A 121896-nucleotide genomic window follows, 5' to 3' on the forward strand; every position below is an offset into this window, starting at 1 on the left:
TGGGCTTTTTATTAAAGTGTGATAATGGATAAGCACATGCTTGTTCTGATCCTGTGATCATGAACAGAATATAGAAAGTACTTGTTCTGTGGTATTTCATACAAACAAAAATACATATAACAACAACAAAAGATGATTGAGATTATTAAATTTGTGGTGTGTTTAGGAGAAGTTGCATGTATTTCTTGGAGATGGAACTGGATTTTATTCCTTTGTATCTGTAAATTATCCTTGATTATGACCTTCATATGAGATGAGTGACATGTTCTTGTGATCAGAGAACAATATTTTCTGTCTAATTCTACTTATTCATGGTGTGCTGAATAAATAAAACTGTTAGTATTTGTTCTTCTCATACTACAATGGACAGATGACCATATTGTCCATAGATGAGTATTTAATTAATAGCTCAGTGGTCAGAATAACTAAGGGACTCAGATTTGTGTGGGTTTTATCTTTGGTTCAAATGCTAATTTTAGTAAATGATAACCCATAATTATAATGGTTGCTGAAGCCTACTTGGCATCTTTACCAATGTACTTATTGGCTATATTCTCTAGTCACGTTGAACTGATGAGGAACATCATACAAACATATGTGTGGCCATCTTGAGAATATTATGGTCTCTTATCTACCAAACATCCTGCTTTTGAGTAGCTGAACAAATTTAAAATAAAAAAAGTTGTGTTTAAATGATCTTTAGTTGCACTGGCTCAGGAACAGACTTCTTTATAAACAAGAAAAGACTTTTTTGTAGAAAGAACGCAGAATTTGTTGGAAGGATTGGACATCTCCAGACAACAATAGTCAGGTTAGGGCTAGTAAAATTAAAACCTTTGATTACACTAATTGTAGTAAAATCAAAATAAATATCTTATGTATTTGGTATACGAACCCAAGAATGGCAAACAAGGCAAATCCAGACATCTCACTGGAAAATATTTTTACAGCCCTATACAACAGCTAGTTACAATATTACTTACTATTTAGCACAGCACTATCCAATTATGAATTCTAAAGTTACTACAAACAGTGAAGTAACTCCTACATTGTCTTTGCCAACGAAGTTTGTATGGCTAACAAACGGCCTGGGTCTTGTACCACTTTGATCAAGTCATTCTGTATGTGATTTTTCACTACATTACTCTCCAATATTTTTGTCTTGGAACGAGTCAAGGTATATTCTGCTGTTAATTACTAACCCAGTGACTTAATTATTTATTGTTCGATATTTTGTTCCAGACACTTAATTTAAAAAAAAAGGATTCACTTTATCTCAGATTCGTGCTATACAGGATGTTTAAAAATAGAGTATAGAGAAATGCATATCATACTGGCCTTTTATTGGTTAATTCCTGAAGGAAATTATTGTTTCCTACCCAGTGTGATACAAAATAATTTCTTATGTAATTTTATGTTTATCTTAAATTAAATCTATTTAGATCCATAGAAAAATATCTCAAAGACTACAGAACAGTTAGGCCTAATATAGTGTAGCCCAATTTAAATTTTTATTTTATTCTAGAGCTATTTTGGAGACTTAAGATTGAGCAACAAATTCACCAAAAAGTTTGGATTGTCATTATATTGGTAACATACATAATATAAACGTTTATATTCAATGAAAACAACAATAGATTATTCTTCTCGCAGCTCTCAAACATATAGGCTACAAGCAGTTACACACAGCTTTGCATGCGTTTATCCCCAGTGCGGAGTCTCAATCTTTTCTAGGATATTAGCTTTTTCAGTATTATATAACATTTCATAAGTGTATACCTTAGGGCAATCTTGGGATCATTAGAGACTGTAGGTCATTTAAAAAATATATTTTTGACAAGATAATTTTGTTATATAGTCTGTGAGATATTAAAGTGATTTCTTTTGCATAAAGAACAGTGGGGTACAGATATGTAATCAGTTAGTGAAACAGGTTATGTAAGTATTTATATTGTAATGGGTCTTGTACCACTTTGATCAAGTCATTCTGTATGTGATTTTTCACTACACTACTCTCCAATATTTTTGTCTTGGAACGAGTCTAGGTATATTCTGCTGTTAATTACTAACCCAGTGACTTAATTATTTATTGTTCGATATTTTGTTCCGGACACTTAATTTAAAAAAAAAAGGATTCACTTTATCTCAGATTCGTGCTATACAGGATATTTAAAAATAGAGTATAGAGAAATGCATATTATACTGGCCTTTTATTGGTTAATTCCTGAAGGAAATTATTGTTTCCTACCCAGTGTGATAAAAAATAATTTCTTATGTAATTTTATGACTTTTGTAAAATATTTAAAGATGAATAATGGGATATGTATATTGTGCGTATACTTGAGCAAGAGATACAGAATATTTTATACACAGACGGACATATGGGTGACTACACAAAGGCCTACTAATGGATGCAAAGTGGTTTGCTAATTGGCCAACCAATTGTGTGTTACGTCCACTTCTTAACTAGATTTATATTTGGAATGGCAACCACTTAAGGGCCAATTGGATGAGTAGCGTTGTCTATTTTGATACAGTCTGTATGTGTATTGAAGTCGCGAGCTACTCCGCGCAAGCGCATGCAACTTTCAGGATTTAATGTTTTTATTTGTCAAATGTAAGTTCTCAGTGTTTTAGTACGTATCTTTTTTTTCAAATTTGGTTTCTATATCTTATTTTTTATCACGGTTAGCTGGTAACAATGAGATAAATTAAATACTATCTAAAAAAGGGCGACCAGAAAGTTACAGGTTTGTTTTGTATTTCATGAAAAACGATTGCCAATAGCGATATAGTTGGCATCACTGGGTGGGATTCTTGAGCAAAGTGGTTTGTATACAGTGTTTATCCTTATTTTTGTTTCTGTTCCGTCCAACTATTTCATGAAAAACGATTGCCAATAGCGATATAGTTGGCATCACTGGGTGGGATTCTTGAGCAAAGTGGTTTGTATACAGTGTTTATCCTTATTTTTGTTTCTGTTCCGTCCAACTATTTCATGAAAAACGATTGCCAATAGCGATATAGTTGGCATCACTGGGTGGGATTCTTGAGCAAAGTGGTTTGTATACAGTGTTTATCCTTATTTTTGTTTCTGTTCCGTCCAACTATTTCATGAAAAACGATTGCCAATAGCGATATAGTTGGCATCACTGGGTGGGATTCTTGAGCAAAGTGGTTTGTATACAGTGTTTATCCTTATTTTTGTTTCTGTTCCGTCCAACTATTTCATGAAAAAACGATTGCCAATAGCGATATAGTTGGCATCACTGGGTGGGATTCTTGAGCAAAGTGGTTTGTATACAGTGTTTATCCTTATTTTTGTTTCTGTTCCGTCCAACTATTTCATGAAAAACGATTGCCAATAGCGATATAGTTGGCATCACTGGGTGGGATTCTTGAGCAAAGTGGTTTGTATACAGTGTTTATCCTTATTTTTGTTTCTGTTCCGTCCAACTATTTCATGAAAAACGATTGCCAATAGCGATATAGTTGGCATCACTGGGTGGGATTCTTGAGCAAAGTGGTTTGTATACAGTGTTTATCCTTATTTTTGTTTCTGTTCCGTCCAACTATTTCACGAAAACCAGGCTTTCGTGTTTGGCGATGTTATGATAAATTTAAAAGCAGTAACGGAGAGCAATGTATTTGTGTCAAGGTTAATGAAAATGGGAAAAGTTTTACAGGAACATTTCAAATGTTGCAATAGGCTTTTGTTGATACTTTAACGAGTGGTATAGAAGATTAAAAGTAAGGCACAACATCAGAAGACGAATTTCTTTAAGAATGCTGTCAACATTGCAGATAAATTTATAACCAGAGTAAACGCTCTAAGATTGTTAATCAACATTTTGTGAAATAGTAAAGGCATGGAACATTTTACATGGTTATTTCTAATAAGTTAACAAAAAACTGTAGATGCACAGAGAGGATAAAAACTGTAGATGCACAGAGGATAAAAACTGTAGATGCACAGAGAGGATAAAAACTGTAGATACACAGAGAGGATAAAAACTGTAGATGCACAGAGAGGATAAAAACTGTAGATGCACAGAGAGGATAAAAACACCAAATTGAGGATAGTTCGGAACTTACAGGTTGGTAATCATCATGAATGCGTTTCACAAAGTGAGAGAATTTATTATTGTTTTTACTATCTTGATCACTGAGAAGTTTGCGTGAGTCTGTCTCGCCAGCTAGCCTCTTGGTCAGGAAGCAACCAGAGTTGTGGCAAAGTGGACAATAGATGTTGTACCATAACAACGCATCTGTCCATTTTACATTGTTCATTTATTAATTTATTCGATTAATCCTTAATTCCGGTTTTACGTTTGTTTTAAAAATGTCCATAGTCGTTATTAATAAGGGTTTACATGATAACGCAAATCATTTGTTGAATTCATTCTTTCGTGAGTACATTTGCTTGTAATACATTCTTACGTCTACAAGCGTGTATTTACACTCTTCCGTGTATAAACGCCTTTTCTACGCGGTACTGTGCGGATCCGTGGTCTGTCTTTCTAATCCCTCCACAGATATTCTGGATTGTATTTGTGTGTAGAAAAGAGCGTTCCATATGTTCCTGGAGTAGTCACAGACCTGCAAGGTGGCCTTGATTGAGTCTAAAAGAAAGCTTACAGTGCTCGTAAAATTTGCCCTAACCTCCAAAGTTGTAAGCGAGGAACGTTATAAATTTTTTAAATATAAATTGGCCTTTGTTCGTTTTAAAACTAAGAAGAGTTCATTGTTATTGTTTGCAAGGTTTTAACTACACATTTAAATGTAATAAAATTGATTTGTGTACTGTATGTAATGTACAGATACATGAAACTTGAATGGAATTAAGCTAAATTATTTAAAGTCATATTTAAACAAAGTAATACACGCACACATCAATAAAATTATGAACCACTTAATAGCATAAACATGTACTATACACAAATTCCAGTAGCCTTGTATGTAAACACAACGTTATCGGCAATCATTTTGTTAAAGTTAGTGGATTTCTGAATGATATTTTGTAACATGTTCACATCACAAATTCTATTTTATAGCATTTTTGTAACAACTGAAGCAATAACCAACTGTAATAATTTATATTTTGTAACAGATCAGCAAAGTCGATTGATTCTTTACGTGATTGATTACTACCTATTTGTTTGCACTGAAAGTGATATCCCATTAACCTAATTACAGCCGTAAGCAAACAAAATTAATGGATTATTTCGAACTATTAATGTTTTTAAACAGGATGACTCCTCTTGATAAATTATTACTTTACGTTTGGATTTTCTTGGAAAATTTAATTTGTAACATGTACAGTTTTTTTAGCAATTACTTTATAAAATATAACATTCAGTTTGATCCGTGTTTATTCAAAAATATTTAAATTTTATTTTGTGTTACTTCACAGTAATAGTTTGATAACGATCGGCCAGCACTTCCAGGGTAAGTTTTCCATGCAATGTTATTACTAATTAAACAATATTAATATAATCTGTTAATTGTTTACTATAAACGAAATTTTGTCTCGTTTAAAGAAGATGAACTTTTCCACTGTTCTTATTAGCTTTGTGGGAACAGCGAAAGAGAGGCCTAGGCAGTGGTTAAGCTGTAGGGTCAGCCGGGAGGCCAATTCTGCCAGCCAATTGCTAGGCTCGGTTTAGTACCCGTGGCCCAATCCGGCGGCCAGGACAATACATGTTTCATTGACCCTTTGTGCGTCTGAGAAACAGTCTCATTGCCGCGTCTACGTCATTCATTCATCTTGATATTAATTCAAGGCTGTAGGTACACTATGTACTAATTTATATTAGAAAATTGTGTTATTAATGTAGGTAGGTGTACTCGTGCTGTTCTTACTTTAGAGAACTTAATAAATCAAGTACTAAGTCGTCATAAGACTTTCAAGGACTTAAATATCGGTTTAATAAGCAAGTACGTTATAACTATTTAATCACGTTTGGATTGTGCTAATCGTATTTGAACATAAAATAACTAAAACAATATCACACTTAACACAGTATGATGTATACAAGCTATGTAATATCCAAACGTGTTCGAAACGATTCTGATCGTTTCTGGGAATTCCTCCCTTCTATCATAACATTTAGGAATAATTTTTAAAATAGATGCACCGATTGAAGTGTTTTCTGAGATTAGTGGTACTGAAGTCTAAGGAGGCTTAAATAATGTACTTCAACTTATTATTTTGCAGTTCTCAGAGAGAACACCCCCCCCCCCCCCCACCCCCCCCCCCCCCCACCCCCCCCCCCCCCCACCCCCCCCCCCCCCCACCCCCCCCCCCCCCCACCCCCCCCCCCCCCCACCAGTAACTAATGCCCCGCAGGACAAAATATCAAGCTGACCTTTGACAAACACCACGCGTCACACAGAACAGAGGTGAATTTGACACTAATACGAGGATTTAACGGACAGGAGAACAATCAACAGGCTTGCCCGAGCAGCACTCTTATTATCGCTTTGTTGTCAAATAATACTGCCACAATACTTGTTAAGATAAACAGCATATTTATGAAGGTTTTTTATTTTAACGGATGAAAACCATTATGCAAGTAAATCAAAAAATAAACAATTAATCTAACAATAGGTAAGGTTATTACAATCTCAATCCAAACATGATGTATGTGTTATTAATCAGCTGAATTAAAGCAATTTAAAAATTAGCCAAATGTTATAGCTCACAAGCTGTGCTTATTACATTTCAATTTGGAAAAAGGGAAACTATCCCCTTAATTATTAACGAATTTTTTCTCTGAAACTTGGTTATATTTCGGATTTTAATACTTTAAATTATAGTATTAAAATGTATATAACTAACACTTTTTTCTTGTATGTTCTTTTTAAGATATTCACACTTAAAGATTTTTAAAAAAGGCCCAATTTAAAATAAATTTTCGTTAAAAATAATCGTTATTTTGTCTTTAATTACGCCCTTAGGCTATCAAGCTATATACCACATCTTCAACTTTACAACAACAACAAAGCCGTTCTTAAATTAAAAATTAGTAGGGCGGAAAATACAAACAATGAAAGGTTAATTATTGGGTTTTTAGTAATTATTTTTTTAGTAACAACGTGTGGCACAAACAAATTTTAGATATATATATATTTATATATATATTATATATATATATAATATATATATATATATATATATATATATTTTTATTATATATATACACACACACACCACCCACAATGGGGAGATGTAACTAAATGCTCTTACTCATAAAACTTTCTTAGGATACAAAAGAAAAACCAAAGAATTAAATGCTACCAATTGTATTATTTCTTTCCATTTAATGTCTGCCTGTTATTTTTTATTTTATAATTATATTTCAAAACTAATCATCCAACCTTAACTAATACGTTAGCAAGTCTCTATGTTGACATGGATTATTACGAACACAAATTTTATTTTAAACATTAAAAATGGGCGGCCATTTAAATATAGTTTAAATGTTAAAACATCTTAAAAAGTACTAATTGTGACAAGGACAAATTACAAGAGTAACTTTTTGTAGAAGAAAAATCTTTTTATGTCTACTGACACTATGCGTATTCTAATCTTAAATTTCTTCATCCAATAAGATAAAGGTTACAACAATGGAAAGTACTGTAAATAAATGTATTCAAAATTATTTGTTATCTCCTTTGGTACTGTCATATACCTGCTATATTTTTAAAGTACAATTGAATTACATTACTTGGGTTGTTAAGTTGTTCTAAGGAAGTTATCTAATAAAAAGACAACTTTAATCGTACAAAAATATGTTTTGTGGCATATTAAGTACGGGTTTTTTAACAAGATTGTAAAATTAAATATTGACAATGCTTATTACATTCTATTTGAAATATTAAAAACGACTACAATTCAAAATCAACAGTTGCAATATACAAAGTTTTCCCCAAGCGCATTCTATCCAGAAATTACTTTGGCCAAGAAAGATTAGCCTTGAATAACCTGTAGCCAAGGGCGCTGTTTAATAAAAATGGAAATAAATATATTTTACAATACCTTATATAAAAAATTTGAGTTTTATTATTATTCCCTATGATTAATATTTCGTAGGTTTATTACTAAATCAATGTGGACCAATCAGTAGAATGCAGAGGACCTGTCATCCCAAATTTAAATTTCTAATTAAATTTAAATAAAAGGGAAAATGTATTAATTAAAATTATACAATATTTTATATAAACATGATTTCATACTTATAAAAAATGTTTATTTGTTTGTTACACATTTAAATTGCATAGATGAAGCTTAAAACTATTTATTAATTTATGTGCAAAACTTTAAAAAAATTTCAAAATTTTAAATATATAATTTCTAAATAATAGTAGTGTGGACCCCCCCAAAACAGAACTGAAGTATGAACATTTATAAATTACAAAAAAAAACATATCTTACTACAAATTGGTTTTTTATTAATGGAGGGCCTTTTAAGTAAAACGAAGGATTAAACAATTTTGCATTGTGTTTGTAAAAAAATGCAATTAACCAAATTCACTGTACAACAATTCAATTACCCCAATCAGGTGGTATTGTTATTCTAACTTCGTATAAAAACTTAACAACTATTTTTAATAAACAAGAATCATAACATTAAAAAGAACTGTTTTATTTTGTTTGTTACACATTTAAATTGCAATAAGTGAAGCTAAAAAAACTATTTATTAATTTATATGTTGCAAAACTTTAAAAAATATTCCATTTTAATATAAATTTTATATAATAGTGTGTGACAAAACAGAACTGAAGTATGAACATTTATAATTACAAAAAACATATTTCTACCAAATTGGTTTTTATTAATGAGGGCTTTTAAGTAAAACTAAGGATTAACATTTGCATTGTGTTGTAAAAAATCAATTAACCAAATACTGTACACAATTTATTACCCAATCAGGTGGTTTGTTATTCTACTTCGGGGTTAGAAAGATGAAGAATGATAGCTGAATTAAGCATTAATGTTGAACTCCCATCCTCTGATATTAGTACAATAAGTGATCCGCAGTCCCGCGGGCTACCTGAATCAGGCCAACAAAATGAGCAGAAGCACTGCCCACCAACTAGGCCTACCTTCATCTATAATATATTTCTGTCTCCTGACAGACGCTAACGGATACCCAATTTTTATGTTCCTCACTCAAACTTGTCCTTAGTGCTTTACTTAGTACACGTATCATATTATAATGAAAAACTCATCGTAGTTTGTATGGTCTGCACGAAACAGTTTCCGTGTAAATCTTACAGACAACGTTCTGCAGTTGTCACAGATGAGGCAACACCGAACTTTTCATGAACGTAATCTAAACAAACCTAGGTTCTTAATTTAGGTGCTTGTGTTGGAAACAACTCCAGTATTTACATTCTGGGTGGTTTTATACCTTTCTAGTTAAACCTACAAATGGATACAGGAAACAGATGTTTACTTACATCTGAGCAATCTCGTGGATGTTCCAGGAGCCAGCACATTATTAACCATAATTGCCGAGATATTCTGGTGGAAAGGTGTATCGATATGTCTAGTCTATTGCGGAAGATGACTTTTAGGTGTTCTCTTCGTGTTGAAGACTTTCGCTAGCCTGGACATGGGGGAATGCCGTTTCCTGCCTGCCAGATTCGACTGGAGAGGCCTTCCCTTCTTCCAGGCTGTCATGATTGAGATATAACCCGTTATCGCTGCTTATGGGAAACTCTATACAGGAGGCGGTGGTCCCTATTCTCATCCTTACCCATCCTAAATATCATGTCACTCCGGTAGCAAACACAAAGGTTCTTTTAGGACAAAGTGTAAACGAGATCTCAACCTTATTGTCACAAGTGAAACAAAATAAAGTCAAGTTCTGTTAAGATTAGTGTCACTAACGACAGTAAGCTACCTAAAGAACTTGAAACGAGTTGTGATAATCGAGGTAGAAGAGAATAATGTAATAATGCTGGGCAATACTATTTGGATTAACGCGAGTGAGCTGGGTAAGTAGTGTAGGTTAGAAGGATAATACGCCGCAGAACGAAATGCCAAGCTGACATTTGGCTACATAACCCATAGTCTACCCATATAGGGCATACCTGATAAGGGTAGCCACAGTGAACTAATACGGGATAAAAAGAGTATAAGAAAAATGACCAAAAGTTTGTAGTGTTGTCCACATTATATTTTGTTACAATCTGCAATATTCGTATAAGAGATTAAATGCAAAATATATTAAGTCGAAAGGCAAGTCGTTAATCACATTTTAAACGGATTCCAAAACATTTTATATAGTGTGTAATACAAACTATAGTAATAAATTTCACACTCAATTGTCTCCAGAACCACTTAGTAGGTTTACGTATGTTCAAAATTATTGAATAACGGTAAATGAAGTTTACATCTTAGATTTCTGTTCAAGAACTGTCCGACTTTTTTATTCTTGTAATTCAATCACGAATCTGGAAAAAATTTTCTCATTTAACACAAAAAATTAAAGGATACAGTTACATTAACCACCAGAAAGTTTAAAATAAACAACTTTCACTTGGACACTTCGTTACGGTACAGCGGACAAACTTTTATTAATGAACTCTGGCGAGGACACCAACAAGGACCCTCTTCAGCTGACAGACAAGGTAATTTAAGGCACAATAGAGCGGGGTGGGGGGTTGTTAGTGGAGAGGGAGGGAAGCACTGAAGTTTATTGAAAAACAACGACTAATTAACCGACCCAAATATGTCCTGTACAACTTGAGTGCTTGCGGCATCACTAACACAGTCAAGACTTTAAACATCACGATTACCAGTCTGCATGCTGTTCACCTTAGTTCAGCACTACGTGGTAGGATCAGTGCACAGAGTTGCCTAGTTAAGTTTCTGCCATTCACTCAGTTGTCAGATGTGGTTCACCTTAGTTACAGAGTTACTTGTTGTACAGCACTGCGTTGGTAGGATCAGTGCACAGAGCTGCCTAGTTCAGTTTCTGCCATTCACTCAGTTGTCAGATGTGGTTTCACCTTAGTTACAGAGTTACGTGTTATACAGCCACTGCGTGGTAGGATCAGTGCACAGAGTTGCCTAGTTCAGTTTCTGCCATTCACTCAGTTGTCAGATGTGGTTCACCTTAGTTACAGAGTTTACTTGTTATACAGCACTGCGTGGTAGGATCAGTGCACAGAGTTGCCTAGTTCAGTTCCTGCCATTCACTCAGTTGTCAGATGTGGTTCACCTTAGTTACAGAGTTACGTGTTGTACAGCACTGCGTGGTAGGATCAGTGCACAGAGTTGCCTAGTTCAGTTTCTGCCATTCAATCAGTTGTCAGATGTGGTTCACCTTAGTTACAGAGTTACGTGTTATACAGCACTGCGTGGTAGGATCAGTGCACAGAGTTGCCTAGTTCAGTTTCTGCCATTCACTCAGTTGTCAGACGTGGTTCACCTTAGTTACAGAGTTACGTGTTGTACAGCACTGCGTGGTAGGATCAGTGCACAGAGCTGCCTAGTTCAGTTTCTGCCATTCACTCAGTTGTCAGATGTGGTTCACCTTAGTTACAGAGTTACTTGTTATACAGCACTGCGTGGTAGGATCAGTGCACAGAGTTGCCTAGTTCAGTTTCTGCCATTCACTCAGTTGTCAGATGTGGTTCACCTTAGTTACAGAGTTACGTGTTATTCTGCACTGCGTGGTAGGATCAGTGCACAGAGTTGCCTAGTTCAGTTTCTGCCATTCACTCAGTTGTCAGATGTGGTTCACCTTAGTTACAGAGTTACGTGTTATACAGCACTTCGTGGTAGGATCAGTGCACAGAGTTGCCTAGTTCAGTTTCTGCCATTCACTCTGTTTTCAGTTTTAGTACAACATAGTAACAGAATTGCGTGTTGTTCAGCACTAAGTGGCAAGAGCTGTGCACACTAGAAAGTTGACATAAAAATGATTATCTATTATACAATTGTATTTTATAAATGTTTGTGTAAAATATTATTCTTACGTTTTACAAACGGGCTATATTGATACAGAATATCTATGATTATCCATGATTGTATTATTGTTTTATTAAAAGAAAGAAACTAGAAAGGTCACTAAAAATAGACCCTGACAAATAAACAAAAAAGTTTCTTTGCTTAGTGAATTTTGCAGTAAATAAAATAAAGAAAAAAAACAACTTATCAGCATGTTTAGCGTTTCAAAAATTCATGCTTACGTTTATAAAGCCCAATAGCACACTTAATTGAATCTATTCATCGAACTTCTTACTGCATTATTTAGAAAAAAGTGATTGATTTTACTGACTATGATTCCACTTATGGAGAACTTTGCTATTTTAAATACCAGACTGATTTAGTGGCGGGACTATATAGCAAGAATATCACAAACACTACACACTTTTATTGTCGTATCGTCTCAAAGTACAGTGCTTTTATTCACCTGCTTGGAAGTACAATTCTCCGGGAATACATTGTAAGTGAGCAATTCACATAAGTTTTGACAGAACGCAGAAGTTGTGGTGGATTGGGGCTGTGGAGAAGGCGTAATTGTGGCAAGACCATGGGCAAGAAATATAATTGTAAAGCAAATAAGAGCAATTAGTAATCATATTTAGAGCAATGCATGTGTGAGTTAGATAACCAAAGATACAGGGCATTGAACACTTGGTTAAAATAATTTTTACTTCAAGTTGTCATGATCCTTAGGTAGATTTTTTCAAATTTTGAAAAATGGAAGAGAATGGCCTTACTTTATAAAGTAGACGTCGTTAAAAATTTCATAACCTACAATGTACGAAGGAATTACACTAAATAATGTGTAAAAACAGATTTATAATACATTTGTATACAACATGTAGACATGGTAAAATGAAAGTAAACAAAAATACTTCGTAAATAATCACGATTCAGAGATCTTTAAAATAAAATGTAACACGATTAACACCACGTTACATTGAAAGACTTTCCAGAACTAAGCCCCAATCTGCCAAGAGAGATTAAGGGGCATGCAACAGAGTTGTAAATTATTTCTCTGAGGTCTTTGGGGGCCTAAAATAAGGAGTTACAGTTGGAGGAGAGTCTTTTCAAATAGTTCGGCCACTATAGGTGATATGATACACACTGCAAAGTTTGAAGTGTCAGGGATAATTAGGCTTATAGCGATTAACATAACATTACAGGCAAAAGAAAAATCTGTGTATTTTATTACTTTATATTGAGAAAATATATATAGTGTACATTATCATCCTCATTCATTATCATACAGTTCTGGCAATTCTGATAAGTTTTTGTTAGTTTAATTGTGATTATTTATTGAAATGATCGAAGCCGAAAAAATGGAATAACCACGAAACACTTAAATAATAAATCGCATCAACAATGTAAAAACACAAACAAGTTACTGATATTGATTAACAACAGCGTAAAAATATAAGTGTTGATTTCGTAAACTAGTAAAAAAAATACAAAACAATCTAGTTTTAAATCTAGCAACTAGAGCAGGAAGAGAATCGTACACCACAGAACGTAACTAGACAGAAACTCTGAGACCCTTTAATCATCTCGCCGCAATACAGCTACTGATCCGCACTTGTATTGCTGCAACTGCGAAACAAAAGGGGCAGATGTGACACGTTAGTATTATATTGTGCGATACTGACACGGCAACACGCCAGATATGTGCACTTTATGTGCAGTTTATGAGGGGAATATTCTTCGTAGTATTGCAACCATATGTGTCCATTGAATGACATTTCTATAAATCACTAAAGATAGTGAGTAAAGTACGTTAGAGCTCCGAAATATAACGACTCAGAAAGCAACTCTGGCACCCCTTTAATAATTTCGCTACAGACCTTCATTTCTATTATATAAGGTTGACTTAATGATTGATATGTTAATGTAATGCCAAATTAATGAATTAATAACCTGAAATTTAGCATCAACCTCAAAGTCAACGTTTCTTTTAAACTTAGGCATCTTTGCCTACCAATATTAAAACAATAACTAGGAAAACTAAAAAATTTAACAATCAAACTTCAGCCAATAAAAGACGTGCACAAATCCAGAGCCAAAACATGATGCCGGAGGTGGTTGCCCTTTATCCTTCTCTGTTCACTCGCCTTCCTGCCCTCTTTGTTTTAGATGACGAACTGTTACACCACTGAAAATCAGACACAGATTTTCTTCTCAGCCTTCCACCTACCTCGGTGCGTTTGCCTTGTTGTTGAGTGCTTTTGATTCTGCACAGTAACATAGGCCGGAAATTCTCGCCAGTCTTGACTATAATCTTTTGGTGTACCAGTCAGGTTTTACTCGATTTTATAGTAGCAGTTCATTGGCGCACTTGCAGCGTATAAGTTTTTGTGCATGTCTATGGTCTTTAAACACCTGTATAAGAAGGTAGATTTAGATCCACGAAATGTACTATTATATTTCGGTAACATATATCGATGAAAAGTGTCAAAATCCTACAAATACCTTATTAACACGAACTTTAAGTCTTTGATAAACTGCGCTTTCAGTACAAGTACAGTAGGCCTAAGTAAATAGTCACGTAGTATAAACTCTAGTGTCACTAAATTAATTAATGACTTTACTGTACGGTATTGCAATATTCCATATGAAAATATATAAGCTTGTACCACAGCTTGTATCCTGGAGTATCATATGGCACTTGTTTTACAAAGTTAAGAAATTATTAATAAAACTTAAAAACCCAGGTATTGAAGATTGCACCTACACTTACTTCTTCTGCCACTAATAATACACGAACACTTGCAAAAAAACTATTGCATTTTCTGTTACCAGTGTCCAAAATAGGGGACGTTTTAATGACGATACAATATCTTTGATACCATAGACCTAGACTTGAAATCTGAAACAACTTTGTAAAAAAACCTTCATGTTTGAACAGCTTGTACGAGTGGGTTTGTGCTCCAGAGTAAAGAGACGGTTTTAATGTCGGTTCTGTTTACTTTACCAATAATACAAAAGCAAGTACATTACAAAACTCACATTTGCTAAACGTTTCAACATTTTAACTAAACTTTAAATTTGTTAATAACTAAAACAAATATGCCAATTTCAGTAACTAAACATATTTAACATATATTAATTAGTCGATAATAAACTTGGTTGATCAGTAATGACCTGCTACATACTTACAGATCAATCTTCTTATTATAGTTCCATCGCTCTTACCTGAAACATAATTATACTCATTACAATATAGTTACTACCGTCAATATAAAGGTGCTTTTAAAATAGAGGTTCTTTGTGACAGGTACTTACAGTCATAACAATGTTATAGAAGAGAGACGCAATAATTAAGCTTGTTTCGTTGGTATATTTAAAACTTTATATTTATTATTTTCCTTTTTTGTAATCAGTTCTCATCAATGCTATTATCAAATAAATAGAAACACATTATACAATCTAAAAAAAAATTACAATGACGAAATAGGAGTTTTACACCCATTCAGAACGAAAACCAATAAACCAATCATTAATCTATTTGAAAACAAGCTGATGTGATGAAAGGGGAAACATTAAGGTGTAAGGTGTAGGCGACTGCGACTGGTATAGACAGACGCCTTGACGACCATCAAATCAATGTTAACGCTCCTTCACTTCCTGTGGAGGGCGACGGCTTTTCTTAAAACGGCGTACAGGAGCCATATTGACTTTTGACGGGACAATCAATTATTCAAAACGCCTCCAGCAGGTTTGCGAACTGAACACCGCGTCCTCCTTTAGTGTCGCCAGTTCAAGTGTGGTGACCGCCACGGATTTCGTCATGTTCGAATATCCTACTGGATGATAAACAAATTGAGAATCTTTTATGTTTAATTCTAAACTAAGGTACAAGAGTAGTTTATAATAGTATATTTTAATATTTGTGACTAAAATTTTTAAAATGTTTTGCAACGCGAATTAGTTTTACATAGGAACAAGTATATATATATATATATATATATATATATATATATTCTGTGGTGACGTATTCCAGAGGTGGCAATAGAGAAATGTTTCCTGTTTTTCTCTTATTTCTCACATTACACAAAGTTTCTCTCCCATAGTTCAATGTTAGCATTATTATTACTTGTAATATAAAAATATCAAATAGAAACGAAATATATATATATATATATATATATATATATATATATATATATATAGGGTTGCATTATTATTTACAAACTGTACAATAGCAACTTACGCACGCTGTAATCTTTACCACCTGCCTAAGAGGTCAATTTACGATTCTGTAGTAGTTTTCCAGCTTTTCTCGCTACATTTTTTACATTATCAGAAAGAAAAAAAAACAAAAACAAAACTATTAAATGGATGCTTGTACCCGCATTACTGACCCTAGTTTAATTCACCTATATCCCCACGTTGTAGTGTAGATAAAAGATTACCAGTCCCCGCACAGCCCCCGCAGCCAAATGGCGTCTTCCATAAGAAGAATATATGTGAGAAACAAACTATTTATTTTTTTTCAATTTCACATTCTTAACAACTGGCTATTTCGATATCTAATCTTATTAGTACTGATTAAAAGTTTTGGGTCTTTTTCGTTTAAGGCCTAGCACAAAAGACCCTAGCTTGCCTATTCAAAACTCAGATCACGCGATTCTTGCCCGCTGCGCAGCGCTCTGCGCTGCTTGCTCTTAAAGAAAAAAATAACTCGAGCTTGCAAAGTCCAAGCCCATATCAACTCACGACTGCTTACACACACAAAACTCAGACAGAACTAACGCAGGTTTTCATTACAGGCAAAAGATAAGCGGCGCGCGTTTATCACTGATAAGATAAGACGAGTTTATACTAGAAGTAGTACCTGGACTACTGCCCTACGAACTAATAACACAAAAAAAAAAACGATTTAAATGCACTGTCAGTCAGGTATAGTATGTTTGTAAGGTGCTGCCCTTAAACGAAAAAGACCCAAAGTTTTTTATAGCAGAGCCAGACTAAAACCAAATAGTGCCTCAATTTTCAATAGCTATCACCATCATAACGTTAGATATGACACTCATTCCAAATTTTTCCTGTTCAACCATAAGCCTGTTCTTCTATTCAGTTAACCTCTAAAACTAAGATTCTAATTTCAGATTCTATGCAATACTAAATAAAGTGCTGATATCTATTAACTCTTTATTTGAATTGTTTATATTTTTCACAGGTTCAGTTTGAGAAAAAATCCCGTATGAGCCAAAACCTATGGATATATAACTAATTATTACAATCTTTAAAACATTTAAATTAACAGCTGACAATTTTATTTTCTCCTTAGACAGTGTTGATACTTTAAATGCTGAACACAATTTAGTTGTTTTATTTATGTACACATAAAATACTGACGTAATAACTAACACTGTTTCAGTGATAAAAACTTGAACATTTTTTACTTAACATATTCTTCCATTAGTTTAAGTGCGCAGTGAAGCCGGTTACTGCTGTTTTATTCTTACTGACGTCCACTTTACGACAAGATGAGAGGCTATAAACTTGTCCTTTCCTGTAACCCTGGCTGGCTTGGCGTAGCTTGGCAAGTCGCTTTATATTACAACCTCACCAGAAGAGGAGCCTCTCTCTACTTGCCAACACATATGTGACAACCACAGTTTATCTACACCGTCATAAACATTAAACAGAGCGATTTAATTGCCAGTCAGGGCGGAAACCATTATAGGTTTATTTTTCTATACGTATATCTTATGCTAACATATACTCCTTCAACATTCAGTAATGAATACCATGCATGCATGCTAATGTGTTTATCTGGCCTTCTGAGTTAAGTTCTAGGCCTAATGTCAATTACAATGAATTTATGACACATGCAGACTGATACACACACGCACGCACGCACGCGTGCGCGCGCGCGGCCACACACACACACACAATACACACATGTGTACATATCTATCCTAATAATATTATAAATGCAAAAGTGCCTTTGTTTTGTTTTGCTTTCATGCATAAACTATTCAACTGATTGTTCAGACATTTTACATAACATTCTTGCGGTCCCTAGGATGAATATAACTATTAGTTCTAAAATCCCCTCCGAGCTAACGCCCTATTGGTCTTTAACGTAGCGCAAAATCTCATCTTGGTCTCTAACGTTGTTTAATATGAATTAAAAGAGCATTTCTAATGTAATCAGCTGTTCTGTGTGCACACTGTTTATTATTTTTAATTTGTTTACATTTATAGTGAGTACATTCTCTTATGAATAATAAATACTTTTAAACATTTTTTTATATTTCTGCAATTAGGTAAGTACTCGTTTACCTTAGAAAATGACCTAAAAACATAAGATGGTAATTTTTTCTAAGGAATTTCGGATTTTATACCGAGACTCCCTTTGAAGCAATCGGCAAGAACTATGCTAGATGAAAGTTCGCTGGACTGTGCTTTTTTATGTACCAATTCCAGCTCTGTGTTCTAAAATATTAACAATGTTTTTCAGTTTATAAAGAAAAAAACGCGTAGTATCATTACTAATGGACTTTTAACAATAAATTGTTATTGAATATTAAGTATTAAATCTAAAACTCAATGTTACTATCTAACCTTTTCTATACATTTAAACTTATATAATACCTATCTTAGATCAATTTTTGAAAGAAGAAAGCGTCAAGGCAGAATCAAGTATGGAACTAAACAAACTAGAACAATGTAAATTACTAAGGGCATAAACATAAATTTACGTATAAATATAAATACGCTTTTTGACGTATTATCTTGATCATGGTAACAAAGCAAACTCAACATTGGGCGTCGCAAATATAATTCACGAAATTGCGTTACGAAAGAGTTAGTAACTGTTAGTAAAATATAGTTTATGTGATTATGTTTGTATGTTTTTTATAGTCAATCACACAGATCATAGATTTGGCACTTAAGACACTCAGATATGAAAATCACACTTAGAAATACATTTATATTCCGAAATAACCACTCACAAATACTTTTAATACTAATTTAGACAAACATTTATTTACTGTAAAGACAGGCAATATTTTTGATAGCTGATAGAGTCGCAGGCATGCAGTGTCAGACTACTTTGGTTTTCATAACTAAATATCAGCTTTTATTGAGGCATGCGTATAATAATGACAATTTGTATGATTTAACCGCCATTATACATAACACTAGTAAAGAATTCAAACCAATAAGTTTTAATTCTGGATTTTATCTAATAAATAAAATTGAGAATGTGTACAAAAGGTACTAGAAATGTGTTACTTTTGACATTGTTGAACGGCATATTTACAGTAGCTGAAGGAACAAAAACGGAGGGAGAGAGATGGGGCCACTAACATGAATCACCGATCTCTCATTGCGATAGAACTACAGTATAATACCGTCGGGGATATATAGAGTTAGTTCTTGGGTCTAATTATTACGGGCTAGAATATATATTAAGGCAATTCAGGTATTAACACAAATAAAGTGACTAATGAAAATCATACATTTATTTATTCACTTGCAATAAAAAAGTTGCCTCCGCTCGCACGATCTGTTATCAGGTCAAATAGGTATTTTTTTAATACAATACTTTTTAATGAACCTATATGTCTAAACAACGGAAAGTGTAGGATTCAGAAGAAAAAATAGTAATTTGAATACAATTTTAGAACTTTTTCATATAGAAAAATAAACTGATAGTAAAAGTAGGCGATATGTTTAAACTACAGATAATTTTAATACCTTTTGATTACTTCAAATCAAATCTTAGTAAAAGAGCAGTTAATCTTCAATCATTATAACGATGGTATAATTTTATATGAGATTAGAATATTAAAACAACTAGCAACAGAAGTCTTGTGTGATGCCACGCCTTGACCTGAATGCTATTATTATTATTATTATTATATTTGTTGTAAGCGTGTTCAGTTTCAAAGTTTCATATATTGTATAATACATTAGCGTTGCACTTCTTGTTTCTTTATATTATGGTTTTGTGATTACAATACATTCAGTAATGCGTACAAAGTGATGTATCCTCGCAGATGAAACATATTTCTTTGTTTACAGTTTCTTATTGACGATGGAAGGTTTAAAACGACAATATCATTTCGGACGTTTGCCATCGTTATACGAGTATACTACAAAAATAGAACACTATGTTTTGTACTTAAAGTATCTAAGATATTATCACAACATTGTTATAAGAGTATAATACAAAAATAGAACACTACGTTTTGTACTTAAAGTATCTAAGATATTATCACAACATCGTTATACGAGTATACTACAAAAATAGAACACTACGTTTTGTACTTAAAGTATCTAAGATATTATCACAACATCGTTATACGAGTATACTACAAAAATAGAACACTACGTTTTGTACTTAAAGTATCTAAGATATCATCACAACATCGTTATACGAGTATACTACAAAAATAGAACACTACGTTTTGTACTTAAAGTATCTAAGATATTATCACAACATTGTTATACGAGTATACTACAAAAATAGAACACTATGTTTTGTACTTAAAGTATCTAAGATATTATCACAACATTGTTATTAGTAGTGCAGTAAGTAATAGCGTACAGTGGTCTATCACTTATGATACAGGGTACACATGAGTTCTTATAATCGCTTTATTTTGCAGGAGAATTATCACATTTTTATACATTTCTGACGTCAGCAGAGGTCACCATTCAAGAACGTTATCTATAATGGCAGTGACGATTTGCAACCTTCACTCCGATAAACTTTAACGTCATTTGATATTTCACTATGATCATTTATGTATCTCAGAAGTAACTGGTTTGTTTGTTTCAGAGAAAGAGGTACACAATATTAAATTTGTCACAATTAATCCATAACAGTTGTTTTCAATCATCCACATACATTTCAAACACGCGTGCTTATCAAATTATTAAAAAACTGAGAAAATAAAAATAAACCAATAAAAGAGTTTAAAACTTTAAATACTACGAATGTTGATTTTAGCTCCAATTTAAGAACTGAACAGTTTTATTAGTGAACTCGAACTGTAGTATACAAGTATGCTTCTCATAAGTATAACCATTGTCCATCCAGATTTAGTAGAGACACATGCACAATGTACTTTTCCTTCGCTGAGACAAATGCGTTTAAATACATGTTTATTACAGAAATGAAAGTAACGATAAGTGCACGTAACGTTATTCTTATACAATGCGTTAAATGTGGTTCTAGCAGTTTACTAACTTTAAACATTACGCATTGAACTTATACATAGACACAGGACCTAATGACCAAAGTTCCTAATATCTTATTAAAGTCTCTAAACACAATAGTTCCTAACGCCAATATAGTCCTATAGAATTGATTCTGTATAAGTATTTTAGTCCAACTTTAGAGCATTTGGATTTTACGTCATTTACTCAGAGTAACTAAACTAGTCTATGTCTGTAATTCAAGGAGCTTTACACATTATCTGACATATATAGACATTGTTGGTCTATAAAGTCTATAAATCGTACTGTATTCTTAGTATCTTAACTGAAAATTCCAAATATTTAAAAATGAGAAATGCACTAAAAGTACATAAGCCCAAAAACAGTTCCCAAAATAATTATATTTTATAATACACATTGAATAATGTTTGACGGGTATTTATCTTAACAAAATTCTTTTGAGCCAAGAGACCTCTTTCCTGCCAAGTACTAACGAATGTCGTATAATATTTTATAAGGACGTACTCCTAAACTCTTTACTTGCTAATTTGCAGTGTCGCAAAAACGTATTCAAAGTGGTACACTTCTCCCCCTCCACAATCATCCCCCCCCACCCCCCCCCCCCCCCACCCCCCCCCCCCCCCACCCCCCCCCCCCCCCACCCCCCCCCCCCCCCACCCCCCCCCCCCCCCACCCCCCCCCCAGTTCACGTTCATGTTTCATCACGTTCATGTTTCACGTTCATGTTTCACGTTCGTGTTTACGTTTCACGTTCATGTTTTTACGTTCGTGTTTCACGTTCGTGTTTCACGTTCGTGTTTACGTTTTCACGTTTCGTGTTTCACGTTCCACGTTCGTGTTTCACGTTCCACGTTCACGTTTTACGTTCCGTGTTCACGTTTTACGTTCCACGTTTAAAATTTTCCTAAATAAATGGCGAACGTAACTTCAGAAGAAGCAAAAAAAAACTTGATCAAATAGAAAAGAAATTAATCAAAGAATTTAAAGTAACAGATTCGAATTGATGAAAAAGAACAAGAATTTATTCAAAAAATTAATCAACCTGTAACATCTGCAATAAAAAAATGTTGAGGGCAAAATTGAAAATGTTTTAAGCGATAATAAAAATTTAATGAATTTGGTTCCAGTTGTACGACAATTTGCTGATATTTCGATACCAGAATCTGAGTTTGAATTGCCAAAATTACCATCTTCAACACCATTTAGACCTCGAATCATTGAAGACTCTACCATAGTTATGAACCAATAAGTCCTGGAACAACGGATAAAATAATTGGTGAAAATTGGTAAAAAATTTCTTCCTAGAGCAAAGGATGATAAATTTGGTTTTGTATTGGGACAGAAAAAAGAAAAGTTTTTATGATTGGAAATTTGCCCCGTGAATTTTGAGCATAATGATATCATTATTAATGAAAAAACATATGAAGGAACTCAAGGTTTATGGAGATTATTAACAGGCACTGATGTTCCAAAAGACGGTTTATATTCTGAAGAAGACTTGAAAAAGTATACTGAAATTTTATGGAAATCTGATTCAATTTACAAAAATAATGATCCATCAACTAAGAAACCAAAGTCAAGTAAAGGTAAAAAATATCTCAATTTGATTAAACCAATTTGGGAAAAAAGAATCGAAGGATCTGGTATAAGAAAATACAGTGATAATAAGATTGAGTACAGATATATCGACGATTTGACAAAACTCGATGGAATTATTAATTATATTTACGCTCAAGAGAAGGCTGGAAACAACAATTTTTTGAACGAAAAGAAAGCGATTAAAGATTTTATTTCGAACAAACTTGATGAAATGATTGAAAAACCTGATGGAATTAAATATTTAAAACAACGAGTTTTTGCCGGCAAATAAGTTCATCTATGATTGAGGGTAGTGGACTTTTGAATGATTTTATCAACAATTTACCTTTTGAATTACACGTACCAACTTATCAGTATCTGGGGCCTGGCACAAAACTCGAAAAAAGACTAAAAAGAGGAGATCCTGGTATAAATAAATTAGATCAAGCTGCTATGGAACACGATATTTTTTTATGCAAAACATAGAGACACAAAATTCCAGACATATCGCAGATAAAGTTTTGCAAGATAAGGCAATGGATAGATTTTTATCAAAAGATGCTAGTTTAGGTGAAAGATTTGTTGCGCTTCCAACAGCTGGAGCAATGTTTTTGAAGAGAAAACTAGGAATGGGAATCGAAGAGAACTTGAAATTTTAACTATATAAATGGAGGTGAATGTAAATTTCAGCAAAAATCAGAAAGAAAAAATAAAATCCGCTTTTAAGAAGAAAATACCCGTTAGTATTCAATTTAAAATAGATCAACTAAAAAAATGGCGAAGATAAGATATTTTTAACAAATAGACAATACAATAAACTCGAAAAACATAAGAAAAACAATAAAGGAACCAGAATAGAATTTTCTTATAATCAGTTGAAAGAACTTAAAAATGGTGGACTTTTGAAAGATTTATTAGATTTTGGAGAAAATATTCCAGTTGTTAAAAATGTTGTTCCTTATGTTCATAAAGCTGCTCCAATCGTTAAAAAGGATGTGATTCCTATTGTTCGAAACATTTTAAATTGGTTAGATAAAGAGTTGGAAGATGTTACAGGATCTGGATTAGATGAAAAAACTTTGAATTACGTGAAATCAAACATTGAAAAAAAAATTTAAACCTTTAACATTCGGGGAATTGGAAGAAATCTGCAAAAAATATTAAACATTTTAGAGGAATCTTCATGAGAGATACATTACCTGAAAAAGTTAAGAAATTTGAATGTGGAATTGTTGAATTTAGACTCGGTTATGGGAAGTGGAACGCATTGGGTTTGTTATTATAAAAATGATAAGAATACATGTTATTTTGATTCGTATGGAAGAATTGAGGACAAACCACCTATAGAATTGATTAAATATTTGAAAAAATCAAGCGTCTACTACAATGATTCTCAGATTCAAGACTATAAAGATCCCCCAATTTGTGGTCATTTATGTGTTTTTTTGTTTTGAATGAACTGAGTACTGGTAAAGATTTTAAAGAAGTTGTTAACAAATTATTGCTTAATAAATATGGATTCACAAAATATTTTTGACGTATTTGGAACACAAATTATTCAAAATGTAGATAATAGTTTGAATTTTGATAGTTTGAGAAATGAGTTTGATAACAAGTTAGAAAATGTATTACAAAACCTTCCAGATTCAGATATGTTTGCTGTCGAGATTGAAGATTTTAAAGCAGAATATGATAACAAACTTGCAAATTTCATGAGTTCAAATGAAGTTGCTGATAAAATAAAAACATTGGAAAAAAGAAGTTGATGATGGTGTAAAAAAATTATTTACCAATTTAATGTCCTCATATCGAAAAAAGCTGATGAAATTACTGAAGCGATCAAAGTTGAAAAGAATTATGTTAGTTTGGCTAATAAGAAAAGAATTGTCGTGTGTTCGACCTGGTATTGACAAACATGATGTTGTTGTTAAAGAACAAATTTTAAAACCTCTAAAATTATTAGAAAACATCGATATTGTTGATTTACATGATCCGAATGTTAAAAATGCCTTAGATTTTAAAGGAAAAAGAATTAGCGGTGTTTAGTAAAGGAATTAATCCATTTGATGTTGTTGTAATGATTCAATTAGAAGATCCTATTAAAATGTTTAATGAAACTAAAACAAAATTATGAGAATCATAAACAGCATGTTAAAGATTTTACAACAGAAGTCTATGACAAGTTAGAAGCCAGAAATAGAAGATCAGTAGACGATGTTGGTGAATTACTTGATAAAGTAAATAAACTAGAAGAAAACTTTAATACATATAAAAATAGTGTTAATGTATTAGTTGGTGAAGTAATTAACAAAATTCTGGAAGATTTTGATACACATTTCAATGAGAAAATAAACTTTTTTGAAGATTTTGGTACACGTTTAAATGAGCAAATAACACATAATAATGAATTACTTAAAAGTATAGATGATCGATACTCTTTATATCTCGATAAAGTAAATAAACTAGAAGAAAACTTTAATAAATTTAAAGAAGATGTCGATAAAACTTTTGAAAACATCGACAACAGATTTAATGGAGTAGGTGGTTACGATGACTAATTTTCCTTATATAAATGGCGCTCATATATTGTGTGAGATGTAAAGAGAAAACTGCCACAAACGATATAAAATACTATGCAAACATTAACGGAGTTAAGAGAATTTCTGGAAAATGTGCTGAATGTAACTCAAAAAAGAGCCAATTTATAAAAAACTTGATTTTGAAATTTTTTCTTAATAAATAGAGATGGCGGGACATTACAGTGCTTTCGATCTTTTTATCATGCAACACGAAAGAGATTTGAAAAAAAGGAACATTGGGATGACATTTCTCAAAAATATGAATTATCCGAAGATATGATGCGATTATACGTAAACAAATTGAATTGGTATAACATTGCAAAATATCAAACTTTATCATCAGAGTTCATTCAAGAAAAATATACATTATCAATTAAAAGATCATATGTCTGTTCTTTGTCTCTATCAACACTTGAGTATAAAGTTTTTGGATGAAAATAAAGATACAGTTGATTGGAACAATATTATAGATAGCGGTTACTATCCTGTGCAGATTTTATTGAAATATGTGACCGAGATCGCAAAATTTAAGGAAGAGAATCCTGAATATGACGAAGTAGATCATTAAAAATGACTCTAATCTTTTTAATTATTTTACTAAAATTTATATCTTTTCTTATAAAAACGTACATTAGATCGATGAAAAAATGATACACGATGTTTAAAATTTCTCTTATTAAATGGCGGACTACAGAAAATATGCTAGTGATATTGAAAGGGCGGAGTTTAAAAATTTCTATCCAATTAGTAAACAACATTTGAATGAACCGAATAAAAGAACTGAGTTTAATATTGATTTTGGAGATAACTTTTGCTCGTCTAACTTCCAGTTTTATATTTCTGGAACTTTAACAAAACAAGATGGTCAAGCATATCTTGGAACTGATAATGTTAGATTAATCGATAATTTTTATACCGTTTTTATTTTCTAAGATTGAAGTAAGAAAACACAATAAATTGATAGAAAGAAGTCGAAAACTGTGGCCAATTAAGCACAATTAAAGGAACTATTTCGTATTCAAAAAGTGATGTTATTTCTCAAACTTCTAATGGCTTTGAATCAGATTTTAAATTTGGTGTTTTTGAAGCAGCTGGAAATTTATCTCATTTTGGATTAGGATTTTTTGAAAATGTTACTATTCCGATCTATAAAGGAGGATTTTATCTAAGTTTTATAAGAGCAGAAGACGATGATGTGATTCTGAAGACTGCAACTGGAAATGTTATGCCTGTTGATGGAAAAATAACAATTACAGATTTTTTTTTTATTAGAGTTCCAATGATTGATTATAAAACCACGAGTAAAATTAGGTTGATTGATGAAATTACAAAAAGTCAAAACATTATGTTTAATTTTCTAGATTGGCAATGTATTGAGCAAAAAGGTATTTCCGGAACAACTTATTCGTTCGATATCACAAATATTTATAGAAATATCTTCAATCCCAAGTTCGTTATCATTGGTTTTCAAACAGATAGACAGAATAATCAAGAAAAAAATCCTTCAAAGTTTGATAGTTTGGATGTAAAAATATCAGAGTAAAATTGAACGGTTCTTATTATCCAGATGAATTACAAAATTTAAACATTTCCGGTGGTCTTTTCAGAATCATGTATCAGATGTATCAAGATTTTAAGAAAGTTTACTACAAAAATATGGAAATGTATTACAAACCCCAAAGAATTTATAGCAAATAGACCCATTTATGTCATTGATACAACAAAGAGTTTGACAAATATTTCTAGTTCAAAGAACGATATAATTATCAATATGGATTTTCAAAATGCTGTTACAAACGCGATTTGTTATGTGGTTGTGGTTTCTGAGAAATTTTTAGCCTATGATGTGATTAAGAACGATATTAGAGAAATTCAGTAGTTAATGATGTTCATATTGTTCTCTTTCATTCCTTCTAAAACTTCAAAAATATACTCTTTCGCTGATGAAAAATCTCGATTTCTTCCGGAATAATCTTTGTAATCATAAACAAAATATCCTAAATAGTTGTACAATAGAATGAAATTATTTCTTTTTATCTCGGTAGTTGAAATATAAACATAAACATTTGCGCTGAAAAATTTATATCTCGGCAGACTTAGTTCCATAGCTTCCATTTATTCTTTTTGTAAAAAATGGGAAAAGAGTATAATGCCAACTGTTACAAGTGTTATAATAGAGGAGAAATTATTGATAAAAGATTAGTTTGTAGAGATTGTAATTTAATTTTGTACGAAAGACCTAAGCCTAAGAAATTTCGAAATAAATTAACATATTTGAATAACCTGCTTAGAAAATTACAATATGGAGACAAGAAGCAAACACATTTTGTTACAGAATTTAGAAAACAGAACAAAAAATTTTTACTTATCTCTTGGAACCGTTGACAAAATTATTTTCCTTTTCAAAGAATACATTAGGTTTGTAGGTTTAAATACACACGTTTATTATGAGAAGATTTTACCTATAATCTTTCACTATTTGGACATTGAATTTGACTACGATTTTAAACCTGAAATCTTTGATGATTTTATAGTACATTTGGAGAAAGTAAACGAAGAACCTCGTGAAAAGAATGCGGTTTTACTCACATTCTCCCCGACTTCTCGAGTGATTGTTAGCAAATTTCATTATTTCCGTTTATATAGATTTTTTATGAAGATTTCCTGGATTTTTTCATTAAAACAGCTTAAGAAATTAGAAGCAAACATTGAACAGTAAAACAGCTATAGATTCGGTTATTTAACATTCGTGCTTTCCTGTTAGATTTTATTAGATTTGTTTATGGTTCAATGGACAGTATTTTACATTCGTGGTTTCCTGTTAGATTTCTTAGATTTTTTTATTGTTCAATGGACAGTATTTTACATTGATTTTTCTGACTGTCCCAAAAGTGCGCTAGAACCCTTACATTCATATCTACTCATATATATATACATATATATATATATATATATATGTATATATATATATATATATATATATATATATATATATATATACATACATATATACATATATATATATATATATATATATGTATATATATTATATATATACATATATATATACATATATATATATGCCTCATTATCTTGAGTCAAATGAAATTAACAAAACTTCAATAATTAAAAATTGTTAATTCAGCAGCAAATCATTGGTTTCAGAAATTTAATTAACTTTATTGCTAACTTTCTAAAAAGACTTTCCATTCAAATCAATCTATTTCTCCTTCTTCATGGGGATATCGAACTTATTCACAGAGGAATTTCAATTTCCAACATGTTGCTAATCTCATTTCAGCTTAGTCTACAATTAACGATCATAGATGGTAGAGCACAAGTAATATCCTTGGAAATTTTCCTAATTCTAATGTTTGGTCTAGGTCCCCGGTTTTTACATCCCCTGGTCGATTTAATTTTATCAAGTACCTGAGAAAAGGGCTGCGGTCTCGAAAGTAGCTAAGGTAGGCCTCATCGCGATACATGTAGCGCAGATCGTTCTTGCAGCCGACCAGTAGCACTGGAGTCTGTGGACAGAACCTGCGTATCTCCGGGTACCACATGGCCTTGCAGTTGCGCAGAGAGTTGTGGCTGGTCAGTGAGAAACAGAGCAGCACCACATCTGACCTGTAAGTGCCACCATATCAGTACCCCATCAATGTATGTTCAATGGTGTTCAAATATAAACACATCAAACATAGTGTCACAACAATAATCATTTCATCTTTAAACTGTACAAGGGAACCTCATTTCAATCAAATTCAACTAGAACTTCTTGAATCCATTACCATGATTGGATACTTATTATCATATTATAAAGCAAGACTCAGTAACTAACTTATATCAAATTAGACCACTTTCCAAGAGGTTAGAATTTAGAAACTTTGGGCAACCCTTTAAGTGATAGTGGGTGAATTATTTACCACCATGTTTTGCTTTGGATTATTTGTTACAGCTCAAAAAATCACTGGGATAATTATTTCACACTTTGGAATCCTTCAATGAATAAAACATATCTCTATGGAGAAGTAGGTTTCTTTCAGCTGACGAAAACATAGTAAAGCCAGTCAGCTGTTTATTCAAAAGTGGGAAATTATTATCCCACTGGCACTCTGGGACAACTAACCTACTGATTCTTCTTGGATCTTTGTTTTTTATATCAAGATAATAGATGACTGATGTAACATTGCAGATTTTGAAGGTTAGTAAACATATCTATGATCAATTAGGATTATTTTAATGATATAATGTATACATTTTCTCATGTATTATGATTGGAGTGAAAAACTATTGTGTTGCAAGAGACTAGGCTAGATTTGCAGGTTATTTTTTTGGCTGGAGTTTATAATATTTTCTTAGACACTTGGAAGGGTTAGATAACACAGTATTATACATCAATCTATTCAGCAAATTATAGTTTTCAAAAGGGCATTACCACTTTAGTCCAAGCACATTTGGCAAAGTTAATATTTAGCTGTCACTGTAAGCCTGCATACTTAGACAGGAATGTTTTACAAGGTTGAGGCCTATATCATTTTATGCCTAGCATTTTTGTTACAGCTTATAATTGCATAAAATGTATTCACTTCCTGACAATTTTAACACTAATTAGAATCTCTTTTTGTCAAATATTGTCTCCCACTTGTAGACTATAGCAGAAAAAAATTTAATGATAAATGTATTACTAGGGCCTACTCTGTACAAAACTGTTACTCAACTCTTCTAATCAGTTAATCATTGTTTTCAGATAACATGGACTCAATAGATGAGAAGGATATTCTCAGTCTTATCACTTAGACATTTCGGAAGAACATGAAAAAGGAATACGAGCGACTGTTCAAAATGCTGTTCAGCATTCAAATGTAGGTGCACATCTACCCCAAAAAATTGAGAAGTATAGAATCTTCTCCTTGGTGCGCACATTGTTCTACAAAGGCCAAGGAGAAGAGGAGCAATATGGTCTGCCCGACTTGTAACGTTGCTCTCTGCAAGGATTGTTTCACTCCATTCCACCAAAACTGGATGAAAAAGGCTACAAAACGAGCCCCACAATACATTATTGTGTTTCAAAGTGTTTTTTATCTTTAGTAATAATGTTTGTAATAATATTATAATTCATATTTGCTGTTATTATTAAAATATTATGCATATGACTAAATTATTTCATTCAATCAATTCCTCCAAAAAGTGGGAAATATATATCCCAGTAAATCATACACCAGACATGGATAAATGCAGGTTGCTTATGTTTCGCTAGGATATTAATTTCCCACCCAAAAAAAAAAAAAAAAACACAAAAACAAATAAAATTGTTTTGAAATTATTTTTTAAGTCATATTTGGCAACATTAGAACCATCCTATAAAGAAATTGGCTCATTTTTCAAAGTGCCAGACTACTGCCACTTAAAGGGTAGAAACCAATAGGGAAGTTTAATAACTGAAAAATACCAAAAAAAGTTTCTGTATATTTCTGATAAAAGAAAAAAAATGATTTATTGAGTTCTAAAGTACCTATACTCGTACTTAAGCCAAATTCAACATGTGCTAATTAAATCTCACAAATGGACAGCTCTGGGATTGATTGGAGTTTCCAAATAACAGCTTTAATGTATTGTGACCAAAACAATGATAGACATTAATAATAATTGTATTACTGACTCATTATTGTTAAGTGGAATGTAATAATAAACATATTGTTATGCTGAATCCAAAAAAGCCTTTAGATTATAAACTATTCAGCTTACAGTCATATGGACCAAGGAGGGGAAATAACTCCAAAATAGGTAATGCAATTGTATGATACATGTTTAATAAATGCTTAAGTTAAATTAATCCTTACATAACCTAGGTCCGATACCTGATATCTTTATTGAATATTGTTCATCATATTCATAATTAATGGACAAGCTGCTGAACGGATCTTAGTAATTTTTATCATTTATACCATTACTAGATCCGATTTTTGTAACTTAAAATATTAATAGGCATCTCCCAAACTTCAAAACAACATATTTTCCAAAACTGAAAATCATGAATGATAGCAAGCACAGCGAAGTGGAGTAAATACTATTTTGCTCCATCAGGACTAAAATAATACAATTTCAAAGAGTTACCCATGAAGGCCATGCATGAAGTCAACAATCACAGTCAGCAACCACAGAAGCTGTCATATTCTTTTTCTCATAAAATTTAAAACTGTGCATTTTAAATACTACTTCAGTGTTTTTAATTTAATGAGGAATCTGAACCAAGTAAAGTAAGTGATACATTAAGATGTATTAAAATTGTATTAAATACTCCTAACATTCTGTTAGTCAAAATTACAAACAGGGGTTTTGTCATTATAGGTGGTTAATAACAATATTCCAAACAGAATATTATTTGAAACATTTTTATTTATTCACAAAACAGAATGCATTTAGGGACTTCTTTTATGTACTTCACAGATATTAAAACCATGGATTGATACAACTGTCTAATTCTTTATTTTACTAAAACCAGGGTTACATATTCTTATCATCAATGTCAAAAATACCAAATCTTTATATTTTTAAACATAAAGAAATCCTATTATGGAATCCAAAAAATTTAAGATTAGATTAATTTAATTAAGCTTCACTAGTGGAGGATTAATATGTAAATGGTTCTGTGAGTTTGTCATAGTTCAAAGCGACTACTAAAATGTCTCTAATTAAAATGTTAATGATGTTAAAAGCACCATTGGACATACACCTAAAAATGATATTATTTATTGTTTCTTGTTGTCTGTGCATAAACTGCTGAATTATAAATGAATCAGGTGAAATAAACTGAAATGGAGAAAAGCAATACGGAATCCACCAACTGCCATATCATCAGCTACGCTACATGGATCACCGCCATTTGGCACCTGTTAATTAGCAGTTGGTGTCATCAGCAGCTATATTGCACCTGTGAACCATGATCACAACTACAAGCAGTTGTCTCAATCAATGAACTTTACTCTTTTTGTAAAACTTTAATAATTATTGTAAAAGTAAAGAAATGTTATTGTTTGATAGGTCTTTTTCCACAGATTACTTTAATTACAATTTTTGCCTAATAATTAAATAATGCCTAAACACCATAAAAGTATTACATTGTTTTGCGAATCCAGAACCTACATTTATTGCATCATTACATAAGACAAATGTCAATTTTCAAAACTGTAGAAATTAAGAAGTATAAAAGAGTAAATGGAGGTTAATATGTACTACAATATTTCTGGAATTTTTGGAAGAAACATAAAAGTAATATATCCTTTGAAGATTATTATGTCAGTGTTCACGACACTAAAGCCATATTTTACTGCCCTAGTGTTTGCATACAACCAGTGGCTCTGCATTTGAAATAGGGTAGTATTTTTTGTCCTACACAATCGTTATTACTACCATTTATTTGTTAAAAAAGATTATTTTTCAGAGAACCTTCATTAAATCACTGTACAAAAATCTCATATTTTTTTATAAAGTTGTAACGTTAGTTTTTAGTAGGGTGCAAAACTTCAACCGTTTTGTAGCCTACGCGGATAGTTGCAGTTAGCTGGGTATTTCCCAGGGGTCTGGAGAGTTGTGTATTTCGGATATAAAGTGTTGACTCAGAAAGCAAGTAGATCTCAAAAGATCTGTTAAAGTGGTTAGAGCCACAAGCTCATCATCGCCAAACACTTTAAGGGGCAAAGAACCGATTTGATTTTAAAATTTACGTATACGGAAACAGAAACATGGTATACAAGTAACCAACCCACGCTCAATTGGTATTCCGTCACTGCGGGACAACCTAAGCTTACCCCACGAGAATTCAGTACAATCGGGTTATAAATCGCTAAATAAAATGATCGTAATAAGATGTGCAATCATTTAAGGCTATGTCTATATATTTATCTTAATAGCGACCGCTCGTATATCCCGCTTATGACAGCAGATCGTAAATTTAGGGAAACCTAAATTTATTTCAGACAAGACCGATTTTCACAGCAGTCCGAGAGCCTAATAATAAACGAAAATTTTATTTAATCGAAAAACAGTTTAATTTAATCGCGTTTAACCGTTTATGAAACGCTTATGACAGCAGATCGGAAATTTAGGGAAACCTAAATTTATTTTAGACAGGACCGATTTTCACAGCAGTCCGAGAGCCTAATAATAAACGAAAGTTTTATTTAATCGAAAAACGATTTAATTTAATCGCGTTTAATCGTTATGACCCGCTTGTGACAGCAGATCGGAAATTTAGGGAAACCTAAATTTATTTTAGGCAGGACCGATTTTCACAGCAGTCCGAGAGCCTAATAATAAACGAAAGTTTTATTTAATCGAAAAACGATTTAATTTAATCGCGTTTAATCGTTATGACCCGCTTGTGACAGCAGATCGGAAATTTAGGGAAACCTAAATTTATTTTAGACAGGACCGATTTTCACAGCAGTCCGAGGGCCTAATAATAAACGAAAGTTTTATTTAATCGAAAACAATTTAATTTAATCGCGTTTAATCGTTATGACCCGCTTGTGACAGCAGATCGGAAATTTAGGGAAACCTAAATTAATTTTAGACAGGACCGATTTTCACAGCAGTCCGAGAGCCTAATAATAAACGAAAGTTTTATTTAATCGAAAACAATTTAATTTAATCGCGTTTAATCGTTATGACCCGCTTGTGACAGCAGATCGGAAATTTAGGGAAACCTAAATTAATTTTAGACAGGACCGATTTTCACAGCAGTCCGAGAGCCTAATAATAAACGAAAGTTTTATTTAATCGAAAACAATTTAATTTAATCGCGTTTAATCGTTATGACCCGCTTGTGACAGCAGATCGGAAATTTAGGGAAACCTAGATTTATTTTAGACAGGACCGATTTTCACAGCAGTCCGAGAGCCTAATAATAAACGAAAGTTTTATTTAATCGAAAACAATTTAATTTAATCGCGTTTAATCGTTATGACCCGTTACTAATGGTGAAGATAACTAAATATTACTACAATATACTTAATTCTATATGCGTACAAATTCAATGAAAATATGCATGAAAATTCTTGCACATGCAGAGTGAAAAACGTGCAAAGAAAATTTACGTTAAATATTGCAAGCCAAGCTAAGCAAAACAAACAGAAATTTACTACAACTATTGCACCATGAATAATGAAATAACTAATTAAACTCGGAATAATAGTTACCTGTCAAATGAAATTGAAGTTGTCTGAAAATGTCCTCTGCTCGCTGTACTGTCCTTCACCTCGATAATCACGCTTCTCCGTATCGAACCCCTCTCGCCGGCCCTCGCCAGTCCCTTTATCAGTCGACTACCGCGCTCTAGGTGGCGGCAGCTACAATCTTTAACAGCGCCCCCCGCGGATTCTACGGCAATCTCGTCCGCGACGGTAGCGCGCCGTGCGAGTTTTACTACAGCCAGGACATTAAAACTATCTTCTCGCTTCCACTTGATACAATTTAATGTAAAACAATATAGTATTTCACTGTTCTGACCAAAAAAAAAACACTTCAAAATTTGGGACCTTACACCCCCCACTTAGTTCGGTCAAAAAAAAAGAAACGGAAAAAGAAAAAGAACTCTGTTTTACTCAAAATGAACTTTCTTTTTACTTTAATAACATAAATAAAACTTCTAAACTAAAATAAGTATTCCTTCAGCTCCAAATTTAAAACTTATTTCCTATAGTATGTTTTGTCAACCTTGACAAATAACAAAACAAAAGGTAACTAAAAATTTATCTTGCTTCTTCGCAATCAGAAAAACTTTATACGGATGCCTTCATCGCATCCTTTTAATGTAGGTACTTTACGTTTACCCTCTTGAACTTCCCATCTTCGGAATATATTCTTATTCTCTTCGGGTGTCTCTTTTTCCTTTTACATTTTTCGGTCGCCTTTGTATTGCGTGTTTCACCGTCGTATTCTCCTCGCGGTGTTCCACTCTGTTTCAGGGACGAAGTCTCGGCTTCCATTTCAATACTCTCCCTCGGTTCGATATCTTTCACCGTATCGTCTCCTCGTTCTTCGCACAGTCTTTCATCAATCACTTCCCAAGAGTCCGAAGCCGCGATTGATAGACATGGAGAAACCGGCCTATCGGACTCGACTTTCATTTCTCTTTCATGGTCATTCGTCCGTTGGTTCCCTGGCTCCACGTCTAGGTCCCTTACTGCCTCGTCGATAAGGGCAATGAGGTCATCCGTTGCTGCGGAATCTTCCTCCACGTCGACCTCCATCGGGGCCGGGTGAGACGGTCCAGGTCGATAAAGAGGGCCGAACAGATCAACGTGCCGCATGGATGGATATCCGAGTTCGGCCGCTCGAAGCAGATCCTCCAGTACTGGATCATTTACTGACCCACTCGCTTCTCCCTGGAGTGAGGTCGCTGTTTCTTTTGGGGAGAGGCTAGTTTGTCCTCGAACCGTAGGAAACATATCCGCTATATCGCCCGGCTCGGCGTAACGAAAGTCCTCGACGCCAACACGCCCCGCTCGGAGGACCGAAGCGATGTTCTTCCGGATCGATTTTCCACTCGCTTTTTTTCCTTCTAATCGTGCCTTCCTTGACAGCACCTCCGCATACATACACACGAAGGCGCCGCAATCGTACGAGTTCTCTTGTCGAGGGATATCCTTGGGTGCGTCTACCGTTTTCCATGCCTCTACCTTCCGGTTCCTTCTCGTGGCCTCGTATGTCAGGAAATCTCGCACTGTCCCTCTCTCCGCTTCGTTATTCCATCCGCAAGAGTCGTACGCGGTGATTGTATTTTTCTTCGACCATCACCACGATTAAGATCCAGTGTCCCCTGCTACCACGGTCTGGGAGGTGTACGGGAACGAATAACATATCGTTTTGAAAGATATCTTCTTTCTTAAACCGGTTATTGACCGCCTGGTATCTTTTCTCCTTCCAGTCCTTGAAGAAGAACGTATCGAACATATAGATCGATGGAAGACACACTTTGTGGTACCAATTCCGTCTCTCTATAATTCGCAAGTAGGCCTCAATGACGACGTCGTTCATCAATGTGTCTTTCGCCGCTAAAAACATCGATTTCGGTTTGGTTAACCGTGATTAGTTTTCTCAGACCCTTCATTCTTAACCACAGGTATTACCTGAAAGCCACACAAAACAAGCATCATGCAAAGCAGTTTACTAACCAGCTAGCCAGTACCTTCACCACCAGTAGCATTAACGAATGAACGTTTTTAAGTCTTTTACGTGGGCATTACTATTTTTACCCGTGACCTCATCGGTTATACGGTATATGTTATAACCTACTTTAGAATCGATTTTAAAGGGTCCTATGTACTTTGGAGCTAATTTTGCGGCAAAAGCGTTAGCGGCTGAAGAAAGAGCGTGATTTCTTTTTAGGACTCTATCGCCCACGTTATACGTTACTTCTCGTCGTCTTAAATTATATACCCTTGCTTGATTGTTATAAGCTGCCCTTAGGTTCAGATGACATCTCTCGTATAAACGTTGAAATCGATCATACCTTTCCTTATGGATATCGGCTGTTGAGAGGGGTCGTTTATCATTCCCTTCTTCGAAAAACCCGTATAGGGATTTCGGTGGCTTCAGCTCTCTGCCAAAGTTAAGCATAGCGGGAGTGAACTTTGTACTGCCATGTACCGCTGTATTCATCGCGTATCTGAACTCTGAAATGTTCACGTCCCACTCTCGATGGTCATTCTTAACGTATTGGGCAATCATCGTTCCCAGCACGCGGTTATATCTCTCTACCGGGTTCGACTGAGGTGAAAATGGAGCAGTATAATTGACCTCGATTCCCCAATCCTCAGCTAGTTCCTTAAAAATCTTCGACGTGAATTGTGTTCCGTTGTCTACTATAAGTACCTCAGGTGATCCGTACCTAAGTAATATCAATTCCTTAAATTGATTGCATACTTGGCGAGCGTTGGCAAGTCTTATGGGTGCTATTTCTACCCATTTGCTAAAACAGTCTTGGAAAACCACCGCATAAGTGTTACCTCTTTTTGATCTAGGTAACGGCCCAATCAAATCCGCCGAAACTGCGAACCAAGGCCCCTTTGGTCGTCTAAATTTCATTATTCCGGCGGGTTTCTTTTGTTCACTCTTGAATTTCTGGCACGTCTCACATGAAGCGACATAATTTCGGACTTCTTGCCGCCATCTCGGCCAGTAGTATCTTTCTGCAATTCGTTTGGCTGTCTTTCGATAGCCGAAGTGCCCAGCCGTTTCCTTATCATGAGTTTCCTCAAGTACTCGATTTTTCTCCTCCTCGGGAACACACATCTTCCAATCCAAACTCTTCTGACGCCCCTCTCCTGGGCCTCTGTAGGGAATATATCTGTATAGTTTTCCTCCTCTTATGGTAAAACCGAGGGAAACTACGGGGATTTTTCTTAACTTTGTGTATTAGGTTATCATACCATGACATTGGGAGATAGTCGCCGCAATTTGAATTACTTTCCTTCTCTGAGCTTTCTATTACAAACACCTTCAGAGAATGATCACTAACTTCGTCGTTTTCGGTTGTTTGATCAGTCCTTTCAGGAGGGTTTCTCGAAAGAGCATCGGCTACTCTATTTAAAGCACCTTTACGGTACTGGACTGAAAAATCGTGTTGCTGCAACTCGAGGATCCAGCGGGCCAACCGACCGGTTGGTTGTTGTATCTTCATTAACCATTGCAGTGCTTGGTGATCGGTGATTGCGAGGAAATGGTACCCTTCGATATAAGGTCTAAATTTTTTTACCGCCCATACCAAAGCTAAACACTCTTGTTCAGTGACCGTAAACTTCTTTTCCCCGTCCGTTAACAGTCTACTGGCATACGCTATAACCACCTCTTTACCCTTTCGCTTCTGGCTCAAGGTGGCGCCTAACCCTATTTGAGACGCATCTACCTGTAGGACAAATTGTTCGCTGAAGTCTGGGCATGCTAGAATAGGGGTGTTTGTTAGGCGGCGTTTCAGTTCGACGAAAGCCTCTTCATGAGTCGCTGTCCAATCCCACTTAACCGCTTTTCTCAGCAGTTTAGTAAGTGGCGCCGTCAGAGTCGCGAAACCTGATATGAATCGGCGATACCAACTCGCAAGACCCAAGAAGCTTCGGAGGTTTCTTATATTCCTCGGCGTTGGAAAGTCTAAGATAGCGGACACCTTATCTGGATCTGTGGATATTCCTTGATCGTTTATAACGTGTCCCAAATATTTTAAGCGTGTCTGGCAAAACTTGCACTTCTCCGGGTTAAGCTTTAGGCCAGCTCGTCGAAGACGTTGAAATACTTCTCTCAGAGATTCTAAATGTTCCTTGAAATTCGATGAAATAATAATCAAGTCATCTAGATAGGCGAAAGCTTTGGGTTCCAATTCCGGGCCTATTATGGTATCGAGAAGTCGTTGAAACGTTGCTCCCGCTGAGTGCAAACCAAACGGCATCCTCGTAAATTGGTAGAGTCCTTTTCCTGGTACTGTAAAAAGCGGTTATGGCGCGACTTTCCTTCGATAAACCCACCTGCCAATACCCTGATTTTAAGTCGAGCGTGGAAATAAATTTGGCTTCCTTGAGTTTTTCTAGGATAGAGTTGATTTGAGGTAGGGGATAAGCATCTTTCTCGGTTTTTGCATTTACCTTTCGGAAGTCCACACAAAACCTAAATTTTCCGGAAGGTTTCTTGACTAATACAACTGGAGAACTCCAGGGACTATTCGATTTCTCGATTATCCCGTCCGCCAACATTGAATCAACTTCATCGTTGATCACTTTCTGCATTGCGGGGTTACGTGGATAAAATCTCTGTTTAATCGGTTCGTCGTTCTTTAATTTAATCACATGTTCTACTATGTGGGTAAGACCAGGGGAATCCTTAAACTCCGCTAATTCGTTTTCCAAAAACTCTCTAAGCTCCTCTTCTTCCTCCTCGCTTAGCGTGACAATAGCATTTATAGCTGTCCCCTCACAGTTATTTACGCCGTACTCTTCTCTGGAAATAGTTTTCTTTTTAAAGTCAATTAGTTTTAATGGCGCTATTACGTCCATGCCTAAAATAATCGGAGAAGTAAGACCTGAGACGTTAATCAACTTAAACGCGTGTTGTATGTTTTCGATACTTCCTTCAAATTCGATCCCTCTCCTTGCTTCGGTTTTTGTCCCATCGGCCATTTGAATCTGAAGTTTTTCAGTCGTAATCCGCGCTCCTTTACTCATTAGCATATCATACGTTGTATCGTTTACAAGGGAGATCATTGCCCCCGTGTCGACCAGGGCCCATACTAACATCCCACAGAACAATACGGGTACGTACGGTCTTATGTCTTTATTCCGAACTTCGGCAGGACAGGTTTTGGTGAATTCGGCTATATATTTTACCCACTGCTGCCATTCAGCGGAGGTTCTTAAATTCGTTTGCGGGGCTCCAGGTGACCTCCTTTCGCCTGAGCCCTCACTCCGTTTCCCAAGTTGCATTTGCAATCCGTAGTTTTAAAACCAGGGGTCTTGCAAAAGTAACATTTTAGGGTTTTCGGGAAGCGACAATTCCTAAAAATGTGACCGGGTTTCTCACAGTTCCAACATACAAAACTAGAAGTATTCTTCGGGATAGTTGTGTTTCTCTGAGAGGCTATACTTTCTCTTCTTACAACTTTTTGTCCTTCCCTAGTATCCATTTCCGGCCTACCAGATAATTTATTCGTCCTCTCAAACACTTTATTTTCTTCGTTATTTATTGATTTCCGAGGATGTTCCCGTTGATCTCGATTGGGATGTTCATTGTGTGATCTGAGTGTATCAGCCGCTGCCTTATTGGTGACATTTGAAACACCAAACGTTTTTAAATTCTTATTTTTGGGGCTATATGCGGTTTCAGGCACCAGGGACTGAGCTGGACCTGGCGGTGGCCGATATAAGTGAGTTTCTCGGATATACATCTCGTAGTGTTCTGCCGAAGAAATGAGTTCACTAATCGTTCGTATGTCTTGCCTCTTTAAACTCAGCTTGTACTTCGGGTGCATATTTGCATATAACCTATCAAGCTTATCTACGGGCGTCATACCGCCTCTTCGTCGCATCAACGTATTCAAGGCCACTACAAACGTCCTGATGGGTTCACTGTCACCTTGTGTTCTACGTTTTATTTCATCGTCCATGTTCGTCTTATAGCCTACCGGAAGGAAGTTTAGCTCGAAATCTTGACGAAAATCTTCAAAACTGTCCCAAAACTCTCTATTATTTCGATACCACAGTAAAGCGGTACCCTTTAGCAATTCAGGGAGTGCTTTTATCAGATCGCCCCCGGATACATTATAAGCCTCCATCAGCTCATCAAGTCTTTCAAGAAAAGACACTGGATTTCGCTCTCCGTCGAAATGTAAATTCCACTTTCTAATTGTGTTGCATATCTCAGCGGAATTGACATGCGGCTGTCGGGAAAGGTGCTCATCTCTCAATCTTTGATTTTCGTTAGAATAGTGCGTTACATGCCGCCTAAGAGAATCGTGAGAAATCCCAGGTGCAATGTATTGACTTGTCGCCAGAGCTGGAAGTTTAAAAGCATCGGTATACACAGATCTTGTTGCGCCATCGTAAGGTGCATAACTCGCATAGTCGTGTCCAGTATCCCAGTTGGACTTGTCCTTACTCCGCGTCTTCAGTGAAACTAAAAGCCTCTTTACTTCGTCGTCACTAGTATCGGGTGGAACCTCGAGTATCTCCCTCAGGTTTAACTCTCGGCTTCTTTTATCAGTCTCTGCTTCACTGGTATTCGGCCCAACTGGGTCGTTGCCAAAGGATTCTCTTCCGCCTACAGCCTCATCTCGTCTGTCCGGCTGTGAGCGAAGAAACTGTACGAAAGATTTTCTTAGATAATCTGTCGTCCTACCCTCGGTGTCCAAGTCGTGTTTTAGCATTTCAGTTATTAACTGGGCTTTCGTGAGTCTGTATATCCACCCCACGACTGGATCTAACTCAGAAGGGGAATAACTAGTCGTGGAAAAACGCCTTTGTTGTTTGGTCCTTCGAAGTCAACAGTGGCAAACCCAAATCTCGTTTTTCGATACCTTTAATTTGTGATTCGCTAGTATTTTCAGAGGAACTAGTAGTCACGATCGTAGGTATTTGTTTTTGGTGTTCTGAGTCTGTTGTTGACTTTTCGGGCCTATTCGTGTTTCCACCCTTTGGTAGAACGTGCATTTGAGCGAAAAAGTATTCGCACAGTCGCCAAAACCCGTTGGTCGAAGCATTTTATAAAACACTATCTCGCTAAACCTCTTACTAAAAGTTTATCTTTTACGTTCGAAGAATATTACACTCGTATAATCACTATACCCGTCCCTGTTCGGGCGCCATTTTGTAACGTTAGTTTTTTAGTAGGGTGCAAAACTTCAACCGTTTTGTAGCCTACGCGGATAGTTGCAGTTAGCTGGGTATTTCCCAGGGGTCTGGAGAGTTGTGTATTTCGGATATAAAGTGTTGACTCAGAAAGCAAGTAGATCTCAAAAGATCTGTTAAAGTGGTTAGAGCCACAAGCTCATCATCGCCAACACTTTAAGGGGCAAAGAACCGATTTGATTTTAAAATTACGTATACGGAAACAGAAACATGGTATACAAGTAACCAACCCACGCTCAATTGGTATTCCGTCACTGCGGGACAACCTAAGCTTACCCCACGAGAATTCAGTACAATCGGGTTATAAATCGCTAAATAAAATGATCGTAATAAGATGTGCAATCATTTAAGGCTATGTCTATATATTTATCTTAATAGCGACCGCTCGTATATCCCGCTTATGACAGCAGATCGTAAATTTAGGGAAACCTAAATTTATTTCAGACAAGACCGATTTTCACAGCAGTCCGAGAGCCTAATAATAAACGAAAATTTTATTTAATCGAAAAACAGTTTTAATTTAATCGCGTTTAACCGTTATGAAACGCTTATGACAGCAGATCGGAAATTTAGGGAAACCTAAATTTATTTTAGACAGGACCGATTTTCACAGCAGTCCGAGAGCCTAATAATAAACGAAAGTTTTATTTAATCGAAAAACGATTTAATTTAAATCGCGTTTAATCGTTATGACCCGCTTGTGACAGCAGATCGGAAATTTAGGGAAACCTAAATTTATTTTAGGCAGGACCGATTTTCACAGCAGTCCGAGAGCCTAATAATAAACGAAAGTTTTATTTAATCGAAAAAAACGATTTAATTTAATCGCGTTTAATCGTTATGACCCGCTTGTGACAGCAGATCGGAAATTTTAGAAGGGAAACCTAAATTTATTTTAGACAGGACCGATTTTCACAGCAGTCCGAGGGCCTAATAATAAACGAAAGTTTTATTTAATCGAAAACAATTTAATTTAATCGCGTTTAATCGTTATGACCCGCTTGTGACAGCAGATCGGAAATTTAGGGAAACCTAAAATTAATTTTAGACAGGACCGATTTTCACAGCAGTCCGAGAGCCTAATAATAAACGAAAGTTTTATTTAATCGAAAACAATTTAATTTAATCGCGTTTAGTCGTTATGACCCGCTTGTGACAGCAGATCGGAAATTTAGTGGAAACCTAGATTTATTTTAGACAGGACCGATTTTCACAGCAGTCCGAGAGCCTAATAATAAACGAAAGTTTTATTTAATCGAAAACAATTTAATTTAATCGCGTTTAATCGTTATGACCCGCTTGTGACAGCAGATCGGAAATTTAGGGAAACCTAAATTAATTTTAGACAGGACCGATTTTCACAGCAGTCCGAGAGCCTAATAATAAACGAAAGTTTTATTTAATCGAAAAACAATTTAATTTAATCGCGTTTAATCGTTATGACCCGCTTGTGACAGCAGATCGGAAATTTAGGGAAACCTAGATTTATTTTAGACAGGACCGATTTTCACAGCAGTCCGAGAGCCTAATAATAAACGAAAGTTTTATATTAAATCGAAAACAAATTTAATTTAATCGCGTTTAATCGTTATGACCCGCTTGTGACAGCAGATCGGAAATTTAGGGAAACCTAGATTTATTTTAGACAGGACCGATTTTCACAGCAGTCCGAGAGCCTAATAATAAACGAAAGTTTTATTTAATCGAAAACAATTTAATTTAATCGCGTTTAATCGTTATGACCCGCTTGTGACAGCAGATCGGAAATTTAGGGAAACCTAAATTAATTTTAGACAGGACCGATTTTCACAGCAGTCCCGAGAGCCTAATAATAAACGAAAGTTTTATTTAATCGAAACAATTTAATTTAATCGCGTTTAATCGTTATGACCCGCTTGTGACAGCAGATCGGAAATTTAGGGAAACCTAGATTTATTTTAGACAGGACCGATTTTCACAGCAGTCCGAGAGCCTAATAATAAACGAAAGTTTTTATTTAATCGAAAACAATTTAATTTAATCGCGTTTAATCGTTATGACCCGTTACTAAATGGTGAAGATAACTAAATATTACTACAATATACTTAATTCTATATGCGTACAAATTCAATGAAAATATGCATGAAAATTCTTGCACATGCAGAGTGAAAAACGTGCAAAGAAAATTTACGTTAAATATTGCAAGCCAAGCTAAGCAAAACAAACAGAAATTTACTACAACTATTGCACCATGAATAATGAAATAACTAATTAAACTCGGAATAATAGTTACCTGTCAAATGAAATTGAAGTTGTCCTGAAAATGTCCTCTGCTCGCTTGTACTGTCCTTCACCTCGATAATCACGCTTCTCCGTATCGAACCCCTCTCGCCGGCCCTCGCCAGTCCCTTTAATCAGTCGACTACCGCGCTCTAGGTGGCGGCAGCTACAATCTTTAACAGCGCCCCCCGCGGATTCTAACGGCAATCTCGTCCGCGACGGTAGCGCGCGCCGTGCGAGTTTTACTACAGCCAGGACATTAAAACTATCTTCTCGCTTCCACTTGATACAATTTAATGTAAAACAATATATAGTATTTCACTGTTCTGACCAAAAAAAAAACACTTCAAAATTTGGGACCTTACAAAGTAATTACCCTGACGTCTTTTTTTTTTTTTTAAATATAAACAGTGTTTTATAACTTAGAAATAAATATACCTACTAGGTTATTAGAATTTGCAATTTTTGTGCTTAAGAAAAGTGAAATAAGACTACAATTATTAAAATTTATGTATTATTCTGCTGCAACAGAACCATTTCCTAAATGATAACTGATATTCTGAACTTATATTTTCAGCTTTATGGAGATAACTTTTTGTTATCTCTGTAATGATTGATATATTTTCAGGCCATAGCTCTGAAATTAGCCAGTGAGCTACTTGTGGACTTAAATCGCTCTGCAATCACCCATTGAGCCACTGATAACTAGAAGCTCTGTAATCACCCATTGAGACACTGATAACTAAAATCGCTCTGCAATCACCCATTGATACACTGATAACTAGAATTGCTCTGCAATCACCCATTGAGACACTGATACCTAAAATTGCTCTGAAATCATCCATTGAGGCACTGATAATTAGAATCGCTCTGCAATCACCCATTGAGACACTGATAACTAGAATTGCTCTGCAATCACCCATTGAGACACTGATAACTAGAATTGCTCTAAAATCATCCATTGAGGCACTGATAATTAGAATCGCTCTGCAATCACCCACTGAGACACTGATAACTAGAATTGCTCTGCAATCACCCATTGAGACACTGATAACTAGAATTGCTCTGCAATCACCCATTGAGGCACTGATAACTAGAATCGCTCTGCAATCACCCATTGAGACACTGATAACTAGAATCGCTCTGCAATCACCCATTGAGACACTGATACCTAAAATCTCTCTGTAATCACACACTGAGCCACTGATGGACTAAATCAATCTCTCCACAGAAAACTCTTGTTAGTAAAAATAATGATTCCGTATCCCCGTTTTGAACCTGAACTAATAATTGAGCTTAGTTATGTACGTTTCATACTGCATGTACATGATATAAGTCCCAATTAGAGTGGGAGGTAAGGGGTACCTAACCTAGGGGGTTCCACAGTAGAGGTTTACCCCTTGCAAACTAGGACTGGAATCGGCCCTGATTCCGTTGCCACGTTTTGAACCTGACCTAACAAATGAGATTATTGTTCCTCTACTTGCCTTGGCAACCATATTTTCTCTCGTCCATATGTCACATAAAACTACCTTATAAAAAAAACACTTACATCGCTTTTTCCCCCATTATTGAACGGTATAGATAATTAGATCACAAAATATTTGTATAAGAAAAAATAAAAATGTGTACCTGTGTACAGCAAAACACTACATACAACTTCTGTAACGTATCTACAAAAATAAGGCGCCCTACTATATATAACACCTACAATTTATAAGCAATAATCATAATAATTAATTAACCACTGCAATAAATTATATTCAGTGAATTAACTTTGATGTTTAAATCAAGACTTAGTAACTAGAGTAATTTGAAACAATTTACAAAACTACGATCGTATCACAGCATTGACTTATTATGTGGTTCAATTATACCACAGACTAAATATATTTCTATAGAGACCGTTGGGCATTAGTTTCAGCGAGCACCGCATTGGGTGCACTATTTGTGTGATTTTAGTTCTCGCAATGAGCTGTCTTGTCCAATTGTATGTTTCCATTTCGACGGTGTGGTGTGGCTCAGACCCTATAGAAATAACTTTAGTATGTGATGATACCTTCCGTAGGCGAAGCGCCGATCTTTCTCGTGGTCCCCGAACGTATCCCATAGTCGCAGCGAGACGTTGACACCGTCTACCACTTCCCAGGATCGTTCCAAGACCTGTCACAATCAACCATATCAAAACCATACACTACAATCAATAAATAACTTATAATATGCGGTACTATACTGTAATTATTTTGCAAGAATGTTCATATTTTAATGTACAATATGCTGTTCCTATAGGGCATTAGAAATAACTTCGGCGAATCATAGGCCCTAAACCGTTAAAGCACCGAAGTTGGAACTCATAAGGGATTCAAATTGGAGCATCAGGATTTTCATAAAACAACATAATGAATACACAGGTAAAACGATAACAGATTAAACCCCCGATTTAATATGGTTACACAATATAATAAACACGATCTGAAATACGAAGTTAATGAAACACATAATACTCGTATTACAATAACTTGGTGTTCATAAGTGTGCCGATAGAGCATATCTTTTCAGGATATTAATATAATTAAATAAATGATATCTCTCGTGTTTACATCTCTCTTTCTTAAAACAGTTGTTACTTTATTTACAAAAAAACTTAATAAACACTTAATGTTTAAAAAAGTATTCTAATGTAAGTCAACTATGGTATTTCTAACCGACGTTTGTAGATTTGTTTGTATTTTGTTTAGCACTTAAAATGAAATTAAAATTTACCACATTTAACATTACCTCAAAATAAGTTTCGACAATTTCAACATTTTACTGCGAAAATTGAAACATTAAGCGATTACACTAATCTACTGAGAGAAACTATGCAAATTATTGTTCCCAAAGAAGTATATACTCATTAATAACGTAATGAAAAAATGTACAAACACATAAAATTCATCACCATAAAATAATATAAGTGCTCACGTATCACGGAATTTAAAAGACTAATAAAAGAGTTTTATCCGCAGATTAGTTTGTGGAAGATTTCTCGTGACCTTTGGTAAGCCAATGAAAGATACAGTGGCTGATCATGTTTATGCGGGTTATCTCATCCGGACCCGAGATTAACGCCAACAGATTGAAATTGAACTGGTTATAACCGATCAAATTACTGTTGATTTCAAACAGATGGGGAGTGGTATCGCGAACCAGCTTGTGTCTGATTCACTGTGCAGGTGAATACAACCAGACAAGTTTGAAAACTTGTAGATATACGAATTCAGGTGATAAAGCGACTGATCTTCTTTATGCGGATTACGTCATCCGGACGGCGAGATTAAAGTCAACAGACTGAAATTGAACTGGTTATAACCGATCAAAATTACCGTTGATTTCAAACAGATGGGGAGTGGTATCGCGAACCAGCTTGTGTCTGATTCACTGTGCAGGTGAATACAACCAGACAAGTTTGAAAACTTGTAGATATACGAATTCAGTGATAAAGCGACTGATCTTCTTTATGCGGATTACGTCATCCGGACGCGAGATTAAAGTCAACAGACTGAAATTGAACTGGTTATAACCGATCAAATTACCGTTGATTTCAAACAGATGGGGAGTGGTATCGCGAACCAGCTTGTGTCTGATTCACTGTGCAGGTGAATACAACCAGACAAGTTTGAAAACTTGTAGATATACGAATTCAGTGATAAAGCGACTGATCTTCTTTATGCGGATTACGTCATCCGGACGCGAGATTAAAGTCAACAGACTGAAATTGAACTGGTTATAACCGATCAAATTACCGTTGATTTCAAACAGATGGGGAGTGTTATCGCGGACCAGCTTGTGTCTGGTTCACTGTGCAGGTGAATACAACCTAGTTTAAAAACTTGTTTACTATTCAGTGTTCTGTATTATTCCAAAACAGCAATAAACTATGTAATAAAACACACAGTAATGGTATTGTGTTATGCAAGCAACAAAGAAGGGCAATATTTTTAAACTCTATATTTCAATAGGATTATTATTATACTTGTAAATAGTAGTTAAATTCATCACTGGCGTAGAAATATTTATTTAAAATTATTTTCGAATTTCGAAGTAAAGCTGTTAGATACATACAAAGGAAAATTTTCATTCTGGTAAAAAATTTGAAATTTTACATTTTACAGAATAACAGTTCAAATAAAAAAATAAGTTTTATATAATTCATCAAAAAGTTATTAGAAACTGTCCTTGAGATACTGTCATGAACAGGATTTTGTAACGCTTAGATCTGATGTCACAGCTTGGCAAGATATTCTACACAGCTTGAAAAACTTTAAACAAGGTGTACAGAACTGGGCACATAGGTAAAGTTCACCTCATTTAAGCAAAATAAGAATTAATATAAATACAGTAAGGGAAAGAAAGAGATCGAGAAGGAACAGGGATGTGCAAAGGAGTCCAAGAAGAACATGAGTTAAAGAGAAGGAAGACGAAAACATTGTGCCCAAATGTTTATATCTTTGTAGATGTGGTACTGGTTGATGAAAAGGAACGGGGGGTGTGTCTGTGGTGAGCCGTTTAGACAAAGAAATCTGCTTATTTCCGATAAATAACACTTCGTTGAAGACGAAGTTTAAACAAAGAGAAATATGAAAAAAGATCAAAGTAAAAGGGAGAAGATCAAGGAGATGATAAAAGAGGAATCTAAGGAAAACACAAAAGTCAAAGTAGTGACATGAAAATGTTATGTTTCCAAATAGACTCACATCCTTGTAGATGCGGTACTGGTCGATGGCCCAGACCGTGGGCACGTGTGTAGTGAGCAGTTGGGACAGAGAAAGCTGCTTGTTGCAGGCGCGCGCGCAGATGAGCCGGGTCTTGCCGACCGCTGTGTCGCCGACCACCACACACATTTCACCAACTCCTGGTGGGGTTGTTCATTATCCATTATCATTGCCCATCATCATACAAGCAGACCACCTACAACACAACAGTATATAAACCTTAGAAATAAGCAAGCTAGAATAGTGGAGGTACTTACTTAATACCAAAGTGACTACTCACTCCATATAGTTGAAGGAAATGAAATTCTGCTAGTTATTTGTTAATTCTCTCAGTAAATAGTGTTTTGAATATTCTTTATTTCAATGTTCTTGCTCTTGAAAAAATGTGTTGGAACGACCAACATTAAACAATATAAGAGAGCAACTTAATTGAAAAAATACATTTGTCTTTCCATTTCCTTCAATGCAAGAGGCATTTAAACCTCCATTTTCTCCTACATTATTAGGATACAAAATACAATTCACCCTTTTAATAATTTTTGAACGATTATGGATCTTATTGAATTTAAATCGATGGACACGAGAACATATAAAATATTTAATACCAACTTTGATACACTACATTTTATTGAACATCGATGATGACTTGCTTATTTCAAAATATTACAATTAATCAATGGTGTAGAGACGTTTTTTATAAAAAATATTTTATTTTAATATTGAATTTGCTTATTCTTGATTCGCGCATCTGTCTTGACAACTTAGCGTGTACTGGCACGCAGATATACGATAAAAGTATAATGTCATTTAATAAACTATTCAATTTACATACGTATATGAAGCGATTTATAATTCACTTCACTAGCACATGCTTTCATCAAGGTAAAATAAAAATAAAAGTAGTAGGAGATTTGTATTTCACTTGTTTAAAGCCAGTGCATATTGCTCGTTAACATGAGCGCAAGTTGGTTTTTATACTTGCAACATCACTAGGCGATGCAGCAAAAGTACTACGAATTTATATGTATTCTGTTGTGGACCCCTGAACATTCATAATATATGGAATAAAAGGCTTTTCTGAAAACTTTAACTCCAAAGTTAATATAGCAAATTTAATGAAAAATCTACCACAGACTTTCGTTTTAGAAATATAGCCTATATGAAAATATAAATAGAACTTTTGAAAAAGTTCTAGAAATGTTCAAAAGGTCAAATCTTTATTAAAAATAAATTAGAATAGCATAAACATATCAAGTTTTGTAGAAGCGATAGACAGTTCAAAGTAACTTTTATTCCTACCAATTCGTGTCATCTCTGGAATAAAAAATATGAATATAAAATAAAACTCATTACAAGGGGTTAGCAAGATCTTTGCTGAAATTGACCAAACGTTTATGAAACGACGAAAATACTCAATTAAAAACTGCATAAAAACTGTATTCAGAGCCAGGAAAAATCCAAGGTTGTTCTTTATCGTGTACTCGTAGTTTACGCGGGTTAAACTGTTACTATTCAAAAGACGCCCATTTTATAATTAATTTCTACACAAGTCAGCCCCCATGAGTAATAATAATTGCTTATCTTGTTAAAACAAGAAATGCTGCATAATATCAATGAGTAAGTATATTTTAAATTGTGATAAATTGTACAGGAAATACTTACGCTCACAATATACTCGTAAATAGGCAAATGCTCATTTTATTTTATACATTAATGAAGAGAATTATGTGTAGTGTGTTCAGGATGTGATGTCACTTTTGCCCTTTCCCTGCCAGTGTCCTGTCAGATGAGTACCTGGACACTGTTACAACAGCGGTAGTACAATATAGCTGTTAAATATAAGAGCATTGTTTATTATTTTATTTCGTTGGCCTTTCATTATTTGCTTCAAGGTCAGGTATAACATGTGCTGACGCAAAAGAGTATAAACCGCGGGTGTGATTTTACCACGTTTTCCTCTAAGACCCTACTCTTTATCAATAAGCTCTGTAAAAAATATAAATAAGACTACAATATGGAGGTGATTTTCAGGGAACTCGGATGCCTTATTTGCGCCTAATTTACCTTTGCTTGATCCCGGTTGAATGAGGAAAAATTTGTGCCCAATTAGGATGTAAGCGAAAATAAGATTCTGGAAGAGTTAACGTTTAATGGCAATAGCAAAGACGATTGACAATCACCCATGGGGATCTTATGAATGACCATTTCACTGAAATCTTTACTGGGAAATCTTCTTGATGCAGTCTGAAGTAACTCTTTGGAACAGAAAAATTCTCTTTGTCAAGGCATTGGCGTACAGCCAATGTTTTATCTTGCGTCCATTGGTTTTCTGTGTACACGCTACCCATAATCACTTTCCCAGGCGGTTTACCACTGAGGAGTGATTAGCCTTTTCCCTTAGGTGCGATGTTTTGTAATAAAACTCGTTACTAATAATAACCCTCTCTCGTACAGATCGGCTCTTGATGGAGTTCATCAAAGACAATAAAAGGCAGTTCTAGCGTTACGCTTTAGTCTTTTTTATACAACTTCGATTTTGGCTCTACTGGTTTCCCTGAAAATCTATCGACTAGTAGGACGTATTTTCATAGCTAAAATGTTCGAATTTTTCAGCTACTGAATTTTAGGTTTTGGAATTTCCCTTCTCGTTACGGTGAAGACCAGCTGTTTACCAATTGCCTGCGGAAGAAATGGTAGACTTGAGCACTCCTTTGTTTGACGTCCGGTTTTCTAGGACAATGTAAATGATACCCCTTTAAACATCGTGTTGTGCTGTATATCCCCTGCAACTTTGGATATAAAGTATAGGATTAATTCATATCACCCCACGTTCCAATCGATTGCTTTCCCATAGAAGAATAACTTACACAGTGCACAGAGAAGATATTTAGATATATCATGTTTTATCTGATGGCCATAGTTGCTGTGTGTGTAATTCAAAGTCAGTATTCGCATTAAATGTGATAATGATGATGCGACTCGGTAGCAACATCTTTTCCCCCCCCCCACCCCCCCCCCCCCCCACCCCCCCCCCCCCCCACCCCCCCCCCCCCCCACCCCCCCCCCCCCCCACCCCCCCCCCCCCCCACCCCCCCCAATCGCGATGAGGCCTACCTTAGCTACTTTCGAGACCGCAGCCCTTTTCTCAGGTACTTGATAAAATTAAATCGACCAGGGGATGTAAAAACCGGGGACCTAGACCAAACATTAGAATTAGGAAAATTTCCAAGGATATTACTTGTGCTCTACCATCTATGATCGTTAATTGTAGACTAAGCTGAAATGAGATTAGCAACATGTTGGAAATTGAAATTCCTCTGTGAATAAGTTCGATATCCCCATGAAGAAGGAGAAATAGATTGATTTGAATGGAAAGTCTTTTTAGAAAGTTAGCAATAAAGTTAATTAAATTTCTGAAACCAATGATTTGCTGCTGAATTAACAATTTTTAATTATTGAAGTTTTGTTAATTTCATTTGACTCAAGATAATGAGGCATATATATATATATATATATATATATATATATATATTATATAATATATATATATATATATATATATATAAGCTTTGTTATATGTTCTTAAGAGAAAAACAAAACATGCCTTGTTTTTTATATTAACTGTATCTCAAATGTGTCATTATCTGCAAGGGCAGTTGTTTTATTTTTTGTAAATTATAATTTAAAAAAACAATTAAAAATGTAAGGTATAGGTGACACTGTTTTACTTAATATTCTGAGTTGCACCATTCAAGCAAAATTAATTGTAAGATTCTTGTGAATAAATCAATAATAATATTATTTAAAGAAAATGCATGAGTTTATGCATTTTAGGGATATGTGAAATAAAAAAAATAAATTTTTTAAATTGTTTATAAAATACACCTCTTTGTTGGTTTGTATAAGATTTTGAATCTGTCACTGTCATTACAAGATTTCAAGTTTCAAAAACTACAGACAGAATCAGATGTAGCTTTAGATATTATATTTCTCAACATGAGATTTATTTTGTCATTGAGATACACCAACCAGATTAAATTTTTTTTGTTATATCAGCGGCAGCTCCATAATAAAGTACACCCCCGCATTTTGGCAATGGGGAGGAGGGCACTACATGTTAGGGGTACAGCCCGGGGTAATGAAAAATGAGGAAATGTTAATAAAATTAGTAAAAATGCAGTCCGATTTCACTACGTTACTCTTTTATTAGACAAATATTACTGATTTCATAATGATAATCTACAAAAATATTTTGTATTACTAAATTTGTGAGAAAATCCGAGACCTTACTTGTTATAGCAATAATGTAGTCTTCAAAACTGAAACAAGCAAATTGTATAGCGAACAACCACCACACCACGCGCCGACACATATCAAGTGTAATCACAATATTTTATCTTACATGAATAAGAACTTTTATTTTGAGTTCAGAACCATGTAGGCCCAAAGGACCTTCCTAAAGACCCAACAAGCAAAAGATCTTTTAGCAGTGATTTTTATTACAAAGCTGCCAAAACAGGCCAAAAACTAGAAAGGTTTTGGTTTTGTTATTCGCCTATATTAAATGGAGTTTACTGTGAACCTTGTTTAATAAATTATTGGCAAGGATTGAGCAAAAAAATTTAAGATGAGCATAGAGTATCAACGGACTCATAGTATTGACTTAAACAAGTTAATATATTAAGATCTATGCAGATAAACCACTCCCAAAAAAGATATGAACATCTCAGAATCTTCCAAAACTGGCATATTTTATCTCAAAAATCTATTTAGAACAGTTTCCTATTCAGAATGGATTAAGAAGCGAATTGCTAAGACACAAATTCCTTACTTGTGAAAGTGGAGGTAACTATTACTAAGTATATGCAATGAAAATGGACCAAAAAGTACTTCAATTTTTGTTGGTTGGTTTTGAACTCAACGAGAGTCTAATTTTTATTGCCTCAACAGATTGATATGACTCTGATTTCCTAAAACGAATTTATGCTTAATTTGTTTATAAAAAAAAGGACTGTTACCTCTGAAGAATACTTATGACAACAGGAATTTATTCATCAAATTCGGAGTTGGTTGCTGTGTATTACTGCCATTTACTGCATTCAGTTGGCTACAAGACTTGTACTGGTCACATTTAGCATTAATGATGTATGTGGCTTTGTCCGATGCTGGTTAGCAATGATGAAGGAGGCAATAAACCCATGGTTTGCAAAAGAGGAGGTAATGTATTTAGTACTAACTTCAGTAAGTGGAATTGCGGCAATGAATGGTTGCATACTTTAAAAATTGGTCAAGCATCAGATTAACTCGTCATAAAGTTGGTTGGCTCTCTCCCAGAAGTATAGTGTTGAAGGTAATAACAAAACAAATGTTTTTGTAGTGGCGTTAGGTACTCTCAACCAACTACTAGTGTTATATGTATTAGTTATAATTTATAGTTAATATAATATCAATTAGTAGTAAGTTGTAATTTAATTTGGTTTGTTACTTCTTGATAAACTGAATTATTATTTATTTGTTCATAAATGAAGTGTTATGATAAAAACATTATATGAGAACATACGAGTATATACTGTAAAGTACCGAATTTTAATGAATTTCAGCCAGTGAGAACTTATGTAGCATTTCATTCCTTCAAACTGTATACTATTTATATTCTTGAGTTGATTCTGATCTAAAAACTTTCACATAAAATATTGTATTTGTTTAAAGATTTTTTAAGCCTGTGTACATATGACAAATATATGACTAACATTGAAGTGGCATTCTTTTTTTCTATTGACCATATTCTTGACATACACGCTAGAAAAATGATGAATACATTTTAAAATACAAGCCTTTTATAAATATAAAAGTGTTAATTTTCATGCACTAATAAATATGAATTGGCCATTGCTGTCCAAAGTTAGTTCATAGCAGACCATGTGTTATACAGAGCCATCCGCAAGACTGACCTAGTGATGCCAGACCAGGCACGCAGTATCGCGCGTGAGCTGGGAGTCTATTATTACGAGACTAGCGTACTCACGTACTATGGTGTCAACGAGGTGTTTGAAAATGCTATCCGAGCAGCTCTCATTGCACGGCGACAGCAACGTTTTTGGATGACTAATCTCAAGAAAGTGCAACGTCCACTGCTTCAGGTGCATAATATTACTAATTTTTTCTGTCTGTGTTTATAAACTAATTGTTGAGGCATACCTGTTTTTTGTAATAGTAGTATTCATTATTTATATTTAAATACTGTACAGTAGGCCCAACACTATGTAGTATTCTCAATAGGTCAGCCGGCCCCAAAGTTTATTTGAGTCATACATATGGCTATATCTTTGAAATGTTTAATTTTGTGGTTTGTGGAAAGTTTATATCATGTCATAATAGCAACTATATTTGAAACAAGAAATGTCCCATTTCTAAAACCAATTGAGGAAAAAATTAAACTATCATAAATATTAAATCTTAATAGTTTATATTGTATCATTTCCAAACTAATTCAAGGACAAATTGAAATGGGGCAAGCTTTCCTTAGTAGATTTCACCTTCCAAAATTATGTTGTTTCTTTATTTAGTAAACTATTACATGATTACAGTTATTACATGAACTGCAGTATATGTATCAACATATAAGAGAAATACAGAACAAATAAAACAAAGTTCATAATGATCAGAAACTAAACACAGAAAATTAGTACATTTGTGCAGTAACAAAATACACAAATTATGGCATAAGGTAAAGTGAAGTCAAAGCTATATGCTAGGTGTAATCAGATGTATGCAAAAAGTGTTTAAAATCTGTTAGGCCATTTCTAGCATGTTATATACAGAATATATTAAATGTAAAAGATCAAACTGACATCTTGATTATCAATGTAAAAAAGTAATAAAGATGTCAACTTAAATTTAAGAAAGTATTAAGTTACTTTCATCCAATTCTCTAATTATTGTTTAAATTATTTACATATTATGAAAGTTTTAAATTTTGAATCAATTTACCAAATGATAAAAATACAAATAATTAGTATAATATTATGTTTTCGGTTCTAAATACTGTATGTGACAATTTTTCAAGTTCAAAACTCTAGTTTCTCTATTCATTGAAGACTTTGTATAAAAACATTACATAATGATAAGAACCTTGATATTGTTTGCTCCTGCTGTGGGAGATAAAAGGTACCAACAGGGATTATTAACTGAAACTGATAACAGTTCCTAAGTAGCAATTTGAGAACAATGGACAAACAAGTCTTGTTGGTTTTATCCACAAATCCATGATTTGATGTTCATGTATATATCACACTCCCTTCAGTTCTCAAAGGAAACATATTCTGTTATGTTATGTGTTCTGTATTTTCAAAAAAATTTTCTAAATAATCCTATATTATTGGTAAAAAGAGTGTACCAATGTAATGAAAATACTCAGAAGAAATCTTGATGTAGATCTTGATAATAAATAGTGATTCTCTTTTTTTTTAGTTTATTGGCAATGGAAGATTTATTTGTCATCGTTATAGCACAAAAAAGTACAACACTATGTTTCAAGGACTGAAATCTACTCCCTTTTTCAGGTATACAATGTCTTAGGACCTTTTGCATACCTGAAGAAGTGGGTAGATTTCAATCCTTGAATCGTAATGTAATACTTTGATGTAATTAGAAATAGATATATATTTTAAAATGGAAAAAAATATTTCTACTCTACTTATATATTTTATATTAATGCTTTTTATATATTTTTTAGTGTATTTACAATATATATATATACATATAATTTTAATAAATATTGAATCATAAAAGGTACTTGCTCTGCCGGGACTCGAACCTGGATCTCTCACCTACCGGGTGAATGTGCTAACATTACACCACAGAGCCCTTACTTTTTACGATTCAATTATTTTGTATTTGGCCGTATCTGTCACATATGCGTTTAAATATAATCAAACTAACATATGATCAGGGTTTAGATATAAAATACCAGTCTTCCTTCTCACTTTATTGTTGGATATTTAATCGTTATTTGGTACTCTGATTGCAAGAAGGTGAGAGAACAGATGATGGGCTTCAAGTTAAAGTATTAACGTAACATTTTAAATCCATCTTTTCATTTGTTCAAACTGGCTTAATTAGCCCTATAAATGTTTTTAAAAATATTTGTTTCCGTTTTCATTGTTTTTAAATATTAAAAACAAAAAAAGAAAAGCCATGCTTTTTATATTTCTTGTACATTTTATTGACTGACTTTCCAGGCACCATACTGCCCGCCCAAGCCTCGGCCACCGGAGATACATGTGTCTCCCTCAACATACGAGGAGAGTCTCCACTGGCTGTTCCACACGCAGGCACATGCTGATGTCATCTTTGTCGCCGGCGCTGTGGGTTTCTCAGCGCACAGGTTCATCCTGGCCGCCGCCTCGCCGGCACTACATCGCTTGCTGTGTACCGACCTTACTGGTGAACTGAGCACCCGTAGTGCCAGCGAGTCCAGCATGGTCAGTCGCCTTGTACAGACAAACAATATTGTAGTAAAATGTTCTTTATTTAAAACAAAGAAGAGGGAGGGGTCAGACAGGAAATACCTAAAGACTAATAGCAAATACCCTTAAGAATTATTAATATATGTGTAATATGAAATCTTCCAATATCAGTAATGAGCTTCTAAAGAAATCAAATAAGAAATATAAATCAACATTACTTTGTCTTGATTGACTCATTCTAATAAGAGTCAGGCAGCTTAAAAAGTAATTGGTCGTAACGATATTATCCTTAAATACTAATGTTATTACCTGATTTTTCACTTGATTCTAGTAGATTTTACAGCATTTTGTTGGGATATAATATAGCTTTAACTTATCTGATTTTATAAAGTTAATACTTATTATAAATAATGAAAATTGTACAACTAGAACTAAAATTAGTGTTGTTACCTAAATATTAATTCCCAGATTCCAGCTTATTTTGCTAAAACTGTCCCTCATTCGGTTATATAGGGTTAAAAATAAATACTATTCCAAACCTTGGAGACTACTCCTTACACTAAAATAAAGAAAAGAAATTAAATAAACGTATATCCTTTGTTCATGAAAAGCCTTCGTTTGCAAATTATCAGTAAAAGTTATTATCCTACAGCTTTTCAGATATAACTCAACAATTTCATGTTTTGGCACTATTCTTACAAGATTTTGAGTTATTATTCAGATGGCAATGTATTGCACGAGGGAATTGCTTACATTGTCAGAAAACTGTCTTCAACATTTCAATAATATCCAGATATCTACACCAGACAAGTGGACCTGCTGGCATGTGGTACATGCCCAAGTTTAGCATTTAGGATACTACACAAGCAAGATACTAGTGTTATAAACTCCCGTATTTATTGTATAAAAATCCTTCTATCTGTTAAAACTAAAATATAAAATATTTTTTTCTGATCAAATAAAACATGTATAAAAAATAAAAAATTGACTCATGAAGACTTTTGTATTAGCTCATTTTCTTACAATGTTGGTTATAAGCATAAATCAAGTCTTTATTTTTTTATGATAACTTAAATAGTAGGTATACTTAACCACACCGAGTAGACATTTATTACAAATTCTACTAACATTGATTTTCATAAAGCAATAAAAGAGTACTTAAATAATAACCCAGATATAATCCTTGCCCCAAGATTATCTTTTTCACTTTGAATGTTTGCCATCAATATAAATCTAATAAATCACTATCACTTGTGAAGAGGCTCTGATATAGAATTTGCTAAAGATAATCGTTTATTTATAAGAATAATTATAGATTAGGTAACAAAGTATCCAATTTAGTTATATAAATTTAGTGTAAATGTTCTTTATTACTTTTTTTATAAGTAAAAATTGTAACAATTAAACCCGAACTAGTAAATCTCCATTTAAACAACATGTCAGACTTAGATATATAGACAAATACATGATTGACTGTCATAACTGGCATTGTAAGAAAGACTTGTAATAGGTATCAACTTTTGGAGAAGCAACATCAGGGGACTTCAATGAAGACACTGAGTACTTGATTCGTGTGGAGAAACCAATGAGGTGAGAATTACTTCAATACCTTCTCCTGGTCAAATTACCCTGATGTGTTTCTGGAGCTACCAGGTTGAATTTATTAGGCTGCTCTGCCACGGAAGATATCTTTCACTTTTTTTGTCATTTTAACAACTCTATTCGAACAAAACCATTACGTTTTAAACGTTATTGTAAATATTATTAAATTATCTTCAGTGGTGTGGTATTTTAAAAGATATTAACCTTATGATGACAGTTAAATCTGAACTAAAACTTATATTTTGTACAATAAATTTTTGTTTGTATTGTCATTCCAATTTGGATCTCCTACCTTAGTAGTAAAGAATGACTAAACTATGACAAAACTGTAAAACCAACGTAACAATATAATGTCAGTACAACAGCAGATCCAGAAAGTTACAAATAGTTCCAATAATTCTGTTAAATAGTAGCACAAGTCAGAAGGCATTGTGCTGGAAAACAACTAAATCACTGTCGATGAAGAGATCAATAAAACATTTCATATACACTTCAAGATAGTATCTATGAAAAAACATTCAATGAATGAGGGCAACTAGACTGGCATTAGATATTTTCATTAGCAGTTCCGAAGGTGTACGATGGCAGCACAAAGCAGAAAGCAATGTTAAAGCGGTTGGAGGCGACTGGACTCTAGTGTCAGGCTCCCCATCATGACAATTTCCTAAGAGAGGGTTAATGTATTTAGTATCATACAATAGTTTAAAGGTTCAAATTTGTTACTTTACTATTTTTAAACTTATTTTCTAAACTTTCTATGTCTCTTAGATGATTACTACTCGGAGTTGTCCCTTAAAATTAATCCATGACTTTAAAGTGATTAGACCCCCTGCCTCTTCCTTTTTCATCTTACTAAGAGATAAAGAGAGAGTGAAGGCTGTCTTTTGTCAAACTGAGAACGAAAAGTCAATACTGAAAATTGTCACTGGCAATACCCCGTTGTAATGCCTACTTGCTTATTATCCAATGGGTCACACCATCATCACTTGAATTCAATTGCGTAAAAGTGTTCTACTGATGTATCATTGTGCATAATTGTATTGTTCCTGTTTTATTCAGTTCTGCCGTAATATTGCATGAGAAGCATTTCTATGACAACCACGTGTCATGCAAGTAGTTCTGGTGTTTTCTACTATGCACTTTCTTTGTCCTCTGTCATGAGCACCTTTATGAGTTCGCTGTAGTCACACAGTGCAGACAGCTACCACATGTTGTTTTTGCATGGCACCCATCCTGGAATATTTTATGGTTATGTTTCTAGTGTTTATTGTACTATGGAAATATACGATGTACAAATAGACCAGGGGCTATGTTTATGTGATGATGACACAAACACAGGTAGTGAAAATGACAGTGGACGGTATATAAGAATTACAAAAAATATCAAAAATTAAAAAAGACACTAAACATAACTTTATGTATAAAATAATATGTATCTCAAAACAACATAGTTTAAGGCACAAAAAGAAAACCATTAAGCGGTTAATTCTAAACAAAGGATAATTTATAAGGATGATAAGATAAGTCCAAATTCAAAGGTCGTACATACTTCTGTGGTATTATAATAGTAATAAGGTAACAACTAGGTTGGTTTCCTCAGAAAGCATTACATAAACTAAAATTCAACATTAATTTTATATACAGTTTTACCTTGATAGTTAGAGCTCATGGGGATTTGGAAATCATTCCCGTTACCAAGGTACTCTTCTAGTTCAGGTTCGTGCTATCTGTGTATAAGTCTGTGTATACTTATGTAATATGTAATTAACAAGTATAATACCACAAGTTCAGTAACACAATATCATAGGTACAAATTAATACTTTAACAATTATAGATGAATTTTTTTATCTAAATAGTACAATTCTTGTAAGTCTACTATAGGTGGTGTGCTGTATTTTGTTACAATTGCTGTGGTATAATTTTTAATTATTTCACAATTTGCAGAAATACATGGTATGCTAGTGACAAATTCGCTAATGTTTGTTTGTATTTAGTTGAATGTATGTGATCCAAGGCACTGTGAAATTTATTAATTCATTTCACAACACCCTGTACAACCTATTTCTCAACGAACATTTAACAATTATACATTTTTGACACCAGAATACATTACAGTACTACATATATGTCCTGGAGAAAGGGGTTTTGTATCTAGATATATTGTGTCCAAAACGTGTTCCTTTAAAACACGCGAAACTGACCGTGAGAAACATGCACTAGAAAAGAGTTATGTTGTCATTTTATGTACCAGAAAGGTTCTAGTTTATGAATAAATGCACTACTGAGGTTAAAATTATATTATAAAGAATTATTTGTGGAAAAAGACTGTAAATCGAGAAATATCCATACTATTGATATTTAGAAACAAAATTAAGTCATACTACAAATGTACCCATTAAGTGTCATCACGGTTTTATGGAGGTTAGAAAAATGCAGGTATTATGAAGAAATCATGCTATTTACGGTTGAGTTAGCGAGAGTCTATTGTACTAAATAAATGTTAATTGGATAATCTAACTGTGTTGCCCGGGCAGTTTGAGCCTTCAAGTGAACAGGCACAACCCGTAGTAAATGAACAAAACCTGCTCAGATAAATCAGTATTAAAAGATTTTACAATAGTAGTTTACAACATTACACCCAAGACAACTGCAATGAGAGCTCCATATCGAGACCAATGCCAAATTTGTTTATCCCCCTGGTCAAGTATAAAAGTTAAGATAGTTATTTAATAACTTTTTTTATAATTCTAAAACGTCTTCAAAACAGTACATTTTTACTAATTTTGTATAAAATTTGGATAATAAGTATCAGAGTTATGAATTTTCAAAGTTGCAGTTTAATTGAAAAGTGCAAAAAAACCAGCACATTTTTTATGTTATCAACATAAAGAAGGGAAAAATATTGTTTGTAAATCAATTTTGTTATATGTCTATATGCAGAAATAAACAAGCTAAATTTAAACATAAGTCCCACTTTCAAACCCGGGTATCTTAACTTTTTGATCCAAGAGTAGACAGTTATAAACCAGATTCGGTTAAAAAGAGTGTTAAGTAATCAGACAGCTGTATATAAACTTTACTAACCAATTAGGGCAAGGGATGAATACATCCCGTAGCAATTCCGTTTTGCATAATAATATATTCACTTACTATACAGCAGAGCTGCTAGGTGACGATTTTGTAGTCTATTCTATCAGATGTTTTAATGGAGCTCATTTTGTTGTATTACCATGCAGGGTTTGGGACCAGCTGAAACGCAGATCCAGCTGCCAAGTGTTGACCACCTCCAGCAATAGTTCCAACACCAACAAGAAGGTATCGGGTAGTCGCGAGCTCAACCATCCAGCATTCTCTGCCATCAGAGTACAGCAGGTATTCATGCAATATATAACATTACTGAAATGCAGATCCAGCTGCCTAGTATTGACCACCTCCAGCAATAGTTTCAACATCAACAAGAAGGTGTCGGGTAGTCATGAGCTCAACCATCCAGCATTCTCTGCCATCAGAGTACAGCAGGTATTCATGCAATATATAACATTACTGAAATGCAGATCCAGCTGCCTAGTATTGACCACCTCCAGCAATAGTTTCAACACCAACAAGAAGGTATCGGGTAGTCGCGAGCTCAACCATCCAGCATTCTCTGCCATCAGAGTACAGCAGGTATTCATGCAATATATAACATTAATGAATTGCAGATCCAGCTGCCTAGTATTGACCACCTCCAGCAATAGTTTCAACACCAACAAGAAGGTATCGGGTAGTCGCGAGCTCAACCATCCAGCATTCTCTGCCATCAGAGTACAGCAGGTATTCATGCAATATATAACATTAATGAAATGCAGATCCAGCTGCCTAGTATTGACCACCTCCAGCAATAGTTCCCACATCAACAAGAAGGTGTCGGGTAGTCATGAGCTCAACCATCCAGCATTCTCTGCCATCAGAGTACAGCAGGTATTCATGCAATCTATAACATTAATGAAATGCAGATCCAGCTGCCTAGTATTGACCACCTCCAGCAATAGTTTCCCACATCAACAAGAAGGTGTCGGGTAGTCATGAGCTCAACCATCCAGCATTCTCTGCCATCAGAGTACAGCAGGTATTCATGCAATATATAACATAACAAAAAAATCACCATTACGTTTGGTCTGAAAATTTTTAACAATTTTCGTTTTATTCAGTCTCTAATTAAAAATATTTTACATCAACTGATAACTTGCACCGTTGTGTGTTTTTGGCCAGTGGATTAGAAATCCTTTTCTATAAAATGGGCCTTTTTTGTCTACTCTTTTCATTTCATGTTATTCCTTTAATAATTGTATAACCTTTTGTGTAGAGCTTAAATCCTTCTCTTTCTTCTTTTTCCATTTTTTTTTCTTAACAACAAGATAATATTAAGGCAGGAAGTTGTAGGGATTTTTTTGTAGAATTTCTAGATTTTTTTGTATGCATTTTATTGTGGATTCTGCACAGTTTTCCACATTTCTTAAATGATAAAAGTTATAAATTTACACATCTTTATTGTTAGTGTAAATAATTTTTTAACAATTAATTGAAATCGAATTTTAAATTGCAAAAAAAGCTCTATCGTGAAAATATATATAAAATGAAGATAAGTGTAAAAGTAATCTTTTGATATAGAATTTAGAAATATATTGATAGACCAAATCTTGACTGATTGTTGTTGAAGGCATCAACATTGAGTTGCTCCTATAAGTATTAGGCAAATACAGCCTTCAAATAAATTCCAAAATCATAAAAAGTGTCTTCGGTTAAATAGCACTTATGAGTAATGTATGTAGTTCCCCTATTCATAGTTGTAATCTTGAGTCTTGATATACTTGTTCAGTTAACCATATTCCATTTGTGGATAAAGGCTAAGCGGTGCTTTCCGGGGTAGGTCAGGGTGAGGCCAAACCATTTTGAAGAAAATAATAAGCGTCTAAGTAAGATATATTTTACTTTAATTACTTCACTGTTAAATCATATTACATAGCTCACGAATGTTAAGTTCCATATACTTAAATAAAAACATAAATACAGTTTTAATAGCACTAAAATGTTGCTCTGTTACAGTGTGAAGTGATGGACCAGCACGGAGGAGTGTCCAGCTGTGTACAGACAGTAGTCACTCTCACCAAGCTGGTGACTCCCCACGCTATCCAGCAGTGTCTGCAGTTCCTCTACACTGGCACATTGGACAACCGATACTCCCAGCTACAGGTCGGTTTTTCCTCTCCGCAACTAACACGGCCACCACCTCAGCTGGTGGCAGTTGGGTCCTACCACACATTTCTTATAATCATAATGACTTCAGTGCAATTTTAATAGTAATAAAATATGAGGGCTGTCCAGAAAGTAACAAATGTTTCGGATTTCGCTGTGAAGGGTAGGGCTTCAGCCAGGGATGCACCGACGGGTGGGGACGAACATGACTACCCTCCCTCCAAGAGCATCTTATTTCTAAATAATGAATGGATGAATGAAACATACCTTTATTAAAGAGGCGGAATTAGGACTATTAGCCCACTCAACCTCAAAATAATTGTACACCTCATTGTCTATTTTCGACTAAAATACCATTTAAGTAGGAACTTTGAAATCTATTACAATCTAATATATAAATACGAAGTTTATAACTATTTTAATTTATGGAATACATGGCACTGCACATAGGTTCATTTTTGTTCAAAACTCCAAACATTACAATTTCATTATCACGCAGTAACTGTGAAAGTGAGGTTAGTTCTATTTATTTCTTGTGGCTTTTACCTGGTATTTTTAGTATAAAATGCACTTGTATTGATTTTGAATCAAATTACAGAGTACCCCTAAAATGGCACAGCGACAATTTCCAGTTACTGTTAATGGTAAACGAGTTCAATTACTTTGTACTGTAAAAAACGAGCATTGTTCGGTTACATTAATTGAACAGAACCTGCACAATTTAATCTGTTCTAAAAAATAAACGTTAAATTAAAATTTAAACTTAGAGCTCCTTAATGTAACCAATTGCCAAATTTTGTAAGCCTCCTGGTTTTTTCATATAAATTTTAGAATAGTGTGTAATAAAAACTTTATTTTCATACTATTCTAAAATGACATACTCAATTGCAGTGTAAATGTTTTTTTATAAACATTTAGTCTTAATCAGATCACAAGTCTCCAAGTAGCGAATTTTTAAATTTTTCAGTTTGGTTTAAAAGTACCAAAACCCGGTATTTTTTTCGTTGCTATTGAAATAAAAACTGGAAGTTATTGTTAATAAACAGTTTTATATGTAAAACGCAGAAATAATCAAGTGAAATGTTAATATAACGTCCATTATTTTAGCTCTATTATTGCTACTTTTTTTTGTCCAGTTGGTGATGAATTTCAGTTTAAAGTGCAGTGAGATTGGGGAGGAAAATTTAGGATATAATACATTTTTGCTAGGTGAGTTCCAAAACTTTTAATGAAAAAGGTCACAGGAAAAAGTAACTAGCTGCAAAATTTGTGTTTATTAAAGATTTCAGCAAAAATGGTGCCGGAGTTATTGATCGTACCGTAACAAGATTTAGGTAAAGCATGTAAATTTTGAGGTCATGGCTTTCCATACAATGGATTTACTACTGATGCAGCTACCAGTGTAACCATGGGCTGAAAACAAAGGTAACAGACTTCTTCAGAGACAATACTGGAACACTTATGCCACTATATAAGTGCATTAACTTCAATGGTGGTTATATCAAAAAGTAGCTTAAGTGTGTACCTTTCTAATGTTTTATAATAAATTATGATTTCTCGTTTTTTCATTTTTTTATTTTAAATATCTCATACTTTCTGGACAGCCCTCCTATAGTGCGTAGTGCTATGTAACTAATATTTGTTCACGAATTCTCTCAGTACTATGACATGTAAAGTACTTTAAAATCAGACAAGTCGGTCAATATTATAAAAATATTTTTTATCCTAACCTCAGAATTGATATGGAGCTCTTGAATAATACAAAAGAGATTACTATTAGGACACATTATGTCAGTGTGCTGACAATTATATTTTGAGAAATTATATCAGTTGATTTGCCCCTCACCTTGCTAAAAAAACAAATTCGTGATAATATTATTTGTGATTTCAAAAGGTTCATAGTTGTGTATGGGATAGTATTGACAAAATTACTGATCAAGAATCTTTTATAGTTGCATATACATATTATTTTACAAACATTTAAGATGCCTAGTAATCGGCACTGACAATTGTAAGGTCCCAAATTTTGAAGTGTTTTTTTTTTGGGTCAGAACAGTGAAATACTATATTGTTTTACATTAAATTGTATCAAGTGGAAGCGAGAAGATAGTTTTAATGTCCTGGCTGTAGTAAAACTCGCACGGCGCGCTACCGTCGCGGACGAGATTGCCGTAGAATCCGCGGGGGGGGCGCTGTTAAAGATTGTAGCTGCCGCCACCTAGAGCGCGGTAGTCGACTGATAAAGGGACTGGCGAGGGGCCGGCGAGAGGGGTTCGATACGGAGAAGCGTGATTATCGAGGTGAAGGACAGTACAGCGAGCAGAGGACATTTTCAGACAACTTCAATTTCATTTGACAGGTAACTATTATTCCGAGTTTAATTAGTTATTTCATTATTCATGGTGCAATAGTTGTAGTAAATTTCTGTTTGTTTTGCTTAGCTTGGCTTGCAATATTTAACGTAAATTTTCTTTGCACGTTTTTCACTCTGCATGTGCAAGAATTTTCATGCATATTTTCATTGAATTTTGTACGCATATAGAATTAAGTATATTGTAGTAATATTTAGTTATCTTCACCATTAGTAACGGGTCATAACGATTAAACGCGATTAAATTAAATTGTTTTTTCGATTAAATAAAACTTTCGTTTATTATTAGGCTCTCGGACTGCTGTGAAAATCGGTCCTGTCTAAAATTAATTTAGGTTTCCCTAAATTTCCGATCTGCTGTCACAAGCGGGTCATAACGATTAAACGCGATTAAATTAAATTGTTTTCGATTAAATAAAACTTTCGTTTATTATTAGGCTCTCGGACTGCTGTGAAAATCGGTCCTGTCTAAAATAAATCTAGGTTTCCCTAAATTTCCGATCTGCTGTCACAAGCGGGTCATAACGATTAAACGCGATTAAATTAAATTGTTTTCGATTAAATAAAACTTTCGTTTATTATTAGGCTCTCGGACTGCTGTGAAAATCGGTCCTGTCTAAAATTAATTTAGGTTTCCCTAAATTTCCGATCTGCTGTCACAAGCGGGTCATAACGATTAAACGCGATTAAATTAAATTGTTTTCGATTAAATAAAACTTTCGTTTATTATTAGGCTCTCGGACTGCTGTGAAAATCGGTCCTGTCTAAAATAAATTTAGGTTTCCCTAAATTTCCGATCTGCTGTCACAAGCGGGTCATAACGATTAAACGCGATTAAATTAAATCGTTTTTCGATTAAATAAAACTTTCGTTTATTATTAGGCTCTCGGACTGCTGTGAAAATCGGTCCTGTCTAAAATAAATTTAGGTTTTCCCTAAATTTTCCGATCTGCTGTCACAAGCGGGTCATAACGATTAAACGCGATTAAATTAAATTGTTTTCGATTAAATAAAACTTTCGTTTATTATTAGGCTCTCGGACTGCTGTGAAAATCGGTCCTGTCTAAATAAATTTAGGTTTCCCTAAATTTCCGATCTGCTGTCACAAGCGGGTCATAACGATTAAACGCGATTAAATTAAATTGTTTTCGATTAAATAAAACTTTCGTTTATTATTAGGCTGACTGCTGTGAAAATCGGTCCTGTCTAAAATAAATTTAGGTTTCCCTAAATTTCCGATCTGCTGTCACAAGCGGGTCATAACGATTAAACGCGATTAAATTAAATCGTTTTTCGATTAAAATAAAACTTTCGTTTTATTATTAGGCTCTCGGACTGCTGTGAAAATCGGTCCTGTCTAAAATAAATTTAGGTTTCCCTAAATTTCCGATCTGCTGTCACAAGCGGGTCATAACGATTAAACGCGATTAAATTAAATTGTTTTCGATTAAATAAAAACTTTCGTTTATTATTAGGCTCTCGGACTGCTGTGAAAATCGGTCCTGTCTAAAATAAATTTAGGTTTTCCCTTAAATTTCCGATCTGCTGTCACAAGCGGGTCATAACGATTAAACGCGATTAAATTAAATTGTTTTCGATTAAATAAAACTTTCGTTTATTATTAGGCTCTCGGACTGCTGTGAAAATCGGTCCTGTCTAAAATTAATTTAGGTTTCCCTAAATTTCCGATCTGCTGTCACAAGCGGGTCATAACGATTAAACGCGATTAAATTAAATTGTTTTCGATTAAATAAAACTTTCGTTTATTATTAGGCTCTCGGACTGCTGTGAAAATCGGTCCTGTCTAAAATAAATCTAGGTTTCCCTAAATTTCCGATCTGCTGTCACAAGCGGGTCATAACGATTAAACGCGATTAAATTAAATTGTTTTCGATTAAATAAAACTTTCGTTTATTATTAGGCTCTCGGACTGCTGTGAAAATCGGTCCTGTCTAAAATTAATTTAGGTTTCCCTAAATTTCCGATCTGCTGTCACAAGCGGGTCATAAACGATTAAACGCGATTAAATTAAATTGTTTTCGATTAAATAAAACTTTCGTTTATTATTAGGCTCTCGGACTGCTGTGAAAATTCGGTCCTGTCTAAAATAAATTTAGGTTTCCCTAAATTTCCGATCTGCTGTCATAAGCGTTTCATAACGGTTAACGCGATTAAATTAAACTGTTTTTTCGATTAAATAAAATTTTCGTTTATTATTAGGCTCTCGGACTGCTGTGAAAATCGGTCTTGTCTGAAATAAATTTAGGTTTCCCTAAATTTACGATCTGCTGTCATAAGCGGGATATACGAGCGGTCGCTATTAAGATAAATATATAGACATAGCCTTAAATGATTGCACATCTTATTACGATCATTTTATTTAGCGATTTATAACCCGATTGTACTGAATTCTCGTGGGGTAAGCTTAGGTTGTCCCGCAGTGACGGAATACCAATTGAGCGTGGGTTGGTTACTTGTATACCATGTTTCTGTTTCCGTATACGTAATTTTAAAATCAAATCGGTTCTTTGCCCCTTAAAGTGTTGGCGATGATGAGCTTGTGGCTCTAACCACTTTAAACAGATCTTTTGAGATCTACTTGCTTTCTGAGTCAACACTTTATATCCGAAATACACCACTCTCCAGACCCCTGGGAAATACCCAGCTAACTGCAACTATCCGCGTAGGCTACAAAACGGTTGAAGTTTTGCACCCTACTAAAAAACTAACGTTACAAAATGGCGCCCGAACAGGGACGGGTATAGTGATTATACGAGTGTAATATTCTTCGAACGTAAAAGATAAACTTTTAGTAAGAGGTTTAGCGAGATAGTGTTTATAAAATGCTTCGACCAACGGGGTTTTGGCGACTGTGCGAATACTTTTTCGCTCAAATGCACGTTCTACCAAAGGGTGGAAACACGAATAGGCCCGAAAAGTCAACAACAGACTCAGAACACCAAAAACAAATACCTACGATTGTGACTACTAGTTCCTCTGAAAATACTAGCGAATCACAAATTAAAGGTATCGAAAAACGAGATTTGGGTTTGCCACTGTTGACTTCGAAGGACCAAACAACAAAGGCGTTTTCCACGACTAGTTATTCCCCTTCTGAGTTAGATCCAGTCGTGGGGTGGATATACAGACTCACGAAAGCCCAGTTAATAACTGAAATGCTAAAAACACGACTTGGACACCGAGGGTAGGACGACAGATTATCTAAGAAAATCTTTCGTACAGTTTCTTCGCTCACAGCCGGACAGACGAGATGAGGCTGTAGGCGGAAGAGAATCCTTTGGCAACGACCCAGTTGGGCCGAATACCAGTGAAGCAGAGACTGATAAAAGAAGCCGAGAGTTAAACCTGAGGGAGATACTCGAGGTTCCACCCGATACTAGTGACGACGAAAAGAGGCTTTTAGTTTCACTGAAGACGCGGAGTAAGGCCAAGTCCAACTGGGATACTGGGACACGACTATGTGAGTTATGCACCTTACGATGGCGCAACAAGATCTGTGTATACCGATGCTTTTAAACTTCCAGCTCTGGCGACAAGTCAATACATTGCACCTGGGATTTCTCACGATTCTCTTAGGCGGCATGTAACGCACTATTCTAACGAAAATCAAAGATTGAGAGATGAGCACCTTTCCCGACAGCCGCATGTCAATTCCGCTGAGATATGCAACACAATTAGAAAGTGGAATTTACTTTTCGACGGAGAGCGAAATCCAGTGTCTTTTCTTGAAAGACTTGATGAGCTGATGGAGGCTTATAATGTATCCGGGGGCGATCTGATAAAAGCACTCCCTGAATTGCTAAAGGGTACCGCTTTACTGTGGTATCGAAATAATAGAGAGTTTTGGGACAGTTTTGAAGATTTTCGTCAAGATTTCGAGCTTAAACTTCCTTCCGGTAGGCTATAAGACGAACATGGACGATGAAATAAAACGTAGAACACAAGGTGACAGTGAACCCATCAGGACGTTTGTAGTGGCCTTGAATACGTTGATGCGACGAAGAGGCGGTATGACGCCCGTAGATAAGCTTGATAGGTTATATGCAAATATGCACCCGAAGTACAAGCTGAGTTTAAAGAGGCAAGACATACGAACGATTAGTGAACTCATTTCTTCGGCAGAACACTACGAGATGTATATCCGAGAAACTCACTTATATCGGCCACCGCCAGGTCCAGCTCAGTCCCTGGTGCCTGAAACCGCATATAGCCCCAAAAATAAGAATTTAAAAACGTTTGGTGTTTCAAATGTCACCAATAAGGCAGCGGCTGATACACTCAGATCACACAATGAACATCCTAATCGAGATCAACGGGAACATCCTCGGAAGTCAATAAATAACGAAGAAAATAAAGTGTTTGAGAGGACGAATAAATTATCTGGTAGGCCGGAAATGGATACTAGGGAAGGACAAAAAGTTGTAAGAAGAGAAAGTATAGCCTCTCAGAGAAACACAACTATCCCGAAGAAATACTTCTAGTTTTGTATGTTGGAACTGTGAGAAACCCGGTCACATTTTTAGGAATTGTCGCTTCCCGAAAACCCTAAAATGTTACTTTTGCAAGACCCCTGGTTTTAAAACTACGGATTGCAAATGCAACTTGGGAAACGGAGTGAGGGCTCAGGCGAAAGGAGGTCACCTGGAGCCCCGCAAACGAATTTAAGAACCTCCGCTGAATGGCAGCAGTGGGTAAAATATATAGCCGAATTCACCAAAACCTGTCCAGCCGAAGTTCGGAATAAAGACATAAGACCGTACGTACCCGTATTGTTCTGTGGGATGTTAGTATGGGCCCTGGTCGACACGGGGGGCAATGATCTCCCTTGTAAACGATACAACGTATGATATGCTAATGAGTAAAGGAGCGCGGATTACGACTGAAAAACTTCAGATTCAAATGGCCGATGGGACAAAAAACCGAAGCAAGGAGAGGGATCGAATTTGAAGGAAGTATCGAAAACATACAACACGCGTTTAAGTTGATTAACGTCTCAGGTCTTACTTCTCCGATTATTTTAGGCATGGACGTAATAGCGCCATTAAAACTAATTGACTTTAAAAAGAAAACTATTTCCAGAGAAGAGTACGGCGTAAATAACTGTGAGGGGACAGCTATAAATGCTATCGTCACGCTAAGCGAGGAGGAAGAAGAGGAGCTTAGAGAGTTTTTGGAAAAACGAATTAGCGGAGTTTAAGGATTCCCCTGGTCTTACCCACATAGTAGAACATGTGATTAAATTAAAGAACGACGAAACCGATTAAACAGAGATTTTATCCACGTAACCCCGCAATGCAGAAAGTGATCAACGATGAAGTTGATTCAATGTTGGCGGACGGGATAATCGAGAAATCGAATAGTCCCTGGAGTTCTCCAGTTGTATTAGTCAAGAAACCTTCCGGAAAATTTAGGTTTTGTGTGGACTTCCGAAAGGTAAAATGCAAAAACCGAGAAAGATGCTTATCCCCTACCTCAAATCAACTCTATCCTAGAAAAACTCAAGGAAGCCAAATTTATTTCCACGCTCGACTTAAAATCAGGGTATTGGCAGGTGGGTTTATCGAAGGAAAGTCGCGCCATAACCGCTTTTACAGTACCAGGAAAAAGGACTCTACCAATTTACGAGGATGCCGTTTGGTTTGCACTCAGCGGGAGCAACGTTTCAACGACTTCTCGATACCATAATAGGCCCGGAATTGGAAACCCAAAGCTTTCGCCTATCTAGATGACTTGATTATTATTTCATCGAATTTCAAGGAACATTTAGAATCTCTGAGAGAAGTATTTCAACGTCTTCGACGAGCTGGCCTAAAGCTTAACCCGGAGAAGTGCAAGTTTTGCCAGACACGCTTAAAATATTTGGGACACGTTATAAACGATCAAGGAATATCCACAGATCCAGATAAGGTGTCCGCTATCTTAGACTTTCCAACGCCGAGGAATATAAGAAACCTCCGAAGCTTCTTGGGTCTTGCGAGTTGGTATCGCCGATTCATATCAGGTTTCGCGACTCTGACGGCGCCACTTACTAAACTGCTGAGAAAAGCGGTTAAGTGGGATTTGGACAGCGACTCATGAAGAGGCTTTCGTCGAACTGAAACGCCGCCTAACAAACACCCCTATTCTAGCATGCCCAGACTTCAGCGAACAATTTGTCCTACAGGTAGATGCGTCTCAAATAGGGTTAGGCGCCACCTTGAGCCAGAAGCGAAAGGGTAAAGAGGTGGTTATAGCGTATGCCAGTAGACTGTTAACGGACGGGGAAAAGAAGTTTACGGTCACTGAACAAGAGTGTTTAGCTTTGGTATGGGCGGTAAAAAAATTTAGACCTTATATCGAAGGGTACCATTTCCTCGCAATCACCGATCACCAAGCACTGCAATGGTTAATGAAGATACAACAACCAACCGGTCGGTTGGCCCGCTGGATCCTCGAGTTGCAGCAACACGATTTTTCAGTCCAGTACCGTAAAGGTGCTTTAAATAGAGTAGCCGATGCTCTTTCGAGAAACCCTCCTGAAAGGACTGATCAAACAACCGAAAACGACGAAGTTAGAGATCATTCTCTGAAGGTGTTTGTAATAGAAAGCTCAGAGAAGGAAAGTAATTCAAATTGCGGCGACTATCTCCCAATGTCATGGTATGATAACCTAATACACAAAGTTAAGAAAAAATCCCGTAGTTTCCCTCGGTTTACCATAAGGAGGAGAAAAATCGAGTACTTGAGGAAACTCATGATAAGGAAACGGCTGGGCACTTTCGGCTATCGAAAGACAGCCAAACGAATTGCAGAAAGATACTACTGGCCGAGATGGCGGCAAGAAGTCCGAAATTATGTCGCTTCATGTGAGACGTGCCAGGAAATTCAAGAGTGAACAAAAGAAACCCGCCGGAATAATGAAATTTAGACGACCAAAGGGCCTTGGTTCGCAGTTTCGGCGGATTTGATTGGGCCGTTACCTAGATCAAAAAGAGGTAACACTTATGCGGTGGTTTTCAAAAGAAATCACGCTCTTTCTTCAGCCGCTAACGCTTTTGCCGCAAAATTAGCTCCAAAGTACATAGGACCCTTTAAAATCGATTCTAAAGTAGGTTATAACATATACCGTATAACCGATGAGGTCACGGGTAAAAATAGTAATGCCCACGTAAAAGACTTAAAAAACGTTCATTCGTTAATGCTACTGGTGGTGAAGGTACTGGCTAGCTGGTTAGTAAACTGCTTTGCATGATGCTTGTTTTGTGTGGCTTTCAGGTAATACCTGTGGTTAAGAATGAAGGGTCTGAGAAAACTAATCACGGTTAACCAAACCGAAATCGATGTTTTAGCGGCGAAAGACACATTGATGAACGACGTCGTCATTGAGGCCTACTTGCGAATTATAGAGAGACGGAATTGGTACCACAAAGTGTGTCTTCCATCGATCTATATGTTCGATACGTTCTTCTTCAAGGACTGGAAGGAGAAAAGATACCAGGCGGTCAATAACCGGTTTAAGAAAGAAGATATCTTTCAAAACGATATGTTATTCGTTCCCGTACACCTCCCAGACCGTGGTAGCAGGGGACACTGGATCTTAATCGTGGTGATGGTCGAAGAAAATACAATCACCGCGTACGACTCTTGCGGATGGAATAACGAAGCGGAGAGAGGGACAGTGCGAGATTTCCTGACATACGAGGCCACGAGAAGGAACCGGAAGGTAGAGGCATGGAAAACGGTAGACGCACCCAAGAATATCCCTCGACAAGAGAACTCGTACGATTGCGGCGCCTTCGTGTGTATGTATGCGGAGGTGCTGTCAAGGAAGGCACGATTAGAAGGAAAAAAAGCGAGTGGAAAATCGATCCGGAAGAACATCGCTTCGGTTCTCCGAGCGGGGCGTGTTGGCGTCGAGGACTTTCGTTACACCGAGCCGGGCGATATAGCGGATATGTTTCCTACGGTTCGAGGACAAACTAGCCTCTCCCCAAAAGAAACAGCGACCTCACTCCAGGGAGAAGCGAGTGGGTCAGTAAATGATCCAGTACTGGAGGATCTGCTTCGAGCGGCCGAACTCGGATATCCATCCATGCGGCACGTTGATCTGTTCGGCCCTCTTTATCGACCTGGACCGTCTCACCCGGCCCCGATGGAGGTCGACGTGGAGGAAGATTCCGCAGCAACGGATGACCTCATTGCCCTTATCGACGAGGCAGTAAGGGACCTAGACGTGGAGCCAGGGAACCAACGGACGGATGACCATGAAAGAGAAATGAAAGTCGAGTCCGATAGGCCGGTTTCTCCATGTCTATCAATCGCGGCTTCGGACTCTTGGGAAGTGATTGATGAAAGACTGTGCGAAGAACGAGGAGACGATACGGTGAAAGATATCGAACCGAGGGAGAGTATTGAAATGGAAGCCGAGACTTCGTCCCTGAAACAGAGTGGAACACCGCGAGGAGAATACGACGGTGAAACACGCAATACAAAGGCGACCGAAAAATGTAAAAAGAAAAAGAGACACCCGAAGAGAATAAGAATATATTCCGAAGATGGGAAGTTCAAGAGGGTAAACGTAAAGTACCTACATTAAAAGGATGCGATGAAGGCATCCGTATAAAGTTTTTCTGATTGCGAAGAAGCAAGATAAATTTTTAGTTACCTTTTGTTTTTGTTATTTGTCAAGGTTGACAAAACATACTATAGGAAATAAGTTTAAATTTGGAGCTGAAGGAATACTTATTTTAGTTTAGAAGTTTTATTTATGTTATTAAAGTAAAAAGAAAGTTCATTTTGAGTAAAACAGAGTTCTTTTTCTTTTTCCGTTTCTTTTTTTTTTGACCGAACTAAGTGGGGGGTGTAAGGTCCCAAATTTTGAAGTGTTTTTTTTTTGGGTCAGAACAGTGAAATACTATATTGTTTTACATTAAATTGTATCAAGTGGAAGCGAGAAGATAGTTTTAATGGTCCTGGCTGTAGTAAAACTCGCACGGCGCGCTAACCGTCGCGGACGAGATTGCCGTAGAATCCGCATTTAGTTATCTTCACCATTAGTAACGGGTCATAACGATTAAACGCGATTAAATTAAATTGTTTTTCGATTAAATAAAACTTTCGTTTATTATTAGGCTCTCGGACTGCTGTGAAAATCGGTCCTGTCTAAAATTAATTTAGGTTTCCCTAAATTTCCGATCTGCTGTCACAAGCGGGTCATAACGATTAAACGCGATTAAATTAAATTGTTTTCGATTAAATAAAACTTTCGTTTATTATTAGGCTCTCGGACTGCTGTGAAAATCGGTCCTGTCTAAAATAAATCTAGGTTTCCCTAAATTTCCGATCTGCTGTCACAAGCGGGTCATAACGATTAAACGCGATTAAATTAAATTGTTTTCGATTAAATAAAACTTTCGTTTATTATTAGGCTCTCGGACTGCTGTGAAAATCGGTCCTGTCTAAAAATTAATTTAGGTTTACAATATTCGTCTATGAACTAGAATAAACGTTGATACCAATTTCATAATTTTTCAACATTGTTTCTGGGTGTCCATTGACTTTATACAGTTAGAACAAATGTTTCAAACTAACCCATTAGAGGCCAGTAAAATTAGACGTACCGGGCTCATTTGAGACATTTTACATAGTTTTATGAATATGATTATAACTCTTTAAATAAGCATTACAGAATGAGATAGAATCATCATTTTGCTGTTGGTTTATTTCTTATGAAATAGTTTTTTTTATTTTGTATAGATCTCTTCATATGGTATGTTTGTAACCTTATATTTGATTACTTTTACTATAAGAAATAAAACTAATATTAGAGTAGATAAATAATTTTAACTCACTATGAGGAAAATAACTTATATTTAGCTTCATCTGAATCAAGAATCAAGAAGTTTTTATTGTCTTTAAACACAAACAGTGTAATTGATAAATTCATAGGCTTTTAATTATTTTGTTCATATTTACTAAAAATTACAATTATATATTGTTTCACATGCGACATTTTAACAATAAAATTAGATTAAAAAATAGCAATGGCCTAATTAAAATATATTATGATCTGTTCTACAGATAATTTATTTAGACAACACAACAAAGGATTTTATATTAAAATACTAATACTAAAATAAAATTTACAACAACATCAAAGACATATAATAGACATGGTATTGTTATATATTCTCATCTTTACAAGCTATATTATTTAGAAATCTGAATTTTAAAATTTTTATAAAACACCTGTGCAGTAAAATTAAAATTTGTTGTAAAATTTTTAAAAATACCCAACTTTACCAAAATGAATACTTGTTCTTTTCTTTTTGCTTAGTATTATGCTACAAAACTTTTTGTATTAATAAGATTGTGTTCTTTAATTGTTTTCTGCAGAGTATTTATAGACTAATTTAGAAATATGTAGCCGACATACGTTGATCACTCACTTCACTTACTCATCATAAAGTTAAACTGATTGTAGTATAATGACAAATCTCAACACTGAAACAAAACTAAACAAAAAAAGCAATCTAACCAGACAAATACCTTCATCGACAACTGGTAAAGAACAAGGAACAGTTTACCCAACAGGAACAGAAAAAGGAATGAATTGCGTGCATTCAGACGATGATGATGAGTGAGTTAATTTAAATCTCTTTTGTAACTGGATGTAAATTAATTTAAGATTTTCTTTTATAAAATTCAGTTGTTTAACTAACACATGGATACTATGTTTTATTTTATTGATATTTATAAGTCATTTTTTTAATCGTCCAACAGATCGGATAATGATCTTTTCTTGTTGTATTAACGTCTGAAGGATCTGACATTGTCTTCAAAGGGTTAAAAATAAATATCACATCTCCAAACCTCAGCCATTTTAGAGTAAATGTAAACTTGTCAATAATAAAGTTGATAATTTGTCATTTAAAATGGTTATGTTTTATTTGTACAGAGTAATTGATAAGTATTGAGATGAGCTTTATAAATTTTAAAGCATTTATTTTTAAGGAATAATGAACATGATCTTTAGAAAAATCAAATAAAAGAAGTAAACTTATTGAAATTTTGTAAGATCTGAAATCAGTTTGCTCTAGTGTGCTTTTATGAAAATAAATACATGACAACACATAAGGAGAGCATCGCTCACTTCAATATACAACAACAAAAAAGACAACAGAAAAGCATTGCTTTAGTGTAGAGGTTCCCAGATGTTTCAAACAATCCATCTGTTTGGGTCGGCTTGAGTACCGTTTTGAAGATAGTAGGTTCAGTGGAATGCTTCTTTCTCCTTCAGTTGCTACATACACATTCACAAGTATTTTACATTACATACTAGAAAAGAAATATGTTTTTCTGGTCAGTACATAGTAGTAAAAATGACTGTTGTACTTTGTAAGGATAATAGCATTTCGGACATTTGCCATCACTATATGTTACCCTACGTTTCGAGGATTGAGATCCTTTTCTTCGGGTATCAAAACCCTAATACATTAAAGAATCTTAGAAATTGAGCAGCAATTGGACTGCTATTCCACTGTTCACGTGATACCAACAGCATGGATACCAAACTGGAGAGAATGTACCCAAATAATGTCACTGCACAGGAGTCAAGACCTTAGACATGTCACACACCCATCAGCGAAAGTGGATTGACGACAAACTCAATGTCAGCAATTCCTGTGGTATTGCAGCGCGTCATCTGAAACAAAGAAAATAGGAAGGTGATGGTCGGGAGGGGGGCAGCCGTCCCCAGCCTTATGTTTTGATCCTAGACCTCAATATCATGGTTTGTGTAAGAAGTTTATTACTGGAGGAGGGTTCGGTTGTTAAAATCTTTATCGGTTTCCTAGTTAATTTTTTTTTAATATAGATAGCCAAAGTGGCCTTAACTCAACAGAAGGTTGACTTAGCAGTTGGTCTGTTAATTTTATGCATGAAGACTCAATAGTTTTGCATTTAAAAAAATTCTCCTCTGTGTATTATGTGGTCTTCATCCCATTTCATGTGATTGTTTTCAAACCAGCAGTTCAAGATGAATTTCAATCCTCTAAACATAGTGTTAAATCTCTGTTTGCTGTAATGATAGCAAATGTCCGAAATCCTACTACCTTACAAATAATCTATCGTCAATAACAAACTTTAAACAAAGTGTTGTACTTTGTTACAGAGCCTTCCATTAGGATTGCTCTTGGTAAATGCCACAACCCGTAGATTAGCGATCCTGCCATTCTCATTCCCCTCAGAATTTGAATGTTGCATTCATTTTCACATCATATCCAGCCATTGCTAGTAAAATGTGTATGTCTTGCAGACGTGTAGTAATTTTTCTCTCTATACGTTCATCAGTTCATTTCTGTGTTGTTTTAGTAAATGTGTATCAGTAGAATGACTGTAGCCCCCAGTGTATACAAATATTGTGTTATATGTATTTTTGTCTGCTGCAGTGATATCGAAGTAAAATGTTAAGTATACCATTTTATTTGTGAATAATGTTTGACAGATAAAATAACTTACTCGAACAAACACCAGCTACTACATTTGAGTTCATCACGGCCGAGAAGTATGGCTGAGGCTCTCTAATCCATCCCTGGTGAATCCAGTAACAATTTTCAAATGGACTTGGACTTTTATCCTTGAAAGTGTTTAATATTGTTGAATAAAACGCTATTGGTATACAAAGAAACCTTCTAAAAGATAATTAAAATTCACGTTCATCCAGTATACTTTACTAAGAAATCAACATTGATGGACTATCTTATTTTTTATGGATGAGTCAGTTCCTCTCTTGTGGACTTGAGCTAAAATGCTATATTAGTGAACATATTGCAGTTTTGTAGTAAATCTGTTTTCATTAATGTATATATTTATAAAATATCTTAATATACACTGAGAATACCAATTTTGAAGTTTATTTTATTTCTTCAGGAAATTCGACAAGCAGCAGAGTTCATGGAGTTACCAGAATTGTTAGTCTACGTCTCCAACATCCAAGCACACGAGGAGTTCCTCAACCCTGAGCTGAAGCAACGATACAGACAGGTCTGTTCTACTTCATTCTGTCTGAGATTTTACCAGTGGTGGTAATATAAATGTTTTAACAAATTAAATTTTTTATTTAGAGCTTACCACCTGAAGAAGAGTAGATAATTGTTTTGAAAACATTGTTAAACAAATGACAAAGTGAAATTACAAACATCCTGTTCCCAGACGTTCTCTCTGTCAGTCACCTCTGCTTATTGCTGATATAATGGACCTTCTTTGACATGTTTCAGGCTATTCGGGTGAGACTGAAGGAATTAGTTTTGGGGCAAGGTCTGTTTGCTGACGTGCTTTTTCAACTGGATGATGGCTCTCTCTCAGCCCACCGTCCTCTACTCATGGCACGCTGTGACATGATGCGAGCCATGTTCTCTGGGGATTTCCGTGAGGGAAGTGCCAAAGTGGTTAGTATTATCAAGCTCACAGTAAACTGTGTAGTTCATTCATTCCTAACATTAATTCCTTTGTTATCGTAGTATTGATGAAAAAAGCATGAAAAGCTAATAAGACAGTTGGGGAAATTAGCTAATAAATGGTCCTCTGTATCAGATACTGTTTCCCGGGAGTGCGAACTGACACGTTCAGGCAGTTGGTGAGTTTTCTGTACTGCGATGACGTGAGCACAGTGCTACCAACCCGCTGCTTGGATCTGCTGGAACTGGCCAACCGACTGTGCCTGCAACGGTTGGTCAATCTGGTGGAGAAACGTGTAGTGGAGGAACTGTCCCGAATCTGCTCAGTGTCCGACAATGGTGATGTTGTGGAGCACTGCCTGCGGCTACTGGAGCCTTGCAAGGTATCGAAGGCGTAATTTCATGAGATTACTTCTCATGTTGACTGTCATACTCGTAATGGCTCAGTAGTCAAGATTACTCAGTATAAAGGCATGATGAAGGTGTTAAAAAGAGCTTAAAAACTTCAAAATACCTTGGTATTAAATGAATAAATAAGTTTTCTATATACTGTAATGTATTAAAAACTATTAGATATTATAGAAGAAAAATGTGAATAGTATTATTATATAAATTATTCCACAAACACTCACAATTAAAAGGATAAATTTTGTAAGTACACAGATTCTTAAAAAATTATTTCATGTGGAAAACAAAAATGTTCTATTAAAAAATAACCACTTTTAGGCAATAATGAAAAAGTATCAATTTTTTATAAGAAATACAAAATTAGAATTTCTAGGATACAAAGATATTTTATTAACATCTTCACTGCGGCTCTATTTTGAGTGAGATCTACTACTCGTACTGTGTTTAATAGATGAATTATATGCATAACAAATATTCAACCAGACATTTTAAAGATAGTCAAGGCTAGACCAGCTCAGAGTCCACATTAAACATAGGCATAACCGACTTATTAGTGAAAACTGTAGATTAATGTTTAAATGTGATATAAAATAAGAATTTTTGTTTACCATATTATTATAAAATCAAAGTTATATATTTTAGAGCATTTAAACTTGTGTTTTAATTTTATTCATTGTTGAGAATGAAACAGCTCAGAGTGAAAGTAGAAATTTTTTATGAATTTGGTGTAGGCTATGTTTGATAACAGTTCTTAAATCCTGACAAACTGATATGTAACTGTTACTTTTATAGCGAAGTACAGAAGAAATATATTATTTTATTTTGAGGGAAGTTGTCGGTGATGTGCAATGCATCAGTCATGTCGGAACATGAGCAGAGCAGTGTGATCCCGAGCACTAGTTGCTTGCCCAGTGCTTCTATCTACCATTTAAAGGTTTATCATTTAATCTATAGAAATATTTAGTGTAATCAATACAAAATAACTTTAACCGAGAAACCGCCATACTTAGATACATATTATCTTACAAAATTAGGACTTGATTATTATAGAAAATATGTAACTGTTTTTTCTTCTGCAACCCCCAATAATGGTCTTTCGCAACCCCCAGATTGAGAATCCCTGGGACTTGAGTAATTTATCTTCTCAGACGGCTTACATCTTGTTTTCATAAAAATTATGTGAGAACGGCTTATTTTGCCTTTTTTCAATCAATTATAAAATATTGACTTATAGTGTGGAGGAATACGTGAAAGATTAATAACATTTTTATTCTTTAAAAAAGTGTAATAAGAATAATTACTAACTCACAACCACTAGAACATAGTAAAACTATGTTTAACTATTTAGAATATTCTACTCCCCCCCCCCCCCACCCCCCCCCCCCCCCACCCCCCCCCCCCCCCACCCCCCCCCCCCCCCACCCCCCCCCCCCCCCACCCCCCCCCCCCCCCACCCCCCAAGGGCTGGTAAATAGTCTTGTCCTGAAGAGTCTTATCGGACCCTGAGAAATGGTATGTCTCATGAAAACTTCTTAGTACAAATGAATAATCTGATATATGGAACTCAAGAACTTCTTTTCTCATCAGTTATTTTTAATAACAGCACCAATGATCATGCACCTGCTGACCAAGAAGATAAGGAACACAACCGTTCTTTCACTAAATGTGACACCTCTGGCTCATGTTCAACCAACTGTAGCAGCCTCGAAAACAAAGTGCAAAAGTTTATAGTGGTTTCCAGGTGACCTCACATACAGTGAGGCACTAAAGCAGAGTATGAGTGAATGTGTATCAAGTGTTTCACCAGTTGTAATTAATGTAAATAAAAAGTCAAGAAGTTTGTACGGTCAACGAGGAAGACCTGCTTGTAAATAATAGTTTAAGATCTGAATGTTTAATTGACTCATGTAATGATTCTGACAATGGTAGCCACGAAGAATACAATAGGCCACAATCTAGTTTTTTAGATTTGGGAAAAAAAACCGAGTAAAAATAATGTAGTCCCCTCTAAGAATATTAAGATTAGTTCATTTCCTAAGGAATGTGAAAATGTAAAAATACTTTACCTCAATATTCAAGGTCTCAGTAATAAGGTAACTATTTTGGATAGTTTCCTATCTGATTTAAAATAATGCCTATATTGTTTGTCTGACTGAGCATTGGCTATGTTATAACAATATACTGTTTTCTTTTCCAACAGGGTACCATTGCGCTGGAGCTTTCAATAGGTCCAACCATATTAGAGGGAGGTTTCTGTGGTGTTTGTCCATAACTCTTTGCAGACTAGAGTTTGTGACATAAGTAGATATTGCTCGGAATTACACTTTGAGAGTTCTGCAACTTTTATCGATGAACTGAATATGATAGTAGTAGCTGTCTATCATTCACCAGCTGGTGACTCCGATATCTTTTTGGATGCATTAGATAACTTACTACTTTTTCTTTCTAACTGGAGGGATTACTCTGTGGTGGTCGGTGGTGATTTAAATTACAAATTTGACTTAACCACTAAAAATGGACCTGCCTTTGCATTACAAAATCTTCTAAGACAGCACAACTTCCTTTTCTGAACTGTAATGCTAAAAGGGGCAAAAATTGCCTGGATAACGTTTTTATAAATAACACAAATATTTCGAGTCATGTCTCCTGCAAAATTATGGATTTTCCCTATTCTGATCATAATGGTATCCTAGTAGACATAAATAAATTCCTAAAATATAACAGTGGTCCTCATAACAGTGTCAATAATTTTAAAACTATTTTTGCCTAAAAAATCATTAGATAGTATGGTAATAACACTAGCCTTCATATGACTGGGATAAATTCATGACCCAGCATAAACAATGTGATGCAGTTACATTTTTCAATAATTTTTTTCAACCATTATAAATGTATTATGTTATTTTAAAAAACTAAAAAAAATCAAATGGAAAAAATTATAATATATCAGGAAATTAGTGGTATACCTCAGATTTGTCTGAAATGAAAAGTAATCTTATATACCTTCATAAAGTTGCAAAACATGATACCCAGTTATGGCAAAGTTTTTTTAAATCTAAAAAAAAAATTACAGACAAGCTATTGCCTTAGCAAAGCAACGCCATAATGAACATTTTATAAATACAAGCAAAAATAAATGCAAGGCAGCCTGGAAAATTATTAATAGCAACAACTGTTTTTCCAATGCCAGTGATGATAAGCCTGGCATTAGTCCTGACGTTTTCAATTACTATTTCATAGACTCTGTTCTCAATATTAAAGCCAACTTAGACAATGCAACAATTTCTGCAAGTGATTTGTTAATAAAAAGTAATATCAATAAACCCTCTCAGTCTTTTCAGTGGGCTAAAATAACATCAGATCATATTCTAAATTCAGTTCAAAATATGAAAAACTCTGACAGCTGTGACGTTTATTGTATGTCTAATAATATGATAAAGCAAATAACCCCTCACATTTTATCTCCATTGACACATTGCTTTAACCTTTGTCTAAAAGATAGTTATTTCCCCGAGGAGCTGAAAATTTCAAGAGTTTGTCCGGTTTATAAAAAGGGACTCAAAAATAAACCAGAGAGCTACCGCCTGATATCCATTATTCCGATTCTTGGCAAACTGTTGGAGGCTCTAGTGCATAAGCAAATTAGCAATTATCTCGAAACTAACAATCTTCTTAGCTCCGTGCAATTTGGATTTAGGAAAAATTGTTCCACTTTTCAAGCTCTAGATAAATTGTTGCGGGATGTGTCTCTGGCTTTGGAGGATAAGGCCTTTGCTCAAGCCACTATGTATGACTTGAGCAGGGCTTTTGATTGTGTAAACCATAATGATCTTGTAAGGAAGTTGGCATATTACGGTTTTGGTCAAATGCCGATTTTATTTTTTGAGTCTTACCTTAATAACAGAAAACAAAAAGTTTGCATTGAGGAAGGAAAGCTGGTCTCATGAAGTAATCATGAAGTACGGAGTCCCGCAAGGATCCATACTTGGACCTTTGCTGTTTTTAATTTGTATAAATGATCTGCCTGCTTCAATTACAGCTTCAACCATCCTTTATGCAGACGACACTACATTTTTAAATATTAGCAAAGATTTAAGTGAACTTAGTTTAATTTCAAAAAATTCTATTTCAGATGCTTCAAATTGGTTCACAAGCAATGGTTTCTTATTGAATGAATCAAAAACGCACAATATTATTTTCAGTACGAGGACAGTTGACAGTCGTAACTTAAACATTAGTCTCTCAGACAATGTAAAATTCCTAGGAGTATACATTGATAGAAACATGAACTGGGACTCTCATATTACGTATGTTTCTTCTAAATTGTGAAGAGTAGTTTACCTCCTTAGGCGACTAATCTTCTCTGTTAGCACCGACTATGTCAAAAACCGCCTACTTTGCATTTTTTCAATCAATACTTAGATATGGGCTGGTTGCATGGGGCAATGGTAGTAAGATCAATGACATACTGATCCTCCAAAAAAAGGCCATAAGAAATTATATCCGAATCATCTAGCTTAGAACACTGTAAACCGCTATTTAGATTACTAAACATTCAAACTGTCATAAACCTGTATCTATTTGATTTAATTCAATATAATTTTCCAAAATCCAAATTTAATAAAGCCCATTGGTGATACCCATTCGCACAATACAAGATGCAAGAATTTATCAAAAATAAAATTCAATAGATTAAGTAAAACTTTAAAGAGTCATCAGGTACTTTCCCTGAAGGTATATAACCATCTGTCACATTTAATCCCAAATTTTGACAAAACACTTTTCTTAAAGAAATATTATTTATGGCTTTTGGAGAACCCATTCTACTCTGTAGAGGAATTTTTCTCCAATAAGTCTGTTTTGTTTTAATAAGATTATGTTGTGTTTTCAATACAGATCCATCGATGTAACTACAGTGGTACCATTGTTATTTACTGTATAGTTCTTTGCATTGCCAAATAATGTAAAATTATTATTAAATTACATTAAGTGCATTAATGCTGATACTGTTGATGTAACTGTGTTGAAACTTTTAACTTTTAACTATCTATGTTGGACTTGGCTACCAGAATGTGCTGTATTTATGACTTTGTCAATGATCATGAGATTTATACGACAATAAAGTGATTTTGATTTTTGAATCAGTGTAGCTACCAAAGCACCTATAATATTTTTTCTCCAATTCTTTTTAATGTTTACACTATAACAATTACTGCAATGCATTCTAGAAAATTAATATGTATGTTAAAACAGCAACCCCAGCTCCCTGAAAGATTCCCTACACGACTCTCTATAATTCAGCTTTGCAATGATTCTGATTGCTTTTTTTTGGAGCTTGAAAACTCTTTCCATTTTGTTTCTGGCACAACCTCCCCAGAGTCTCACTCCATACGCAAAGTGTGGGTGGATTAAACCGAAATAGGCCATTTTTAAAACTCTGAGGGAACAAAACTTTGCTAAATGCCGCAAGGCATATATGCCTGAGGCTACTCTAGCACATACATTGTCCACATGATCAGCCCAGGTCAGTCCTCTATCTAGGAACATTCCCAAAAACTTTGTGGAATCAGTTTCCTCTAAACGAACATCATCCACAAACACAGCAGGGCGCGCTGTGTGATCATTTTGTCGAAGACTAAAATGTATGACATTTGTTTTTGACTGATTTGTTTTCAGGTTTATTTCAGCAAAATACTGAATGCAGGCATTCAATTCTATGAAAGAATTGATTTCCAGATCTTGGGTTGATTTGTTTTTGAGACAGAGAGTAGTGTCGTCAGCATACTGAACCAGCGTTCCATGCTGGATCACTGATTTCAATCTACAGACGTAAACTAGAAATAAGAGAGGCCCAAGGATGGAGCCCTGAGGGACACCGTGGGTCATTTTAATTTTGTTTGAAACAACGTTCGAGATCTCCACGCACTGGTCTCGATCCTTGAGGTAAGAAGCGAGCCACAAGTGCGAGAGACCCCGCACGCCGCATTTCTCCAACTGGTGCAACAGTGTCTCATGATGCACACAGTCAAAAGCTTTGGATAGGTCGAGGAATATGCTAAGCACATGTTCTCGTCCTTCCATTCCATCGACAACATTGTCCAAGAGGTTGTTCACAGCATCCACTGTAGATCTGTTTTTCCTAAATCCAAATTGTTCTGGATTCAGAATTTTGTTATTTTCTAAAAAGCTTGCAAGTCTTTCATAAAAAATCTTTACAAAAATTTTGCTAAACACAGGCAGAATTGAGATTGGGCGATAGTTGCTTGGAAGGCAAGGATCGTCCTTTTTGAAGATCGGGATGACTTTGGCCGTCTTCAGGAGAGACGGAAAAGTTCCCTTTTCCAAAGAAAAGTTTATCAGTTTTGTGAGTGGTCTCACTATGTGCCTGAAGCAACGTTTGAGAAGCCACACTGACATCCCGCTGGCATCACACGTTTTTTTTTAGTTCAGCCCTTGTATCACACGTGCTACCTCCCCCTCACACACAGGAGCCAAAGCCATGGATGCAACTGGTTCAACAGCATCTCCCCCGCCGAACCGAGGTTCAGTGAACTCCGAGTTCACTGTAGCAATGGAAGAGAAGTACTTATTGAATTCGTCTGCTACTTGAGCTTGATTTTCAACAATTTTGTCTTCAATTCTGATTGCAATTTCTTTCGTGTTTTTGCTCAAATTTGTATCTCGAGATAAGTCGTTTATGATTTTCCAAGCAGTTTTTGAGAAGTTTTCGCAGTTACCCAAGGCTCTATTTACATCATACGCTTTACCTGCTCGTATAACTTTTTTATAGATCCTTCGGTAATTTCTGAAAAAAGTTTTGAAATTTTCGTTTTGGGTTCCAATGAAAATTTTGTGAAAAAATTTTAGCTTCTCTCAAGACACAAGAATTCCCGTGGTCAACCACGTACCTTTTTGTGGTTTGCGATTGACTTTGGTCCTCCTGAACGGACAAGCAACATCTAGGTAATAGTTGAAACCATCACTGAATGCTGCATACATGTCATCGACACTACCAAACTTGTCTAAAAACTGCCAAGGCTCGACTTCCAAAATCTCATTCAAGTGGTGAATATTTTGGGGCCGAATTGTCCTGGCAACTTTAAATTTAGAATTTTGACTTTCCAGTTTGCACCCATGAACCACGGCCTCCTGCGCAAAGTGGTCAGAGATTGCAGTGTTCAAAACAGAGACTGTCAGGTCAGGAATGTTGGTGACAACATTGTCGATGGCAGTACTCGTTGTAGCGGTCACTCGTGTCGGTGAATTCACGGACCAATTTAGATTGAAAGAAACTAGAACATCACGAAGCCGCTGGGTGAGGGGGTCAGTGGGGTCCATTACATTAATGTTGAAGTCTCCCATTATTAGGAACTTCACTGAGTTTGAAAAAAGGTTATTGAGAAGTTGTTCAAATTTTTCAAAAAAAGAATCGCTGCATCCATTGGGTGATCTGTATAACCCAATGACGGCTATTTTCCCCAAACAATCTGACACGATTTCGATGCCTTCGGCCTCAAAATTCATCTCAGACATGTTGTTGATTTTGAAAGGTTCGAATTTTGACAAATTTTTTACAAAAATTGCTACACCGCCCCCTTTTGAAATAGTTTCGACAGAAGTATTTTGCCAATATAAAATTTGGAATTTTGAAAAGATGAATCGTGTCGTCATGTATCTGGGATTTGTTTAATAGACAAATAGATAGCTTGTGTTTCCCCTAAACAAAATTATCTTAACTTAATCCTTTGAGTACAAGACCAAAATTCTTCTTTGTGTTCAAGGAACACTTTAATTAGGGATTACCGAGTAATACCGAACTCTTTTTAAAGCTGATATGTACTATTTACATTTTTGCCTGTAATTCTCTTATTTTTCTTAAATATTAATGGTTTAAAACAAATTTTACCTAAATACATTTTGTAATAACATCTTTTTGTAAAACAGATGTAAAAATTAAAAGTAGTAATAAAATATGTACTTACCCAAAAAAATTTGTATTCTGTTAGTAGGAGGAACATACCTTACAAAAATTATTTTGGTGACGGTTAATTCTTTATTTCAGCTTGGTGTGTACAAGATCAGAATGAGGTCACCTCTCCAGTCAATGAAATCGTGGCTAAAGGTTTGATATGAGCAATGCGTTATCTCAACTGTAAAATTTTAATTGTTCAAGACACATTGTGAATGCAACGTATTCCCTAGAAAACTTATCGCTTTCGTTTTCACTCCAACACTGAAGTAACTAGTTCAGTTGTAGTTTGCAGTGTTGTGTTATTGACTTGACCACACTCATTATGAGGGTGAAGATTGTTATGATAGGTGTTGTGTGTTTGTTAGTGTTAGTGTGGTAGAATACACGTTTTCTGCTCCGAACATGACAACAGAATACTGAAGAGATGTGATTACCAATAGAACCAGGTATCGTTTGCGTACACATCTTGCACAGGGATCAGAAGAAGCTTGACTGATATTGCCCGAATGAAGGAAACTCTGGAAGCAGGAGAGCTCCAGGTGATCCCAAAATTAGATTGTGATCAGGTTTTAAGACTTAGCCAGAAAATTAGAAGTGTACCATTATAAAACCTTTACTTTAGGATAAACATGGAACATTATTGTTTGCACATGTTGAAATTGATGTGTTGGATGCTGAAATGGTGGAAAAGATTTACAGAACTCGGATAAAGCTTGAATATTATCTGATTTTTACTTAATCTAAACATCTCAAGTGTTTTGTTTACTTGACATAAATACAGACTGCCATGCAACAGAGGAACATCTATATGTTAAAAGAATACTGGAAAACATTGATTCAACTGGTAATGTTGTAAATCAAATGTTGAGATTGTTAACCTAATTTATAAAGCTTAGTTCAGAAGCCTTGAGCTAGTTGGCACTGTATAAGCACACAACCTTGTTTTTCTTTAAATCGATAAAGAATTTCTTTATATATACACACCACACTAGCTTTGGTGGCGGATGAAATAGGAAGGTACCTAAAGGGTTAAACATATGAAGAAATCATTTTATTTTTTTTATTTTAACTTGACTCACTTAAAACCAACTGTCAGACAGTAAGAGAAATGTATCAACAAACCATATACCATAGATCCTAAGGTGGCAACTTTCAGTCTCTTACTCTAGTTGTCTCATGGTGATATAACTGTTATTTATGTGTCTGATGGTCTGTTTTAAGTGTATCAAGCTAAAAATATACAATCGGGGAAAAAAATAAATTTAAAATTTGTAACCCTTTAGATAAACTACCATTTCAACATCCATCAAAACTAGCATACCTGACAATTGATTTCTTGCTAATGAAAAATCCCTCTACAGATTTAAAAAAAAAAACCAGGTTTGGTGCCAGGTACAGTGCAAATTAATTCTCGGCTCCTGGACTTATTTTCATTAGTTATCATTAGTTATTTGGAAAGAAGAAATACCAAATGCTAAAAAACACTGCAAAAACGATCCTCTTACAAACTGTAAACTTCTTTTTACTCTAATAATATTTACTCCACAATTCTTTGTATAATGTTAGTTTGAAATATTTTCACTGTAACAGAATGTAATAGCTATTCAAATTTCAAGAGAGTAAGTATTGTATTAAGATAAAACAAAATGTAAAAGTTAAGGATATTTCACTTGTCACAGCTTATTAAATTTGGTTATACAATTAGACACTTTCGAATTCAGTATAATGTCCCTCTGATGTTTCCATAAATTGAGTAAATCCTCAAATATGTCTCTATGATGGTTAGGAATTGAAATGTTGAAAAAGTATAAATTTCAGATAACAGAACTTTTTACTGATACTGCTATGAAAACGTAAATGTTTCTATGACATAACATAAAAGTAAATTTTCAATAAGCAACTTTAGCATGTGTTCCAAAATATGTAATGATGAATAGTTATAGTGTTTCGTAATTGGCTTGGTCATTACCACCATTTTTCTAAGAACATAACATTAGTGGAAGTCACTTTCTGATGGCTGTGCTCTTCTATGTACTGAATGAAAGAACCTAGTGCAATGTCTATTAGATATGTGTATCTGATATAAGGGATGCTGGTTCATAGTTAGCCTCTTACGCATTTATTGATTAGCTTGCACGATTAGTTTATTGAGTGCAACACACTTAAACGCTTTAGTTAAATCAATAAATGCAGTTATTATTTAGTCACATCTATTTTATTTATTATGTACTCAACAAAGGATATTACACAAGTAGTTGTAGATTTCTTTATGTCTAAAAATATGCTGTTGGTTATCTAATAAGTTATTATTTTCAAAGTAATCCACCAATCGTATTAACATACATTTTTCAAAACTTTTGATAATGAGGGCAATATTGAGAGTGGTCTGTAATTTTATGGATATTTTTTACTTCCTTTCTTGTAAAATGGAACTATTTTCAAGACTTTTAGTTAAGAAGCGAAAACACCAGAAATAAGGCAAGAATTTATGGCTGATGGAGTGGTTTGAGAATTACCCATTTAGCATCTTTACTTAATTACTGAGAATCTCGTCATAGCCAGAGGACCACTTACTTTTGACATAAGCTACCCTGATTAGCTGTTCCTCAGAAACTGTATTAAATCTAAATTTAGGCCTATCCAATTTAGTTTTAGGTGGTGTTTGTTTAGTTTTCAAGGTATTTATTTTGGGAATTATTAAATTATCTGCCATGTCAGTATAATATTTATTGAATAAGTTCACTACCTCCTATTGAATAGATTTTACCTCATGTTTCAATTCAATTTGTTGGTGAAAAGTGTCTGTATTTCCCAAGTTCAGTGGTAATCAAATGCCAAGTTGCCTTTAGAATGTTTTCAGATTTACTCATTTTATAATTAAAAAAGTTTCTCTTTTTTGGTTGTATTAATTTCCTATCATTCCTTTCCTGTTTTTTAAGGCTACACTTTAAGTTTATTTTTGTTTACCCTATTATGCCTTTAATTGTTTATTACTTGAGCTGTGATTAAGCACACTACCTTTACATGTTTCCTATCAATACTAGTAATAAAGTTATCTATTGTCAGTTACTCTAGTTGGTAAGTTTACAGTATAATACATGTTGTATATTTCAAGTAAGTTAACATAATCAATCTGTTTTCTATCATCTAATGACATATCAATATTAAAATCTCCTCCAACACAGATATTACAACTAAAGCTTAATCATGTATTTAAAAATCTATCTAATTTTTCCAGAAAACCATCCACATTTCTTGAGGTAGTTCTATACACACCTTTTACAATAAATTTTATATTGTCTAATTCAATTTCAGTAACACAAGATATAAGAACCTTATCTGTATTCAAACACTCTATAAAATCATTAGTTATTTTTTTACAATGAATATGACTTGCTACTAAAATCCCTGATTTGTAGTCCTAACAAAATAGCTTGTTAACTTATAACTGGGTCAATTTGAACTTTTCTATTTTGGCTAAAGTTAATTTGCGCTCTGTCAAAATAATAACATCTGGTTTAAGTCAATCAATCAATCATATTTTTATTGCGTTCAAACAATGTTACATTGTATTTGCAAATGTCAATAAATAAAGTTAAAATCCTGCAATTTGCTATTCTAAGATTCATTCACTGCTCGCATACATACATTAAATTACATTCTCCCTCTCATTCATACATGGCTTCAGTATCGGTACTAAGTTACGAAAATTTAGTGGTCCCAGCGGCGTAACATGAACTCATCCACAGAGTAAAACACTTCAGACACTAAAAGGTCCTTTAATCAAGCTTTATACAGGGTTGGGTTGTTGAGATTTTTTATGCTCTCAGGGAGATTATTAATTAATCTGACACCAGCTTGTGAAGGAAGTTGTTCAGATGCCAGTGTTCTATGATGTTGCATCCTGTAGCTGTCCCCACCTCTAGTATCATACCTGTGGACGTCCCTGCCACGCACTAACTCACATCGGAATCGGCAATACAGAGCTACATCCAAGATATAGAGGCAGGGTAAAGTCAGAAAACCATGCTCCCTGAAAGCATCGCGGCACGACTCTCTAGGATTCAATTTGCACATGATTCTGATGACTTTTTTCTGAAGCCTGAAAACTCTGTTGAATCTGATCCTGGCACATCCACCCCAAAGGCGTATGCCGTAGGTCAAATGAGGATATAAAAGGCCAAAATAGGCCATCTTTAGAACGTCAAAAGAGCAAACCTGTGCCAAATTCCTCAGGGCAAAAACGCCAGAAGCAACCCTTGCACATACATGCTCAACATGATCGGTCCAAGTTAATCCTCTATCGAGATATATTCCTAGAAATCAAGTGGATTCCACTTCCTCTAAAAGGGTGTCCTCTACCATGACAATGGGTCGAATTTCGTTAACTTGTTGACGGAGACAAAAACTTATATAATTCGTTTTTGTATTATTTGTTTTAAGATTTAAGTCCGAGAAATACTGAATACAAGAATTCAGTTCAACAAAAGTTTCTATTTCCAGAGCGGTATTTGATTTTGCTCTGACGCAGAGAGTCGTGTCATCCGCATATTGGACTATCTTTCCATTCTGAATTGATAGTCCAAGATCGTTCACATAAACTAAGAACAGTACAGGTCCAAGGATAGATCCCTGGGGGACCCCCTGATTCAAAGGAACTCTCTGTGACTGAACATTGGAAATTTCTATAAACTGATATCTGTCACTGAGATACGATTTCAACCACTTCAGTGGCAGACCACGTACCCCATTCGATTCCAGTTTTCGCAAAAGAGTAGCATGGTGAACACAATCAAAGGCCTTCAAAAGATCGAGAAATACACCAATTGTGTGCTCCCGACCCTCAAAACCCTCCACGATCGCATCCACAAGGCTTGTGATAGCATCAATTGTTGACATGTTTTTTCGAAATCCAAATTGGCTTGAAGACAAAATGTCAAACCTATTGAGGAAATCCATGAGTCTTGCAAGAAAAAGTTTTTCAAATACTTTACTTAAAACTGGCAGAATTGAAATGGGATGATAGTTGCTTGCGAGGCAAGGATCGTCCTTCTTGAAAACTGGAATCACTTTGGCTGTTTTTAGCTGGGCTGGAAATACTCCTATTTCAAAGGACATGTTAACCAGTCTTGTCAGTGGTTTCAAAATGTGCTTTAGGCAACGTTTGATTAGCCACACTGACATGCCATTGATGTCACATGATTTTTTAGTGTTGAATCCCCGTATCACCCCCGCCACCTCGTCCTCGCTAGCAGGAGAAAGCACCATGGACGATACCGGTCCCCTTATAGGTTCCAAACTAGACCGACTGCCGCTCAAAGGCAGGTTCGGCACTGCGGTTGCAAAAAAATTACTAAACTCCCTGGCCACTTCTTCAGGGGTCTGTAAAAGTTCATCCCCAACTTTAATTTTTATTGGTTTTGAAAATTTGGAAAAATCTGGTTTTAAATTTGAGTGCTATATGCTACTTTCGATATGTTATCTGCTCTCTTCAGTCTACTTTCAATGTCATATGCTTTAGCTGCTTTTACGACTTTCCTGTAAATTCTCTTATAGCTTTTAAAAAAGATTTTAAACCGCTCATCTTGAGACTCCCTAAATATGGAGTAGTAAAACTTTAATTTTTCTCTTGATTTGAGAATGCCCTGGGTAACCCATTGATTTTTTTGAAATTTTATTTTATCCTTGAACATGTTTAATGGGCAAGTGGCGTTAAGATGTGTGGTTATGCAATAACTAAATGCATTGAATGCCTCATTTGGGGATTTTAAATTGTTTAAGAAAGTCCAGGATTCTTTTGAAAGAGACTGACAGAGACGATCAACATTTCTGGGATTTAGAGACCGTTTGAGTTTTTTAGTTTGGTGTTCGGGTTCCGGCCTCATTCCAAGGATGGTAACCTCCTGCGCAAAATGGTCAGCGATGGCGGTGTCCAATACAGAGACCACAGCAGTAGAAATGTTTGTGATGACATTGTCAATGGCTGTGCTCGATGTAGCGGTCACTCTAGTGGGTAAGTTCACAGCCCACTCCAAACCGAATGAACTCAACACGTCTCGAAGCCGCTGGGTCATGGGGTTGGTGTGGTCTAAGACATTGATATTGAAATCGCCAATTATAATGAAATGCTTGGACTTCAGTTGAAAAAAGGACAAAAGTGATTCGAGTTTCTCAAAAAATGTATCGGTGCAGCCTCTGGGGGATCTATACAGTCCGACTATGTTTACATTTTCAGAGGATTTTAGGGAAACACTTATGCCACTAATTTCAAAGTCCAATTCAGAATTATAGTTTGCTTTAAAAGGCTCAAACTTTAAATAATTTTTTACAAAAATGGCCACACCTCCCCCTTTGAAAAGACTGCGATGAAAAGAGTTTGCCAATTGATAATTGTTAATTTTAAACTGAGAAATTGAATTAATGTTGAAACTTTGCTCTGTAACAACAAAAACATCAGGATTCAATTCCTCGCATAGCAGTGACAGTTCACTCACTTTGTTCGTTGCGATCTGGGCATTTTTATGTACCACAGAAAGCTTATTTAAATTAAATTTAGGGTTTGTTAGTTTTGCACGATGCCAAATTTTGTTGTGGTTTACCGATACTGAAACCGAGATGCGTCTATTGGAACTTCTAAAAAAAGATCTGGTCTATGTATAGTCAGTTCATCTTCCCTCTTCATTTTTCAATGCGTCCGCATATGAGTCTGTACCAGGGCACACGCGCGGGACGTCTTCAACTGGAGGTCCAAAAACGGATGAGAGCTCACCGGAGGAAAGTGGATCGGCAACATCAGTCAACCCAGTAGCAGGAGGCTTCAGATGGAGTTCAGCAGGCACAGGAGGATCATCACGAGGCTCAGGGGCAGAAGGAGGGCCAGCAGCAGAAGAGAGCCCCGCATCGTGTTCAGGCACCGCAGCGGCCACAGGTTCGGTGTCATCAGAAAGTCCGGTCGCATCAGAGGATGACTTGGCTCCATTATGTAGCTCCGCAGCGGCCAAAGGTCCGGTGGACGGGCACTTATCAGCAGGAGACGCCATGATAGCTGATGAAGGGTCACAGACGGGTATATTAATCCTCAGCAAAGCCTCGATGATAAGTTTAGCAAAGAGGCGCTTGCCGGGCATCCTAAGATGCATGCCATTGCTCGTGAATAGGCGGCGATTAATGTGGTTGAAATCAACAACCTCAAGGCTTTTATGTTTGGCCCTTAGATCCTCAATAAACCCATTCACTCGCCTCGTGTGTCCGTTGACTGGATGGTCAGCCGCGAGGTCGTGACGATGAGGCAGAGTGGACACAATAACCGCTGAAGAGCTTAGTTTGGCTGTGATGCGCTGCTCTAGATGTTGGAGAAGGGTAGTGTGTTCACCCGCTGCGACATCATTAGTTCCAGCGATTATTATTGTACAGGTATGAGGTGGAGGCAGAGTGTCGGACGTCACACTCAGAAACTTTGCACCCGGCTTGACCACCGCCGTAACCCTAGGACTCGGGCCTATGATCCCCTGAAGTAATCCTGCAATATGGCGGCCGTGGCTGTCACTCTCTATGTGTACATTTTGAAATATAATAGGTGGGAAGTTCTGTTGCTTTTTAAAATTTTTAGTTTTATGCTTATTTTCTGTATGTTTATTTTTAGCTGTTTCTTTTGTTATGGCGTTTGGGGTTTTTAAATTGTTTTTAGAAGTATTGGAATTGTTTTTTGTTACTTTTTTAGATTCCGGGTCTTGTTGCGAGAAGCATTTATTTTTATTATTAACTTGGCGGGGCCTATGCTTTTTGTTAATTTGCACTTTCCACTCGTGACTGCTACCTTCATGTCGTTCCTTGTAGATCTTAGCCTCATCCTTGAGGCATTTTATTTCTGCCTCCATAACCTCTAAGGTGGTCTTGAGGCTAGTTATGAGGGTCTTATCCTGCATGCATTGAGTGTTGTGACACGCGGTCTGAAGGTTACATTGCACTGCGATATCCATGGTAGAAGGCGCAGCTGGAGGGGAGCAGCGGGTAGTAACGGTGATCTCGTTGGGCCTGGTTGTGAATTCGTCACAAAAATTTCATTGGTGAATTCCATGAAACGAGTATCGGATTCTATGGAGTGGTCCAAAATTGCCCTAACTCTATCCTTCAGTTTAGAAACTTCTTCTCTCAGAATATTATTTTCAGCCTCTAAGTCTTGAATATGCGACGATGGACTCAACGTACTTGATGCTAGAGTCGTCTGGGAGTCAGAAGGACAAGTTGAGGAGAGGGCCAATGGAGTTAATGACAATTCCTGTGATGTTGGAATAGCGGCGAACCCGGGCGAAGTGGTAGCGGGCTTGAGCGAGACCGCAGCGGGCGAGGGTGACGCGGCGGCGAGCGCGGGCGAGACGGCAGCGGCCGACGGCGAGACAACGGCAGGCGCGGGCGAGGGTGACGTGAAGGCGAGCGCGCGCGAGACGGCAGCGGCCGACGGCGAGACAACGGCGGACGCGGGTGAAGTGGTCGCTTTCACCACTTTTCAGCACATAGCTTTCCCTAAAATTATTATCGTACAATAAAGTAGACCTTCCCTTTTTTGCATCTTCAACAACAAGTGACATTGTCTTAGTATTATTATTTATTTTTGTGATAACAACAAATGCAGGGTCAATTATGTATTAATATATTAGAAAAAATTAATCGCATTAACAATAAAGTGCCCTCCAGAGATATTTTGAAGCGCCTGGAAATTGTAGATACTATTACGTGTGGATGATGTATCTAGCACAATGCAGGCGGAGCAGCGGTAAAATCCAGTAATCGGAGTAAGGTCAGGTTTTATCAGTGAGCTGGCGGGCAGGGATTGTCTTGCCTGATAGTAGTCCCAGGCAGCGGCCAGACTGACATGCGCGAATCAGTTGCGCACTGATTGAGCCAGTTTATATTTATAGCGTCTGATCTTGCTTCGTGGAAACGAGTCTGATGCTGTCAATTTTTGCGGTAACCTACGTTAAGGTTATGAATTTAGAAAGAGAGTACAGGTTTTACTCTTGGAGATTTAGCAAAGAAAACTTCATCAATATATTATACCTGGTTTAAAGTCCAGTCGTAAATCATGGATTGTTTCCATTGTTCTTCCAATCTCCAAGTTCTTCCATTGTAATGATTAGAGAATCAATCCTACTACTTAAACTCTAAACACTCTTATGAAAAACTGTTATATCTCTACCATTAGAAACTTATACATCAGAGCTGTTTATACAATTATTTGGATTATTTTTTGATCACTTAAACAAATGTTGACTTTTGTTGACAGGTTTTTTACATTTTTCATTATTCTTTTTACATTATAGTTTTTATGATCTTCAATTGTACAAAGTCTCTGTTTAGTTTCTTCAGCTTTATTTATATCTGGAGTTCCAAATCCCAAGAAAGGTGAAGGAAATGGAGTTGCATCTGCTTGTATGTAGTTTTGGCCTGCTGATTCCAGTGCATCTGCTGTATCCAATATATGGTTTGTTGTGTCCGCTGCAATTACTGGGTTTGTCAAGCTCACTTAATCAGTTGGTTTGCTCAAATTTTCAGCTGCTGCATCCCGTTTGAAATTTTCTTGTGATAGCGACTGCTATTCAAATTACAGTGATGATTTAGGGTTATTTTTATCAACTTTGTCCACCTTCCATTCATGCTCGGAGTCCACTTTTCTCTTGATCATGGACGTTTGTTCTGACATTGTAAAACTGAATGCACCACTTCCTGACAGAACATTAGTCATTACATTGTTCCCGAACACTTCTCACAGTTCTCAGTGAATTTCGGTGAATAAAAAACAAATCTCAGATCGCAATTCACAACTAGCAGGATTTGAAATTGCAACACTCATTTTAAATTTGAAGATATATATAAAAAAACCAGCAGCGTGAAGATCTTCCCGTTGCCATGGCTAGACACTGAATGAGGTGTCGAGCACAAGCATACGAATATATACGCGACTGGCACGTGCCTGGGTGTGTCAGGTGGAAACTTCCCTTTCTTTCTGAATAGCCCTTGTAAATGGAATTTTTAAAAGGTTGATAATAAAGTGATCTTTCAAGATAAATGTTAAATCTCTTTATTTACAAAACAATATTTACAAAATATTATAAGGAACTCTATAAAAAATTACAATTAGAATATGTATACCCTACATATATTAATTTGTATATTGCTAAGATATTGTACCATTCTTTGCATACAACAAAATAAAATTTTATAGAACTGTATACATTTATTTCTTTGATTAATGTACAAATTAAGGGGAGAACATCGCTAAAAAATGGATTTTTTTTATTTTATTGAAAAATTCTTGGATTCTTCCTGAAAATGGCAATATATAACACTTGGTATTTTAAACCACGGAAGATCTTGATAAAAATGAAAATATATTATGTGTTCAAGTGTTTTACCGCATTTTCTGTAGAGAAATCGTCCCAGAACTCATACTTCCGTATTCATTCTCATACATAATATTTTATTTCCTAGTGTTATTGTTATACTCTATGCAGTTTTATGAGATACTGTACTGTCACCAGCTGCAGCTGTATTGTAGTCTTGGGAAGTTTTTTGTTTATATATTATGTGCAGTAATTTGTTTACAAACAGTTTCAGGTGGTTGTGAAATTTGAGCTTATTAGTTATAATCAGTTTTGTGTTTGAATATGCCTAAATGACTAAGTTATACTAAAAGAAGAACCTTCAGAGGGAATAAATTTACTAAACCAACAACATTAGGCATTAGAAGTAATGAAACTGCTGAGTCTAGCATTAGCTCAACTCTAGGTTATGGAAATCCTAGGCCTAGTTTTGAAAGTGCATCAAAGAAAAAACTTTCCTATTTGAATAAGCCTAGTAAAGAAATTGAAGACATATATCAATCAAATGTTGTAAATATTATTGTTGATGTAAATACACTAAGTACTCTCAATACCTTATGTAAATGCAAACATTGTGACTCTTCGCAATTTAAAAGACTCAAGTAAAAGAAAAGGTATTGTTTCAAGTCTTATTATGCACAAACTGCTAATAAAGTATCAAAAGACACATCAGAAAAGAAAAACAAACTCTACGAACTAAAAACTAGGTTTGTTTATGGCCTACGTTGCATAGGAGTACGCCTAGCTGGTGCGAAAAATTTATGTGCTATATTAAATGTACTTCCTCTAAGCTAGTCTAGAGGCTACAAATGAGATGAGGGTGAAGAAAAGACAATGTAAAAGGAAGCTGGAAGATGCAGAGAACCAAGGGACCAGCCACTATGGTGCTGGAGCATTCTAAATTTATTTGTAGGTCTTTTTACATATGATCAACTACTATGTTTATTTCAATTGCCGTTTTCCCCCGAAAATTGTGTTTGTTAAACTTATGTACCTGTAGCTCAGCTTTTGTTTAAGTTAGAAAGATGAAATTTTGTATACTATCCCAAGGTACTGTTTTGCTTATCTGGTAGTAAAATCATGACTATATCTTACTTATTTACTGAAATAAATAATAAAAATCATAAATTAGTGTGGTAAAAAATTACTTGTTTATTTATAATGCAATAAAATTTTTTCTATTGCTCTAAAATAATTCAATCTACTACAGGCTCATCTAATAACATACTAGATCATACTGTAAAAATTGCATTGTAATATCTTGACTGGTTATAGAACTGCAGGTACATGAAGTTAGTAAAAGTTCTCATATATTAAGCATACGCGACGTTCTCCCCTTAATATGATATAGCTTTGTACAAATAAAATGTAAAATAAAATTTTTGTTTAATTCACTTTAACCCTCAAACTGGTTGTGTTAGCTTCCATACACTATTTAAAACAAACTTAATGCTTTTTGTAAATGTTGCATATACTAAAGTTATATACAACATGTTATGCATCAGTATTTATGAAAACTTTAAGAAATATTATATAACTAAAATTCCATTTTAAATTTATACAAATCTATATTTGTTTGACTAAAAAATACATTTTTAAATATATATATATATATATATATATATATATATATATATATATATATATATATATATATTACACAATAATTGCAAAATATCAAAATCAAATCAAAGATATGCCTTCTTAGTTATTTATCATTATATCACAACAAATGACGTATTAAATGTTTTTTTCTCTTTTACAGCTAGAAATTGTACCTTTTTTGCAATTATTTATTCTACACTAATTGGTATTATAATAATTAATGAGTAGAATCAATTTGTGAAACTTATTATGAAAGTTTTAAATTTGCTACGAGATTTTTATTAACCAAGTAGGAGATTAAAAAAATGTATAACAGTCAATTCTGTTACAATAACAAACATTAATGAAAATTATAACAGAAAAACACTGAAGAATTTAATTTTTCAGGGAAGAAACATATACTAAACAAGATCAAGATAGGTTAAATGTACCTATTTAACCTATCTTGTTTTAATTAATTTAACCTATGAGTTTTAATTAATTTAATTAATTAAAACTCATTGAATGAGATGTGAACATTTTTTCCCCACATTTTTCTATACATAATACTATAATAAGTAAACAAAAGCATAACAACAGTAAATATAAACAAAGCATTTTTTTCTCAGCACCTAGTCAATCTATCTTCACAGTTATATTTAATAACTATATGAAGAGGAAAAATGTCTTAAAAATCAGGTAAAATGTGACAAGTCATTATTGCTATTATTCTTCAGTCAAATGATATTTGTTTAAACAAAAAAAATGAGATTTTATAAATCTTTATAATACTTACGTTGTTAGTATAGCAGAACCCGAGCAGCATAAATGCAGCATTAACCAGTCTGAGGGTTAACCGAGTTATAATCATGTTTGACTTTTCATGATGTAAATTTAAAACTTTCAAGTATACATGGGGTTCCTCTTCACTGACATGTTAAATGTAACAAGCATCAATAGTATTTGAACAAATTATCATCTCCCTTTGTACATGAAACATCCATGAGACAAAACCAACATGATAAACCTCCCCAATAACCTCAGTGAACTGGAAGACTAGATACAGTGGAGGGGTGGTTTAAACAGAATGATTGGAGTGGAGAAACAACATCCTGTCCACAGTCTCGGGTGAGAGGTTAGCTCTCTTGATGTGGTACGCTATGTGAGCTTCAGCAGGGATACGGCTGGGAGGCAGAGTGGTGGCAGGCACACACGTATACTGGGCAGCGATACGGGCGAGGTTGGGACACTTGGTGGCGATACGACTCCACCAGTTCACTGGGCACTGGTCTAACGTGGCTGTAGGTTCCGACTGATATTGCACAATCTCTAAACTGGCTCGGTCCTGTGTCGACATTGTGTTGGTGGGCACACCAGGTGACATGTCCCCCAGCAACATCACCATCCCTGAGACAATCATGATTTTATTACTGAGCTCATTATTTTTCACACTAAACACAATTTTTATTATAGATTTTTAATTAAAATTTATATCTAAAAAATCAGAACAGTTCAAAAAACAATGTGAGTGATGGCTATCTTTACATTTCTGAAACCATATTTCAGATCAATATTGTATTAAAAGGTTTTTTTAATTTTTTTAATGAGGGCTATAAATAGTTTTAATTATTTCATCAGAAATAATTTTGGTTTTATGTTAAGTACTATGAATTTCAAAACTCGTGTTAAATTTACTTGCACAAAAATGGTAAAAAGAAAAAATCACACGTTGTTACAAAAATTTATGTTACTTAACTTGTGAATAAAGTAGGCCTATAATTTTAGTTTCATTAGAATAAAAATTAAATTAAACATAAAATAAATTGATATTTATGTGTCAATTATTTTAGCTATATGGTTTTCATCAACAAACTTGAAATTAATAATTTATACCGGCGGAGCAAGTACTTTTTGTGATTTAATGTTTATTGAAATTAAATTCGGCTATTGCCATTTGTACAAATTTAATTAATGTAAATAAAAGTTGTTTGACAGGTATTTGATCTTCCGATCATATGTTAGTTTGGTTATATGTGACAGATACGGCCAAATACAAAATAATTGAATCGTAAAAAGTAAGGACTCTATGGTGTAATGGTTGTACATTCACCCCGCAAGTGAGAGATCCGGGTTTGAGTCCCGACGGAGCAAGTACCTTTTGTGATTCTATGTTTATACATGTGTGTGTATACATACATATTACAAAATATAACATTTTCAAGGTATTAATTTGTTTTTTTTTCATATGTTTTTTAACTACTTTTAATAAGAAGTATAAATAAAAAAAATTAGCTTGATATTTTTTTTTAAGTAGCCTAGTTATGAGTTCTTTTACAAAACACTTAATTTTCTCCATAAAAGGGCTTAGGATTTTTTGCAAATCACTTGATATGAAAAGCTTTTGCACATAATATGATATTTTTAAAGCGTAAATGACTTTAACAGATGAAAAACTTTGACTTGCTGATTAAGTGTTAGAGAGGGCTTCTTAGCCCTAACTTCACCTGGTAAAATAAGACATTCTTTACTTTTTTTTTACTTTTTAAGCCAAGTCCATAAATATAATACATTATAGCAGCTATCCGTGATTTCACAAGCAATTCTATGTTGAAAAAACAGATTCTTTTTAAATGACATTGTAAACACTCTAGAGATAAGTGATAGTCACTGGAAGATATTTCAATCTTCTGATGCATTTTAGATTTAAGTTTAAAGAACAGATTTTCAGACCCTGAAGTTGGAAAGTTCGTGAAACAGTTTTTATAAATACCTATGAAATAACACCAATTTCTCTCCAACAATCCATGTTTTATTGAATAATTCTTCCACTAATAATTTAACTGTGGAAAGTGTGGATGAATTAAAAAAAGATGAAGTCCTTACCTTTTCAGTTAACACACTAACAATGTAACAAATTATGGAGCTGTATATAGTTTAAAAACAGAATTAAATATATTTTCTGTACTTATTATGTCAGTGTTCATGGTTAATGGCCACTTCAGAAGTTCAGTAAAATTCCATATTGTTTTTATTTTACGTTTTGCGTGTGTATGGTTCAAGTGAATTATATTACCGATGCCAATGTTGAATTTGCCTTGTTGCGATGATCAAGAAAATATATCAAAAAGTGTATATTTATGGCCATTGCTATTTACTCAAGTCTTACTATCTTTTATGCCATGGTTTATTTTGCTTTGATTCCCCAATCAAGAAAATATATATTTCTACAAACGGCTTATTTTATCTGGATAAATTCTGTGCCCAACAGTGATTCCAGAACAAATTGAAGGATAATTATATAAGAATTTTTGTTACTATCTAGCTTACTGTATGCTTTCAAGATTATAAATGCAAACAAATTTATAATAATAACTAAATTAATTTAACATATGGTTGTGCTCTTACAAAAAACAATACAGAACAGTTCATTACATTTAACAAGCTCTTTCAATCAATATTTATTTGCTGTAATGCATTTCTTATGGGATTTTTCACACAGACCAATTAAGTGTATGTACTCTGGAAGGATTTTTGAAATAAGAATAGGCCTATATGTTAACCAGGAATCCTAAGAATGTCCATGTAAAATTTCAGTATAATTGGTCCGGTAGTTTTTATGCAATTGAGAACACATACAAACAGACACCATCATACTTTATATAATAGTATATATCTTCCTAAACTTTACAGCTACAGTTGTTCTCAAACATGGTTTGCTAACCAACCTGTTCTATTTTATGAATGGGTCATTTCAAGTAGTTGAAAATCATCCTGTTGTACTTTTTATATTTATAAATATAATCTTTATGCAATTTACTAAGGGTGCTAATAAAAACAATAGTACTAATAAAAAAATCACTAAATACTAGTAGAAATAAAAAATAATAATTGTAAAATCACAGTAAATGTGTGAAGAAATAATTTAATACTCCTTTTTAAAGGAATAAAGATCAAGGAGCATATGCTACTTGTAATAAGTAATTGTTCACGCCTAAAATGATAACATATGATTTTGTACAAATTGTGGAAAACCATTCCATTTCAGCTTGAATGTATTTTTGTTGCATTCTGTGCACAAATTGTCAAGCTTAGTTTTTAATGTATTTTAAAGTTATAAAAAAAATCTTTCTTAAAAATGATATTTTATAGATGGTTTAAAGCTTATAAAATGGTCTTCAAAAAACATTTATTTATTTTTATATAAAAGTGCTATTTATTCTGATGAAATAATTTAAAGTTTCTTATACAATTTGTAATAAATATCAATGTTATATTAATTATATAATTTATAAACCAGAACAGAAAGGGTTAAAACATTATTTATGTACTTAAAAATGGTATTTAAAAAAAATAGAATTAACTAAAAAGATGTCATATATCATACAATTAAACAAAACAAAATACTTCATGTAAAACAATGACATTTCTTTATGCAGAATGATGACATCTATCATCTAATGGATAGTAGAAGAAATTCAAACAAAGCATGTAAATGACAACAAGTATTATATTATACTTTGCATCCCAACTTCAGCTGCTCAGGCATGAGACAGGCCGAATGTAGGTGGCTGCTTTTGATTAAAAAGAGAGAAGATAGAGAGAATAAAAAGTTTGCAATATTATTTTATTTGCTTAAGGCTTATGTACAGTAAAAAAATACAAATAAAACATTTTCTCTACAATTCTATATATAAAAATCTTTACAAGTACCTAGAAGTCTTGGTTTTTTCTTCTCCGGCGTTTCCTCCACAATGGCCTTGATGTCTCCAGGGCTTTCATCAATAAGCCTGATAAGAGCCTCCTTGATAGGACCGTCCAGTACAGTCTTGGCCTCCTCAGCTGTGGTGGGCAGACTCTTGAATCTCGGGTCTAACGTTGTGGCAATCTGCAGAAGTTTGCTGACTGTCGGATCACTGTACCTGAAACACCATAATCATGTACTCAGCATATTATGTTGTGGTGGATTTGTTAGTCTTATGAATGATTTGCTAAGGATACCAATGGTGTACCAGATGTCCCACCCCATCTTAACTTTCAAATGCTTGTGAATTTTCAAATTTCCTCTGAAGATAGTCATATAATAATAGCATTATGTGAGAAAGTTTTCAGTGGACTTCAAATTTACCACAATTACAGCCGTAAATAGTTAGTGGAAAGGCCATGCAAAAATTTTAAATGGGCTTTTATTGTTAACTCAAATTACTACAACTGGCAGTTATAATTTACAACTCATTTTTTGCCCGCTGTGAGTATGGACTTGTGCATATTACAATTTGGAATGTTATTGTAGTATAAATGGCTTTTTAACTCATAAAAGCTATTATTATGGTCATGATTCAATAATGAAAAACTAGAAAACAATAACATTCTGTTTCTAATGTCCAAGTAAAATTTCACAATGTGCTTTCGTGATAGTTCTTTAATTGGCCATCAGTGTAGTAGCAATATACTATTTGTAGTAGTTTAAATAAACAGTATTAGAAGCCAATGATAACACACAGCTCATCCTTCATCTACCAGGCGTTGTATAGTGAAACAGCTGTTTGACATGTGATAATATGAACAAGGCAGTTAAGGGTTTAAAGAAAGATAAAAGTCCAGCTTTAAGTAAATGCTATTGGTGTTGCTAATAGAGTTAACCTTGAGAGCTCAATTTTCACTATTCTTCCAGTTTGACCTAGACTTAAAAAATGAGGCATTACTTGAGGGGCATGATAAAGTATTACATGATGAACGCAGGAGCCAGCTGTAGTTTAATTTACAAACGATACAGATTGCACCATAGGGGCATTTGTTAAAAAATTCTATGCCATGGTGCCATCACACAATTTGTTTGTTATAATATAAAAAAATCATTGTTCAGTGATGATATTTAGCTACCACTAGAAAGCTACCATTACGAAGAATTATTCTTTCATCACTATTTTTTTATTTTAGGTCTATTTTCACTTGTGAATATCTGTACCCTAAATCCAAACAGAAATACAACCAAACTGAATGAAGTACTCGTTTCTCATAACATGCATAGGTTGAACCTGCCACCCACAAGAATAACTCATAACACACAGTCATCTATTGATTGTGTATGTACAAATATTAGCAACAAGAATTCAGTCAGATGCAGGATTATTACGAGTAATGCCCAACTGTCAAACCACACAGACCAACTCTGTACATTTCAAGAGAGAATTGGAAATGTGTACTAGAAGCACCATCTGTAGCCAAGCTTACGCCCTACTAAGTAGCACTCTTCAAATAGCCTTGAACTCTGCATGCCCAAAGAAAAACAGAAGACCTCGGAAAAAAAGAAGCCAAAGCACTTTGCTGATAAAGAAGCTTTCAGACTTAAAACAGTCTACCTAAGAGCACTAAACCAATATGAATTAACAAGCAATGAAAATGACAAAGCGGAAGTAGCTCGGAGAAAAAGAATTTATGACCAACGTTTAAAAATGCTTAGGTGGCAAGCATCTCATAACCACATAAACAGATCTGACAATAAGCCCAAAGCTCTATGGGAGGTGATAAACAATGCAAGAAATAAAACAACTAGACCTTGAGGATTCAAACTAAATATAAACAGGCATATAACAAATAACCCACAAGAAGTAGCAAACTACCTAAACTCATATTTTGTGAATATAGCTGAAGAGACATTGACTCAAATTCCTGACAATGAAAAAAAGAGCCTAACATAACAAATAAACCTTTACTTTCACACTTAATTGCTGTTCCTGATAAAGAATGAAATGAAGTGAGAAAACAATTATTGACAGTATAAAATCTAAAAATTCTGCTGGTACTGATGAAATATCCTCTAAAATCCTAAAATATTGTTCAGATGAACTATCATTCAGAAAAGGCATCTTCTCATCAGGTATGAAATTGTCCAAGGTTTATTCCTAATTCAAGAAAGGAGATTACACTACAGTAGAGAATTATAGACCCATCTCGCTTATTTCAACCAGATCAAAAGTGTGTGAAAAAATAGTCCTCAAGAGACTCTTAACTCATTGTATCGAAAATAACCTACTGTCAGACATCCAGCATGGTTTCACAAAAGGTAAACCAACTTCTACAGCAATGATTACACTGGTTAAGTACATTATTGACAGCTTAGAAGAAGGCAGTCTGACAACAGCTATTCTGCTGGACTTAAGCAAGGCTTTTGATTGCCTCAGCCATGAACGAATAATTAAGAAGCTGGAACACTTGGGCGTAACCAACATAGCAAAAAAATGGTTCAAAAGCTATCTAGAGGACAGAAAACAATTGGTAGAACACACAACCAAAGTAATCACAAGAGAAGTTAAGTCCTTTCCCCTACCAGTACAACGAGGTGTGCCGCAAGGGTCTGTGTTAGGACCAGCCTTATTTATTTTATTTATAAATGACATGCCACAGCACGTAAGAGGTCTTTGTACTCCTCTCATGTATGCGGACGATACCACCCTCCTGCTACGTGACACAACAATGGATAGGCTTGCAGTGAGCTCCTATATTGCCCTCAACACAGCATATGAATATTGCTCCGGAAATGATCTTGTGATCAATCTCTCAAAAACCAGCCAGTTGGCATTTGGGAGAAGAGCAGCTGATGTTCCAGTGATCCCCGACATTGAAATGGAAACACGAGCCTCATTCTTAGGTATAATACTAGACGAAAAAATGACCTGGACCCCACAACTTGACCATCTTACCCACAAACTTAACACAAGCCTATATATAATTAAGCAAATCAAATCTATCAGCCGCATAGAAACAGCATATTTCTCACTATTTGAAACTCACCTGATGTATGGAATAGCTGTATGGGGGGGGGGAACATCAGCAACCAATCTACATAGAATACTTATCTTACAAAAGAAGGCCATAAGGGTTCTGGCTGGATTTGGAAGGATGGAAAGCTGTAGAGAAATGTTTAAGAACCTGGGCATTCTCACAGTTGTTGCAATCTACATCCACGAGCTAGTACTGCATGCGGATGCAGCAGAACTACCCAGAAACAGAGATATACACCAACACCACACAATCCGGTCTCTTAATCCTTTTAAACCACCATCTTCAACTGTATGAAAGAAAGTCATCATACAATGATAGGAAACTTTACAACAATCTACCACCAGAGCTGCAATTGAAGAAAGGGAAACCCTTGAAATTGGCACTGCAGGAATGGCTAAGGACCCACCCATTCTACACACTAGAGGAATACATGCAGAGAACAATATAACCACTACCTTTCATATTTTCTTGCTTTATATGCATTTCAAATAACAACAAATTGTATATTTGACTCAATTTGTAATCTCTAAGATTATAAATAAAGATTATTCTGATTCTGTATATGTTATTAGCTGGTTAGTTGGGCTGATGTTTCTCTTGAGTTGTTCTCATTTGTTTTGAATGTGCAACCATCGTGAATTCGATTAAGATACACCTTTGACTATTTATTGCAAAATAGGTGAAATAGAACTTGTGCACGGTTATTTATAAAATTTAACAACCTGACACTTCTACGTTATTTAATCAACCAAAGATTACAAAATCTTAACAAGGAACTGAAGTATTTTATTGTTTTTACACACAACATACTTTTCTGACAGCAAGGTTTTCAATGCAACTTTGAAGACTTGAGCATTGACAGAATCTTCGTCCTTTGCCTGAAGATGGCAGCTAAGAAGCTGCCACAGTAGCGGCTTCAACAGTGACATTAGGGGTGCCTTCTCCTCACTCAATGTCATCATTGTCACCTGTAAACAAACAATGTCATGAGAACCTATCATATATACTGCATAATGTACTTCATGACAAATATAATAAGAACTGCTGTAAAATCTTTATTACAGTTTTGCATCTTTATTATTTTGTTTTGCATCTTTAATATATTGTTTTGCATCTTTATTATACTGTTTTGAATCTTTACTACATTGTTTTGCATCGTTACTATATTGTTTTGCATCTTTATTATACTGTTCTGCAACTTTATTACATTGGTTTGCATGTTTCCTGAATAAAGATTTTTAAACTTGACTTGAACTGTGTTTTTCATCAAATCATCAGCATGTATATTTAGGGTATTATGTAATATCTGAGTCTCAAATTTAACTTGCTGCTTTTAACACAAGCTTTATCATAATTCTAAGAATATCATATAGTTATCTCCAACTGCAACTTTGTTATCAAGTGAGTATAAAAAAGTGAAGTAAATACTTTATTAAGGTGTATAACCTTAAACGGCTCCAGTACAGATAGGACATCCTCCAAGAGAGTCCAATCCTGATCTGAGATGGACAAAACATCACGGTCAAAAGAGGAAGAGTCAATATTCTCCAGAATGGTGGGAATGATCTGTCGTCGTGCCACCATGCTCTCTATCATGGTATATGTGGAGATCCAAACCTTTGGGTAGTCTGCCACTAGAGGTGTTTCCTCCAACTGCAAATAATAAGTACTGTAAGTTAAGAATATTGGATTAAAATTATTCTATGAGGAATGTGCACCATAAGGTAATCTGCTGCAGTCAACATGTTAAACTATTGTACAATATCTGTCTTGCTATAATACATGTAATTAACACCCTTATTGTAGCTCTATACTGAGTGAAACCGGCTACTCTGTATCAGGTGCTATGTCGAAAGGCATCTGCCGCTGACGTATTAATAAGCTTAAGTCATTGTAAAAAAAGTTTTAAAAGTTAAAGGAATACTGAATACTACACAGTATATACGTTATAGTAAAACAAGATACATAAATCAAGAACTATTCAACCCTGACTAGTGTACAAGGTGTGGCTTTTAATTAAATAATAAGACTGACATTGTAAAAAAATGTATTTTTATTTTATACACGGTCACATATTGTCATCTACAGTATTCACTCCTCTATCCCTACACCACTCCATGTGAATTTTCTATTGTTGTAAACAGTGCTGGAAGTCATCTTCTGTCAGGTTCTTCAGGACACACGCCGCTTTCTCTTTTACTCTTCCATAAACTCAAATCTTGTCTCTTTTAATGCAGAATTCACCTTAGGGAACACGTAGAAGTCACATTGTGCAAGATCTGGTGAATAAGGTGATGTTCTAGCACTGGGGTGCTGTACATGGCTACAAATCTCTTGACAGATAACACAGAATGAGGTAGCGCATTGTCTTGGTGGAGAACCTATGATTTGTCCTTCCACATTTTGGTGCGTTTTTTCCTTACTCTTTGAGGTAAATTAGAAAGTACCTCAAGATAGTTATTGATTAATAATTGTTCAAACTTCAGGAACCCAGTAAAGACACTCAATCCCAATGGATATTATATATATATATATATATATATATATATATATATATATATATATATATATTTTTTTAAAAACTTTCATCAATGCTTTAAAATTTGACTTGCTCATTCAAGTTTTTAACTCTTGGTGAAGTTGGGCTCTTCTAGTGCATGGATTGGAACTTCGTTTCTGGATCATAAGTAAAATACCAAGTTTCTTCACATGTTATTATTGTTTCCAAAAAAATTGGTTCATTTTAAATTGTGTACAAAGTGTTACTACCAACATTTTTGTGAGCTTAAATCAACTTAATTCAAATATTAAAATTGAAGTTCAAAAAAACATTTTAGGATGCACTTTATTCATGTTAAAATTGTCATGTAAAATTTGCCACACACATTCTTTATAAATAGCTACAGATTAAGCACTTGCGAGAATACTTAATCGAATATCACACCAAATCAAATTACCAACTTTTTTGACATTGTCATCCGTTTTTGATGTTGAGGGGTGACCTGGCCGTTAATCATCTTCAATGTCTACTCTGCCACCTTTTTAAAGCTTAAACCATTCAAAAACACATACCCACAATTAACATTTTCCCTGCCACACACTACTTTCAGTAAATTTAAGTTTCTGAATTTTTAAGTGTAATTTCACAATAGTTCTTTGCTCTACTAACCATTTTATCCACCAAAACAAAAAACAATAATAACGCAAATGTAGAATCTGACTAAACAGTATTTTTTACAGAAGCGAGACTAGCTGCGTACTAAAGGGAAATGTTCACACTAGCAATGCCAGCCTCGTTATTTAATAGCCACACCTCATATAGCCTACCTGTACATGTACCACTACCAACATTATTATTTTGTGGAGAACCTGTGCCAAGCACAATTTATATTGCCATATTAATTACGTATATGCATGAATTATAAATTTTTTAGGAAAATAGGTCTAAAGTCAAGAAAACATGGGAATACAGTGAGTCCAGTTGGTCAGTTTCCTTGCTGTGCACATGGCTTTATTTTCTACTAAAATGATCATGAATCAGTGACCACTCTAGGATAAAAGAGTTGGTACCATCTGGTTTTAGGCATGCAATAAACCTTCACCTACATGTTTCATCCCTCCTCCTCCTTCCAGGAAAACTTAATTTATTTTTAATCAAAAAACAAATTATTTTTAGACTTGACAATACCTTTTTAAAATCGTGTTGTTTTCTAGCCGTCTATATTAGAATAAAAATAACTTTTATTATCAAATTACAGTTCATACAAATAAACAACAATGGCAACATCACATCAAGTGGGTCTAATCTATTTAAATAGGTGGCCTAAGTATTAGCAACACTGTTGTTTAAAATTATCAAATCTATTAAACTGATTTTAAAAGCCTTAAAACTCGAGTGAAAGAATTAAAACTAAACCTTAAAAGCACATAATTCAAAACCAAGATCAACAAGCTGTTCAATAGTTAAAAGTTCTAGAGAGCAGGTAAGTAAATCTTAATATTACATCTGTAAATGTAATACTGTATTTTTAAATTCCTGGCAAATAAGACAACATCTTTACTTGAGCAGGCTTTTCTAAACAAACAACTTATCCTCCCAACATGTTGGTTCCAGTTCATTGACGACATCTTCACGATATGGACGGGCCGGGCAATATTCCTTAAGCAAATTTCTAGAAAACCTCAACATATTCAGCTCTCTGCAGTTTACCCATACAGCTTCCACCACAGACAGTGTTTCTAGATGTCACCATTAAACTGGAAAATGGCCTACTATAGATTGGAGTTCATTTCAAACCAACAAACCACCTACAATTCCTTTACTTCAACAGTTGCCACCCTAACAAAACCAAAAGATCCGTTCAATTTAGCCAAGCAATAAGAGGACAGCATATATGTTCCAATGAGGATGAAGTAAATACTTTAAACACCATCTCTGAAGTTTTTGTTCAGTGGGGATACACATGGAACCTAGTCCAGAACCAAATCCGCCCTACCCACTATAACAATACACCACACCAAAAACCAAATCTGATAAGTTCTTGTCTCCCACAACAACATTCAATCACGGCTTACAACTGAATTCCATTTTTCAAGACGGCTTCAAAATTTTACAAGCCTCTTCTCAAACAAAGGATTTCTTAACGTCTGCTCCCACTGCCACTTTCAAACAACCCCCTAATCTGAAAAATGTACTTTTCAATCCTAAAATCCCTGATCCCAACACATCTAATAGTAAAAACAATCAAAACATAATCCAAGGTTCATTCCCATGCAAAAACCAAAAGTGCAAAACAATTCCCATGAACAAACTTACTGACACCTTCAGAAGCTCATCAACACAAGAGATATTTCAGATAAAAGGATACAACACCTGCTCTACGGAAAATCCTATTTATTAACTTCAATGCCAACACTGTCCTGCACAGTATATATGCCTCACAACCAATAGCCTAAGAACACGAATAACAGTCACAGACAAGATGTCAAAGTAGGCTTCAAAGACAAACCAGTCCCCAACAAGCTACAAGCCAGAACATTACAGACTTTAATAACTATTCAAATCCACAATAGTAACTATTTAAATCATTACCAAAAGACTGCAATCCCTTACAGTTAAGAAAAAGGGAACTGGCACAACAATGGGTAACATAATCAAGAAATCCTCCAAACCTAAACCTGAGATAAATTCCACCCTACACTCCCTACGGCAGGCTAACAATTTTCATAGATATTTAATAAAGTACTCAATACATTGGCAACAGTTATAAAGTGATAACAGTGACTATAAAAATGAATTGACAACACTGTTTCCCACATTGACTATGCAATCTAAAATGAACAAACAACTGGAATGTTCGCTACTGATTGAGAAAGATTACAGTGCAATAGAAAATTTTTAATTATGTGTAAAATATGTGTTCTCAATCAGTGGACACTAGAAGATACCTTTTGGTAATCCTGCTGATTTTCCTGTCAACTAGTAACTATCCCTGGTTTTCAACCCTATTGATTATTAAAGAATGAACCCTGTTGATTTTGGGATCTGATGATAGAAGGGCAGTCCCTCTGTGTGCGAGTTAATAATTTTTATACGTTTATTCCGTAACCATCATTAGCAATCCAAAAATATCACATCAAGTAAATATGTAAAAATGAGTTTACTAATTAAGAACAATATGGCAACGAATATAAAAAATCAGGTGATTGCTTTTACAATTATACTGTTCGGAAATAGCCGACAATCCACAGTAAATCAGTGGAAAATTATAACTGAGAAGAAAATTAGCCACTGCACTCTGACATAACGGAAACTATGTTAGTTTTTCTACGAATCTATGTTAGATCGCATATGCATTCAGGTGAACAATTATAATCCACAAAACAATATAGTGTTGTTTAGTGACATAACAAATCCCACAGAGCGATCAGCGTTACTGTGGTGGCACAAGGCACACTATCACTTAAATGTTGGAACAACAATGCATATCTAATAACTGTTAATACCTTTTTATAACATGCCCTTACAAAACCAGGATATTAGCCTACCAATAGAGGTAATCTAATTGCCGGTTCTTGGATAACATCAATCGGCCATTTTGCTATAGTGCCTTAGTTGTGCAGAAACTTCATATGATGACCACATGTATTACAGACTATAGCTGCTTATTTTTTATCAATAAATTTAGTTCATATGTAAAACTTACAATGTTGGAAATTATGTTCTCCTGGAATAAATTATTAAATAAAAATAAATTTCAGGATAACAATACAATAGAGTTTATATCTAATAAACATTGAACTAATCATTAATACATAAAAGTACTGTATAAACATACATTATGCTAATTATAGTCAATTAAAACTATTAACAGTTGTGGTAATATGTAACTTACAGACATTAGGTGATCCTGAATTCGAAGTGCTGCCAGAGCATTTGAGTGTTTATAAATCATGTAAATGAGAGATCGGCATTTGCTTAGAATATCTTTCACATCATCTTGTTCAAAACAAACTTTTGTGCAGACATCCTGTTGAAAAAAAATTAATGGTGTAGTCTAATAATAAGAATTTACAAGTAGTTTAAAATCTAAAATGAGTCCTGAAAGTTAATATTACTTAATGATAATTCTATTCAGGGTGGTTGATTTTGAATTTTATAAAAATCTCTTTATTTTGTAATCAAGACAACAATTAGTCATTCACCTCTGGTGTTTACCAATAAAGTGTAGTCACACCACACACTCACAGCTCTGCTGAAGTCAAATTTGACAGCTGATTGTTAGTATATTCCAGATTTTATTTAGTTATGAGTATTCAAACCCGAATTGCAGATTTTCATCTTTAAATATGATAGTTTTACTGTAACAAGTTTGTGAGAAATAAGAAATATTTTTAAAAGTTACTAAAGTTTCTAAAATACCTCTCAATTATAGATTTTTTTAAAGCATTTTCTAAGTTTCACTAAAAACTTCAAAACCGTTTTGGCTAAGTTCGTTATTCATTCACACTTTCTAAACAATTTTTCTGCTGTTTTTCTATTAATCATTACAGAAGGAGCCATGAAAAAGTGCAATTGGTGGTGACTAATAAAATGGAGAGGCCCCGCACGACGTTGCCACACAACATGTCAACTGCCGCCCGGCACAGAGCGCTGTGATTTCAGCGGACAAGTTTGGCACCATCGGTGAGTACTCGTTGGCTCAAGGTCACGCATCACACAGGCTCCTCGCTCAACTGCACTTTCTGGTGATTCCTTCTGTAAGTATTTTACTTCATGAATCAATTACAGCAAATCAATACAAAGAGAGATACAGACCTGTAACACATGTACCAAGCAAGGTAGAACAGTAAATCCCTTGTTCAAAATACAGCTGATAAGATCCGATCTGCAGGATCCACAAACTACTGCCTTAACCTTCTCAAATTTGAGACCCCAGTCTGCAAATAGGTTATCCAGAAAATTGTCCCAAAAAGTGGAATCTACCATTGGTGGACAGTGGACTGTAGTAAGAACTCTGTTATTTATATTGTCATCGCCTTCCTGTAACAAAACACAATGTTTCTCAGTGAAAATCGAATCCATACAACTATACACCATATCACACACTTATTGACATCACTACCTAAACACGAGGGAGTACCATATCTGCTTAGATTAAAACAGGCTGAAACAGCGCTGGCCTCCCCTTCTTTCAAGGTGACATGACTGGGATAAAGTATCCGCTAACCCTTCTCATAGTGGATGTCAAAAGTAGGTGACCCCTACCCACAAACCCTACCTATCTGAATATCCTGTCACTCCGGAAGCAAACACAAAGTTTCTTTTAGGACTAAGTGGAATGAAAGGTTTTGCCAGTTTATTGTCCAAAGTGGAAAATGAACAACAAATTTGTAAAACACCACATCATTATCTTTGTTGTTTGAAAGTGCACCATCCCCAATTACCATCATATTTGATGGAGTTCATGGATATAGCTTCATAAAAGCAACCACTTCATCACACTCCACCTAGAACCATTAGTTAATACTTTCTAAAATTTATGTTTACTATAATTATATTGAAGCAGAACTTACAACCTGATAGCAGATAGAGAATGTGACATAGCTCTCTTTGCTGGAAGATTCCCATTCCTCCACAGCCAGAGAGACCTCACGCTTGAGGCTGCGCACCACATCTTGGATACCCTCTCTGTGGTGTTCATACACCCGGGGTATGACTTCCTCCACCAGCTTGGTCTTGCTGGGGATCTCACAAGGAGACTTGAGTGTAGCTATCAGTCGCTGGAACCCTCTCCCCTCCACCACATCCGGCTGCTGCATGTCCATTACTATGAACTCCGTGATGGCATCACACACATTCTTACTCTCCACTGGGATCATGAAAGGGTGTAGACTCTGCAATGAACACATTTACTATGAATACTATTAAACTCATAACTTACTGTTTACATAAAAGATACATAAAAAAAGATTTTGTCTGTAGAGATCTTGAATGAGCATAATTTGATTCAGATAAAACTGCTTACCTCGATAGTGCAATTCTGCTCCCCCATACCGGGAACCACCAGAGTAACTTGTGACTTCCCAGAAGACTGATTGGTTGATTCTCCTTCACTTTTGGTAACGAAACCCGAAACACCTTGGTGTTCATTGTTGCCCATGACAATGCTCCCATTCAGAGCAGTTGAGTACATATTACCCATGTCTTTCAGCCTTTTAGAGACTTTCTTTATCTTTTGTGAACTCGAGTCTTGTGATTTACGAGGTGGTGTTTCAAGTTCGATTTGCATCAACTCCTCAGGATGTTTGTTTTGCAAGTGTATTCTCAAGTTACTTGTGTTCCTATTGTACTGTATGGTGGTTTTACACAACAGACATACAATTCTATCTTTTGTCAATATTTCATCGTCTGCATCAGCAGGAAACCCAAAACATTTCCAGTACACACTACGCATTGTCATTGGTACGACAAGTTTATCATAGTTTAATACTGCACCACTGTATGAACCATGTCTCTTCTTGGATTTTGAGGAAATTCTTGTCATACCATCACCTATAACAAAAAACCATCTGAATGTTGGGAAGATAATACAAAACTGTTACAAGGAAAAATAACTTTGCAGCCAGACACTGGTAAGTACCAGTACTTATGGAAGCGATCCTTATAATTTCTGCATAATTTACAGTAGATTTATTTGCTTGAAGAGAACAAATTATTTGGTTTTATAACAAGATTGAAGGAGTATTTTGTAAATAATAGTTTTAATTCATTTATCTTTGTTTGAGACATTATAAATAAAAAATTTCTAATTCGTGCAAATATGTGATTAAGCAGGTGGCACCAAAGTAGTCTGATGGTGGCTGTTGCATTTTAACCCTCCCTCTATAAATTGCGCCTAACACAATTACTGCTTTTAAATGTATGAAAAATACTGTTCCGTCTCAACAAATGTGCAAATATCAACCATCATTAGATCTTACCATAAACAAATGTATGTATGTTTGTTTGATTTCATTCATTTGTTTTTCAAACAATACGGAAATCAAGCAGACAGTAGTGACTATAGCCACGTCAAAGCAAGAACAGCTGTTGGTCAGCAGCAATAAGGCAACACTACCTTATGTTATACGACTATTTCTGTGTAGGCTGCTCTAGTAGATTTTTCAATTTAAGAGGCGTGTTCTACAATGCTTGGCATAAACTATTCCTTCACATCTTTTATGAAGAAGATTTAATGCTTTCTCTCAAGTGAAGCCAGAATGTTTATCGTAAATCTTCAAAGGAGACATTTTTTATATTGAGACTATTGAACAGCAAAAGGGATGAGATTTCAAGTAGGCTTAACAAACATGCTAAGTCCAAAAAACTACTTAGGAAACAATCCTTTTATTTTCTGCCATGCCAAACCAAATGATAATGCATGACAGAGAGGCAATTTTATTGATCATAATAATGTACACATTGTTGATCATCATAATAATGTACTCATTATTGATCATAATAATGAGCCCATCTCAATTACTGGTTTACTCAAAATGTGACTACTTTTATGGGATGTAAACTGCTTAATACTTTGCTCCACATGTATGCATTCACTTGCTCCATTACCTCATTAAAAACCATATTGTGGGTACAGCATTGACTCACCAATGGAAAACCAATTCTGTAAAGCCCATTTTAGAACGCTTGATAAAACATCTATTTACATAAAGCTTTAAATAAATTTCTGTACAGTGAAACTTTGTATAAAAAGATAAGAACGTACCTGAATCATTTGGATTAACTACAACAACTTCTGTATGGAACTCCATTTCATTATCATCTCCACCTCCATCACCACTGTTAATATCTTCTGCCAGATTACCAGGGTGCAGACTCTTCAAATGTGATAACAGATTGGTAGTACTGCTGTGAGCTTTTATATGTTTGCTACAATGTCTGCATACGGAAGTGTCTATATTTATTTTATCAAAGTGTTTCCAAACTAATGATCTCTTTTTTGGAGCCATTGATAGAATCTGTGAACACCAATTAAATAATTAAGAATTAATCAAGGCAAGGCATTTATATTCTCTTTAATACAGAGAATAGATAAAGACTGGATAAACAGGTTGCTTAGATAACTCAATAGAGTCTAAGTAAAACTCAAGAAATAACTCTCATGAGTGTTTCTTCATTGACTCATATTGACTTCTTGTGCTCTTGACTTGTGCTTGAGACCTGCAACCTGTGCAGTGGCAACGCCTGGACTTGACTCTTAGCAGCTTTCGGGTAAGTTTATCCCTTTTTCTTTCTCTTCTTTTCTTTATTTTTTTTACCTACTAATTACCTGGCCACCTGACAAAGAGGATAGATTTTAATCATCGAAACGCTGTGTTATATATTTTGTAACATATAATGATGTCAAATGTCCAAAATCCTATTAATTGATGTAGTGGCACAGATGGAAGTCCTCATTAACTAGCAGAAAATCCTTTGTGAAATAAAAAAGATCAAGATCTATACTGTAAGACAGCAGCCATTAAATAAATCTAGTTATTAAGTTACAAAATGAATCATTTAGGTGACTTTATAGATGGTTAGTTTTATAGCCTGCTGACTTTATCCAATGCCATTATTCCCGTTAGAATATTTTCCTACTTCTTGTTGATAAGGTAATAAGGTAATAGTGACTAATTAAAAACCTTGTTTATACAGTGAATGTGATATTCTAAGAACATACTGATAAAGTATGAAAAACCATTGTTTCATTACAACACAATGTAGTTCAGACCCCAGATATTGTTTAGAGTGTATTCTACAAATCCTGGAGCAGAAACCATTTTCTCTGTTAAGAAAATCCTCTATTAGTCATAAATCATATTTTAAAGAATTTATTAGAGAATTATGGTCTGCACAATGTATCTATTTAGTTTTCAAGGAAACAGTAAGAGAGGTTCACGAAAGGAGGCAACTTTTCAGAAACTAAAGCAATACAAGTATTGTATATCAAAAAAACATTTTTACGACAGAAAAAATTCTCAGTTTTGCCTTTAAAGAACTGAATTCCAAAGTAAGGTAAGGACAATTGCTGAAGGACATCTAATGAATATTTAGTAATGGCCAATTTGTAAGGTATTTAAATCTCTGATGACCAAATGCAGAAACCTTAAACCCACATCTTAGATAAATGTAAATAAATAGGCTAACTGAAATACAAGGATTTTGAAGAAATTCATACCATACACTTGAGTTTCTATTATATTATTTATACAACAAACTGAGTAGGCTATGCTGAAGTCATGCATATCAGAGAGTACTTTGCCAGAATGGGCAAAAAAAGATACATATTTCTAATATCAAATCTGTCAATGGCGCAGTGTAGCAGTTACTGGTACAACGTTACATAAGTTGTAGTACAACCGTTATCATAAGATATCCGGATCAAGCAATGTTGAGTGTGGCTGCTGCTTGGATGATTGACCACTAAGCGATCCTGTCCTCTCCGGCCATTTACTTTAAATATGTTGAGTTTGTTTTTTTCTTACCAAAAACTAATTCAATCAAAAGGTCATTTTTATTGATAGAGTAAAATTCTTCAATGTTAATTAAGTTAATTTGTATAAGCACAATCCTAAACATGAATTCTTCACGAATTTTTGTGTAGCCTACAGAAATGCAAGTGAAGATCAAGAAAACTAAGATCAAATAAACTGATCAAAAGAGTAATATTGGACTGAAATGATCCATCCCCAGGGGTTTGAGGGGCTGGGTGGGGTAGAGGAGCGAAACGGCAAGTGCAGCCACTGGACTACTAGCACTGCAGATATTAGACTAATGTCCAATATTAGACGCGTGTCCAGGCTTTCATTGTACTTCTTTAACATAACACTTCAGGGTACTGTTTCTCTATATTTTTACAAACCTTGTATATTATTTCATCTGTATTTTTACAGTTTTTTAAACCAAAGCTCATTTTAAGCGCTGATATTTATGTCTCATCAAATGCACAACTGAATGAACTACGATGTATTAGTCACGATCCCTAAGCATGGTGGAGCAACCAAGAGAGGAAGGTGCACTAAGTGTAAGGTGAACTGGAACTAAACTCAACATTCACATGGATTTAACCCTTCCCACTATAACAAAATTATGTGTAGAAAACCCGATTACCTATAACATAATTCGGTTTGACATTTTGGTTTTGTTAGTTTGAATAATCATGGATATGTATGATTCTATTGTGGTGGTAGCCGCTTATTATACTGCAGCGCTTAGATGAGTAAATAGTCTGTCACAGAGCAAAAATAGTCTATAATGTGTTGACAGTAGGGTATTTTTTTTTTTTAACAAACATTAAACTCCTGTAAAGACCAGATCAGGTGCACAAAATCTTCAAAATTGTTTCAAGGACAGAACCAATTATGCAAACTTCACCATAAATGTGATAATTCACACCTATCCGAAAAACCGGGACATCTTGCATACTGTATTTTAATAAGCATATCTAACTGATTTTGTTCTGACATTAGAAAACGTTCAAATGTAATTAATTTCTTTTGTTATATCTTGTTATTTTTTCAATTTGAATAGACTATTTTATTTAAAATTATGTGAGCTATTTCAACATCAGGATGACAACTTAGACCCTTTTTTTAAATTGTAGCCAACACATGAGAAAATGTAATACAAAGTATAGGCCTACTAATTATTAGCTTATCAAGTTAATTATCTATGGGTTATCTATCTATTGCCTAGCCATAAAAGAACTATAGGCTACCTTATAAAATTAATTACTATTGTTACTATACCTGCTATTTAAATTACTCTACTTCTTAAAATTTGTTGTTTTATTGACGATTTGTCTTAGTTTGTCGTCCACACCAACTTTGTGAGATAGTTTGTTCTACATAATATTTGGTGGCTATATAACACTATCAGTTGAATAAGCCGCTAAAACACAGAAGTAAAACGATTTCCTAAACTAAACTAATCGAACTATCACTTCAATCGTAGTCTATATCGCAACACAGGTTTGCCAGATCAATCCAAATTGTTCTCCACTCGCAAGATGGCGATCGAACTTCGGTTCGGATGTACCGATCGAGTGAAAACGATGGCAGTCGCTGGTGGCGTCGTCAACGGCAATCCTTGTCACAACGGGCCGGAGTGGGAGAAGTGAGAACACTCACTATTCGTTAGGCTTGTAATATCGACTCTTTGTACGACTTTTTTCCGACGTCACCAGATGACGTCATATATCGATTCTGAGGCGGGAATCCGATAGGCAAATACAGCTGGCAGTGACGGTATAATGGTCAACAGAATTTTCGGCAAGCCATGTTAGCCATCGATAGATTGTCTTGCATAGACATTTCATTTGAAACAAAAATG

General features: G+C 35.0%; 3 protein-coding genes across 4 annotated transcripts; 1 reads left to right on the top strand and 2 right to left on the bottom strand.

The window, feature by feature from the left end:
- Positions 1-28603: 28603 nt before the first annotated feature.
- Positions 28604-48978, bottom strand: LOC124359751 (rho-related BTB domain-containing protein 1-like). Its single transcript, XM_046812755.1, has 3 exons — positions 48744-48978; positions 46067-46170; positions 28604-28987 (listed from the first exon to the last, which is right to left on the bottom strand). The coding sequence occupies exons 1-3, from the start codon at positions 48888-48890 to the stop codon at positions 28681-28683; spliced, it is 558 nt and encodes a 185-aa protein (XP_046668711.1). The 5' UTR covers positions 48891-48978; the 3' UTR covers positions 28604-28680.
- Positions 48979-51854: 2876 nt separating this feature from the next.
- LOC124361117 (rho-related BTB domain-containing protein 2-like) lies at positions 51855-80208 on the top strand (the record flags this gene model as incomplete). The annotated part of the gene is made up of 10 exons (XM_046815152.1): positions 51855-51910; positions 54694-54901; positions 57002-57244; positions 58740-58819; positions 62069-62204; positions 63918-64064; positions 78611-78634; positions 79369-79482; positions 79716-79886; positions 80032-80208. Coding segments are annotated over 10 exons (1206 nt in total), but the record flags the coding sequence as incomplete, so codon positions are not given.
- A 20160-nt stretch (positions 80209-100368) lies between these two features.
- LOC124359752 (E3 SUMO-protein ligase ZBED1-like) lies at positions 100369-121639 on the bottom strand. Of its 2 annotated transcripts, none has more exons than XM_046812757.1 (10): positions 121314-121639; positions 118289-118541; positions 116549-117075; positions 116100-116417; positions 115339-115563; positions 114416-114550; positions 109467-109673; positions 108831-108988; positions 104949-105157; positions 100369-101645 (listed from the first exon to the last, which is right to left on the bottom strand). In XM_046812757.1, exons 2-10 carry the CDS (start codon positions 118530-118532, stop codon positions 101317-101319), a joined length of 2352 nt encoding a protein of 783 aa, XP_046668713.1. In that variant the 5' UTR covers positions 118533-118541; positions 121314-121639; the 3' UTR covers positions 100369-101316. The 2 variants fall into 2 exon arrangements, with proteins under 2 accessions (XP_046668713.1, XP_046668712.1); XM_046812756.1 differs by having other exon boundaries at positions 100370-101645; positions 116097-116417; positions 121314-121638.
- Between the last annotated feature and the right edge of the window lie 257 nt (positions 121640-121896).

This window comes from Homalodisca vitripennis, chromosome 4 (genome assembly GCF_021130785.1).
Source record: "Homalodisca vitripennis isolate AUS2020 chromosome 4, UT_GWSS_2.1, whole genome shotgun sequence".
Classification (NCBI taxonomy): Eukaryota; Metazoa; Arthropoda; class Insecta; order Hemiptera; family Cicadellidae; genus Homalodisca; species Homalodisca vitripennis.

Excerpts from the sequence above, each read along its gene's own strand:
- LOC124359751 (XM_046812755.1), bottom strand. The coding sequence starts at position 48,890 with ATGTGTGTGGTGGTCGGCGACACAGCGGTCGGCAAGACCCGGCTCATC. Across the intron at positions 46,171-48,743 it reads AGTACCGCATCTACAAGGAT|GTCTTGGAACGATCCTGGGA; the intron begins GTGAGTCTATTT and ends TGATTGTGACAG. Across the intron at positions 28,988-46,066 it reads CGGCGCTTCGCCTACGGAAG|GTCAGATGTGGTGCTGCTCT; the intron begins GTATCATCACAT and ends TGGCACTTACAG.
- LOC124359752 (XM_046812756.1), bottom strand. The coding sequence starts at position 118,532 with ATGGCTCCAAAAAAGAGATCATTAGTTTGGAAACACTTTGATAAAATA. Across the intron at positions 117,076-118,288 it reads AGTTAATCCAAATGATTCAG|GTGATGGTATGACAAGAATT; the intron begins GTACGTTCTTAT and ends TTTTTGTTATAG. Across the intron at positions 114,551-115,338 it reads GCTTGGTACATGTGTTACAG|GATGTCTGCACAAAAGTTTG; the intron begins GTCTGTATCTCT and ends TTTTTTCAACAG.